This window comes from Excalfactoria chinensis, chromosome 4 (assembly GCF_039878825.1).
Source record: "Excalfactoria chinensis isolate bCotChi1 chromosome 4, bCotChi1.hap2, whole genome shotgun sequence".
Classification (NCBI taxonomy): Eukaryota; Metazoa; Chordata; class Aves; order Galliformes; family Phasianidae; genus Excalfactoria; species Excalfactoria chinensis.
The window spans coordinates 68602754-68724649 of record NC_092828.1 but is presented as its reverse complement, the minus strand read 5'-3'; the positions used below and the strand labels follow the sequence as shown (position 1 = coordinate 68724649).

At 44.7% G+C, this 121896-nt stretch overlaps 1 protein-coding gene across 1 annotated transcript; it reads right to left on the bottom strand.

Annotated features, from left to right (window-relative positions):
* Window positions 1-753: 753 nt before the first annotated feature.
* On the bottom strand, window positions 754-76414 carry MAMLD1 (mastermind like domain containing 1). Its single transcript, XM_072336441.1, has 5 exons — window positions 76167-76414; window positions 30196-31896; window positions 4484-4630; window positions 3276-3357; window positions 754-2977 (listed from the first exon to the last, which is right to left on the bottom strand). Exons 1-5 carry the CDS (start codon window positions 76218-76220, stop codon window positions 1959-1961), a joined length of 3003 nt encoding a protein of 1000 aa, XP_072192542.1. The 5' UTR covers window positions 76221-76414; the 3' UTR covers window positions 754-1958.
* Window positions 76415-121896: the final 45482 nt, after the last annotated feature.

Here is a 121896-nt window from a genome sequence, read left to right as displayed (position 1 = left end):
GCAGGGCACGGCTCTCAGCAGAAAAGTTGCTGAAGCACTGCCAAGTTCCACGGCCAAACAAACTCACCTTTGTCCCCATCACAGACTTATTCAGAGGCATTCATCCCCTCACTGCTGTCTGCAAGCAGGCAGGCATTTCTTTCTCATTCACAGCCTTGCTGGCTTTATAGCCTAATTTGGGCAATTGTTTGGTGGGGCCAATTTCTTTTGCTTGAAAAAATGGCTTCTCCCATCTCTGGCCCTACTTTCACACATGCCAGCACCATTCCACCATTCCACCATTCATGGGACCAGGCTGTTTGGGAGCAGATGAGTGGTGGGCTCCTGCCTGACCTCCAGCCCTGACTGCCCCCTCTCACTTGTGGCTTCAGGAGCTCCTTCCTGCCCCTGGCTCCGGAGGAAAAGGTTCTGGAGAGGAAGGGCTCACACAGGCTGGGGCTGACCTCACCCAGCACCTCCCTCCATCTTGGATCAACGTGAGCAAAATCCCCCAGGTGATGTCCTCCAGCGCGCGAAGGCAGCACCGCTCACCTTCCCCACCAGCCCTAGTAATCTAGGGTGGCCACTGCTTCTGTTAGATGAGGCATTTCTAGTCATAGATGCTATCTGCGCATTCTTTTAAGGTTGTTAAAGCACACACATTTGTGCACATAACTAAATTGACATTGTAGCAGCCGGGGCAAATCAAATTAATTCCGATATTGGCAGGTACAGAACGTCGTAGCTAAGAAATGAGCACATAAAATATACACAATTTTCCCCCGGCAGTTTATTATGGTATGAAGAAAAAAACATTCTGTGCTTGAAGCTGACGTTATATTACAAATGTATTGCGAAGTATGATGTGACTATTAAAATATGATTATGCAAAGTATGAACATTTGAAGTTTACAGTACAGCGAATCTTTTATAAACAGACTCTTAAATATACATAGGACAATAGTAGCTGACAGAAAAACATCAAAAATTAACTATTCGTGTTTATAGACTTTTCCCCTGGAAAAAAAAAAGTCTCACATTAAAACAGAAATCATGAAAAGCCTTAAAACCAGGAACAAATCACCTGTACACTACAAAAATACATGGCAGAGGTGTGCAAACCAGAACCGAAGGACACAGCGGCCAGGGAACCTTGGCGATGTCAGACCGGCATCATCGCCTAACCTGCGTCACCATGTGCCGTCCCTCAGCCGGCCTCGGTGCACAGACACACACACACACACACACACACACACACCTTGTCAACAGCCACAACATCACAAGCGCATCCTCACTGCAGGACAGCGGGAGATGCACTGTCAGTGTCGAGTCAGCATACTGGAGTGTACCAGGGGGAGGACTTCCCCTGATCCCGCAATGGATCCCTGCCGGCAGGTCCCTGACTGTGCTGGGGGCCCCGGGTGGACCCACGCACCGCTCTCGGGCTGCAGGATTGAGCTATGAGTCAATCAGCAGTTCCTTTCACATGTATTGGTTTGTTTTTCATGTGGCTTTTCGGTCTTTTCTCTTGATGTGGGAGAACAGATGCCACTCTTGGTTTCTGCATAGTCTGGTTGCAACGACACCCCTAGTTCATGTGTTAAGTTATGTCAAAAACATAAGTATTTTATGCTGTAATACACAGTATTACTGAAACTAACAATGTTATTTGCATATTTATAACAAGGTATACTGAAATCCCTATAATAAAACCAGAAGTTATGCTATAGATTTATTTACAAACAGACCAGCAAAGAAGTATAAATACTTCTACATTTAAGGTTTAGGAAAACATAATTTACAAAATATTCAAATATATACACTGATATGAAAAACTGCCAACATTAAACTTCGATGCGGGCAAAGAATTGGCTGAGTCTATTCATTCTGTATTGAAAGAAGTGTCGGCTTTCACGGGCCACCTGCCGCATTGAGAAGTCACATGTACGGTATTTACAACGCAGTTACTTCCCTCCAAGCTACACATGTCCGGAGCTCTGAGCGTGCTGTCCCAAAATGTCATCTATCATTGTCAGATTGTTCAACCACTCTTCATCGTTGCTGCTGCTGCTCTTCATGAGCGAGTCAAGGAAGTCAGTGTCACTGCAGTTAGAGGGCAGGACGGAGCTGCTGTGCTGGGGCACAAAGTCATACTGCGGCAGCTCGGCAGCTGCACTCATCCTGCTGAAGGCGTCAGGCGGCTGCCCCGCGCTGGGGTAGCTTGGCGGGCCGAGGCCTGCGGGGGGATTGAGCTGGTTAAAGCTGGACACTCCTTGCGGCATTGATTTCATAACATTCATAGCTGGCAGCGGTCCCCTGGTTAAATTGTGTCTCAAGTTCTGATTACTCATTGAGCTCAAGCCCTGGCCAGACTGTCCCATGCTCAGTTTTTGCATCTGTCTGACCTGGACTCCGGGAGCAATCTGATTAGGCGGCACTACGGCCTGCTGGGAGAACTGCTGACCCGATGCATTTGGTCGCACGTTCTGTTTGGAGAAAAGAGCATTACTGGAGAACTGCTGCATGCTGGTATCCATTTGGCTTTGATTTGGCATTCTTGGCACCGCAGTCGACGTCCACATCTGGGCAGAGGAGTTGGGATAGACGTTGGGGATTCTTGGCACACTCGGCTGTCTCAAGTGCTGCTGAGCTGCTGAGTGATTCACCAAGGAGCCAGAACTAAAGCCAGCCATCGGCATGCCTGGCTGCACCGCTGCGTGGCTGTGTACGGTTTGGCACCCTGAGTTCATGGCCAGTGAGTTCTGGCTCGGCCGCAGTGGGATGTTAAAGTCGGAATTAGGTGGAAAAACCGCCTGCTGTTTGCCAGGGTTGTGTGGAATCATCACCATCGTTCCACTGCTCTGGCTGGCAGTGACTGGGGTAATGCTGGCACCCAAAGTGCTCTGGAGCATGGCTGGGTTTGAGGGCAGCATGTGGTGGTTGGGCGGAGGGGCTGGCATCGGCTGGCTGCAGTCAGCGGGAATGGGTTGTTGCACAGCTGCACACAGAGAGACACATTAGCTGAGCTCACCTTCACTCCCAAAACATGGCACATCCATAAAGGCTGCTTCTCTGTACTTAGCTTCTACTACCTGGGCTCTGTGTGCTTTGTAACGAGCTATTACTGAAGCAGTAAGGATGTGGGCAAATCACAGAATCACAGAATCTCATGATATATGATAAAACGGGAAATACTTCTATGGGGAATGTGGAGAATGATTAAACATTATTTAATCAGATCCTAGGCTCTGGCTCCTTGAAGCTTTCTTTGCAAAGCACGCCACTTCCCCCCTTACCTTGAAACTGATTCATCTGTTGAGCTGCAAACAAATTCCTCTGCTCAGATGTTACTCCCAGCATGTTTTGTCTCTGCTTTTCCTGGAAAACAAGGGGAATAACAGTCAAGTTTTGCAGTTTCTTGGCAAACAGAAATGGCAGCAGACATTCGAAGTGCAGCCATTGTCATTACTAACAATCTTTCCAGTACACACACATCCTTCTGATGAGACTCAGCCCAAACTGTTCATTTCAGTGCAGATCTTAATTGCTCACATGCCCCCTTCTTGCAGAGGTGTCTTTACAACAGCTCAGCATTTGGAAGTGCAGAGTGTAGTAGATGCTGCGCAGACAGCCCAAGGCCGAGGGGGAGCTGGAAAAACATGCAGACCCCCATGTTCACCAGTTCATGAGTGAAGTATGGCACTGCCGGAGAGCCCACCACCACACCTGTGTCCCTGCTGTGGACAGCAGCTGTGACTCAGGGAACTTTCCACGGACAGTGCAAGCTGAGGCCTTGCTGAACTCCTGTTGTGCCAGAGCAGCACAGGTAAGCTTGAAGCCAACTGATGACAATGAGGTACAGTTGTTTTTGGAAGGGAATTTCATCAATGAACAGGATAGTTACCAAGCTGCTTCTCACATTGTTTCCCGTGCAAAGAAATGAGCCTGCTTGCCACAAACCCAGCTCAGAAAGCCAGAGATGCAAGCTTGGTGCTGCCTCACACAGCTCCCTGTGAGCTTCCCCGACCCTTATTCCTTCACATAGCATGTTTCAAGCCTTACACTGGGACTTCTGTCCCCAAAGAGACCAGTCAAGTCCAATAGAAATGTGTTTACCATCTACTCTGGGAGATCCACGAAGAACCAAAGAGAAAGACAAGGACATCTCTCCTGGGGCTGGCTCATTCTTCAAGACTCCCTTTTCAGCATCTCTCCTCCCAGCTCTGAGGCTGGCCAAGACAACAGCAGTGATACAGAGGTGACTGAATTCTTTCCTCACACATGAATGGGTAGAGCTGAACTCAGGCTTGCTGAGCAGCACTTGGCCCTGGCCTCTCTTAGGCGTAACAGCCTGGATGCACCACAGCCCTAGTCTGACTCAACCCTGCAATTCTTAGGTCACTCCTCAGTGTTTGCTGACTGGTGATTTTCCCATTCCAGTTAGTCCTGTCCTTCCCAGTGAGGTGGATGGCACAGGAACCCACAGAAGCACTCAGCACTGTACCTGCATCAGCTGTCGTTTCATTATTTGCTGCTTCAGTAAATGGTTCCTCATTGTGTACCCGTTCACCGTGGCTGGTGCCGGCACAGAGCCTCCACTTGGGACGGAGCCCGGCTCCTGAAGTCTGGCAACAAGTCCAGGATTCTGATCCTGCCAAGAGAGATGAAAAAAAGAAAATTAATCTCATCAGGGACACAACAACAGAAGCCTTTCTCTTCCCTGCTAATGCTCTCTTCTCCAGTCTTTGGCTGTTCCGTGCCAAACACCTTGTGGGTTCACATGGACCCACATGGCATGGTGTGACAGTGAGTGTCAGGTGACTGCTCCGCTTTCCAAGGGTCAGCAGAAGAAGAAACGAGGGAAGCAAAAGATGAATATAAAATTCTTTGTGGCTAGCCCAGGGCTATGAGGCTGATTCACTACGATTACTGGAGTCACATGGCTGCCTAGCTGACAGAAGGGATGTGAGTAAAGCATCACATTTCCCACCAGCTCCCCAACTGTTACACTGAAAGACATAAGGAAAGTTGTATCAGGTAGGTCTTGGCAAATGGATATAAAGGAGAAACCTACAGTAAAAGAAAACACAAAACCAAAGGCTGAAGAAGGGAAAAGGAAATAATCAGATCAGGAACCTGGAAAGACCAGGAAGAGCTGGACCTGAACTGAAATGCTTCTTGTGGGTTCTATGCTAATTGTGAAAGGAGAAAGGAAAGAACATATAGAGAGAACATACACAGTGTCAGATCATGGCCAGGTACTAAACAGCCATCTTGATTCCTGGCTGTATTGGGTTCTACCAGCTGAGGACTTGCCTTTAAAGAAAGAGCACTGTGGGGCATGAGAAAAAAAAAATAGCACGAAAGACTCAACTCCAAAGGGCAGAAGAAACAACAGCAACAAAAAAAAGAAGGCAAAATATCTGAAAAGCTGGCCAGTTGTCAGGGAAATACAAGAGAACAACACGGGAAGACGTCAAGGCCTCATCAAGGACAAGAAAGCAAGTGATCCTGTAAGTGCCATGCCCCTGTACAGCAGCACCACTACATCCCCCTTTCTCCATTTTCACATCCAGCTTCTACATTATTTATGATGTTTTGTTATTATTGGCAGGGAGAAGTATGTATGTTATATCCAGCATCCTTAGCTAGGCCACGCTTCCTTTGTTTTCAGAATGGAAGCCCACATCCTTTGTTTGAGAATCAATGTTATCAGGAGATAAGCAAGAAGAAAATGGTTGTTGCCTTTTGACATCTGACAATTAGAGGCATTCTTAGATGGGGAAAACAGAATACAAGCCATGTTTCAGGGTGGCCAGAAGAAAGCGTTGCAAGACATTTATCACCAGGCGGGCTCCTCGGGCCCGGGGTGTCTTTCCACAGCAACTTCACCATGAGGAATGACCCAGTACCTTCCCAGATAGTCTTTGTAAGGGAGATTACCAAAAAGGTCACTGAAATTACTCATTTTTATGGCACCTCCTTTTGTTGTAGCACTTTGGCCTATTATGCAAAAGCACAATTGATGAAATGTAAATGCCTGCGAGATAATTTACTAAAAGACACAAACCTGCAGCTCATCACTGGTCTCATTATCATTCCTATTCATGGGCAGTCTCATAAGACTAGACTTTATTACTGGCGCTTTGCTTACAATCCTGCTGGACAACTCTCCTCCTCCTCCTGCCCTCCTACCCATTTTACTCCCTCTCTCCCACAGAAAAAAAAGAGGGAGGGGAGGAAAAGAAGTAAATATGATTTACTACAGATGTAAATATGAAAGTTCATGTAAAGCTAGCATTCTGCTTTCATGTCAGACAGTATTCCGTAGCCACAGTTAAGCTCTGAATAATGCAGATTGCCTCTAGGGGAATATTTGAAAGTGCAGGGATTCGGCTTGTGTACTCTGCACATGAAAGACACCGAAATGTTCATACCACCACAATCCCTGCCATCTACCCAATTTCCTCCCAACTTGTCTTGTTGCGTGCAGAGGGTCTGTGCTTACTGAAGCAAACGAGTTTAGTGCAGGGACAATCATTCTGATGTCTAGCTCAGGGCTATTGCATTAACAAGTCATTAACATTAAAGTCTCTTTTCCTAATCATGTCCACCTCATTCTAATTCTTCCTAAACATCATCAAGAAAATAATGTTGATTTTTCTATATTATTAATGGCAAAGAAGTGTAAATCACATTGCTAATTGCGGCTCTTAACGGCTTAATTATATGGGATTTTCTGCAGGCACCCTATAGCAATAATGACAATTGGTAACGTTCATTTGCAAATACAGAGAATGGGTTGCTGAGTTTTTCAGAGCAAAGTTGTATAACACTTAATTAGCGGGTAAAGAAACAACCTATACATCTAAATATTGCTTTTGGGGAAATCAGGACAAAATAGCATGGATAGGAACACAAGGACTGAATTCCAAATCTTTCCACCTACAGTTCACATGTAGGTTAATCTGAAGGAAAAATAAAACGTTCTTTCTTTTCGCCACTAGTGGGAACTACTGTATTCCCTTACAATAACAACCGTGTAAACACTGACTAAGAATAGCTCTGCTGTAGTCTAAAGGACGCTGCTATCTGTACCAAAGGTTAATGAACTCGTAGCATTTTTCCTTTTCAGCACTTCCTATGAAACATCACTTTCCCATATTATGGCCAAGCCGAACATGCCATAAACTTAGCTCATCTGTATTTCCGACTGTCCCATCTAAAACCCACAAGGGGAGTGAAGAGAGGAGGGTTCCAGTGTCCCAGTAGGGAAGGCTGGCAGCAGGAGCATACGCACATCCACAAAACATATGTGTTTGTACGTGGGTGTTGGTGGAGGGTTGGTCATTTTTCCCTCCAGAAACTGGTAACAACCCATCAGACTGGCAGAATCCCCAGCCAATGGCAGGAACCCAGCACTGGAGCCTGAGGCCACGCATTTGAGAGCATGTGCTTCTGTTGCTAGGTGGACTGCCACATGGCGGGCTGGAGCTCCCACGCCACTCGGAGGGCTTTCCAGTGCAGCAGTTCACATTCAAAAGCTTGGTATCCACTGCACTCACCTCCAGAGCAAGGAGAAAAGAACCGGGCTCCAGGTTTGCAGTAACGTATACCGTCTGCATCTGTACCCGCAGGTGCTGATGGTAACTGTGAAAGCAGTGGCACACACCAGCGAGACCAGCCCACCACAACAGCCCAGTGTGCATAGAAGGGAACACTGCTGCATCTGTGCAAAATGCATCTGCGAACAACTGTGTCCAGTTGTGCTAAGTGTGCAAACGCTCCCACTGAGACCAACTGCGCGTAGCTATGTGAGACCGCATCCTTCTGACATCTACTGATGGGCTTGCTCCACCCAGCCTCCACATCTCACATCTTATTGCACAGGAGATGCACGACTGCCGTAAGGAAGCACAGGGACGAGCCATTCCAAGAGAACACAGTTAATCAACTCCGGTCCCTACCACTTAGTTAGACATTCAGTAATCACTTCTGTGGCTTCACTTAAGTGAGAATGAAGAAATTTATGGCCCCTAATTCCTCTGAATCCTCATTAACAAACAGTCCAAAAAGGATTTAAAAGCAAGACTTTCTGAGGATCTGAGTTAGAGCTCTAATCACGCTTTGGCAAATAAGTAAAAATCCCTCTAATCTTTAATAAAGCGTGTTCATTGTTTTTTAAGGCTGTGTGAAAACAGTAAAGTCATTTATCACTATTAAATTTTCCCATCTGCTACATCTTACAGTGTAACTCTAAAGAGCATAACCAAGAAACACGCATGTTAAATTGGACTGACTCGAGCCTAGAGCAATTGGAGATGTACAATTTATTTCTGCGAGGGCATGAAGGGGACTGCAGGCTCCTAGACAGATTCATTTGTCCCGTGTCAAAGTGAGAGCTGTCTGCACCAAAATGGCTCTTGGAGAGGCACATGCGCTTTATAAGAAACAAGCTGCCAGGTGAGACCGCTCAGCATTATGTTACAGAGCCAGACAATAAAAATAAGCCACGAATTTCAATAGTTAACAGATGGACTAATTAGAGAAGGAATTCTTTGTGGTTCTAACAGATAAGCAGGTCATAGCAAGGTTACCGAGAGACACCCAGCTTGGCGAATTTCAGGAGATATTTGCAGAGTAGGTGAAGAACTGTACTTCCCATATGAAAGTGTTACCAGCAGTGGGGGAACGGAAATGCATCTGATAAAAGATTCATACGGCAGCTGCATTTAAAAAGTTTCTACCATTTCAAAAGGCATTGCTGATCCGAGAAAGATACCCGCCACTTTAAATGGGGAATCCAGCTGACTCTAGTCATTACATATCTTAAAGCAGAAGGATTGTTGGAAAGAGTCACAGCACTACAGAATAAAAGAAGACAAAAGGGAATAGGTAGCTCGGGGTAGATGCTGGCTGTAAGAGGAATGGAAAAACTGCTTTCTGCTATTGGATTTCCTGTCACCAAAGATAACTTTAACTTGAAGCATTTACCAAGACAACACAAGGAAAAAATAAAGTAAAATGAAATATAAATAAATAATAGTAATAGTAATAATAATAAATAATCCTTTCAGTGGATCTGCACTCACCGCAGGGGCAGACACTCTCTAAGGGTGGGGTGAAGTTTCATTCACTGAGTTTTGTTCTGTATTTTAAGAACATCTGTTATGTATGGAGAGTTCTGTACGCTGCTGAGGAAATGCAACTACCAGTTTCAGGCTCCATCGCTTGTGCCCACAGCAGGGTTTTTCTCCTGAGGCCACAACTACAACCACTAGGTGCAAGCACTGTACAAATACTGCCGAGTGAACTGTTGAAACAGCAGTGCAGTTAAAGCTGGTTCACCTACAGAACTGCATGGCTGTGAATGTTGCGTCTTGGTCCATGGTGAAGCCATAAATAGACTCTTGGGTGTCTAAAGACCTGGTGTAGCTCCACAGCAAGTCGTGATGCCACCCACACCAAGGAGGACACTGCCCCCGCCAGCTACACACTCACATTGTGAATCTCTCTGGCACACAAACAATGCTAACAAAGTTCAGGTTGAGCAGGATAACCACATCATGCACTGGGCAGAACAGTGTCTGTGAGATGCTACCTTTTGCTTCCCCCTGTCCTCAGGGCTCTGTATGCTTCTTGCTCCCGCCGCCTGCCTTTAACAAAACACTCTGTTTGCTCTTTGGAAGTTTTCTTTCTTTTCCCCTCTATTCTGCCCACAGTTCAGAGATGCTTTTCAAGATAAAACTGAGCCTTTCAGTTCAGAAATGCTCCAAAGCTTTTTGTTTGCTTGTTTGTTTTAACAAAATGTATGGACACAGATAAAACAAGCTGTGTAGCCCAGCGGATCCTTTTCTACCCGTCTTTCACCCATTTCCTTGATACACGAGCATGTGAAATACTAGCAGACTCAGGTTTCTAAGACTATCCTGGGGCTGTCAATCAGGAAGAGACTTTGTTTGGAGGCCATAAGTGACCCATGAGTACATGGTTTTGTTTTAAAAAGAAAATTCCTTTAAGCTTTTCCTTCTGCTCATTCACAAGCACGCACAGCTTCCTTGAAAGGCCGCCCTCCTCTGCTCTCAGGACAGAGGAGACCTCCACACCTGGCTGGCAGTTGCACCAGCAGCTTCTCCCTTCAGCAGCACAGAAGGAATCCTGCTCTTCTTCACGCTGCTAAAAACAGAATAAAACCAACAAAACCTCACCAGAGTACCCAAAGTGCCTGTCAAAACACACTCGGAATTAGGATGGAAACTGAGTCCTTTTCCCCTCTTATAAATAAAACAAATTAGTTAAAACTCCTGTGCAAATACTGACATTTTCAGAGTCGGTTACATTCAGCAGAACAAACCATTGAACAAGAGCAGTGATCACAATATCAAAAAGAATAATCCCGAGTGAATTACTGCAGCTGCATTTTTCTCTTAGATGGAAATGCACACTGGAGCACGCGAGGTGAAATCAAGCACTGCAACGCCTCAGCCAGCGTCACCGAGTCACAGGCAGCACAGCAAACAGGAGCCTGAGGCACGACACGGGTTGCAGAGTGGTTGCACAGGGCACACACAGCTCCTTGGCAGTGCAGGGTGGGCCTCCAGCACCCCCTGCAAACAGATCCTTTGGCCCAGACCAACTGTTGGCTTTAGGCGTAGAGACCCGGAGATACAGAGACAGGGGCTTTGTACGTGTCTATATAACACATAGCCAGGACACAAAATTGAACGATCTGCAAAGACCAAAATATTTCTATTTGGCTTGTACAGCCATCATGATTCTCCAACCCCTGACACCACGCTCTCATTCTCATAGAGGGCAGCTTGCCTATAAATTCAAGGAGATAATCTAAAACTGCATTTATCTCACCCAATTTTGGCCGGTAGTCCTTCTGCCTGTCTCTACAAGGTTGCACGAGCTGCAATGACAAACTACAGCATCTTGTGTCTGTAAAGTGGTTTGACTCGAGTCACCACTGCGCTCTGTCAAGGCGCGCTCTCTAACAGAGGTGTCACTGAGATGCAAAAGGAGCTGGCTTAGCTCAGCACCCGCTGGGAGAAATGCAACGGCTGAATGGGGAATTCAAGGCCTAGAGAGAGAACAGGAATATCCCACCAAACAACAGCAAAGATTTCACTCTAACAAAGTCCAAGTCTGGAAATCTTGAGATCTTTGATGATTTCTAATGATACAAGCGAGTCCTTCGCATGCCCACTTCCAAGAAGCACTATGAGATGCTGTGCAGTGGTCCGGGTCACACAAGGCATTGAATCACTTCATTCCTCAGAGCTGAAGTTCCCAGAATTCCCTCCACCAGTTCAACCTGCAGGGGCAGCTGCTATGCCCCATCAGCCTGCCCGGCTGCCTGACACCTTGGCAAAGCACTCTGCTGCTTGCAAACCTGCACAGAGCATCACATCATCACATCGCTTTTCGGTACTCGGTCCTTCCCAACAGATGAAACCATTCAAACCCCTGAAATGGTTATATATACACACATATATATATATATACTGGAGCAGCCGCCCAGTTAAGTACTACAAGTTACCCTGCAACTTAGCAAACAAAATCCACCCAGAAGCAGTAAACTGAAACAGCGGGCACAAATAAACTGGGAATAGGGATTTAAAATCACATGAAAACAGAAACATACACAGGGTGACCTTGAGTACAGAGAACAAGGAGCGCTACCATTATTTTTTTAAATGGAACTTATTATTAAAATACCCAAAGCTGAACCTCATGTAACCAAGTCGGCTCCATCTCCCCTTAAAAATTCCTTTCCCCCCCCTCCCTTCCATTCAGATTGTATTTACAAACTGTAGATGTCTCATTTTTTTTTCTTGTGTCATTTCATTATTACAGAGTTGAGCTCACTAGCCATCTGCAGCTTCATTTCATCAGGCTCCCATTTGTCCTTGGAACAAGGTCAGCTGGGACAAGAACATAAAATGCCGCTTTCCTCAACTGACAGTTCTTTATGCCTTCCTGTAAATATTCCCCACTCATTTTAAATAATTTTACCACTTCACACTCCCCCTCACACGCACTGGAAAGGTTGATATGCGCGCATATTAATAAGGATCTTGTCATTTAACCATTGCGCAACATATTAGAGGCAATTAATGGTGTTTATTTGCTGATAACGCAGGCATTTTGAACTCCAGCTCAAGGATCCTTGATAGCTTCATATGACTTGTAGGGTATTAGCGATGGGTCAGAAGTTGCCCCCCCCTCACACACACACACTCAGCATTAGCATACGCTTGGGAGACTCTGCTTTGCATCAAGCAGAAAAAACCCAGCAGTCAGTGAGCGACAATGACGGCTGCTGTGCACCCTGCAGAGGGTAAAGCATTACTAGGTGGTTGCAGGCTTGTTCAGTGAAATCAAGAGACCGACAAGAAATGACTTTCAGATGCATCACACCGAGTTGCAAGCTAAAACCAAACATGAACAGGACATGGAATTTCCTCTCGTGTCAAATCTGACACACCAGAAATTCAGGAGCACCTTCGCTAAAGCAGAGACTGCTGCTCCAGATGACAGTGAAACCAAACCCTCCCCCCCAAAAATAGCCAGGTAAATCAGTCTGAGTGTTGCTATGAATACAATCATAAAGTGACAGGGGATAACTGAGGGACTGAGACTAACCAATGGCAGTCGGGGGTCCACCTTGGCCCAGCCTCTGGCTGCAGAACTGCAGCAGCAGTGTCCCCAGCACACTTTGGGCACCTGGAAAATTCACCGCCGGGCTTACAGAGTGGATTCGGAGATACGCTCTGCAGCATGCAGCCATCTGGCTCCTCAGTAATGGTGTGGCAGCCTTTACTCTGTGCCTTTGTGAGGCCCAGCAGCCCCACTTGGACAGATGTGCACATCCCAGAGGTCTGCCTGCAGGCACACCTGCACACGCAATGTGCACTGAGGCACGTGAGCCAGTGATGACTTTCCTTGTACAAGCAAACTTCCCTTTGGACTGACAGCAGTTGTTGGCTCATGAGGCTGTGAACAAGCAATCTGTAAGAAGGAGATGCAGAAAATGTGATCATTAAAGGTGCACTCCCAAGCCACCTCTAAAGGAGATGATCTTGAAAGGTGAGTCTGCTTCATGGCTTAGTCACAGGCAAAAAACTGGCCCTATAGAGCAGGACTCGCATGACCAGGTTTGGTTTCCAGTTCCACCATATGTAGCTCTTTCAGGTGCCTGCAGACAGGTCGCTTCATTTCTCTCTGTCTCAGCTTCCCCCAAAATGAATGAATGTTTCTCCCCGAACAGGGTCACAAGGGCTGAGTTCCACGCCATGCTGCAGTCCGAGCTGCACTCTGCCCTCTCCCTGGTAAGGGCCTTGTCTGGTTCAGTTCGCAAACAAGATTTTGTTGTGTCCTCTATATGTCCACCCCCTGGGTCTGGCCCCAACCAGCTGCACCTCAGAACAGCACTGAACCACACCAACGTGTAATGGTCCCCTGGGGCCTCTGACCTGGCTGCGCAGCTCAGCAGAGCGTGACCAGCCACAGCCCATGGCTCATCCCCGCAGCCCCACAGCTCACCCCTTACGTGCCTTGGGAGCAGTGCTGCAATGGCCATGGGCACAGCTCATGTGAGAACAGTCCCACTTTGCACTATGCCCAGTCCTGCACCTTCAACTACTGCCTGCCTCCAGCCTCGTCACAGACCATTCTCTATCACTTAACAGACAGGAGATGCTTTCAAATCAAAATTCATCCATGATGGAAAAAACAGTCAGGTACCCACAAACACCCTCTTCTCAAACCCACCACCATCTCCCTGTAATTTTGTGTGTTTTGGTCATGTAAGAGAAAAAAGAGTTTAGAAGATGCGCACGTAGCAGCTGGACTAGCAGGGCTCTGCCGTGAGGCAACAGGGAAGTGCACAAAAGACAGGAGAAGGCTGGGTCTGGCCCATGCCCTGGCACTGCAGGGTGCTCATAAGCATTTCCTCTGCAGAGACACTGCATGTCAACAGTTAACTTCCCTTTGTTCACATCCAAATGATTAAGGTTAGAAGCTTGCCTGGTGACATCACCAGAGTTTAAACACGCTGGATATGGTCCAAGGAGCCAAAGTTATTGCTGACCCCATGGTTACTGATCCGCTCTGCAAGTAGCTGATGTCTGCTCTCACTTTATGAATTATTTAATGGGTTAAAGATTGGTCAGATCTCCTTTATGCAACGTACAGCTATACAGTGGGCAGGAGGACATAAACATGCATTAACAAGGTTAAAGTCATATACTGTAACTACACTGTCTGTTTTCAGCTTGCAGCTTTATTGACTTAATCATGCCGGCACTGCAGCCAACAAATCATTAAATCCATTCCATTCTTCTGCTGGTTCCCAACCACAAAAACAGAGGCAGGCAAACACAGAGCGAGGCTGCAGAGGGGGTGGGGAGCGGGAGGGGGGGGTGGTGAGGGGCAGGGAAGAACACTGGGATCACTATGGAGTGCTGCGCTGGCCCCTTACTGCCAGCACAAAGACACCAAATCTGTCTTTACGGACTAAGTGGTTCCATGGTTTAAAGTGACACACTCATTTGTTCCTGTTTTGCAATGATTACTCAAAAGAAGAAGAAGCGGGGGGTAGGGAGGGGGGCGGTGGGGGAGAATGTAAAAGAGGAATAAAAAGCAAACGGAGTCTCCTCTCACTGTAATGGCGTGTGTGTGTCCTTGAGGAGCGCGCTCCTGTGAGTGAGCAGCAGGGCCAGCACAACGAGGGCTGTGTGCCTGCTGCACCCCAGGGGCTCCAGATCGGCACCGCGCTCACTGCTAATCTGCAGTGAAATGCCGGCATAATTAAGAGTTCAGCGTAAAGGAGAAAAGACAAGCAGCATTAAATCAGTCCTCCCGCTGCCCTCCAGGAGCAGCTCCAACCACTCCATGGAACCAGAGAAGTACATGCTGTTAAGACTTAAGTAATGGCTCCACTTTCAGACCAAGGCTTCAGTTTTTGACCTGGTACATCTCACATCCTCACTGAGGTCCTCAAGCAGAAGTGCTCAGACTGTCAGCAGGTGTCCCGCTGAAGTCAGCAGATTGCCAGATTCCTGGTTCTATGTCAGTTCTGAACCTGTAAGATCCCTATTGTCACTGCCGACATCTCCGTTCACTTCTTGACGGAAATAATCTTCTCTGTCTCCATAAAGTGAAGATCGGGTTTGTGACCATCTGGGGAACCTGAAATTACATCTGTGGGTCCCAATGAGATGCATCCCAGAATCCCGTGAGTGTTGGCTCACACAGTCATTAAGCCACTCTTGATGATATCTGAAAAGTCACGGTGGCAAGTGGAGTCTCCAGTGATTGGACTCTCACTTTTAAGAAGGGTAGAAAAGATGACCCAGGGAACTACTGACCTATCAGCCTCACCTGTGTGCTGGGGAAGATCATAGAGCAGATCCTCCTGGGAGCAGTGCTAAGAAGAGGGGGAGGTGATATGGGATAATCAGCACGACTTCACCAGTGGCACGTCCTGCCTGACCAACCTTATTGATTTCTATGATGGTGTAACTGTGTCAGTGGACAAAAGAAGAGCTACTGATGTAACCTATCTGGACTTCAGTTATGACTTTGACATGGTGCCCCACAACATCCTTTTCTCCAAACTGGAAAGATATGGATCTGAAGGGTGGACTGTTCAGTGGATGAGGAACTGGTTGTAAGATCGTACGCAGAAAGATTATAGAGCAGGGTCTGCTGTGGCAGGACAAGGAGATATGGTTTTAAACTAAAGAAGGGGAGATTTAGACTGGATATAAGGGAAAAGATTTTTATACTAAGGGTGGTGAGGCAGTGGTACAGGTTGCTTAGAGAGGTAGTGGTGCCCCATCCCTGGAGTGACCTAAGATCAGGATGGACTGGGCAATGAGCACCTCATGGAGCTGTGGGTGTCCCTGCTCATTACAGGAGAGTTGGACCAGATGGCCTTCAAAGGTCCCTTCCAACTGAAACAATTCTGATTGCACTGTATTACAAGTGGCTTCTTTAGAGCTGGAAGCACAGTGCATCCGGATGCTGCTCCTCTGATATAAGCAGGCTACAGAGAAGCCTGAATGAACTCTTGGAAACCTTAAGAGCACTTCTTACAGAGAATCTAGGTACAGCCTCTTTGGAAGCTTTCCTCCACCGAGTGAACGTGAAATAAATTCCTTTTTCTGGGAAAGATTCAGCTGCAGCAAGATTCCTGATTCACTTCTACCTAGTATGAAAACAAGGAGCAGACAATGAGCTCCTTTTCCTCACCTCCTGGTTAAAAGATGCTTAGAGCTCCTTGTACGAGTAATTCAGATTTTGGCACGAGACACACGACAGCAGATTTTTTTGAAGACTGTTATTTGGTTTCACAGTTGTTTTCTTCAGAGTCAAACAAGCCTTCTCACAGTTTGAGTTCCAATCTTACCTTCTTTTGTTTACCACTCTCCAGATAACTACCACCTCGAGACATCTCCTGCTTCCATATACTGCAGATAAACATATCATTACTTAGAGCAGGAGTCAGCCAGTATTACTCTTGGAAAGTGCCTGTCCCCCAGCAGGTGCTGCTCCAGGCAGGGGATGTGGAGGAGCACCATCAAAGGTAAGTGCTTCCCAGCCACCACGCTGGAAAAACAGGACAGAAGTGAACATGTTTTCTAAGGCAGAACTCAGCTATTTCAGGTATCTGTATGATTTCCAGCAGCGTGGCCTTTTATGCATTGAATGGCCACAGCTGCTGCTTCCAGAGATGCAAAGGGACGGCCCACGCAGCAGGCAGTGCCCAGCCCAGGCACACTGATAGAGCAGCTCCCCACTGCACCAGCACACAGTGTGTCTGGAGCAAGTCACCCTCCAAAGAGCCCTCTTTGGAGCTCCTGACTCCAGCCTGTCACAGAACACACGTCTCACAGCTCCCAAACCAGTGCCAACCCACACTTCTGCCCTCAGTCTGGAGCTCAGCAGCCTCTGCTGTTCCCAAGGAGCAGCTCTGGGCGCAGCAGGCTCTCCCAGCTGTGCAGCGCTCCCATCTTCCCATGTGCACACACATGCCTGGCTTCAAAAGTAGTCAAACAAACTGTGGCTTTGCTTCTGAAGTGAGAGCTCTCTGCAGCCTCAGCACAAGCTTTTCTAGTTGTTCTCTGCTCCCTGGTGTTACTGCACGTTCCAGCTGGCATTTCTTAATGACCAGAGTATCCATGTGTTCTTTGTAAAACAATTATACCATATTCAAGGCAGGAGCAGAGCCCTCATGCAGACAAGGCTCCAGCAGACCATAGGTCCAGCATAGGTGTCAAATGGTAAATAGTTAGGCATTTTGTTTTAATTGCAGAGTTATTTATACCCTGGAATTTGCTATTAGCATAGGACAAAACAGAACCTACTGTTACACACAATTAAAGGCACTATTATGGGACTGCATCAGCATGGATAGCCCTCCCAAACTCCCATTCATTGGCAGCAGCACAAGGACTGCTGTGAGCCCATGGCCCCATCCTAGAGCACCAAAGCAGAAGTCCCAGTGTTGGTCTTAGCCCATGCAGACTTCCAAGCCTCACTCTGCATCACCTCCTCCTCCAGCCCCAAAGACCTGGCACAAAGCAGGGCTGCACACAGGAGGTGCCACAGCATATGAGCCCACCCTCCCCCAGCAGCGGCTCCTGCTGGCACAGGGGCACACGGATACGGTGCATCTCGGACTTGTCCTGCAGTTGCATAACGATTCTTGTTCAAATTCAGGATTATCAGGTTATATTCTCATTTGCGAGGTTCCGATCAGCACCAAAAGAGGTTTCTGATTTCACCAGCACTAATTGGGATGCCACAATGGATTTCCGGTCTCAGCAACAAGGCTCAAGAACCTTTGTTGCCTGTGGAGCTGGTTTTAATTCATATCTAACTGGCAGAGCTATTGCAGGCTACACACTGAACAGATTAAAAAATAAAAGTCACTTATATGCTACCGCACCTTATGTCTAAATCCATTTCGTACAGACACAAATCCCCCTGACCACCACAGCATCTAGTTGCTGCTGTCCTTTCCAGGAGCAATGCCCCCCACCCCTCGACAAGGTGCCCATTACATGCCAATAAATAAACGTGCCAAAAAACCTGCTCCGGTGCCCGCTCTGCTTCTGTTTCATGCCACAAAGGACATCATGGAACACAGGCGGCTAACAGGATGGCATGCGGTGTGTGCTGTGGTGGTGTGGGGCTGTGCAGCCGTTGCCGTCCCACGCCGTGCTGGCAGTCCCGAGGCATGGCACCCAGCAGAGGAGGGGCAGCCGGCCTCAGGGGACAGACAAGAGCAAAACTGCTGATGACGTAATTATAACTGGGAGGCCAAGGAGGCTCCTGAGAGGCAATATCTTTGCAGACGGAAAGAGGAAAGGCTCATTGACAACTGGCTTGAGCAGATGAGTACATTAGACCTGGGTTACAGCCTTCTTGTTCTCCCCCTCCCTCTGCCCCAAGGACTCTGTGAGTCACTGGAACTGGAGGAAAAATATACACGAAATTCTACAAGCGCAGGAATTAAAGGGACATCTACACAGCTTGCCTCTGGTGCTCAAAACCAGCTGCAGAACTGGGTTAGCTTGACATTGCTGCTGGAGGTGAAGAGAGGCAGGAAGGCTGGCTGAGCAGCAGCAGTGCCCTGCACTGCAGAGCAGGTGAGCAGCAGCTGGTGGGCATCTCCTGGCTAAGGCACCAAGACACATTCTTATGCTTTAAAATCTGGGAGTGAAAGCAGTTAAGAAAATCTCTGTGTCCCTCACAAACATGAGGTTCAGGAAGTTTTGGGTTATGAGATGGATGCAAATCTGTAAGCCTGAGTGCCCGGGAACCTGTACACACTGCAAGGCTCAGAAAAGCTCTGCCGGGAACAGCTGTGTCAAGCACACTTTGCTGTCAGGTGCTTCACAGGTGAGACCACCACCAAAGTGAGACCTGCAGGCTGCCCATAACTTGCTGCCAACCTGCGGAGAGGTCACAGCTCTGCACTGCCCGCAGCTGTCCTTCTCTCCAGAAGGTTCCTTCCTTCCCTGTCCCACTGGATGCCTCACAACTGCAATACCCTGAAAGAGCACTAAGGGAAAGGCAGTGTTCACAAACATGTATCACAGCAAACCCAGAAGGAAAAAACAGATGACCAGGTTAAGCTGAAGAATCTTATTTTCCTTAATGCTTTCCTTTCTCTCCCTGTTTGCTGTGGGTGTTCAGTCAAGGGAAGAGGCTGCAGCAGTGAGTGGGGCCAGCTCTGATGCATCTCCCAAGGGCAGGCAGAAGTCCTTAGTGCTGGAGCTGCGTGGGGTAGGGCAGGAGGAGGGAGGGTAGGAGAGGGAGAAGGGAAGAAACCAACAGCTGCAAACCCATTGCAGCTGATGCTGCCGCCCAGCCCAGCGCGGCGCGTCATCCAACTCGGCCTGGTGCCTCACTTCCGTGGGCTGCCTGCTGCCTACGATGCAAGAAAGGGACTGTCTGCCTGCCCACTTTGTCTCACCAGCCCCAGGGGCCCCTCCCAGCCACAGTTTCCAAAGGAAAGAGCTCTTGGCCAGCGGTGTCTTTTTTTGTTGTTGTTTTTTTGGTTGGTTTTTTTTTGCTTTTTCCCTGAAAAAAGCAGGGCTGAAGGTGGTGGCGGCTGCTTTATAACCCTCTCCTGCCCCTCCTCAGCAACAAACTCGAGCAGAGTTCGAGCATGAAAATGACCCTGGGCTCCTCTGCTCAGCAGTTGTCTCATAGCACAGTGAATCAATTAGTGGCTGATCATTATTGTGGTAACTCTATCTTTCACAAGCAAGATTTTATATAGAGATAAACTAGGATGTTTTCTGCTCATTTCCTTCCTGTCATTCCAATCACAAACTACTGTTAAAAATACAACACATTTAAAGCCTGCAATATTTGCAAGCCTATGCTCCAGTTTCCCAGAGCTGGGCTGTTGTTTTCCGAACAGCAAAGGTAGGGAGAAACATCCCAACTAGGTTAGAAACACACACAGGGCATATGCAGAAGGTCATCTCATTTTCAGGCTCCTAATATAAGGGATTACTTTAATTCCTTATTCTGGCCAACTGTTTCCATTTATAATCTATGGCGCAGGATTCCTTCCAGTGTGTCTGTGGTGGGACTTGTTCGGTTATTTCTTCTGAAGTTGGCAAAACTGTTTTATTTGGAAAGCATTCGTGTGGCAGTAAGAGCCTTTTAGTAGCCAGCGATAAGGAGAAAACAGGAGTACAACTCAGCTCGCCATTAAGTTTGGCAGTCCTCCCCTCTACTAGAAGGGAAACAGTAGAAATGTGTATTTCAACTGTACCTAGGCAGCATTCCACCTTATGAAAAGCCTTAATACAAGAAGGTAAAACAAGAAATCACAGAGAGAGCAGCATTTAACTTCTAAACTGAAGGAAGGCTGCTCTGTAAGCTGAAGTCTGGCAATGCTACAGACTGCCACAACCAGCATGCAGTCACCCAAGTCAGGCTGTCCTTTCTAATCTTATTCCTTACATAGTCTCTGATGAAGGCCACAGTCCTCTCTAAACTTTTTTCCCTCTCATATATATATATAAATGAACAAGAAAAGAAATATCTACATAGGTAGGAAAAAATTCAAAGACTGAACTGAGCATGAAATGGGTTGCCCACTTCCCCCTTTCACTGTCAGAATCTTTTTCTTAATAACAAAAGAAAGGTATCTCGTTAAATGGTTTTTATTTGTTTTCACAAATTAAAAATCCAGCATAAGTGAACACTGGAGGCTTTAGATAAAGTCCAGAACCATGGGAAAATGGTGACACCTCTAGCTCCTTTTTTTTTATCAGTAAAAGAAAGATTTACTCCTTTTTCAGGGCCATCACACTGCCCATGGTGATGTTATCAGCGGTTCTGCGTTCCTGCTGACCTTACGTACTCTTAAACCATTAAATACATAATATTTTCTGATAATAGAATGCCATTCACATCTCAGCAACAATAACTCACTTTAATGAGATAAGAACCTACACATCGAGTGAATCTCTCTCCCTAAGAAATATGAGCACGCTTTTGGGAACCACAGAATCGCAGCTGACGACATCAGGAGCCCCGCACTGTATTCCTGGAGAACCCGTAACTCCCGTCTACATCGACTGGAATTTGAGAGGAGTACAGATTGCAAAATCAGATGTTAATCTGCAGAGAGCAGCACAGGTATGGGCAGCCTGCATTTTTGCTTTCAGCAAACAAGAACCAACAAGACTGTTAATGACAGAAAACAGCACAGGTTTCTAGCTGCATGTATAAATAGGCTTTAAAAACAACTGTATTCCTTAAGTGAGTCATCACATCGTAAAGAAAACTTTTACAAGAAATTTCACGTTGTTTACAAATTTCCCCTGTGTATTTTTTAATGCTTTCCTTCCCACTCGCAACCCAGGAAGGACAGCTGCAAGAGACAGAAACCTGACGCGTGCATTGCAAAACACCGAATCATCACTATTTACTGCGGGCACCTTCAGCTAGCAGGCTCTTGGCTTTTCCTGCAGCTGAAGCACAACCTAAAGCCAAGTGCAGGCCTTGCACCAAGCTGAGGGCACTGAGCCTCTGTATGGGTGCTGTGGGACACAGGGATCCCTGTGTGGCACCCAATGCGGCGCTACTGCCAAGCCAAGGAGCAGACCTGCAGGAGAACAGCTTCATCCCAGCTCTAAATGAGCTCAGCGGGGAACCTATAAACAGTGAAGTCAATTGCCAGAATGTGCACTTTTCAACTTGGTTCTGCTCCTTTGATCAGGCTGAATTTTGAGCTGCAGCGATTAATGGGCTAATAGAGGAAGTCACAGGATACCTCTTGGGAGGAGAGGGAAAGGAGAAAAAGTGGCTTACACTCACTCTGCATCTGTGCTGCTAAGCACTGCATTTCCATGTAGAAAGCAGAAGTGCTGCTGCAGGAAAGGAGGAGAAAAGGGGGGCTGTGTGAAATAAGTATCACTCGTACCATTCATTCATTGTTTAAGCACACCCTTTGAAGCAACTGTAAGAGAAAACAGACCATCCCAGTGCGAGTGCCTTGTAAACCACACTTCAATCCAGTAGAGTAACAGTTTATACTTAATAATGCCAGAGAGTAAAGGAAATGTTAAACACATTCATTAGGCAGAGAGAAGCTTCCAAAAGCCCTGAGTCTTAAAGCAGTGAGAGAAATTGGTTTATGACAGGGACATGTACTACTGTTACCCCAGGATAGTATGTCTTCATCTTTCTGGTTGGGAAAGAAACATTCACAGTAGCAGTCCACAGCCACGAAAGAAAAAGAGGGGAACCAAACCCAGGTCAGATTTTTCCCCTCCTTTCCCTTTGTTACACTATGCCCAATAGAGGGGCAGCTCGCCTTCCTGCAAGGGGCAGCTTGCCTTCCTGCAAGGGGCAGCTCTTCCTCCTGCTGCCCGCAACTGGAAAGCCAAAGCCCAGAGGGCTGCAAATAACCAGCAGAATGATGAAAACTTCAACTTCTTTGAAGGCTGGGACATTTACAGAATGCTGGTACAATCCTCCAAAAGACAGAGAGACAAGAATTACTCAAATGTGAGCTTGAACTAAGGCAGGCGTGGGGCACCACAGCTTCCAGCTCCTTTCTTCAGTGGCAGAACTAAGCTGCCATTGCCAGTGATTACTTTGCCCTTTGCGGCATCCTCTTCTTCCACCTCTGATCTTTGCTGAGCATACAAAGACGTGCATACATGATTCACTTTGCTTTCAGAAATAATCCTGCAGTCATCCTGGGATGACCTCCCGCTGTGTAAATTTAGGTGTGTGTGTTTGAGTCTTTACAAGATCAAGCCGTTCATGTACCGTGTCAGACTGGGATATCGTGCTGCCCCATCTGCTTCACAAGGCTCCCCCCCTCCTTCAGTGGGTTCTTAACAACTCTCCAGTGGGGAAAAACACCTCTGCACAGGTTGCCCAGAATCTGCATTCAAATCTGCATCTGTCTGATGCTGATTTAAAGCATCTCATTTTCATTACTACAAGGAGAACTGCTAAATCATTATGCCGGTCAGACAGAGAACACTACTTAGGTTGCAGTAATGTATTTCCTATCTTGTTCTTTTCACATTCCCATAAGCAAAGGGTTAAACTGTAACACAGGATTACTTTTTGTTAATTGCCAGAAGAGCTTTTAAGAATTACGGACTGATATGATTTTTGCCTTTAGATATGCTGTAAAAGATTTAACCTAAAAACGTACATGTAACTGTGATTAGCCTTCAAAGCCCTAAGAAGAGCTGCTCCGTTCTGACTGTGAGTTTCTATCAATTATTTGTGCAGGCTGCTTGAAATAGTCCGAAGTACTTGAGACAGAAATATTGCAGCGCCGACACAGCAGACTGATACACTTCCTAAACGGCCAGAGTTTCTGAAGACAGCTTGTAATAGCGTTTGGCTTTCAAACCTTAATGTTAACAGCTTTGACGAGACTGATTCTAATTTGTATTTAAGACCCATTACCTCTTCCTCTAAGCAATCTTCCTGAAACATCATTTGTTCTAGGGGGACATTTGCCATACAGAGCATCTCTCTAATGGCCGCTAATTCACCCTATTTTGCTTGCTCCTATATTAATCAGCAAACTGTGAATCACCCCAGTGTTTCCAGACTCGCAGATGTACGAGGGAACCGAGGAAGCCAGTTCAGTTTCTCTCCCCATTCAGACACGGAGACAATATCAGTTCCTGTTTACAGCCACTGCTTTGTTTCCCCCACCCACACACTGAAATTTCTCCAAAACGCCCAGAGAAAAAGAGACTGAGTTCATTTTACCAGGAAAGTTATTTCTAGGTATCGCATCTGAAACAAAACATGTCTGTGCTTTTATTGCGCGTGCAGCACTCACTGCAGCAGGGCAGGAATGGCTGAGCAGGATGAAGTGGGCAGCTCTCGTCACCCTGCCCCACCACCCGGCGGCACCACCTGATTTATTGCCCTCCGAAGGCTGCCTGATTCATCTGCTTGCTTTTCATTAATTAGCCACTGGTGCTCTCAGTACTTCAGCTTTGAGAGTGTGGATGCAATTTGAGACTGCTGTGTGATAGTACTGGATAGAAACCTTCTGCCCTCATCCCAAAAGGGAGGTACAACCAATGCTCTCACAATATCCCCACAAAAAAAGTACTAGAATTAACTGCTAATTTAGACAGCAAATTTGAGAGAGTGAGAAGGGCGTGGATTTGGGGAGGTGGGCACATTTTCTGAATGCCAGACTGCTTTTAGTTGGAGCTGAGCCCCACAAACTGCAAAAACACAGACAACGAACAAATGACTTTTCCACAAGTGGGGTAGAAATTGGCATTCGGATGCTCTGAAATTGATGGGGATTTGCAGCAGAGATGAAGCAAGAGTTGGGTGTACAGCGGGGTCATGGAAAATGCTCCCTCACTGCTCTTTATAGGCACGCTGCACTATGAACACACCTTTTTGGTGCAGGAGTGATGGGTGCACTGACGTTTAAGTGAGGGTGCAAGCAGTACGTCGTAGCAACATGGTCAGTGCAAAAGTTGCTAGGGTCTGAGCACTGGTCACACTGAGCCAATGTGAACCCACCAGCAAACCCACCAAGCTGCCTGGAAAACCAGTGAGAAAGCACCCAGCCCAGCTGGCAGGATCAGAGAGGTTTTGGTACTCATGGGTATCAAAAGTGGTTTTCATATCAAATGAATCAGACACGTAGCATGATAACACCACTCTCCCCATAGGTCTGACAGAAGAGCTTTTCTCCTACCCCCACTGAAGGGAAAAAGGAAAAAAAACAATCCTGTCTGTTGCTTAAACTTCATGTCCTGGGCATGAGAACAGACTATAAAAGCAGCGTGTCCATTTGCCATTCAGTGACCTGTCCTACGTTTCTCTGGGATGTCCCATTTCCATCTGCGCATTCATGGTGCATTAAGTGCTTCTCTTTTCCTTCTCCACCAAAACAAGGGTGGCTGCCAGGTCAGCCTGCACACACCCAGCACTTTGTGGTCCTGCAGGCAATGCCCCCAGTTAGCTGCTGGGAGCTAATTAGGGACTAACTGGGAGAAACGCCCTGTGCATTGGGCAGAGGTGCCAGAAGCAACTTGATCGCGCACCGAAGTAATGTGAAAACTAAGGCACGGATAGCAAGGCTCAGCTACAGCAGTGAAATGCCCTGAAATAAGGCAACCTAACACAGAAGGACACATGCAATTTAAACAAATAACACAGAAGAGCAGTAGGTTAAGAAGATCAGACCTGATTTTTTTTTATCTTGTCTTCTGCAGTTCTGAAAATACCAGGCTACTATTGGCATGGCTGGCCAACACCCCACATCTTTCCAAAAGCCTCCTCCTTACTTTCCAAGAGCAATCCAATGTGACTTAGTGGTGGGGGCTGGGAGGAGTTGGCTGTGCAATAGCCTCTGTTGGGCTCCTCTGGGAAGGGGAATCTTTGGGTTTGAGCAAAAAATACCAACGCTGTTGCAACAGCACTGCTAAATATAAATTCAGAAATGACCATTTAAGATGTTTTTACATAGGCAGAGGGGTCAAACTCCAGGCTCAGCCTTACTGCTTGCTTGCTGCAATCCAGATTCATCACCGGCTTCCTTTATTCGTCCAGTCAAAGGCACTTAATTAGCTGAAGGGTTTGCTCCTCTGCCTTCAAAAGCTCTTTACTCCCTCCAAGGCTTTGCTCGGGTATTGTGCTATCACTGCCCTTTGAAATCAAATCTGTTTTTCTTCCCCGCAGCATTAGTTAAAAAAATATATTAAGAAAAAAATATAAAGCCTTTCCAGAGAAAAGAGAAGGAAAAGGAGAAAGAAGAGGAAAAACAAAGGAGAAGAAACAAGAGAAGGATGGAAAAAGGTAAGATCAGAAAAAAGGACCAAGCAGAGCTTCATTCACGATGGCTTTAAATATCAGTGTGATACTTAAAGACAAAAGGGAAGGGGAAGGGAGCAGGACAGGGAAAAGACCGAAACTGCAGATGAAATCTGGGATTCCAGTCTTATTAATAATACGTGATATCGCAGCTTGTTTTGTGCGTTAGGAAAATTTACAGCATCTCAGAAATCCCCACTAAAACATGACTGCTTTCCCTGTACATACACCGCAACTGAATGTACGCTGCTATTTTTACATTAATAAAAGCTGAACGCTGTATTCCATTATATTTATTTAACCTTTAACATCTAAGCTCTGGGTCAGTTTGCTCTTTGTAACAGTGCACTTCTTCTGCAGTTTTGTTTCTATTTTTAGAGAGCTCAAGCACAGAAGCAAGATTTTCTGGTTCACTTTTTTTCCTCCTAGCATGTTTAATGAAGCTGGGGGGGGGTTCTGGTGCTTCTGCAGCCTAAGATTTACTCCACCAACTCAGATACTCTATTGCTTCTTTTACCACACTGAAACAAACACTGCCCAATCCTTTACAGAGTTCTTTAAAAAGCAAAATAATCTTCATCATATTCTTCAATATCTCATATACAGTCAGCATACAGTAGATACAGCTATTTATATTGCAAGTGATATGATTTTTCTCTCTGCTTCTTCCGCTATATTTCTTTTCCCTTTTCCATAATTTTTGGCAACGGAGCTGAAACAAATATACCCTCCACTGAGAGCCCAGTATACAACTATCTGGATGTCAGCAGAAATGTGGAGGGCTCTAAGAATAGCGCACTTGGTTCCCGCAGAGCAAATGCAGCTCAGAAATGCACAATGTGTCACACCCAAACAATAGCTATTTATTAGCCATGTCCCCCCAGCAAAACAAGCCTTTCCATTGAGTCTTGTCTGAAAAAGTGTGGTATGGAGCAGTGGGCAATGCAGCCCCCTTCCCAGGGCTCTGAAACTAACTCAGACAGACTTGGGCTTGGAAAACTCACAGCCCCATAAAGGTTTCTTTTATTGCAGCACAAATTTAAATGCAGAGATCCCCAGCTCTTCTACCTACAAGCAGGAGAACTCCTCTTTCCACTCATGAAGGCCCGTTTCTATTCATATATCATTCGGAACAGCACTTCTGATCTCAGGGATGTCATACCAGCATAGCTGAAGGCACAATTGGGCCCAGTATTTCTGACATGCCAAAAGAGAGGATGTGCAAGTACAAGCTGTATTTAGACATCAAATGAGGGAGATGCCCAACTATTCAACCTGCCTGGGCAGATGCTGCCTTCACACACCCAGAGCCAGCCAACAGAAAGTAAGGGGGCTGAGCTGCATCCCAGAAAGCAGCAGGGAATAGCTCAGGAGACTCTCCAGCACTGAATACCACCTTTATATTGGGGATTTATGAGTCCAGACCTTTGAATGTAATTTCACTCAGCAAGCACTAGTAGTACACGAGTGTAATGAAAACTTGAGCATATCCACTGGCGCAGTGTGAGTACCACCAGGCTTTGCAATATCACACAACGCAAACTGTTGGTGCCTAAATCAATATCTGTCAGCATTCAGCGATAAAGACATAGCGCTTCAGACGTGAAAAGATCACACGTTATCAGATCTGCCACTTGTCCAGGCAACCCAGGCTCTGGGATGCAGACTGATTACATTGAAGAGATACACCATTATGTTCTACACGCTGCAGCTGGGAGGCACCGGGAGGAAGTCAGCATCTGAGATGTGGATCCTTTGCTTTAGTTCGCATGAAAAGAACAGCAAAAGGCTTGCCCTGGGCTGCAGCACAGCCATGGCACTCTCCCTCACATGTTGCTCTCCCGCAACAAGGATCACGTTGCGTGGTTTATTGTTCTCCCTCCAACTGGCCACCATTCACATTCTTCTTCTGTATCAAGCTGCACCCCTTGCTCAAAAGAAAGAGAGCACCAGGCCTTCTTTTGATAAATGTTAGTCGCGTTCCCAAACGCGCACACGGAGTAAGGGGATGACTTTCAAATGCTAACCAACATCCCAGGGAACTCCGCTGGTTTTCTTTGAGTGGGTTCCCATCAATGAGCCTAAAAAAGGCAATTTTCCACCGGACAGTTAGTGATTATTGAAGATGCAGAATGTGTCTCTCGTCTTTTGTCTCTCGTTTTAATGAAACAACCGTTCTGTGATTCAGAAGCCCCGTTCATCACCAGCCTCAGGAGAGAGATGGCACCGAGATTCTAAAAACCTCAAAGTGGGCTCTCAGGTGCTACCACTGCCATATTATCATGGACCCAAACTGATACAGGTCAGCCCCAACATTTCAGTATGTTTCAATGTGGATAAGAGATCTCTTGCAGACAAATAACAGACATACATGCTAGGTTCAAACAAACAGCAACCAACCCAGAATTTTAAGGTTTCACACCTCAGATACTTTTCAATTTTCTGTCCTTCTTTCACTCAAAAAATTTCATTTTTTGCCATTTACTTTTAATTCAACACAAGGATTCCACATTCTCCTATGAGATTTGCAGCAAAATCATCAAAACCCAGCAAAGTATTCAGCTCCTGAACATCCGCCATCCTTCTTAGGTGGCTCAGCACACTAAAAACCGAAGCACTGTCATCTGGTGCATAATTAGTGCACCAGTCTCACTAGTAAAATGAGGGAGGCACCGAGCAGGAGCTTACCCAACTAGTCTGAAAACATAAGATGCTCACTGCCTGTAGTCACTGTCTTAACTGTCCTTGATAGTTACTGATAGGCACCAGATGATGCTACCTCTCTGACAGTGAGAAGCACCTGGAAATGCAGCACAGGCAGAGCAGTGGGAAAGCTGTTTGAAGAGTGCTGGTTTGGGACAATTAAAGAGATTCACTGCAGGGGGTTGGAGGTGTAAGATAAAAATGAGGGCACAGGGAACCTCAGGAATCCAGCAGGGACGTGGTGATGCTACGCATCCAGCAGGAGAGCCAGCAAAAAGATAATATGAGCAAAACTGATTTTGTCATGGCAGTTATACAACTTTGCAGCCATTGTCCAAAGTGCAGTAAAACAGTGTGAATATTCGTCACCCACACTGCCTTGAGCACAACCTCTGATCAGCACTAAGTCACCAAGCTGCAGCAACTCACTCACTGGGCTGTGTGTCTGCTCTCCTGGATCCTGAGCCTTCCCAGCTGTTCTGCCCTCAGCTGCTGGAGCAAAGCAGGGGAGCGCTGGGTTTTCACAACTTTGGGTTGATCTCAGAGAGGCAAAGTGGAAAAGCACTTTGTTAATTTACCACAACAATGATGGTGCTTATAACAATCCGCTTATTTTTCATTGCTATCACAAAAAAAAGTTACACACTAAGCCATCCACACTGAAGAAATGCCTCTCTAGGACAGCTGAACTCCTAGGAGGTAGGAGAGCATGCAGCTGGGCTAAGGATTCTGCTGCCAAAGTGCTGGTTCTGCCTCATAGAAGCTGGCTTTGGTGGCAAGGTTCCATCTGTGTCCTACCGTTATTCTTCCTAATGAAAAGATAGCCATTTATTGCTCATACCTGAGCTCTCAGACTGAGTCCCGACAACCTTCCTTGCTCTGAAACACACAGCAATCCTCTCTTATTTGGGGAATTAGTAGACAGTGCTTTGCATCTCTCCTTGGGTCTCAGGGAGAAAGTTGCTGGAGAGAAACCAAAGCTGTTTCTTGATCTTGCCAGTCACATTCTTGTGTTTACCAGCTCAGTTGGTATCGCAGCTCAGCAAAGGGTGGGGAATGGCCCTCATCCAAAGCAGGGCATTGCTTCTGGCAAATGCTGGTAACAGGTATTTCAAGTCTGCCTCTTAGCTATTCAGATGCTGTACTGTTTGACCTGCTGTCCACCAAGGAGTCATATTTTAACTTCACTTCTCACCCTCCCTCCCCCAATCTTTTCTGGCCTCAGAAACATAACATAGAGATGAAATCAGTCAAGGGCATTAGGGGGGAAAAAAAGACTGCCATAAAAAAAAAAGATGGAAAACAAATGACGGGAAAATCTGTACAGCTTACAATGAACCTAAGCACACAGTCTGTACATTTAAAACTAACTTATTTCAGAAGTGAGAAGTGGGTTTTGCCTCATAGCACATAATTCTCCACTGGGCTAGAAGTGACAGCGCACGACAGAGTTAAAGTACATTTCAACTGAAGAAATGAACAGTGTTACTTCTAACAACTCCAGGACGTTGTCCATGCATACGCCGTACACACCCCAGAAGTTTAATGATGTCACATTTGAAACACAAAGGGAAGCAAAAAAAAAGCAGAAAATACGTAACTCAACATTTGCATGGAAGCCCGGTAAGAGAGAAGCAGCACGCTCACCTGTCTGTTTTGAGATGGCAGTGTGGCAGGCTGCATGTGTCTCTGCATCCGATGCGGCTGCATCAGCTGTCGGAACTGCTGCTGGAGGAACTGGCTATTGTTAGCCTGCTGGGACTGCTGGGCGGCTGGAGACTGCTGCTGCTGCTGCTGGAGATAGTGAATGAGCGACTGCTGCCCTTGTCCTGCTGTCAGGGGTGACATCTTTGTAGTAGCTGACTCCGAGGCAAAGTGAGATAGTGGCTTGGTGTTGTTGAAAGAAAACTGGTCTTGGCTAACAGGGTTCTCATTCACCAGACCTGGCTGTAAGCTAGCGGATGGCTGTTGCATAATTATGTTCATATTTTTGGACTGGCTTGTAGTCATTGATTTAAAAAGCGAGTTCTGCATACTTGTGGGATTGTTGTTGGGAGTGATATTAGAGATTAATGTACCTTGAGGACTGAAGGGCTGCTGATGCAGAGCTGGGCTTGACAGCTTCTCTGGTCTGTATGGTGGAGAAGGTCCAGTATTTGTGGAAGCCATGCTGGCGACCAAGTTGTTCTGTGGACTCTTAATATTGCTGGCTGGTAAGCTGGCTGCTGTCAGGGCAGGCAGCATAGAGCTCTGTGGGCTGAAGGGCTGCTGGTTCAGAGCTGGACTGGAAAGCTTCTCCGACCCATAGGGTGGTGAGGGGCCATTGGAAGGGGTGCTGCTGGAAGTCATGCTTGAAAGCAGAGTGTTTTGAGGACTTTGGATGTTGTTTCCTGGTAAATTATTAGCAGGCATTCCAGATACCATAACATTTTGAGGACTGAAGGGCTGATGGTGTGGGGATGATCCTGCCCTATAAGGAGGAGAGAGACCAGGAGGAGACATAGATGGCCAGCTAGGAGCTTGTACTTGTTGCTTTGTAGTAGACACCTGCTTGCTAGCTGCCAGCTGCTTCAGCTGCTGAGCATGCCAGTTGGAGCCAGGTATGTTGGGTAAGGGTACTGGAAGCATGGGTGGTGGCTGGTTCTTGCTCTGAGCTGCTGTAGAGATGGGTGAAGCAGCAGGTTTGTTTGGGGGAGGAACCTGGAAGTTAGCTCCAGCAGACGATGGCCTCATCTGAGGAGATCCTCCACTGGTTGGATTGCAGCCTGGGGAAAAGTCTTTGTTAGCAACATGGTTCTCCAAGTGGGAAGTCTGCGGGGAGGACTTTGGAGTGGTACTTATGCTTGGTTGAGAATGACTCAGCCCGAGTGGCTCTTCAGCCTTGCTGCCCAGAATCTTCTCCAGATCCAGATCATTGGGAGAAGGATCAGGCATCTTTGTCAGCTCTTCCAATAGATCCTGCAGCTCTTGGTCCACAGTCTGTAAGCTGTTTCCTTTCTCATCATAGTGGACAATGCTGTTACCCTGCCCTCCTATTGACCCCTTCTGATTTATTTCCGTGTTGGGTGGCACAGAAAATGGGGAGCCGATGCCACTGCCATTCATGTGATTGTTTTCCAAGAGCACGGAATGACCTGTGACTCCCATGGAAGAAGTGCTGTGACTGGTGGAGAATGGAGAACTTTGCATTTCTGGACACGCCACATTGGGATTGGTACCTTGGCCCATGGAAAGGGTTACATCATCGAGACAAAGTCTTTTACTGTCGCTTGGGAAAATGACGTCAGGCACACCACTGGAGGCAGGAGAGCTATCATCTTCCAGTTTTCTTTTAATGGCTCCCTGTAACTGGGAAAGATGGAAAGAAAATGGTTACTGACCTTACTCTAACGTGCTCTAAAGCTCCAACACTGGGTTGGAGATACTGAAAATTAAGTCACACAATTAAAAACTCAATCACGTGGGACAAATTCAATCAGGATTTAAGTGGGTGTGACTGCACTGAAATCAGAAGAGTTACAGTCAGACAGAGGCTCGGTCTCACATGCTGGCCTTAAGACAGGTGTTAAGGCTGTAAAACACTGCTGGTCATCTGAACTGCAGCGGAAGTTTTTACAATCATTTCTGGTATCATGTCAATGAAGACATTATACTCCCTGCACAACAATCATGCCAGCATTTTCATGGTAACATTTTTTTTAGGTCAAAACAATGGCAGAACTGAATGAAACCTTGGACTGAATTTAGCAACCTCCTGCCAGTAACTCAGATTAAATTCAGACCTGAGACAACTAAGTCGTTTTACATCCTTTATGGGCAGAGCTTCTGAAATAACTGGCATGCTTTGCAAATAAACTAAAACAAACAAACAAACCGATCTCCATTACCCATCGAATCAGACTTTCAGCTTTCAAGCTTTTTTTTGTCTATCACAGATAGTTCAGATTTTCTTAACAGTAAATAACAGCTAAAATCTTTTGTTTGTTCTCCTAAGTCTGTGGCAGTATGGGCTTCATTCACATTAGTATGTAACTTACTTGTAAGAACTGAAATCTTTTCAAAACACCATGATGGAAATACCTTCATCTTTAAGAAATGGTATAGTGGGAAATCCACAAGTTTGGGAGGAAAAACAAACCAACTTCATTACACTTAGAAAGAAACTGAAACTAAAAATAATGTCTCTGACACAAATTCAGTGCAACAGACTCATCTCTTCCAAATATAATCATCTGTGGCTTTCATTTTTAACAACTTTGACCTGTATGTCATAGGATTAATCAAACATTAACATTGCTGCTTCAAGTTAAGGGAAATAAGCCTTCTGTTCTTGTGTAATAGTAGAGGGAGGAGGCATTTAGAAAAGTATCTTGTCAGCAATGGAGAAGCCATAGAGAGTCACTGCTCCTCTAAGCCAGCTCACAGTAAAACCTCTCCCAGCCCTGAACTACCATTCAAAGCATTGCTAGTCACCTCACACCAGGAAAAAAATCCTATCTACTCGGAATACCAGCCCACAGCATTAGAAGAGCCCCACCACCTATTGCCAGTGTAGTCATGTCCACTTTAAGGTGGCAATGGGTATGACTGGCTTCTGAATTTTGACTAAGTATTACACACATCTCACCTGTGTCTACACAGGCATCACTACACAAACACACACTTTGGTGCTCAATACAGTTATTATCACAGGACAGTCATCACAGGGCATACAAGGCTGCAGGTGCAATATGGGAACAAACATAGTGCAGCTGCTTCTGGAATGTACAAATGGCCAATGGCCACCCTGAAATTCAGCCCATCTTCCATGGATTCAAGTAAATGACCACAAACTGGGGTTGTTCTGAGCTGGGAACTTGGAGCAGTTTCCCAGAGGCTTACTGGACACGCATAAGCGCTCTCACATCATTTGTTTCTAAATTGGTGGGCAGAGAGAAGATTGTAAGTTTGGGCCAACACGTGATCAGGCTACACTGATACTTTCCTACATGTTAATGCCCAACTTACATAGGTATTTGGAGGTGAGTGAGAGGATGAAAATTAGTTGTACATGAGGAACAGGGTGCTGGCAGATGGTAATACAGTTTTGCATGCTATGGTGAGCTGCTGCTCAGGATTTGGGAGAAATTCACCTGCCACACAGCAGTTCTGAGCGGCACTGTGGCAAAGAGACCTTTTTGCACAGGTATTTTTCACCCATCCTCTAAGAGCTATTCCTTACTAGAGCAATCACTGATCCTCTTCCGTGGTCTCCAGTTGCACTGCTTTACCCTGGGCTGCACCCAGAAACCACGAGTGAGTGGAACAAAGAGTGCTGCTTTTGGTGTCCTGCATGCCTGGCAGCCCTCTTCAGTCAGCTGTGCCGTGCGTGGTTTGACCCTGACTGCAAGACTGCAAGAGACTATCCTTACATTGCTGCCAGAGATGGCTGAAGCACCAGGGACTGGATTATTTCTCTGGGCTGATGAGGCCAAAATTTGCATAGCTTCAGGAAATGGAACAAGGCCTAAATCTTCTCCCAAGTGTTGGTCTAATGACGAATGAAATTGTTTTCCTTCATTTTCTTTGACAAAACTAAGCCAGAGGTACATGTTTCAACAGATGCTGCCCTGTGTAGGCTGAAACACGTTGGTAGAGCATAACTATATATATATTTAAAGCCAGACATGTATAGGGAATCTTTACACAGGCTTCACACATCCAAAATAAACACTGCACATTCCCAAGTTGCATACTGGGAACCTTGCGGCAGCCGGTGCTGGGGGATCTCCCACACTTGGCCAGCTGACATGCTGGCATGTACATCCCTGCCACAGGACGTTCCTGTGCTCTGAGCTACTGGGGAGAAATTTGGGCTTTCTAAACACTTAAAAGGTATTGTCTAATTGTTGCACTGGGGAGTAATGTGAAAGCCTATTTCCCCAAGACTATATCTATAGGTAAAATAAAGCCACGGTGTTTAGAAGCGCAACCAAAAGTGGGACAGGATTATTAAGTACTCCAGGCTGGAAGATGTGAGCTGAGTGTTAAGTTCTCTTGAAAAGCAAGGTTCCTGTTTCCCAGGTGAATATTTGCACGAGAACCATGAAGTCCAGAAGACCATTTTCCTCCAGTGTCGGCAGGTACAACTCAGCAAAATTTCACAGTATTGTATTTGGTTAAGATACATTTGTCTACAGCCACAAGCTTGATAAAGATACCATTCTTAAAGTGGACTAAGCAAATTACAGAGTCATTTTGGGTGGAAGGGATGACTATCATCAGCTCTCTGCTTCAAGCAGATGACAAGTGAAAAAACTAGACGACAGTATTTCACTAGGCACTTAAGTATGAAGCATTAGAGACAGACAGAATTCTCTCCTCAGGGTGGACAAGCTAGCTGAAATATTCCTCGGTCAGACACACGTGACTGTTCCTCCCACACTGTACCCGGCACTGCTGTGGTCTGATGGAGCCAGCACATCACCCCAGCTCCCTATGAACTGCACACTTCCCTTGTTTGGTTCTGGATTCTCAGAGAAGGGAGCTGAGATTTATACCCATTCTTTATCCCTTTCTTTTGAGTGGGGTTATGCTATTTGACAGAATCAGCAGAAACAAAGAGAGAAACAGAATATGCTCTTTCCCTTTCTCTCCCGGCTGTATGTTGGACAGCCTCCTTCCAAAATGAATACTGGTAAGAGAATATAGATATGATATTAACATGTAACATACACTCTTAAGCTGGCTGGGAGCTGTACAGCCACGTATGGGAAAACCCCGTTCACATCTGCAAACTAAGACCGAGCAGATAAGCAACAAACAGGCACTTTGTGACCTTGTCACAATCCATTGCACAGCATTAGCATGCAGGTGCTAGCTTCTTTTGGGGGAATACTTGGGAAACAAAGGCAAGCCCTCTTATGCGGGCAACATCTGATTGGTTTGCTTTTAGAAGTGAGTGTGGGGTGATCCCCGCACTGCTATGCTTTCAGAATGAACAGGCGTGCTTCTGGGAAAGGCCCAAGTTCCAAACGAGTCACACTGCTGGTTCCTAATGGTAGTGTAACAAGAATAAATAATAACTGTTTACACTGCTCCTTCCCCGGCAGCTCCACAGCTGTGGTTACAAACATCTCATTTGTCACACACCAGCTCTGCACAGGGCACCAGTCCCCATGCGCGTGGGCAGTGTGCTCTGCAGGCACTGGGCTGGGGGCTGAGGGCTGCAGGCTGCAGGCTGGGCACCATCACTTTTCCCCTTGTCTGCGTCTTCCCAAACACAGGCGGTGCTGCTGGCCCCTACAGACCTACTATTTTTCTGCAACGGCTGCAAGTGATGAGAGCTGAAGCAGAGAGATCAAATTGTCAATAGATGCACACTGTGGTGGTGCCATTGGATTTTAATAACATGCTGCGCGAGCTTCTCCAGTCTGGCTCACTGCCTTGCCATCACTGCACTTTCATTCTTCCTTTAACTCAAGAACTCTTTGGTTACCACATCAGCCTGATGACCCAGCCTGCCCCATGGCCTTACTGCCAGCCCACACTTGCTCTGCTCCGTCTCTTGGGCCTTTGCCTGCACCTTGGCTGGCAGGGAAGAGCCCCCACCACCCACTGTGAGGATCTGTGCGGCTTTCGTCCCCCTTCCGCCAAATATAAGCTGAACGTAACAGCAGATTTCTATTTAGGACAGTGTAAAGCAGAAACAAGAGAAGAAATATGTTTGGTGAGATATTTCTGTGCTTCCCTCTGGCTTCTGCAGCCTGTCAGAGATTTAAGCCTTGATTTAGAGCAACCACAGGGTGCTGATTATTGATCTGCAGCCACCTCACCCCACTCATTGCCACCGAGTGATCCAACCTACAGCAGCGATTCCCACACCCACACGCACCTTCATGCAAGAACCGAGCCCTATGAGACACCACCATTTTGAAAGCACCTCTGTAGAGCTTATTAAGTGCTCTCTTCCAGCATCTTGTCCATCTCCCTTGACTCCCTGCATGTGCCATCATCGCTGGCAATCCTCTTGACTTCAGAGAGTGAAATAAATCAATCTGGGACTTCCAGAACGGGAGTCAGATAACGTTCTTTCACCAGCAGTCACCAGACCCTTGTAACTCCTGGAAAAGCCCAGGTGTTGGCTCTCCTACTGGTTTGGTTAAAGAAAAGAGAAATGACTGTAGGAGAAGGAGCAGATGGGGAATATTTCAGTCTCTCCCAAGCCACTGGTTCTTGCTAGTGTTCTCTGGCAGCCTTTCTGAAAGCTTTTCAGAGCAAGACCCTGGTGCCTCAGAAACCCGGGGAATCAAGGTCACCAACAGTGAAGGTTAGGTAAAGTATTGTGAGAGAGAGCACAGTTAATTTTTGGTGGAAGGGCTGAATAATGCAGCAGCCTGAGAAGAGTGGAAGAGCTTTGCTCTAGCACATCAGCCTGCAAATTCCAGCATCCCCTTGAGACTCCATGGCAGGCTGGGTCTCCAACTCTCCTGTTTTTCAGGATCTGCTGCAGATTGTTTTTTCCCTCTGCGTAGTATAAACTCTGAGCTTTGCTCAACCGAGCTGACCAGAGAACCTTTCACTCTCTGTCTCTTTCAAACACTCGACACTTCCAAAACTGGAAGCATGTATTTGCCAGAGGCAAACTGTTTGCAGCATTCAGCCATCAAGACTCCAGTCTCTATGGCTTCAACAAGCTTCAGCGAGAGCTATCTGCCCATCAGCCCAAAATGTTTCTATCTGTCCTGACAAAAACAGTCATGTAATGAAAAAATGAAACTGGCAATTTTCCATATGAAACAGGAAAATGTCACAGTTTTTTCCTCCTGTGCCTGAATACACAGTGTGAAAGGTTTGTGCTCTGTATTGCTTGCTTCTTCACAATCTATATGGATTCCAATGACCTGCTAATTTTTGCGGACAGATTGTGAACAAAAGGTGAGAATTCTAGTGTTTGAAAGCTGCAAAGTGTATCTGATATAACATTACCTCTTAAATGCAGTTACTTGCAGCGCTTCTTGAACTATCAGACATGATGTTTTCAGTAGCAGGCTAGCTTGCAGATGATCAACAAAACCCAAACGCTTGCGGGCAAAGATCCCATTTAACAACAGCAGAACCTGCCTCTGCATTAAGTGCATTTAGCTCATCTGCAGATTCTCATTTGTGCAAGCTAGCTGTCATTTGATAACAGAAGCTCACATTACATATCTGAATCCAAAAAGAAATGCCTCCTGCTGAGGCATACAGTGAATAGATGAAGCAGTCCCTGACTACCAGGAACAAGAAGTATGTTTTCACATCCCAGGCTACAAGGAGAACGCAAGGGGGCTCAAGCAATTAAAACTACTAGTCACTTTCCCGATGCTAAGATTAAACATAAGCTAAAACCTAATTTTTCCTACTGCTTGAGGCTGGTTGACCCTTCTGATTTTGAGTGATTTGAGCATGGATGGACTTAAAGCTGTCAGTTCACGTTGTCAAGGAAGAGATCAGAGTGTGATTTCAAGCTGCCGAAGAAGTGTTTCACTAGGCTTAAAAGTACTCATATCCCAACTCCTCGGTTAAGGAGTACGAGACAAAGGTCTTCTTTTGGGTCTGAGTGGTATTTGCAGGCTGGAAAGGTGACAGATCCATTCCCATTGAGCTGTGGTAGTGGAGGAAGGATTATGAACGGGGAAAATACAAAAGGGTGGATTTCCTCCTATTCATCATACTCATTAAAATAGGCAATTGGAGGGGAGGATGTAGGAAGAGGAACCGGGGGGCAAGCCATCATTTGAACCATGAAAGCACACTGGTTATTGGTTAGCTTGTATGAATTACCTGGATTACCTGGAACTGGAGTTTCTCTCCAGTATATAATTTACAGCAGCAATATGAAATTTGCTGTCTTTAAAACAATTTTATTAATACAGACTGCTTAGCCTATAGAAACGCTGCTATGTGTGTACAGCTACATCTCCCATCAGCACAGCCAACCCCGGGTCACTTGGCAGAAGCTTGCTGTGACCCTTTCCCTGTGACCATCACCATTCATTGTGATTCCTCATTTTATTCAATAAATCAGTGCACGTCTTTGAAGGAGCCCCAAACTGCGTTCAGAGAGCAAGAAAGAAACTGCTACTTCTTAACATACGTGAACTTTTAAATGACTGCTGATCTGTTACTTTCCTCCTTCTTTTGCCTCCTTCCCCACTTAACAAACCACACAGCCTAAGAAGCAATCTTGGCTGCAAATACTTAGAACTGCATGATTTGGCTCATAAGCACAAACATCCAAAACATCATGACTATACAAAACCAGAAAGATGCGATCTTACAATAAGCTTAAACCGCAGATACTAACAGGAAATTCAACCTGGATTACCAAGAGCATTACGTATTACGTTTTTTATAAATCTTAAAAAAAAAATTAAAGGGAAGGAAATGCTACAAATACGATTTTCTCATAATGATTTTTGTGAATGCAGTTAAGCTCATAAGGACAGAAATGTAGCTGATCCACATCCTGTTGGAAGCTGGAACGTCTTACGGGCTGCGCAGCAGCAGGTTTGTTAGCAGGGCTTTTCCAGTTACCCTTGTCTAAAATTTCAGGTATCATCCTTAATAACAAAATGAAGATACTGATGGAGGCTCCAAGAGGGAAAAAAAAGTACACAGCCAAGAATATACCCGTTTCTTCATTCCATGAAAGCCAGATGTGCTGAAGTGACCAAGCAACATATATTGTAAAGAAAAGAAATTAAACAAAAGAAAGAAAAAAGAACCAGACATTAGCTTTGCTACTTTTCAGGTCAGACAGAACCAATCTCACTTCAGAGTCACCAACTGAGATCTGCCCTATCAAAACAAACGTTCAGCATCTTTCTACCTTGTCTTTCCTTAACAATTCACCCACTTTCAGTATGAATGGCATCGTTAGAAATGGAAATTTTTTCAAGGGAAAAATTCCTATCCACAATGGATCTGGAAGAACAGGACTCCTGCTTGCTCCCGTGTTGTGCTGCTAGCAGGCAATCTTGGTGCAGATGCCTCTTAATTAGTCATCTGAAGACCTGCAGCAACTACGCCACGCATATTGTCTGGCTGTTGCTTCCACATTCCATGTAATGACAAGTGCTATTAACGAGACAGCTGAAGACAGAAGTTCCCTACCTTTCAGGTTTTAAGATGTAGTACAAGAGTGTTTCTTTCATATCTGGCTGTAAATCAAGATCAATCTTAGACTCAGCGTCTCTCCATCAGTATTACCTCATCTTACCTTCATTTTAATACCAGCAGTATTGTTTTATATCTTTTTTTATAGTCCATTAATTTCAAAGTCCTATGGAACACTTTGCAGTAATTTTGTAGACTACATTAATCTCACTGAAGCAGCTATACTCCAGAATTCAGATGCTCTCTACTGAGCCAGAAGTGACGGTTTTGCTACTTGGGTCTTCTGGGATTTGAAACCTACTATTTTTTTCCTTCTTTTCCAGCCTGTGACACTGTCACAGTTATGCAATGACCGTAAGATAACAGGAGTTATGTATAGGAAATAGATTGTATACCTTCATAAATCAGGGGCTAGGTTTATCATTTACCAGATAACCACATAAAACCCAGTTCAACTCTATATTTTTTTTTTTTTTCTGCCAGATATTACAGTATCTGATTAAGTCCCAGAAGATTTATTCCTGCATTTCTATCAGACTCTGGGTTCCATTTTGTCAGAAGGTATAGGTGGGGAATTAATAGCCTGGAGGCAAAGCCTTCAATTAGGTCAAACTTGGGGCCAAAAAGCTCTCAAGTTCTCAGAGCAATAAGAAACAACAGGAATTCAATAAAAAAGAAAAGAAAAAAGAAAGGTTATGTTTCAACTGATGAAGTACTTATACTTACACACTTACTCCCCCAATGAATAACAGCTCCAACCTTATCTGCATGGCTCTACCTGAATGCTAATGCCGAGTGGCCTCACATCAAACTGCTAAATGGTCTTCTGCTTGCTTTCTTTATTGGAAAGCAATGCGTTACTGCATCCAGAGCTCTTCATTAAGCTCAGAGGGGGACAAAACATTTAAAAGAGAACTTTGAAGTTTTTCCTACTTCCGTTTCTGGCATAAGAAACAGGAGCACAGCTCTAAGAAAGATGGAAAAAATGGGCAGCTTAAGGAAACCTTTGGAATGGCTCTTTGCCTACCCTTCACCTTTGCCTTTGCTCCACATCAATATTCCTCTGCACTCCAATAAATGAAACCATCAGCAGGACATTAATACAGGCCCATCAAAACAAGCCTCAGTTAAAGTAAGAATGATCACGAATCTAGCAAAGGTACCACTGAACCTGGGTGCAGAAAGACTGATACAGCCAGAAGCAGGAATGATTTGTAAAGCAAAAGAGTCTGGTCGTGAACATCTGTCTCTGAATACTTCCTTTGAAAACCTCCATCCTTCTCTGCACAGCAGCTCTACCTTCCTCAGCATGCATTATCTGGAACAGGAATACAGTTCTTTGGCAAGATGTTATTTGTAGGCTTCCACCCTGGAGAAGTGAGAAGGCTCTGGCCCTGGAGCTCTGGGTCCTACAGCACACACTCCTTGAATGGTATCTGACCCATGGATCCTTAAAGGACTGTTCATCACCCCACCCCTGAAGCCATCATGCTGTGTGAAGCTGTTGAAAAACCGGCCTGAATGAAATAAATATTTTAGGACATTGACTTCAGTAGGGATGGGATTGCATTCTTTGCTCTTTTATTAACTAAAGGAGTAAATTAAAAATACACCTGATTTGGAGGAATTGCTTCCAGCAAAAAGTGCAATGCTTCAGTCGCTCAGATTTTAACCACATCAACTTGTTTTAGATACCAGTTCCCCTCTGTCCTAGATGTAATGTTAATCACACATTCATCACTGCAAATTGACAACATAAATGTTGACTTGTGCTAACAGTGTTAGAGAAAATGGTGTTCTTGCTACAGAAGTGAATTACACAGCCTTTTAAGCTCCCCATGCTTCCCAGTTTTATGTAAACTCTCATTTCCAAGCCTTTGTCCTGCCTTTAAAGGTCACACGGTTGAAAGCTATGAAGCATAGCATGTGTTCCTACTGATATTAAAACAATGTTTACTATATGATGCATATAAATTGTAATGAAGGAACAGTTTGCAGCCTGCTGCTAGTAAGAGATGATCTATCGGACAACACGGTTCTGTCAACATGTGGAATGTAAAAATCTGATCTTACTCGTGCTAAGAGTATTTTTCTTCTTTTGAACTGATGTTTCCACATGGTGCCACAGTCACGCTACTTCTGATGACATCGTGTTTAACTGATTGAACTCTCAATCTTGCCAATGCTTAACTTTGGGAATATAAGCAGTCCTTTTAGATTCAAGCATCTGACTGCACATTTGCAAGATCAGGATTTCATTTGCATATTCAAATTGCAAAACTGCATCTTCCCTTTGTCTGTGCAAGGCCAACTATAGCACTCCAAATGCTAAACAACCACCGTAGAGTTGGACAGTATTTTTAGCATCTCTGTGGTGCACTTCTATCTTTAGCTGCTGTGTTCAAAAACAATCCCACAGGACACTGCATAGCTAACATAGCTCAGGCTTCTCATCACATTCAATTTTCTCCTGAAATGTGGTGAAAGCAGTCTATACAACAGGCCAGTCCGGGACCAGCCAAACTTCCCTCAGATGTACTGTCTCGAGCAGGGCAGAACTGTATCAAAGGATTAAAACATGCAAACGTGAGAGCATTCAGCTCAGCAGAAGGGATGGAGGCTGCCATGACTTCCTCAGGGGGATAATGAAGCTCTGTACTCCGATTGCGTTCTGCACAGATAAATCAAAGAGGACAGTGAAGGATTTCTCCATGTTGTTTCCTAGCAGGATGTGCCCATGGGTTCACGGCAAATTTCTGGTCAAAGTTTAACCCTGCAAGAGAAGTTAATAATTGAACTTGCCAAATCATTGTGATTTCTACATCCAACTGTTTCTTGCTTTCAGAGGCATCTTAAACCAGTGAGCCATTTTATTAGACTCATGCTCACGAAACAAAAACATGTGTTAGCTCTTGAGTGCCAAGTATCATCCTGGAGGGTTACCAATCCCTGTTACAGATTTTGTAGCCAGCCTGAAGTTATCTGTCATAACAGAAGAGGTAGTTTTGAACACACAGAATGAAGCACGCTGCTCCATTCTGGAATGCTTCATGTGGTTGCAGTCTCTTTGTAAAACTCTATGAAGATGCACGGCAGAGAAGAAAAAAGAACTTGAAACTTACTGACTGTAGCCTGACTGTCTTGTGTGAGCCTCCAGGAGGACCTGGGTTGGCACCAGGCTTGTTCCTTCATTCTCTAGGGGTATTTTTGGTAATGGCTACAGCATTGCCAGTTCCAGTGTGCAACCATAGCAGCTGGGTCAAGTCTGAGTGCAGAGGAAACATTTTAAAGTCATACTGGATGAGCTGTTTCCAAACTACTTTTACCACAGGGAGAGAAAGCACTCATCATGGGAAGAGCTGTGTTCATCGGATGATTGATCCTTGAGACTCCAGATCTGAAATGCTTTCCACACAGAGCTGGAGCTGCATACAGAGACAATGGCCCCCAGTATATTGATTTGCAGAGGAAGTACTTACGGAATCCCACATATCCTGCTAATGGTGAAGGGAACTACGCAGAGAAGCTTTTCTTTTGTTTTTCATTAAGTGACCTAGCTGGGGTTTGCAGATGAGCCCAGGAGAACAAGGTGTTTGGTTCCGATTTAATTTCAAGGAGATGTGACAACTTCAAAAACCTTAGAAAACCTGAGACCTTGTGACTGTCTCGCAAATGGGCTCCTCACCTCCCCATTTAAACTCATTTCCCATTTCTACAGGTTATCAAACACTGTTAGTAAGATTCTTCGCAAGCAAATAAATGATGTTCATTAGCTTCCTATGCCCTATCATGTGTACAGCCACGAGTATGGGAAGTGTGTGAACCTTGGGCTCTCCAGCAGCGCCAGAGCAAAGCTGAGATGCACAGGCAGCAGCAGACAGACAGCAGCTCTTACTATGCGTTAGGTCTACAAAACAAAACTCTGCTTTTTCTTACGTTCCCCCCTCCAGCCCCCAGTTATTTTTTCCCTTTAAGCACAACACACGTTTTATCAGGAATATTGCAGCTATGTGTTGGAAGTGTTTGCATTACATAACACCGGTGTCGAGTCAAAAGAGAAAAGCTAAGAAAAGCAGGCAGTTTGGTTTTTCTGAGCCCATTTTATAGGACTTAGTTTTTGAATGAGTGGAGGCTTCTTCTAATCCCCAGGATGTGAAGCTGACATCCCAGGTTACGGTCCTCAAGGTGATGGTCCTAAGAGGTCCTCAACACAGAACAGTAGGTTGCAAGATCTACAGGTAAACCTGACTGCATACTTTTGAATATCAGCAGCAAAATACCCATCCATTCTCTAGTAGAGACACGGAGCTGAGCAAACACATATATCTAGTTCAGGATGAAAAAACTGTTGTTGTCTTTTAGTTATGACATTTCAGTTTGCCCGCAAGAATTACACTACTTCCCCTAAAAGTTTTCAAGCCCAAGAATATACTTCTCCACCGATGCTGGCAAGTGATGAAGGTAAAATGCTTGTACTGTTTTTCCACATTCATTTATCCCGGCTGTCATCAAATCCACCAGTTTGTCAAGAATGCAGCTATTTCTCCCAAAAGGGCTCAAGCCACCTGCATACATGTGTGTGGAGATGCTCCTGGGGTCTCCTTGGGAAGGGGCAGGGAGAAAATGACCTGCAGGGGAAGCAGCTGGTTGTGAGTCACAGTCCTGGCAGGCTGCATACGAGCATTCACAGCAAGCTCTGAAAACCTGAAGGAATGGTAAAATCTTCCCAAATGCCGAGCTAGAGTGCCAGCAGCTCTGCTCTCGCTGAAAGAATGGAAGAAACTTCCTCTTTCATTTACAGTTACATGGTCTGGTGGGGATGTAACTGCTGCAACGATCAGGAAACAACTGTTAAGTTGGATAGTTGTGCCGAGCACTGCTGGGGAGATGCAAACTGAGAACAAATGCTTGGATTTACCAGAAGTGCCCTGATCTGTCACAAAAGCCACAGTAAGCAGTGTTGTGTCCAGCTTCAAGTCTAAAAGCCTTACAGGAATTGCAGGAGCCTCACCCCAGCTGAGTGGCCAGTATCCCTTCCTGTCCAAAGAGCTGCCTGAGATCATTCCATCACTTCTGGCTGTGCTCCCAGCTGATGGCTTGGCCATCCCAAAGCCAGGGCTGCACTGAGGTACCTCTCAGGCTCCTTGGTGTGGGTGAGCACTGTGCTGGCATTTCCCCATAAGGTGGCACAGCTGGACCACCATGGGATGCTGCACACATTGGGCCTGGAAGCTTTCCAGCAACTTCTGGCTGGGCTGCACCAGGAGGAGGTCTCCTTAGCTCAGTCGTGCTGGTGAATGTGGATGTATTAGGCATGGGAAGGTGACACTAAGAGATGACAGCTTGCAGACAGAAGCTACTGAGCTCCAGCTAAGAGGCACTGCTTGACTGCAAAGGTAATGCAGATTCAAGCAAATCATCCACTAGCTGCAGGTAACCATTCCATTTTGTGGTGACACAGAGGCTGTCAAGTACTGCTTTGTAGCAGGGAATGTAGATCAGGGGAAGCTTCTTCAAATGGACTAACTTGATTACTTCCAAGTGCCTGCCATGGCCACAACCTCCTGCCTCCATCTCACTCACTCTGCAAAGCTCCTGCCAGCTTAGTTTGGGCCCTCGACAATATTTCCAGCATGCATCATTAAGCATTGTTATGCATTTCACAAGTCTCACATTCCCGAGTTCCTAATGGAGAGCCAGCTTCCCTTCTCAGTTGCAACATGGGAAGCCCGACCCAGCTTTTTAGCAGTCACCCCTTGTGCCCACAGCCGCTGCCACCTCCTGGCTCATGGCATAGCCCTGCACACCTCAACCATCTCATGCAGCTGCCTTGGGGAGAAGGCTCTGGTTCTTCAAAATGAGCCAACTTCCTACTGAGGCTGCCTGTTGGGACTGCAGAAGAACCATGTGTGCTTCCCTCAGCTTCACTCACTATGTCTGCCAGGCAGATATAGGAAATAGGCAGGAAATGTCAACTTTACATTTCACAGCAGCTCTTCCCCTTCACTCCATGCCACATCTGAGCAGCACACCAACTCCTGACCTTGCACTTGTACAGCCTTTCTTACACAAACATTGGAGGCTGATATGGGGCCAAGTGCAAATAAAAAGCCAAATACATCACCTAATTTCTTTATTATTTATTTTTTATGAAGGAGGCTGGCACCCTGTTTCATGCTTATCTGTACTTGCATCTGAAAGGAAATGCATGTTTTCAACTGCTGATTTTCTAAGATCCACTGAAAATTCAAAACCTCAAGCTATCTTGTACTCTTTCTGATGCTCTGTGCTCAGAACTGTTATTCCTGAAGCTCTGTGCAGATGTGACACGTGATGATGCCCAAAAAAGGCCTATTATGAATAAACCTACCAGCCAGGTTTCAGCTTTTCTATTTCTCTCTTTCACAGTCATCTTAGTTTTGCTTCCACTAAAAAAATCAAAGGCAGAAAAAAAGAACAGAGCCCTTCACCTTGCTCCTTTGCACAGCCATGGGGACAGCGGATGGAAAGCAGCACTTCTTTAGCATTTGAAATATACTTCATCCAAGCACGGAAGACAGCATAACGAGTAAGGAGGTAAAGTCTGATACAACATGCATTGCTCTGTTAGTCTGTCTTCCTCTTAAACATTTTAAACTGAAGTACAGTTTTCCTGTTTTGCTTTCCCATTAATTACTTAAGAACAAGGGAAGATAAATGCCAAATAACTTTAAAGGAAAAATTTAACACAATTTATCAGTCCTTCTACAAAAACAATCTCTTCCTTCCTGGATCTTCCTTTTTACATTAACTACCTTTTTGTGCTTTCTATTCACTGCCAAGAAAACACCCCTTATATCAGTATTGAATGCATAGGCCATAAGCAATCATCCAGTGTCTTTGCCACACCACTGCTGCTGATGATTTTTGCAGGATCCAGGCTGTGTTTGCTTTGGTCACCCACAACACTGAACTCACTTCAATGATCTGTGCTACAGTTTGATGAGGTGCCAAGGCAGTACATGGGAGAAACAGGGTTATGTCGGGGTGTGCTTTGCATTTACGGAAGTTTCTTTTCCCAGCAGCACACTGCATGTTCCTCTACACAGCATTTCCTTATTTCTGCAAGACAAATCTATTCTCTAATAAGACAGACACTAAGCCAGGAGTGTCAGTACGAGCAACTCCCCGAAAATAATCTTTGCTCCTTTGTGATATGGCATTTCTAACATGGGACGTGAAACTGAACCGCAGGGCAAGAGCTTAACTTTCGAAATCAAGAGCTTTCAACTTGTGTTTCTAAAATCTCCACAAGCACTTGGGCTGAGCAGGAGGGAGGGAAAGAGCTAATTTCTCTGTTTGCCTGCTCGCAGTGTCTGCTCAACAGTAATGGCAATCCAAGAATAAGGAAGAAGTTTTGGTGTCTCTTAAAAACATGTTTACGTTCTTGTCCACATAAGAAAGTGACAGCAGACCTCAGCAGCAGTAATATGGTCCTGGCTTCTGAAATACACCCCTGCCAAATAACCAAATACTTTTAATAGAAGCCCGGTCCATTAACGAGCTGAACCAACAGTCACATGAGAACTGCAAACAATCCCAGGAAGAGCTGCTGTCTCTCCATGCTTAACAAAAAGCTATTTACAGTAAGACAAATAATGCAAGCTCTCATGCTTGTTTGCTTCCCTCTCCAAAACATCTGCATGCAACCTTCCTTTGGTTCCTGATGCAGGTGTAAAGAAGCAAAACTTGCCTTTTACTGTGCACACTTGCTGCTCCATGCAGACATACTCCAGGACCCATTTAGCTACCTCATGATGCCAGCTGCAGCTCTCAGGCCAAGACTCTCCACAGCCCCTTGCATCAAACACATTTCTCTTTGGGTATCTCAGTGCGTATCAGAGATGTTTTTAAAATAAAAGCAGGATTTGGCTTTTCCCTCTCTGAAATCCATTTTTGCTGCTGTCTTTGCACTGTTGTCTATCCAGAATGACCTCTGTTCGTTTTTATACTTGAGCCTGGACCGCAGAAACATGTGTAAACTTCTCTGCTGATTTCAGGTGTTTCTCTGCCTATCTGTTCAGTTAGTTCTTCTGAGAACAAAACGATTGCTGCATTTGTTGTAATGATACTACTGCTTATTCTCACCCTCTTCATACCTGTGTGTAGAGAGACTATGTTGTTTCTGCATTCATGGTATCTGACCTGTTTCAGAACCTACATGTGACACAAAAAACTGTGCTAGAAACAAGAGACTCTGTGTCTAACACAAACATTTGTAATTCCAAAGCCTGAAGCATTAAGATAAACCTAGCATCAACTGCAGTGCAAGCGGCGTTGGGAGATTCAGAGGGGGCCCTAAAGGTGCCATTTACATTTAATGTGTTTGCCATTAGCTCAAAGCTTTAGATGAAACAAAAAGCCTCATGAGACAGGTGGAAGAAACTCAAGGTAAAGTCGGCGGCAATCCTAACTCGGTGCTGGAAAAGCCACGCTCACCTGACAGGCAACACGATGCTGCCTCCTGAGATGAAGGATCAGCCCCATCCCCAATAACCACCGCTGTAAGTACGTTCATCAAAGAATTTCTAGCACTAAATCAACACATAATGCTTTCTCAAGTCTTTTGCCTTCCTTATATAGGACAGCTGCTTTGCTGCCAAAGCACTGGGCTGTAGAAATGGGCTGCTCTGATTTATAACAGAGGTGCTTCAAATCAGGCAATCTAATTATTGACTTGATAGCCCACGACGGCTGCAGTCAGCAAAATTTTAAAAATGCAAAATATTGACAAGATCAGACAAATACATAATGAGGAAGTTATTAAAATGCAAATTGCCCACCTTCTGGTGCTGCCATGGTGCACAGCACAGGACAGGACCCCAGAGCCCGCAGCGAGCTGCAGCCGCCCTAGAGCTGCGTGCTGCCTACCAGTGGATAGCAAGATGGGGCTGGTGTAGGGCCAGGGCTGAGCTCTCACACACAGCCAGAAGGGCCCCCATGGCAACAAGGCCCCCAAAGGGATGCACACACAGCAGGGAGTGGGAAGTGGTGCGCAAGGACCAGGCTGCCATGCACACACTGGAGCCCAGACCCATGTGGGATTGCAGAAGGGAGCTGTTTGGGGTCAGATGTATATTGGGAGAACAGCCAGAAGGGGAAACGTTTGACAAGTTAGTGAAACTTGACAGAAGAACTTATGAAACACTCCGCTGTGAAGTTTAGTCAAAAACAAAAAGTCCAAAGAAAGGATGTGAAGAAAATCTGCACTATCCAAGCTGCTCCAGGATGCTTGGACCAGGCCTCATGAAAGGTAAGCCTGGTCTGGTTAGAGAAGTCCTAACTAAAGGTGGAGGAGGATATAAGTACAAGCCTTCCAGTTCCTTCCGTTCTCATCTATCCCCCCAACAACATTTTCTTGTCTTTTAAATAGGCTTATAACCCTGCACCGAGCATATGCTCATTATTTCACTTTGTAGACACATTCTTTCAAATCTGAGGGCTGCGTATGTGTCTGGAAGTCTATAATAGAGCAAGTAAAATAATACCATTTCCAGCTGTGGGCTGGAAGATATAAGCCCCCACTAAGAGAAAACATTGGTGGATATTATAATTTTACGCAATGCATTTCAATCACATTGTAATTGCTGCAACAGCCTTTAAAAACTATGCTGATATAGACGGTGACACCCAATTAACAGGCAAACACTAAGGGGGAGGTTAAATGCTAATTTCACATTGGCATTTTGCCTGAGAACTTCATTGTGCCATTTTCTATTTTAAACTGTAGCAATCCCACCTTGTGCTGTGCTGCCATTTACTTTCATTCAGCACTGTATGAATCACAGTAACTCCGTGCAAGACAGACAGGGTCACAACCGCATGGTGCTACATATGTGCCCAAAAACAGGAAAAAAATAAATAAATATGGATGTTTCCCATTGAAAAAAACCCTTGCAATAACTCTCAAGTTAAGCTCTATCAACATTTGGCAGGGCAATCTGGTGTAGGGTGCTAATGTGATAGTTCGGGGCTTTTCTAGCTGCATTAGAAAGCGGGAGCTGCTGCAGGTCCTGTTTGGGTAATGTGCAGGAGCCCAGGGCTGTGAAGGGTTGCATGGTACCAAGCAGTCCTGCCAGGAACAGGCTGGGGATGAATTACAGATGTAAAGCGCCGAACTGCCCCTGCTGACAGATGGTCAGTGCTGCTCACTGCTCTGGAAATGCATCTAGAGCATTGGGAACTGGTACTGCCCCCACTGAATTCATGCTGCCTGGTCAGGACCCCCAGTGCTGTTGCAGAGGTAAATGCTGCTGTCCTGTTCTAGCGGGCGCTGATCAGCATCAGTACAAAGCCTGATCTTTATCTCACCTTCCAGACTGAGAAAATCTGAACTAGCTGGAGTTTAGCACATGCAGATTAACAGCAAAGGTACAGAAACAAATACAAAATACTACAGCATAATTGAAGCTACAGCCAAGACTGTGGTAAAGCTGTATTGAATCTGCAGAGAAATTAGATACCTCGTTAACTGTGGATAGATGCACAACTGCCCCAGATTTAAACTTCTTCATTTCGCCAGCTTGCAGCATTCATTACAAATAACACAGCTGGATGAAAGCTGAAAAAGCACTTGAAGCTCTGCAAATTTGCTGCGGTGAGCCCAATAATAAACAAGGGAAGAAAGGTGGCAGCACTGATAATCTTTATATCAAAAACACATTTTCTGCAAAGCAACTCACTATTGTTCATACGCAAAGTACATCACGCTGCTAGCAGGGAACCAACCGGTTTGTATGTCACAGATGGTCATTATATTGCTTATTCCCTCTGATTGTGACTCAAACAAACATTTCTTGCATCCTCTCTTTTTAAGAAGGTACACAACATGGCTGCATTATGTTATGCTATTCCACACAGCAGTTTAAAATGCAGCATTAGATAGCATTAGATCTGCTGTGTAATGCTGCGCACAAAAATGAATAAGACAATTAAGGAATGAAAGCAGAGCAAAGCTTCACCTGTCTAACTAAGGATGGCTGCTGAAGGGCACTGAGCATCATCTCCTGATCCCAAATCAAACAGAATGGAAGCAGCAGTACCCAGGAACCCTGGGCCCTGCTGTATCTGTTCTGCGTCTTCCTATTTTTCTCCCTAAAGCAATTTAAAAGTCCAGAAGCCTTCTTTGCAAGCCACACTTTTCTCTTTTCTCCTTCTCTCTGGAGCAACAATGGCTAGGTGGGGTTTACTGCTCTATGTGCTAGGCCTTCCTAAAGCTGAAAATGTTAGGATGGATGTGAGCAGCCATGACCGTGTGCAGGAAAATCTAGTCTGCTGCTTATCAGTCAATCTGGCTTCACACCAAGAGTAACACACTGCTCTAAAGGGCCAACTCAGTGTGAAAAAGGAGCTGTTCTATTAGACTACACTCGGTTAATTCTGGCTGAACTGACATCCTCTTAGGACAACTTCTCCAAATGAGTTTCGACTACTGTACTAAGCATGGCAGGGAACAGGGCAGCAGGCTGGCTTCCCTCTGATGCCACCAATACACCAAGAGGAAGGAAATATACAGGAAAAAAATATACAGAATCTCCTGAAAAATCTAACGTGGGACAAACTCCGTCACAGCATCAACCCTCACTAAAATAATATGTGAGATTTGAAGCAAAAATCCCCACCACTGAGGCAGGAAAAAATACACTGAAAAGTCAAAAATTCCAGACTCACTACACTTACTGTAATTGTCCTTTATAAGAAGAGCCCTCTAGTTATGTGAAATGACATTACCTCACAGCCCCAGGCTCCTGGTTCTATGAACAGGAAGGAAGCAGACACACATCTCTTTAAGAGCCGTTTCCTCTCTGCTCTATTAATTTCGGAGATTAAGCAAGCCACTCCTTTGTGGCATAATAGAGCGAGATAGAGCCATTGTGTTTGCTGAGGCTCCCGCTAACTGTTTTTCCTACCTTGGAGGTGGAGAGATGGCGCAGCACTTCACACTCGGATGAACAGCCAGAAAACTTGCAGCAGCGCTGCAACCCTCCCTTCTTGTTTTAACTATTACTTCAATGCACACAAAAACTGCAGCCCTGTTCTTCCCACTTCCAACCCCCCTCCCCTCCTCCCTCCAGTGTTTCACTGCCACAGCTCAGTGTCAGAAAAAAAGCAGTCACATCAGATGAAGAATTCTCATTTCAAGGGTTCCGAATCAACGGGACTTCCTTTACTAGGATTTTTCCTCTGGACATACACACCTCACCTTCCTGCCCCTCCCCACAGCTTGGCAGCTGAGGCACTCAATGTGACTGTTAGGCACAGGAGCTGGAAATGCAGGCCACAGAAAGCAGGTCTTAGTGGGGTGCAGTGCAGGCTTGCATTTGGAACCGTGGCTGAGCACAGAGCTTACCAACCAGAAACAGCAGCAAGCGGATTTCTCCAGGGCTCATAGGAGGGGGACGGCACTTGTCCACAGGTCATGAGCACCAGGAACAGCAGGAGGAGCAGAGAGTTGTTGGCTTGCCCAGAAACCCTGGAGCCCCAACAGTGCTCCTACTGTACCTTCCCTCGCTGAACAAAACCCACCCACAAAAAAAACCAAACCACACACAACAACCCAACACAATCTGCCCATTCAGCAGCTTTCTTTTCATGAGCAGCTCCATCCTTCCAGCCTGCCCCCCTGGCCCCCCGGCCTGTCTGGGCTGCAATTGAAAACTTCAGAAAGGAACGAAAAGGAGAAAGGAGTTCTGCAGACAAACCGCTGATTCTCCACCAGCAAAGTGCATGCACCAGGAAACATGGTCATGGTGCTCTGGGCACGGTGCTGGAAAGTACTGTGATGTGACTTGTAGGACTTTGCTCCCCAGGCTTCACTTCACATTTTCAGACTGTGCAATAACAAAAAAACAGAAAGAACTGCAACTCCTGAGCTTTCCAAACTGGTGTCCTGGCTGTGCCCTGAGCAAGGCTGCCTGCTCCATACCTTCTAATTGCAACTACAAGGCCCAGGTTCCACACAGAGCTCTCTCACCTCTTGACAGCAGAACTATAGCCCCTTCCAGAGAGCTTCTGAGGCTACCCCACACAAAATTGGTGTGGGATTTTTCATTTATTCTTTTTTTTTTTTTTTTTTTTTTTTTTTTTTATGAGGCTTTTTACTATGAAATGGAGATATTTTTCAGATATATGGATGTAATTCACCAGGTCATACTACAGAGGTGACTGGGCACTAGGCAGGACTCAGGTGCCAACGTGTAGTTATTTCTAGACTGAGCAGGATGTGTATCTGCAGCTACAGGCAAGCAGCAACCTATCTCTGGCAGCCCCAAGACGCCTTTAAAAAATAATAAACTGAGTTCAGTCACTTTAGTCTTTATTCTCCTGCTGTTGCTATTGATCTCACAGAATGTACACCCTTACCCCTCTCCTCCAGCGCTCAGAAAGCACATAAGGAATCAGAGCAATACCACACATCAGTAACACTGAATAACCTCTGCACTTGGCATCGCACCAGCTGTACCCTCCAACACTCTCATCCCCATACAATGAAAGTTTCACCCAAATCAGAGACCTTACTGCAGTGGCCTTACAGCCGGAAGCAGCCCCCAGCCCTGTCCCCAGCACCCACCACCTCCATCCTGCTTTGCATCGTCCTACTCCCACTTGCAGACACAGGCTTTGGAGGTGAGCATGGACAGAGCAGTGCTTGGATAAGCTTTGCAGCTTCTTTAGGGCAGCTTTCAGCATCTGTGTGAAAACACAGGGGTTGGTGTTCACAAAGAGCTTTGCATGAAGGATGGCTCTTGTGGGGAACAGACTACCTGAACAGTCTTGGAAGAGCTAAGAGGCACGATTTATTAGTTTTAATATCAAAATATTAAAAAATCTACCCTAATCATAAACTCAGGGGCTTTAAGTTACTGGAGAAAGAGACATGAACTTCTCTCTTTTAAAAAAAAAAAATGTAATTTTGGAGTTTAGAAGCTTGGAATAAGTGGCAATATTAAAATCATCAGTCAAAGAAACCTTGTCTTCAGCATACAAATCTTTTTTCATGTCTTCCCTAAATGCAAATCTTCTTCCATTGCCTTTATGCCAAACCTGAGGAAGCAAACAAGCACGTTCTTTGCTATCCTCATCCGCAAAGGACTGCAGAGGTGCCTCTCCACTTGCTGTCCCTGTCTCAGGGTGGGCTCCCTGCACTGAAGTAGTTGGTCAACACTTCCCTGCTTGAACTGGAATCTGGTGATAGACAAAGCCTGGAATATGACTTTGCATTAGAGAAAATATTATGCTAACTGGCAGGTACTGCAGCTCCCAGCTCAGGACTTCGGTTAGCCAGCAACTTAATGCCTCATCTGCACAAACACCCTCCTCCCCCCAAACAAACAAACAAATAAACAACACCAATTAAAATGTGCATCGGATTAGTTAAAACATGTGAACTTAAACCGTACATGTAAGAACATTTTAAAGTATAAGAATAGCTTTAATTGGTTCCTAATGATGTAAATGAAATGAAAAAGTGGTTGTTTTGTTTTGTTTTTACACAACCTGTCTAAACCACAGCATACACCAGCTGATAATCAGTGTAATTACATCATTCAGACCTGATTCCTCCTGATTTCTGCAGTGTTTAGATTCTGCCTTTGCAGGTTTGCTAAATCTCAGCTCCACCATGCAATACTAACCTTAAAATAGGGTAATGAAAGACACCATAGAAGTAAACCGTGCAAACAGTGCTCAGCTCTCCTTGGGCACTTTGAGCAAAACAAAAACAAAGAAAGAAACCAAAGGAATTAAGAAAGGTAACCGAATGGGAGCATAATCTCTTCAAAATCTAATCGTTCCGCTGAAATTATCAGTTTTTCTTTGCAGAAAGAAATATCTTTGTCATGCTTTGCGAGAAACAAAAGCAGGCGTAAGGCGCTGCAGTGATAAGCTAAAAATTGTTCAGCTCTAAAAGCACTGTGAAACAAGGGGGTAAAATCCCAGTGAAAGCTGGGAGTAAGGTTTCCTAATCTTCCACTGAAGGCTTGTAAACGTGCAAGCTCAATACCTCACAGCCCCGTTTCAGTAAATAAAGCCTTAAAAATGTTTTCTTCGGCGTGACTGAATTCCTCCCCAATGTGACCTCAGCATGCCATTCCTCTGTCTCTATCTGCCGACGCAGCAGAGCTGTGACCCCTCACCGCTGACCTGTGCAATCAATACGCTGCTGACAAACCCTTGCAGCAGAAAGGCTCCGTGCGCAAGTTTCTCTCTCCCCACGCCACGGGGCAGAGCAGTTGCTGAACTTTTCCTCAGGCCCTGAGCTATGCATCAGCATGGCTTATCAGGCAATGTGGGCTTCGAAAATATGCTTCCTTGAGCATTCCCGGTCTGGATACATTTGAAACCTGGAGTGGTTTTGCTTTTGGTTGCAGTCCCACTCATTGCTTTCAAGTTATGTGTAGGGTTGACAAGATCTCTAACACACAGTATGTATTTTGTGTTGACTTTTGATCCAAATCTACATAACTCAAGTATGCACAAACTGTTGAAGAGTAACATAAATGACATTAGAAAGGACAGACTCTTATCAAAGACTTCCCTAAACACTGACTTGCGAGATCTCCTCATAAAGGACCTCATTAAACCAAAGAATTAACACAGTCAATCACAAGCTCCTGGTATAAGAAAAGAGATGAAGGCGTTTTGGAAAATGGCAAATCTTTTAGCTGACTTCCAGTGCTATAAATTCTGCTGTATTGTTACACTGCACATAACAAACAAACAACAAAAAAGGATTTCACTGAGCACTTATATGAGTGCGATTACAAAAAGAACTGTATGCCCTTTTTTGAAGCGTTATTTTGACTCAAATGGATCCATAATTTAAAGGTGTTACAATGTACAAGTCCAGTAAGGAGCTGCAGCGTGTTTTGATGGGGTACAGAAAAGAGAAAAATCATTCCCTGCAGTGCTTACAGTAAACACAGGGAAGCATTAATCTAGATATGAGAAGCCAAAAGAATGCAAGCTATTAGAGACCAGCCATAAGAATCAGTGCAACCAATTAGCCTGCACAGCCTTTATGAAACAGGGAGCGGAAACATAAGGCAGAGGTGCAAGTACTGAAAAGTAAATTAGGAGTATTAAAACTGAAAGAATAACAGTTTAAAGAGCCTAATCCCAAGACACCCAAAATGCTTTAACAGAGGTAGAGTTTCTCTCTATATAAACATATCTATTATCTTTAATTGTATATACACATTCTTATATATACACACATAAAATCCAAGGAATGTTTGCAGTGGCTCTTAAAATGTTAATAGCAGCTTGTTAATGCAAGACAGCTGAAACGTGGAAACCCAATAAGCCTGCTAAAATTAACTCAAAATACTACTTCCCATAGTCCAAGAGACTGATTTATCGTTTCTCCCACCTACCATTCAAAAAATAAATTGGTAGCATGATTGCAGTGGTGTTCTGAATTGTTTTGTGAAATGCATGATGTAGAACAGCATTAAGGGGAGCAGAACATGACACTGTTTTACTCAGATCTTTCTCAGTCACCGTAAGCTGAAAGCACACGCGCTGTCTGCACGTTTCAGGACCCACTGAAGATAAAAATTCACTCTTTGAAGAGCGGTGGCAGCAAAATTGTAGTAAAAGTGAGCAAGTGATGAACCTGCTTGTTACAGCAGTGAGTGCAGTGTCACCATATGCACAGCACAGCTGAAATATGTACGGCAGCTCTGATTTATTTTATTTTTTAATATGAGCAAGTAGGCACGGGTCAAATCACATTCCTCCACAGATTGCATTGATGGATTAATGCAGTATTCCATTGAATTTAAACTTTCTGCAGACAAGAACTGCCCAAACCCTTGAGAAGCAGATTTGGTCTTCCCCATGTGAGTGCACCGCATGCAGCCTGGTCCTGCTGCTTCCTTGCAGCAGCCCCTGCACCAAGCCCCACCTATGGTTGGGCTATCAAACTTCTGCTCCTTACGGATGCTTCTTAACACAAGAGTGAGAGTCAACCCTCCTGTCTGGAAGCACTTAAATAAATTGGCACCGATGTCCAGCCACAGGCCCTGCAGCTCAGAAGCAGCAAACATGGCTTACAGAGGAAATAAGCATCTGTCTCTGCTGCTGTCTGGGTACAGGATGGTGCAGAGGCAGGGTGCTGGCCAGCACAGGAAGTGGTGCAGCTCTATGGTAAGGCAAAGATGCCACCAGCAGCCCTTGGCCACCAGCTACGGTCCCCACCTGACTCACACTGTGACCCAAGGCACACTGGGCTGTGTGGGCACGGTGCTCTGCCATGGGGACAAGCTGCAGCTCATACAGGTGGAGAAAAACCCAAGCCTCCCTCCATTCTTTATTTATTTATGTTCCTCCTAGAACTTGCAGGAAAGCCCTTGAAACCCTCCTCAGGATGGAGCTGTGTGGGGTTTCTCTGTGGCTTTTGCTGTTTTTTTTCCTTTCATCTAGATGGAATAAATTGAAAGCAACGCTTACGAAGAAAACAAGAATGCAATGTTGAAGAAGCGCTGTAAGTAGGCAGATTAATAAACAGGATCCTAATTTCTTATCTTTGATGGTATTCAGCACTATTTTAAATATCCTCAGAAGACTCACAAACACACAGAAGGTCATATGTAAAATCCCTGATGAAGCAATTTAATGCTAAATTAAAGCGGAAACTAGGTAAGCCCAACTCCTGGGATCACCGATATTGTTAAAGACTAGAATGGAATCAGTCCTACCCAAGCACACCCTGTGTTTTTCAGCTTTTTAAATATTTATTTCCTAAATTAAATAGAGTAGGTTTAGCTGGTTCTTACAGCTTAGCAGGAAACAATTCAATTTCCAAGCCAATTGTATAGTGACAGTTGGCTACAATGGTTTTACACTATAAAAAGAGAATGGGAAAATAGTCGTACATTTCTGAAACACTTCCAGAAAATTTCCTTTGAGAACACGTTCAGTGTAAAGTATACAAACAGGCATTAAACACAAATGTAATTTAATAAACATCCACTCAGCTATATGGCGTGATAAATAGGTAATAAGAATGTAATACAGGCATTTAGTTTTCAGCTTCCAAAGGAGCTGGAAGCTAAAACAATAATACTTTCATTAGACTCTCCTGCCTGGTATCAACAGCCAATTTCCACCTATTAATATGGATTTCTATTACCCGCCTTGTGAATACTGTTAACCCATTTATCAAGCAAGAAGCCATACTTTTGTCACTTATTACAGGCCGAAGGGGAACAGAAGGATTGCTAAACCATGTAACACTAGAGCATCAGATTGAATCATTTGACCTAGAAGATAAAAACATTCCACTTACATTTAAAATGAACAACAACAACAACACCCTGACCCAAGCCCGCTCTTATTACAGCTAATAAGACTTCTTAACGGGATCAAACCTTTCCTTGCAGGTCAGAAGAAAAATAATAATAATAATAAAAAAATCACTGTCTGCAGACTAATTGTAAACTCAGCGCACGTGTAATTAAACACGCCTCATTGGTTCTCTTGATATGTCAATAGCGAGTAGGAGGAGGTTGATTTAACTTAAACGACTCCAGTCTTACTGAGCATTTGCCCCTTTCTGTGTCCTCTAAGCAAAGCATCATTTAACAAAACAACCTCAGCCAAATGTGAGGAGCTTGGCATTAAGCAGTTATTATTCAGCTTGCAGCAGTGCCCCAGACATGCCAGGTGCTTTCCCAGCACCGAGGTAGACTGCTCATGGTTTCCCCCACAGAGACATGCCCACAGAGGACAGGGTGCTTCCCCCACACAGAGGCTGGGGAGATGAACATGAGGACTGTGGTGTTATGGTGGAGATGACGGGGTGCAGCTACCAATCCTGCACCAAACGTGCTGCACTCCCACTGCCCCACAGCAGTCCCTTCTCCTCAGGCCCTGCTCCCAGTCCCACTCAGCAGCCCCCAGCTCTGGCCAGGGACCCGTCCCTCCTCGGGCATCTTGCTGCTCCCAGGAGGCACTGAGATATTTCATCATTTCTCTTTCTCTCCACAGTGAGTCAGACTGTAAAGATCTCCCCTGTTCCAGGGACAACCCTTTACCCAACAGGTCTGCTCTGTGCACAAGATAAAAGCTCCGCAACATCCATCTCACCCACTTTCTCTAGAGCAGTGACCCAGGAGAAGTACTTGTACTCCTCCCACTCTATGCAGCTCAGATGCCAAAAATACTTCAGATCTCAATCCATAAGGGAGAGTCAGGACATAACAGAATGCAAGCAAAGTTTCTGGAGCTTCAGCACTTACATTTTTCTGGTCTCCATCCAGGGACGGCATTTAAGATACAGGAATTCTTCAAGCAGGATGCCTCAGCTCTGCTTTATTTATTCCCAGCTGCTGCAGGTCAGCAAACCCAGCTCACCTGACTTCAGCAGATTGCTGTTGGTTTACCCCCTCATCAGGGCATTCTTATTTTGATTGTATTTTGTAAAACCAGCATGTTTCACCTGATACAAATTCCATACCGACTTCCACTCCAAACAACACCACAGAGCATCCTGTCCCACACAACCCAACAGAGCTGAGGGACTTCCACAATTCCTTCTGAGGAAAGAGCATTTCTCCTTCTTTGAAACCTCGCAGTGATCAGTAAGTTGGTAAGCTGCTGAGAAGCCATCAGGCTGCTCATTACACTCTCAATGAATTCGTATCCGAAGTAATTCTCAGTGGGATACTAAGGCTTGACCAACTTTACACCCTTTTCAAAGGACAGGAAGAAGTACTGTGCCTTTGTGAAACAGATTCTGAATTCCTTTCACACTCCTGGGTAGTCATTTTATTCTGTAGTTCACCTTTATGCACACTGCAAGTTCATTCATACCCATCTCTCTCCCAGTGGTCCTTTAATCCTTTTCTGTTCATGTTGTAGCTTAACACAAGGATGGGTGGATTTCTATAAGCTGAGGGCTTGGGAGGCTCTACCAATATGTATGCACGATGCTAGGAAGAAACTTATTCCTGCAGAAAAATCTGAAGTTGGGGTCAGACATTTTATAGTTTAGCCAGATTTTGATAGGAAATATTAGGAATTCATGGGGCTTTTATCATTTTCAACAGCAAGAGGATTAGACTCTAAGCTGACAAGAGCAAGAACATCAATTGTTAAAAGAAATATGTGCCACACTGAAATACAGTAAAGCACCTGAAAGACATAACGTACTGTCTGATAAAAACACTATAAGCACCTCCAAATTCATCCCAGTGATGGCTTGACGAGTCAGTGCTTCATTTGTCTTACAGGGCCCAAATCACAGAGGTTTCTCTACTAACACTGAGAAAAGCAAGAGAAGTGCAAAGAGATGTCATGCTTCAAGCCACAGCCGCATGCAGCAGCACTGATCCAAAATGCAGGCAATACACTAAGGCTTTGGCCACATGATGGAAAAAAACAATTACGAATCTTTATTTGGATTCAAAAATGGTATCCATTAATCTGGCAATACAGATGAAAGGACTCGAGTCTTAATTGCAAAATGTGGTGGCTATTTCTTTTCCCTCCAAACTCAAAGAAAAGTAGAGGTATCAGCTAGTAACAAAATTCATCTTACCTCCCTGAGGAAACATGCCCAGACCAAAAGACACCTCAAATTCTGCCTCCTTTTCCCTAAAATATTGAGGGCACCATAAATGCATTTCAAATGAAATGACTTTCTGTACTGAACTTCTAAAACCCTTGACTTTTAATAAGGTTGTGCATCATTTGATTTTAATTACAGATTTTTTTTTATCCCTTAAATTTGACTAAAAATGATGTGATTTACAAAGCAAACAAGCCAGTTAAACAAAGCTAATTAAATTCACCAGAGACAGCCTTGCTTTTCCCCTCAGTGAGTGTTTATTTCAGCTCCCAATGCTCTGATAGCTCCTGACAGCTTGCTGGGACACAAGAAAGAAGTAGGTCAGGGTAAGCCGGAATCAGCAACAGAGGATCCCATTAGACAGGCTTGTAGGGTAATACGGAGATCGAGGAAGTGTGTGATGTAGTGACAGTGTTAGAGACACATAACAAACAGCCCGAGGACAGCCTCCAGCACAACCGGTACGTTTATCTTCTCTCTGCTGTAATGACCCCTCGCATAGCTCATCCAGCGCGCGATTCTTCATACAAGAGGTGCTGTACAAACCTCATGAGAAAACAGTAATCCCGGTTTGCAAGATTATGCAGAGCCAGAGGCAACGTGGCTGGCATGGGCTGCCTCTCCCAGCAAGGCAACGCTGTACTGTGGCCATGGGGTGTCTCGTGGAGGGGCTGTGGTGAGCTGATGCTGGGGCTCTCAGTGCAGCAAGCCCAGCTCCACAGTGTCATGCAAACACAGCACGTGTGGGTGAGGAAGGCTCTCCTGCCACTACCCCACAGTATCTGGGAGCAGATCCTGCAATCTGCTGGACCTGCACTCTCATTGAGGCTCCCAGCTGGAGCTGCTGTGTAAGGAAGAGAGGGCTTCAGAAACAGAAACCAGAGCAATAATGAAAATACAAAAGCAATCAGCATAAAACAGAAAACACTTTATGTCTCTTCCATTACATTAGGTTTTTTTTCTGTTGTTGTTTTTGTGTTTGGTTTTTTTTTTTGTTTTTTTTTTTAATGGTATTTTTACTGGACACGTGAATATAACCAAACACTTCCCCATGTAATTCCCTCCTGAAGAATATAAGAGTTCTTTCAAATAAGATGCCTTGGCAATAAGAGCAGAAGGCGCAGTGCCATAAAGTCCATAGTGTGACATTCAGTCAGAGGCAAGTGGGAGAGCAGAGCCCGCACCCTCCACGTCCTCCTGCTCATGCCACTGAAAGTTCAAATTCTCTCAGGCAGGACCTGCCAGCCTGCACATACCCAAACATTTCAATTACAAGAGCCAATTTCTCAGGCTTACACAAAACGTAGAGATACTCTCTCCAACTCCAAACTGTGTAACTCGCATTAAAAAGAGCGAGTGAGTGTGTGCTACCCTAGAAAACAGGTAAGCTTGACAGGAACAATTTAAAGTGCCATGGGCATAAACAAACACAACGGAGAAGGCTGTTTCATTTTGTTCAGAGGTTGATGCACACTCTTTGCTTAGACAAGTCTCCAGCAACCACTTTACTACGCACGTGAATTACTTTTCAGAAACGATGGAGTTCAGACTGACAAAGCAGCCTGCGTTACTTCAGGAGTCGCACTTTGGTTACATTCGTTTTCGTGTTTATTTGATAAGAGCACGTCAGGTTCAGCATCGCTCTCTGTCTTTGTTTCTAGTTGCAGCCCTTCTGCAACACAATTCATCTCCTACGCAAGCAGTGCTTCCTGCTCTTCGGGGGTTCACACACTACGGTTACTTGTACCCACTCACTCTATGACGCAACACATCCCTTTCCTGCAATTCTGACTTAAGCAGACAGTTCTACTGTGCCTGTGAAGCTCTTGTCCGAGTGACACCTATTTGCTCCGACCTGCAGCACCCATGCAAAATCCCCACCCGGTCAGACATCCAAAGCAAGTCCTAAAGAGGAATATGCACATCCAAAAGAAAACATGCACCAAGATAAAAGCATTAAAATAAAGGAAGAAGTCAAGGAGAACGAGCAGAGCCTCAGGGGCTGCAAGGAAGGAAGGAAGCTTTTAACAACACTAAAATATAAAATTGATTTGTACACATATTTGATAAAAATCAATACAATTAGCAAGTAACTGAATACTAGAAAGGGAAATTGATTGCTTGAGGGCCCAGAAGACTCAGGGCAATCAGTCCATTCTTCTAGCTCCTCCAGTCTTAATAAAAATTTACTTTTTCATAATCCTTCCTGAACTCTTTGCCCATTAATAATGCTGCTAAATAGCTCTTCTTTTAGCACCATTATTGCAGACCTGCTTGAATTACATTCAGAGGCAGTTCAGAGTGGCGTGTTCTGGCTATTTTGCTATCTGCTGCACAAACCTCCAAGCAACAGCATGAAAGAATACCGGCTAATGAACAGGAGCACGGGAACACTTGAGAAGAGCTTATAAAATTAAGTACCAAAGTTTAAATAAACGGATTACCATAGAATTGATTTGCTACATCAATTTGGCCAGCTTTTGCTGATACACCATTTCTCCCTCCAGAGAGAAGAGCCACCTTTTCAGAACAACTAATTAAATGTTTTGAACAGCGGCCGCACCAGGCGAGCAGGGCTGCATTGCTCAGCCCCTCCCAGCCATTCCTCAGCACTGCCTGAAATCAATCCTCCATGCAACCTGGGGACAAAACCTCAGCTGGGAAGTGAGTTGGGATGGTCGCAGCCCTGCCGTGGAGCAGTGCCCATAAGGTGCTCTGGCGCACTGAACTCTGTGAGGAGCCCTATCCGATTCATACAAATCGTATTTCCACATTCATGAGAAAAGCCGCGTGCTTAAAATTCAGTAATGTAGTTCAAGCACATTCTAGTCCACCTCCAAAGGAGCATCTCAAGAAGTCATCCAGAAATCACAATGCTACTTGTATTTCCAGTCTGGCTGGACCACAATCAGTGGTTAAACTGACACATTATATCAGCCTAAGGAGGGTTCTACACCTCCAGACCCCACCAAGGGGAAGGTGCAGGACCAGCTGAGTGCCACAGGCACAACATCTGCTCAGATGCCTCACAACACTCTTGTTATTTTGTTACTCTAAAGCCCGTCCCACTGTTTCCTCCCAGAAAGAAGAAACAACAGGCTGGAAACACACAGAGAAACCAGAAATTACAGTTTCAGCACCAGCCTTCTTCTTCGAAACTGAGCAAGGTGCTTTGATCTCCTTGCCTCAGTTTCCCTGCCTAATGAAGTAAAGCACAGACAGTAAAACTTACTTCACCCAATTCACACATCTCTTGGGAAGATGAAATGCTTGTTCTGTGTAAAGTACTTGGGAGATGAAAGGCATCAGGCAAACATTAATCTTGGTCACCACACCTACCAAGCGGATCTCCAGTACACACATGAGGATTTGTTTTTAAAGAGCCTTTGTGCAATTCAGGAACTATACATTCCTGGAGTAGTATAGCTAAATTAAAGCTAATCAAGAATTCCCCTGTTACTCAGCTTACATCAGAAGAAAAACGATGCTCCCATTTCAAAAGACAGCCACAAAACGAGTTCCATCAAACTAGCTGAAGCCCACTTATAGCCTGGCCATGGAGGAAAGAAACTACAGGAGGGTGTCCATAGGCATTCACCTCTGAGCACACACACTGATAAGTCAGATCCTTTCTAATAAGGAAATGCAAAGTGACTCATTTTTCTGCATGTCAGAAGAGAATCAAAGAATCTTTTACACTCCTGTCTGCCTGCATAAACACTCAATTGTGTCTCCTTCCTTCGGAGAAGCTGTAAAAGAGAATACGACTGTCTTTTTCAGGCTGGCAGAATCCAAAGCCAGCTTATGATCCCAAATTTCATGGGAAGGAGATTTGGGAAGGTGGGTCACTAGCAGCTCATCCCCTCACTGCCTGGATGCACCATGGACATGCAGATGACCCTGGGGGCTGGCCCATGGAAGGCTTACATGCCCAGGGTGCTGCTGCTAATCCATGTGGGATGAGTGCCAGGCTATTAATGTCTTTAAAGCAAGATTTGCATATCTAGCCCAGCACCCATCACTGCCCTGTGCAGGAATCAGGTGTGCCAGGTGAAAGCATGGAACAGTGAACGTGGGCAGCATAAGCAGCAGCGCAGGCATGCTGTAACTCCTGGCCTGGGGCTGGCACAGCTCAGGCTCAGCGAGCGCATGCTCTCATGGCACACTGAATGCCCATACAGAAGTCCTATTACTAAAATAAACCAAAGTGACATGGGACTGTGGTCACAGCTGAGTCTGGCTCCCCGGCACATCTCCGTGCTGCTGCTTGGAGGTTAATTCCTCAAACACAACAATGCAAAGGTATGAAAGCAAGAGTACAAAAAGAAATAACAGTTGCAAAATTAAGATAACAACAATAACAAATAAAATTATATACATAATGGATGTAAAGCAGTGCTGAGGGAGCACACAGTGAGCTGGCACATGGGAAACATTTTCTGTTCAAGTGGAAGCACTTGGAGATGCTGGACATGCTCATGAGAGACCATCACTATCTCCATCCTTCCCCTCTCTATATACCTCACCCTGTCCTGGACACCCACCCAGCATCTTCCCCAGCCCATGGCTTCATCCTCCCTCTGGGCCCAGCCCATCCCAGCCATTGCTGCTCTCACCATGGCCTCCTCATACCCCAGACCTCTCTGCTGCTCGGCCGTGAGCTTCCTGGCTCTCCATCAGCAGCTCCGACTGCTCCAGCCCAGCCAGCCTGAGCTGCAGAGCTGGTCCTCCTCTGTGCTGGGGCCCAGCAGTATGCATAAACAAGCAGCTATGCAGACACAGAGCCACAGTCCAAAAGGAAATGACCACTGGATATTATTGCACAACCTTTCTTAATAATGGACATGTATTTCTTTAAAATGCGTGCCACCTAATCCCCTCGGCATTGCAAACATGCCCCACAGGGGGGGTAATTTAAGTTAATCAAGCCTTGTGCTCCTCACAAGGTGTAACAGTTTGTCTCGCTGTGTTTTGGGGAGCAGATGGCAGAGCCCAGCACAAAGGCCACAACCTGCTGCTGCTCCTGGCGTGATGACCAGCAGAGGGATGTTCTCTGGTTGAGCTGAGGGCTGCAAAGGGGTGAGCATTTTACATCCTGATCTGACAGACATGCAGCCTTCAATAGAGATGCTCCAAAAGGACTGGCAGGCAGCCACAGTCGGCCATTTACCGCTTGCTTGCCACTGCTGCCACTCTCAGATATGATAAAATTAAAGCTGCTGGCTTGCATAAGACTTCCAGTAATTAGATCATGTCTTATCTTCACAAGCAACAACATCCAAAATCAGTTCCATGCAGGCAAGTAGCAAAGTGTTTCTTACACCACAGCATTTGACACTGCTACCGTAGCTCACATTTCTTTGCACGCTGTCCTGACAAGTGACTTCAGGCTCTACATAGCTGAGCACATGACTGCTAGCAACTGTTCAGAGTGGCTGATTTGGAGTTCAGACTCTCAATATGGACAGTCAAATGCTCAGTATGGCTGGATTTTTGGGGGTGGGGTGAAGGGTGAGAAGAGCTGTCAGGAGGAAAAAAACCAAAACAATCTGTAGAAGATGTATAGAGCTAACAGGATTTTAAAGCAAGGACAACTAGGACTGCCTACATCAAGCTTTTCCAGGCACATCAGAACGATTGAGAAGAGGAAGCAGCTTACCGTTTAGACTGCAAAATTCAAGATCTTTATAATTCATAACTGACAGAAGACACACGCTTCTCCTCCAAAACACAGAGCACACCCCATAGCACCCAGCTGCTGGCAGAGTGCACGGGGAGCATCCTCACACCCACCGACTGGTCCCATGCCAGGGCTGCCCCCAGGCACTTCTGGGGGTAGCATTTCGACAGCAGCAGTGTGCAGAAACACTTCACAGTTATTAACTTGTTTGGTTTTGATTGCTGGATCAGTTCCCCATTCCCAAGGCACTTAGATTTACTTTTTTAGCCTAACACTACAAAGTAATCAAATCACTCCATTACAGCTGACAGACTTCAGGAGCCCTAAAGGGGAGGGGAGAAAAGCATCAGGAAACACATCTACATTTTCTCTTACATCTTTCACACTTGCCCTCAGCTTCAGATTCTACTCATCTACATCTCTGGAATTCAAGAACACTGAACTTCAACTGACACAAGAAGTTATTTGAAGATGCACGACTTTCACTTGAAATTAAGGCTGATCTACCTTCTGGGATCAAGGAATAAGATTCACTTCTCATAAAGATGAAAAGCGTGAACACTCTCTTTTCTGCTTTAAGTCAAACATAAGTGTTGCTACGACCAAGAAAACATCCTCCTGATGCTACATAAAGTTCAAACCAATCAATCCATACAGAAGATGAGGAGATGAGATGGAGAAGTCAAATATGCCTTTGTGCCCTTCCGTCAAAGGTGCAGAACAGGTAAGAATGGGAAGACAAAGAAGATGGCACAGAAAGATTAGTATGTAAATTGGAGGGGAAAAAAATGCATTCATTCAGTTGGATTTTGAGTATGGCTTCAATAGTCTACAACAGTACAGTAGTTGAACAATTTATTTTCAGTTTTATGCAGAGAAATAAAAAAATATATATGAAGTACACACCCATGATGTAGAAGGCAAAAGGAAACTTTCAGATTTAGACAAACTCCAATGTCCTTGTCTAATGCTCCCCAGTGCAAAATTAGATAGAAATTACTGCTTGCATAGTCCTGTGTGTTTAAAAATAATTTGAATGACCCACTGCTTAAAGCATGGAAATGGCCCTCTGTTATTATAAACCAAACATATTTAATCTTTAGAATACACTCAAACTGACAGGGTAAAGCATAAAAAAGTTCCCCCAAAAGATTTTTTTTTTTTTTTAATAGAGAAAAAACAGCTAAACTCAACTTAGTGGAGCCTGTGATCAAATTATCTTACAGAGTTTGGCCTCAGTACACCAACAATGTCAAGCATTTCAATGCAGTAGCATCAAAACTAGATATTTACTATTTGGTAGTGAGTAACCTTTTGAAAAGGGAGGAACAAAAATTCCTTTTTAATGAGTCACCATTTGGCAGTCCGAGATCAAAACCTTTTGCCTGTATTTCTGACTGCAGCGCTGTATATACTTGAGGTTTTCCCAGTCTGTGAGACTTTATTTAAATCAATGGAGTTAATTAAGAAAATAAGTAAGTTAGAAGAACAGGAAAAGTCAAGTCCTTCAAACCAGCATAACCTACCAGGTTACTGAAATACCAGATGAATTCAGAAACTATTTCTATATATAAACAAGGAATTGTGAAGATCCCAGTAGGATTTAAAGTAACCCGTCAAAGCAAAATGAAATTACACTCAGTATCCATTCTGATAACCACATCAAATGCACGTTGTGTAATTGTTCTCAAGCTAATGCAGCTGCGTGGGGAAAAAGCTGCTAGCGTGTGAGTGGAACTGCGTATGATGGATGGCTTCATAAAAGATTCATTTGTTTACCTTTGCCCAGAACTTCTATGAAGATCTGGGACTGAAAATGAAACGTTAAGATACGTCCATGAGAGTCGACGCCATTTTTGTCTTCAAATATTTTCTGTCTTTTTTTTTTTTCTCCTTCTCTCCAAATTGTGAAGTTTCAGCAAGATAAAGATACCAGGACATGATTCCAGGAAAAAAAAAATCCACTTCCTTAGCCAAAACAAAGAAATAAAACTATCATTCATACTGAGGAGGGACTCAGGGTAAGACACACTTCCTTTACTTTCAATATAATTTCCAGCCATGTGAAAAGCCCCAAGAGACCTCAGCTAGCTACAAGTATTCACGCTTTGCTAAATATTTAACTAGTTAACCTTCACACTAAGCAGCCTTAAGGTAAAGCACCGCTATTCCCATTTTACAATGGACACGTAAGAATTTGGGAGCTGTTTACTCCAAGAATTACCTCCACCTCTGGAGATCAGCGGCATTCAAAACCAATATCTAACAGTTCTGAAATTCACAAAGGCTTTATTGAGGTTTGGCTTTTACCTTAGGAAATCTCCAGATTGTTATTTCAAGACTCATATCCACAGAGCAGGAACCTGCAACTTCTCCTACGCTGCTATCAAACCACCCTCCACACCGTGCTGCCACTTCGCCAAACCACCAAGGCCCTTACGCCCGTTGATCTCTGTTTCTGTTCCATTTATTTGTAGATCTAAAGCTGTTAGAGTAAATAATCGCAGCAACTGGTTATATTTGGGGAATTTGGAGAACCGAAGAAAGAATTCAGATAAATAAGGCAGCAGAGAGAATCAATCACCCATCCCGTTCCATTAGTCTTTTGGCAATCCTGTGTCACCGTTGTTGTGAGCCTGGGTAACGATGCCACATTAAACCTCTTTTTGAGAAAGGGACTACAGGCTTTGACTCTGTAACTGTGTCCTACCTGACCTTGGGGAATCTTTGGGGAAAATTTCCCATCAAATGCACTAAAAGCTTTTACTGGAGGAGAATTACCAAGTTGGGCTGCGCTTCACAAAATACATGACACAAAATACCACCCGTCTTCTGTTTTCACTAGAAATAAGTTGCCAGTGTGCAATCAACAACTCCACACACTCAACGCTGTGTGAAAAATCGCATTTTTGAAGTGGTGTCAGTAAGTCTGCTCAGAGGTGATGGACGTGGGGCAGAACAAAGAGGCAGCTGCTGGATCTGGCCCACATTAAGGACAACTGCTCTTTTAAGGAAGTGCTCTTGAACTGAAGATAGGTTGCATTTCCCAATCCAAACCTCCCCTGATCCAAATGAAAATAACACTTACTTGTAAACATTACAGAACACAGAACTCGAAAAGATGAAGTTCTTTATATGTTTCATAACAAATCCAGACTCCTTCCCTTCCTTCCAGACCAGACACTACTCTCGACGCAACGTGCAATACTGTCTTTCTGATATCAGTATGAGCAGACAGAAGAGGACATATGGCCTTTTGTACTGTTCCCAATGTGCCGCATGTTACAGGGAAAAAAAAAAAGGAAAAAAAAGGAAAGAAAATCATTACCCAGGCTGGAAGAAACCCAGGCCATCTTAAAGATTTGTTTGTTGCAATTTGGAAGACCTTTTTGGGAATACCAACCAACTGTTCCTGAACACCTAATCCCAACCCAAAATGGTCGCTGGGAATCGCCAGGTGTTAATGGGGAAAATCTCTTGCTGATACAACCCTTTTGGGTACTTCTCTGTAACTGAGTATCATCTCTGTTACTGTGGCTAAGACTAACAAGTTAACAGCGCTATTTACACTAGTACTGTTGTATCATTAGAAACAACAAGATTATGTACTTTAATTCTAATGCCAGCACAATTATTTTAACACCAAGTGTGTTAGATCTGACTCTATACCCCCTAAATTAATTTCAGAGTAGTGGCTAAATAAAATGACATAGTTCTTTGTGCTTTTGTTACAACATGCTCATGTGCAGCAAACTGTGAAAAAAAAATGTAGTAATTAGAGGTTAAATTAATCCCTGACAGACAGGCAGCTTAGCATAGCTGGGCTCTCTGCAGAGGACAGAAAGCTTGCCAGTCTTCTCCAGTTCTACACAAAGAACAGACGAGATGGCAAGTGCATCCTGAGCACAAGGGGAATGCTGGCATTTGGGGCAAGCCTTCGAGTAGCCAATGCCAACACACAAATCTTGCGATGAGTACGATGCAGGCTATGAGCAAGCAGGGCAGCATACTGCCTGATCAGGATCAACCACTTGACATTAAAGAGAGGCTTTTGCACAGCAGAACAGGCTCCTAACTGCTGGATAATCCACCTCTGGATGTTAATAAAGTGAACAATGGCATTATATTGCACAACACAACTAGGAAGTAACCTTACTTCTTCTGATTTTGATGCAGGCAATGGATTTAATTGCCCACAAGAGAGTATGCTTGCTGTGTTATTTTGAAAACAGTAACCAGGTACATCCTGGGTAGCTGTAAGTCCCAAACCTACATGGTGTTTCATTCTAGAGAGAGAAAAAGAAAAGAACTTCCACAGAATTGCACGAGCAAAACAATGCAAGACAAAGAGTCAGCCCAATCCCTTTGATGAGATCCTTTAAGTATTTCTGTTTGAGTGCGTTGACAGAAGTAAACATTTTTTCTGCCTTTGTAGCCGCAGCAGGATAGGAGCAGCCAGCTTCCAAGCCCACAGCAGCCCAGCAGCAGCCTGCTCTCAGGGAACAGAGCTGAGAAGTCCTGCTGTGGGAATGGGGCACCCATGGAGCCTGTCCTGTGGACACGCACTGCACCTCTCCTAGGGGACCAGTGTGAAAGCTGGCGTCCTCCTGGCTGCCACTCAAGAGCTGGGCTGTGTGGGGTGAAACAATAACCTAGTTAACACCCTCCCCTGCAGAGGTAATCCATACCATGGCTGCGACAGGCTGAGCCCCAGCTGCCCCTGCCTGAGCTGGGAAGTCAAGCAGGAACCACAGTCACAGCAGCATAAAACTGTGCTGAAAAAATAAAACAACCACCAAAAGCGAATGAAAAAAACACTTAGAAAAGCAAAACATGGGGATGGCTGAGATTGCAGATCAGTGTGGGAGTGCATTAACAATGCTGGTATTTCTGTACTACCCAGATCATCAATTATTAACAAATTAGGACATGCCTGATGGGGTGCTTATGCAACACTTTATCAATAACACTGCCAAGTCCCTTTCAGGGGAAAGCGAAGCGAATTTCAACAAGTCACAAAGCGACGCCTGCCCTTGGACGAGGCACATTGATGAATTCTCATTTTCCCCTCCTCAGCAGAGTGATGGACCTGTAAGGAGCAATTCCAGCCAGTCCAGCACCCTGCTGGAACGGCAGTCTTGAACCAGGTCAGCATGCACTGATGCCTTATGGCATCACAACAGCAGCACTGGGAGGAACAGGCCCAAACCCCGCATCCCTCTCCTGGGCATGCCACTAGCCCCAAGGGCAGGTTGTGGCATTGCATACCACCTGCCAGCTGATGCCTGGGCCAGGGAGGGAGAAGACTGCAGTTCTCTCCCCCACTTTACCTTTTAGGTACAGCCGTTCCCTCATAGGAGGAAAGGATGCACTGTAAATACAGCCTACAATGTCACCTTCCCTCATCCTGCTGTTTCTGCCTCTTTTCCTTCAGCATGCAAGAGTGAGCAGGGTCGGGGGGACAAAACAACCCCACTTCCCTATTTGAGGGCCTGATGCTTACGTCCTTAATGCCAGGTTCAAATCTGAGTATCACCCAAGTTCCATTACACCGCGTTGGTCCCTGGCAGGAAAAGCAGCACTGTCCCCTGCACCTCCTGATGAGCACATGCTGAAGCATCCGAGCTGCACACCAAGCCAAGCTCCACCAGCAGCTTCTGGGACTCGGCACGTAAACGTGCACAAAATGAGCATTTGCCTCTTGAAGGCAAATAACCACTTATTGACAAATTTTCTTCCATTTGAAACAAGAAAATGATTATCAGTGAGGAGGCTTCCCAAGAGGAATTAAGACTCTTCATAGCACATTTGCATTTGCTACTTATCCCCTCTCTGATTGCATCACTCCATGAAGCACAACTGGTGCCTGGGAGGTGATGGAGTCACAGGGCCCTGCTTTCATTGTCACTGAGATGCTCATTTTGAACAGCCTTAGCAGCCCAGGCCATAGCAAACCGCAATGAAAGATAGTGGAAGAGAAGGATATAAAGTAAAACCTTGAACCGACAAAGACGTCAATTCCGTGCCAAGTGCTAGCAATAATAATAAAGATCGCAGGAAGGAGGCTGTGATGGCAGCACAGAGAACTCTGCGAAGTTTCCCTTTGAGCTGCTGGCAGCCCTGAAATGGGTCACAGAAAGTCAAAACCACGTTATCGATCACTGCTTATTCTGCAGGTGTGTCCGTCTTCTTAATAAAAATGCTTTTGCTATTTTCACTGAAAGCAAAACAATATTCCAGTACCTTCCAAAGTCCCATGCAATTAGAACCAATGCTAATGATGGCAATACGAAATGACTAAACAGTCCCTTTACATATTTTTAAGCAATTACCTTTTAGGGGTGAAAGAAAACAAAACTCGTTATGAGCACACAAGTATCGCACTCAGGCGTTTCGCAACCATCTTCTAAAGTTCCCCTTCTAAATTACCAGCGAGGGTGTAAGTTCCATACAACTGCAGTACCCAACAGCTGAAAAAATGAGAGCAGCCCCAACTCTGCTTTGAGCTGTATAAAAGAACAGTCGAAAAAACTTACAGTTGACTGGTGCTACCTAGGTTACCCATCAATGGCATTGAAACCGGTATATTATTAAGAGAGGTGTATGATGGGAATTGGTTTATTGTGCTGATCCATAGTAACCAGCTCCCGTTCGTCCATCATTTATCTCTCTCACCAGCGACATATGGGTTTGTCTATTCACACTCTCAGCATTCTCTCTGCTCCAACAAACAGTCAGCCTTTTCTGCTGGGATAAGGAGATTTTTTAGTTACATCCATTATGTGCGTATCAACATTTATGGCAGGAAGATAATTGCCAAAGAGCTCAGGGGGATAAAAGCTCCCTCTTTATAACACAAACTCCCTTAATAAATAAATAAATAAATAAAATCAATATTGATATAAAACAGTTCAACGTGATGCCTCACTGTGTCTTCTGCTTCCTTCAGTTGGAAATACTTCATTTTAATACCAAGTCAAACTGAAATGTCATGTAGAAAGCTTTCACAGTGACTTCAACGCTCTTCCCATACAGGAAAAAAATAGCAGTGTACAGTATTAAGTGTTCCTTAAAGAAGTGAATGGCAAACGTGTTAGATACAAAGAGGGCTCCTTGGAGAGGCACTGGCAGCATTTAAACCGATTTAGCTCTTTTTATTTGGGGACCACATCAATTAGCTGGGAATTGTAACTTATAATCACCTCCTCCTAAAGGCTGAAAAATGCTGACATCTCAGAAACAGCAAACACAAGGGAACAGTGAAACCTGGGGATCCTGCCTTCCCTCCTAGTCAGAGGGTCAGACTAGAGGCTCTGATAACCCCCAGTTTGGGCAAGTCCATTTGTGATGGCTTTTGCAAGACTTACTTCACCTTCTCACGGTCACGTGCTCATGGAAGTTATTTTAAGGATACTTCCACGGAAGCAACACGCAGCAGAGCACATTTATCCATTAAATGACAAGAAACCAGTGAGTAGCACAGCACATCACCTATGGGATGGCTGGGGGACCCCTCTTGGCGCTACCCCTGGCCTTGGGTTGCTTCCTGCCCTTCTCCCAGCGTGGTGGGGCAGCAGTGCTGACAGGCACCTGAGCTGGGAGCTCTTGCAGTGTCTTGCATCCATTTAGAAGGCATCTGGCACAACAGCTCCTAAACCCATTTAAAATCTCTGCAAGCTACGTTACAAAGGTACTAATGAGATGGGTGCAAAAATTAAAACTCCGTTCAGTGACACGCTGTATTCACAAAACACTTCCACCTGTGGAGCAGGAGGCCATACAAGAGAGTTAATATATACAGATGTCTCCTGTAATTACTAATCTCCCCCCAAATCCTTTAACAACTACATTGGCTTTAAAAAAAACCTGGGAGCCTTTGCAGGTTCAAACCACACAGTTACAAGGGACTACAAGTGAAGCCCCGTCCATATTTGCTTTTCCAATTGTGAAGTTTTTGTTTAAAGGATTAAAAACAGACAGAAAACCTCGAATTAAAAAAACAAAACAAAAACCAGCCTCAAACCTCCAAAAATAAGACGCTAAATTCCATAGGGGCTGCTCGGTTCTAAGCATTAAGCAGCTTTTCACCCGCTGGAGAGGAGCAGCCGAGTGCCTGTTACCTGCCTTACAATGCACTCTATTTGTTTTCTATCCCTGAGCAACAGACTATTTCCTGGTTCAGTTTAAAAACTCAGTGACGTTCCAATTTCAGCCCACACATGTGTGTCACTGTCAACGTCAGTGGCAGGAAAACATTAGAAGTCACCCCTTGCTAATGCTTTCCTAACATGGAATTTCCTTGTATCGCTCTCCCTCAGCCCACCTCCTCCCTTCAAGCTGAGAGCATCTTTCCCAAATTGCTTCTCCCCCCCCCAACTCCAAACATATGGCAGCGAGAGAGAACTGAAAATGGTCAGTGCCAGGAGCAGATCGTTGCTTTTTTGGGTGCCAGCGCGCAACTTCCTTGTGCTGCTCCCGCTCGCAGCACCCGGTAACGCCGCTCGGAGGGGCAGAGGGGGCCGAGGGGCGGGGGACAGCTTACGGCAGGGGCCGGGGGGCGGCGGGTTTAAGGCCGTCCCGGCTGCCCCCCACCGGAGGCACCATATGGCGTAGCCTCACGTCGGCGGCTTTATTTCTCCGTCAGCTCGCCCCGTAGGAGGAGGGGGGAGGGAAGGGGGAAGCTCCGGGGGGGGGCAGGCCCTCGCCGTTCCGTATTACCGGGGATTACAGGGCCGAGAGGGGGAACACTCGCGTTATATAACGGGGTGCTACGCCCCAGCGGCCGGGAGCTGCGGAGAGAACAAGCCGTTCAGTGCCGCCCGTGGGTCAGAGCGGAGCTGCGCGGCGAGGGCGGGCGGAGGTTACCCTCCTCCCTCCTTCCCCCCCACCCCCCCCGGCCTCGGGACCGCCTCGTGGCGCTCCGCCCGGGGCTCCACCGCCTTCCGACGGGGCGCGGTGCGGCCATCACGCGGCCGCCGGGGCAGCGCCGAGCGGGTGGCTCCGCGGCGCCCCCGCCGCCGCTCCCTGCCCACGGCGGGGCTCCGCCGTCGGCCCCCGGGAAACAAAAGCGGCCTCGGAGTGCTTTGTTTCGGGCTGGCGGAGGAGAAGCCTGCAAGGAAAGCTAAGCGCTGCCCTTCGCCGAGCGACCGCTCCGCGCGGGGCCTCGGCGTGTCACCCCGTGACAGCCCTCGCCGGCCGCGGCCGAACAAAGCCTCCGTGCCCCGGCCCCGCCGAGCGGAGGCCCGAGTCGTATAGCGGCGGAACGTCAGCCGGCTCCGTGCCGGCGCGGGCGGAGGGCAGCCGAGGCCGCACGGGGCCGCCGGACCCGGTCGGGGAGCGCCTCGGGCACCCTGCGGGAGCTCCCGGTCGCGCTTTCCATCTCGGGACGAGGACCCGCAGCAGGCGGAGGCGCAGGGCAGCAGCACGCGGTTGGGTCTCCGTACGCGAACGGTCCCGGGAAAAGCCGCACGCGCCGCGTCCCGCACCGGGGGCTGTCCCTGCAGCCGCGCCGGCGCCCAGCTTGTGGCCGCGCTCCGTTCGGGAGAGCCCGGAGGCTGCTGCGGGGCTCTGCTGCGCCTTTTGTTCCCAATCCTACCGATATATCGCGCGCCGCAGGCTCCCAAAAGAACCGGGAACGCCGCTGCTAACGCGAATACCGGGAGTTCTTTAAAAAAAAAAAATAATGAAAAAAAAAAAAAAAGAAAAAAAAAGAAAGAAAAAAAAAAAAAGCAAACGCAGCTCAGCACCAGGCGCTTTCCCCTTCGTGCGACACCTTCCCGGAGGAATCTCCGTGCGGTGACGGCTTTACTCTCCTTTGCCTGTTCTGACTTTAAATTAGAATCCCCCGGCCGCCCGTGCAGACGAGCCGCCGGCTTTCACGCAACGCTGCCGCGAGCTGCGACCGGTGCCCGGCGCCGCTTGGTCCCGTCCCGTGCAGCGACCCGCGGGCGGTGACACTGTCCCCTTGGTCCCCTACCCGCCGACACGTCCCGGCCCCTGGGCCCGGCAGCTCCCTCAGAGCGCGGAGGAACCCTCGGCCAAGTTCTCGGGCTCCGCTCCGCCGCCGGCAACTGCCCCAAAGCGCCCCCGAAAACTTTCCCTGCCTGCCCGGCTCGGCCCGCGGGGTGCCCGGCTCCTAAAGCACAATCACCGACTTCCCCGGCCGTATCGATTTCAAACACTGCTTACCGGAATATGCGGCTCCATGCGTGGTGCTTCTACCCGCTGGGAAACCAGCAGCATCTTGGAGTGGGGATCAACCGGCTTTTAGATCCACTTTGGCTGTATTTAGCAAAGCCCGGCACCGCGGAGGACTCGAAGACTGTTTTCTCCTATTAGGTTCCAGACAAGTTCATCCTGGCGTTGCAGTTTGCTAATGATTCACTGTCTGTCTCAATCTGCTCGCTACATTTCCATCAACCCACAGCTTCCTCACTTAGAAGGTGGAGTTTGTGGGGTTTAAGTTACTGATAGGCATATCTAAGTGCTGTGTCACTCAAAGAGGAGGAGACACACACACACTCACACACACACTCTCACACACACCGCTCCGGGCTTAAAGGGGAAGCAGCGCTTTCCTCTCTTCAGAAGCTAGAAACCTCAAAGAGCCAAGAAAATTTCTTTTTCATGTACATAATGGCAAAAATCCGGCAGCCTGTGGACAGCATTTTAACATGCAAAATGCTGCTGAGCATCTTTAGAGCCTACTTTGCAAGGCATCAATTTCATGTAGTGCAAAAGTGGGCTGGCTCCAGAAAACACTGTAAATGGATTGAATTATTTCCCTGTCCTTCCCCCACCCCCCACCCAAATCATAGTGTACAAATCACTCAGAAGAGACCATGGGCACAAAGAGCGAAAGTGTGATCTCCTGTCTTCATGCCACGACGATACAATATTCTGCACTCTGAACAGTCATAAAAGGGTTAAACTCACCTCACACAGGTGAACCCAGGTTAGCAAGAAGGAAGCAGCAGAGTTGTTTTATTTCCCTGCTTTGTGCTATGCACGTATATCTGAAGACAGGTCCAAATCCAAACAGAATGCTGCCATAAAACCACTCACCTCTCTGCCTGCAAACACGCTGGTTACCAGTGCAACCTTGGGTTGTTCATTCTGACAGACCACCAGCTGCATGCTGAGAGCCCACCCACACCTCTCAAGCAAACTGCAGGCAGTCAGGAGGGCAGTTGAGTCCATGAATAATTGCTGGCATCATTTCATTACCTTCCTAAATCTGTCCTTCCTGTCCCACTGTCCTGGAAGTGCTGGAAGCCCTGTCCCAATACGTTGACAGCAGATGAGACGTGGGAGATGTTGCACCCCTGCTAATGAAATGGCTGATTTGTACCAGCCATAAAAACAGAACTCGTTGAAAATTATAGCCTACAAAGTTAAGAACTTATTTTAATAAACCCCACGGACTGTGCCCAAATGCATGTTATTGGAACCGGGATCTGGCCTCACTTTTCTGAAAGATTTCCATCCAGCTGTGATCTTCAACTTGCACTTGGGTTATAGACCAAGCCCGTCTTTGCATGTTTCTTAACAACCCTGAGCTAACAAATATCAGCAATATCAGCTCATCAACAGGGATACATCTGCTTGCACCTTTGCTCACACCTCTAGCTCATACATAAAGGTGTGGATGCCAGGATTCTTGTGTTTGCTGGCAGAGGAAGCTGGGCTCATCGAGTGCACTGTGTGCAGAGGATGAATGTGGCTGACCTGTGCCATGCTTCCACACAGGACCTGCAGCACACACTAATCATCTGTCTGGAAGCTTTGGAAAACCAAGTCACTCATGACTCTTCCCAGTCACCTGAAGTTCCTGACAAACAGCAGAAGTTGTAAGGACAGTAATTTGCATGGTTTGCCATGGAAAGCTGGGACAAAGGGCTTCCCCAGAAGGAAGCGACATGAGTGGGGTTACTCGGCTGTAGGAACCTGGGCTGTACCTGCTTGTGCATCATGTTGCTGTCTTAATTCAGTTGTCTGGGGGATCTGCTAGTCAGACGGTGGCTTGTATCCTCCCTGGGAAGGTGGGAGATGATTTGAGTCCGTGCACACTTGGATGGGAACAGAACTGAAACAGGGCCTTTCCTCAGCCTGTAGCTTTGATATTCACAGAAAAACATCATTTGCTTTGTTCATTTCATACAAGTGGGGACATTTATTTCCCAGTTGAGATGTCTCATTCAAAAGCCAGAGCCTGAGAGCTGCAAAGTGCACCTGAAGACTAACCCTGACGGGAGGAGTGTGCTGAACAGTCTTTTCTGAAACATACGAGCGGGACTAATCCTTGTCCAGTACTCCACTGTTTTTGGACAAGTGCTTTTTTAGCCTACCTAAGGAGAAGCATTACTGTGAGATGTTAACTACTGCCTGTGCCATGCTTGCTCAGTGAGAGGCCCCAAGACAGTTGGGGTGGGCTGCAACGAGGCCAAGGTGAGGGGAGAGGTTTGCATCCTGCAGGGCAGTGCGGGCTAAGCAGGCTCAGAGCAGAGCCCCTGGGTGGCCATGCTGTGGGACTCCTCCAGGCACTCCTGGAATCAGCACAGATGGGGAATTACAGTGGGCATGGGCTGCCCCACTACACGTCTTGTTCACCAAAGGGAGCAGCAACTGAGCAGTGCAAGGGCTGGTCACGGATTCAGTCAAGGATTCATGAATTTCTCAGTAATCCAAAAGCAGATGGATGGAAACAATGCAGTGCTTGCTACTTGCATGTTTTTGACCGGCAATCGAGTAAAATCAATGGCTTTGTCTGAAAAACGTTTTGAGTGTATGTTTACTGGAAGCTAAAACTCAAAGTAAAGCTCCTGGGGAGTGAAACTGCATGAACTGCAAGATAAATACACAGCTCTTCACCAGCTGAGACAACGGATTGTCCTAATTCTGCCCAAAATACAAAGAACATGAGAATGAGAGGCAAAAATCAAGGGAGAGAAGTGAGGTGGTGCTGTGTGGTGTCAGGAGTTGGACTCAGTGATCCTGCAGACCTCCCCCAACTCAAAAGATTTCAAGATTCTATGATTCTATGTACGAATTAGATTTGCTCCATTCCAGAGTAAAGGTAATTATTAGGCTGAATATAAGCAGGATGATAAGGAATAATGTTAAAAAAAAAAAAAAAAAAAGATGAAAATATTCCTCTGGTAGAAAATTACAGAAAAAAACCCACACGGAGCCAACAGTGTTTGCTTTTAAGGAATGAAGAATACAAGTGTGGCACACTCACAAGTCAGCACAACACAAACAAGAACACAAAAACTCCTGTTCTGCATCAGATGAAAGGTACAGCTCAAGAGTAATTTTCTTCTGGATGTGATTTTCAAAAGGCAATTAATGAACCTGCCCAGTGAGGCTGTGGGTGCCCCCTCCCCGGAAGCATTCAAGGCCGGGCTGGATGGGGCTGTGAGCAGCCTGCTTTAGAGGAAGGTGTCCCAGCCTATAGCAGGGATTTAGAACTAAATGATCTTAAAGGTCCCTTCCAACCCAAACCATTCTATGATTCTATGAAACTGGGGAGATTTTTACCACAGACAAGTGTTTCAGAACAAATAGGATTCTAATATTTCTTTTTTAAGAAGCATTGCCTTTAGAAAAATAAGAAGCTTCAAGGAAAAATCTTTCATTTGCGAGCAGTTGACTACAGTTTCAATGTGGCCTTCCACTGATTTGGACACAAAAGAAGAATGCAGCTGATAAAGGCAACTTTGGCATTGGTAGATCGTTATTTACATGAGTGCCCACAGAAGAACATATGGGTGAAATCACCAAAGTATGGACTGACATGCTAACATGTCAGTGAACTAGTTTAGGAAGTTATATAAATCAAAGTGAGTGCTGAATTTGTCTCCTGCTTGAAAAGTAGACAGAGCTCTAAGCAGAATCTCTGTTCTTAGCAGTTATGAGTTGGAAACACCGTCGGTAATTTCTCTGTGCTTCTGCAATAAGTTGCATGGCATCAAATATCAGCTCCTACTGAAGTATAGGTTAAAGCCATGCTGTTAATGTCTGCTGGCTTGCCAAACGCTTGTTCCAAATTGATCTGCTTTGAACTTATGTTTTAAATACAGAAATCAATTATTTGCATAGGTCAAAAACACACTTAAACACATGCTTAACACTGTGTATGACTCTCGGAAATGGATTACTTGAGTGCTTAGGTAAGTACGCAGATATATGTCTGCACATCGGCACTGGTGTGACTTGCTTTCATGAGGCAAAATCCTACAGCTGTACTGACAACTCAAACTCAAGATCACTACCCGAGATCTTCTTGGGTAAACATAAGTCTGCTGATGTCATCCAGGCCTTTCGTTTTCACTGGTGTGAACTCTGGCCTGCAGGTTTAGCTCTGCAGAGTCCTGACTCCCTGCATCTCTGCTTACTGTCAGGCCATACAAAGTCACAATGCACTTGGAGTGCAGATCACCACCAGGATGGAGGGTAGGAAGCAGTGCTAGGTAAATATCAAATACCTCATGTGCCTTCTTCAAGGTCAAAATATTTTTTGTACAGGACACACTGTCATCTCATTTCTCTCTCAGCTGATAAGATACAGATAGAAGCTGATACAAGTGAAAATAATATGACAGCAACAATAGATCAAAAACTTTTGCTAATTGATGGCGTTTCCCAGGCTCTGATCTGTGCACACATCCCACAGTGCCTAGCAGGGGCTGGCAGTGCTGGCCTGATGAGCAAATGTGGACAGGTGGCATTTGACAGGTTTCCATTTTAGCAATGGGTCTGTGCAGTGGGGCACCTCTGTGACTCCAGTACCCATCTGAAAGCAAGCCATCACCAAAAGGATGCAATAGTGTGAAAAAGGTGTAGCAGTAATTCTAGATTCACTGTTGCCTAACTGCTAGATCACACAGCTCATATGCATGTGCAGTGATCAGGGACATAGAGGTTACACTCAGCTCCTAATGAAGTGAGCAGAAAAGGAGATTCTGGTCCATACCTGGTGCAATTGACTCCAGTCGATTTCAATATCTAAATCTGCCAAAATTGTTCTATATTCATTGTTTTTAGAAGACAGGATCACATAATTTTCCTTCCCTCAGGAAACAAATATTCACCTTTCTTCCTCAATTTTCCTTTTCATTCCCAGAAAGATCCTCTCTTCACTAGAGCTGCTGCTACATTTTAAAGTAGTCTCTGTTTCGTGACTGTCAACTATTCTTTCCATGCCAGATACATGGCAAAGTTAGATATTCTTCAACTCAAAACAATCTACATGAATATTCATAAACTACCTGATGGCAGAATTGGCCCTGAGATTTAAAACCATAAAACCCACAGAAGCAAATGTTACCCCTTTCCCTTTGTCAGAGATCCCTTGGATCAAACACAGAAATTATACTGTTATGCTGTTGCCAAGAAAATGCAAAACCAATGCATGTTAACATCCCATGTTCAGTTTATTAAAGAGAAGTGCCTGTAATGACACGGATACTCAGCCAGACTAGGATGTTGCCAATGTCAGTTTGTGATTTACTAGAAATTATTGATTTCAAATCTTGGTTTCCCGGGGCTACCGAGCATATCCTGTCATATGAATATGCATCCGTTTGCTAGCGGCTGCAGCCTTGTGTAAGAAGTGTGTTGTCTTAACTGGTGTCAGGTTTCTTGAGCCAAAAAAATAAAGCTCTCCTCCCCTTCAGCGCAGGAACGCAGATCAGCTTTTAAGTCAGGGTTCTGTGCCCAATACAATCTCAGCACGACTTGCACAGCTCTGGCTCCCACCCAGAATTTTATGTTTTGTTTTGGAAATGCATAAGAAAGCACTGTCCTGAGAAATTGCATTCCCCCTAAAGAAAAGGGCTCACGAGATTTAAATTAGGAGGTAGTTGCAGCCTCAGACTTCTGTATACAAAAAAGCAAATTGGACCTTAACTCTGTTGAGGTGCAGATCCGTCACGGGCAAGTTACACAACATGCAAGTGCAAAGGGCCGGCAGGGACAGTAACTCACACTTCATTACAGACAAGTGTGACAGCTGAATTGCCAGCACTTGGAAGATCTGTGCTCTTCTTTTTCTGCACTGGGAGTCTGGGCACAAGTGCCCTCTCAGCTGAGGCCTGCTGTCCTCCTGCCCATTCATCACACCTGGCTGCACCCTCCTTCTGTTTGGCCCTCCCACTCAACCTTTCTCACAGTCCTTCAGTTGTGCCCTCATGTCTAAACCCAGCTCCCATCCCCAGGGAAGCTCTCTGGGTTGGGGATGGCTCTGCCTACCCTGCTGCCTGGCCATGTCACGCTGCCCCGTGCAGCTGTCCTGTGCTCCCTGACCACTGATGGGGGCTCTGGGGGCAATGGCATAGCCCACATGTGATGCCGTGATGGCTGTCATTGGCTGCTTCTGAAAGTTCTATGGCATTTGTGGGATTTGGTGAAAGACGCTGACACTTGTGCTGTGTGCTGCCTTTGGTATAAGCCTGTCTCAATGTTCACAGCATGTTTTTGTTTGTATGTTTTTCTCCAAAACAGAAATCTCTTCTTTACCATCACTTTTCTCTTGTCGTGCACATGTCACAGTGAATTATCTATTTACTAAAATACAGAACCTTCAGGGCTGACAGCAGTGGAAGAAACGACAGATTCAACAGGGCTACATTTTTACACAGAGCACATGGATTAAGATGGGAACAGTGGGAAGGGGAGCAGCCCACGCACACAGTGCTGAACCTGTGCAGGTCAGGACAGCAAGAGGTACGGCTCTGAGCCCAACAGCAGCTTCTAGCAGGCTTACCTTCACCTTCCTTCTGAGCACACTAGCTCTTCTGAAAGTAATTGAAAACCATTTGTTTTCCCAAATTACAAAGACATCATCTTGCTCCTGCAGGAAAAGGAAAGGAGAGAGTGAGAGAGGATAGGGAGCACCACAGCTTCCCATGGCACGTGACTGCTGAGAGCAGTGGGATCCTGAATCAGCGCCGGGGGCTGACAGCAGCAACACACGCTCACTGCTTCAGGAAAGGGGCTACCTCACCTGGCTACTAAAAGCTATTTCTGCCACAGCTATTCGAACAAAACACTTGACAATTCAATTAATTCAAGCGTGTCCCCTCTTTTCATGGGAAAAAAAATGTGGGGAAAATCCAGGCAGGGAATGAATGGCATCTAGTTTAATGAGGAACTGTGCAAAAAGAGAAAAATAATGGTTTTCTAAACTGTATTACATTCTGTGGTAGCACCATATGCTATTTTCTTGATCCTGGTAATCCTGCTGTATTTTTATCTTGGCTAGTACCAAAGAGGGAGCTAGATGAGGCCAAGTTCTTCCCACATATCCATGTTGAAGGCAGTTTACCTTCGCTATGTGAATCTGAACCAACAGACACTCGACTGCTTCAGATCACTCCCTTATTTTCTGTCTATATCCAACGCTGGCATTTAAATGTAATTCTCCATATCCTGAGTTTTTGGTGAAGCCTTTTTTTCCTGGAAATTTGGGATCTGAAATCATGAGCTTCTACTGCTTCAGTTTAAGGATCAGATCCACTAATTAGATGCAGCAGCAGACTATAAGTTGCTCACGTTCCAGACAGAGGAGAACAACAAAAAGCCACTCTGTGTCAGTGGGGATGTATTAACATATATGTAGGACCTCATTCTTCTCTTAGTTGAACAAATATTCTTTGATAAGTCCTTAGGAATCGCTTTTGAAGCCGGTGGCATTCTTCCATTATTAGAGAGAGAAGAATAGCAGTAACTAAGACAGAGAAAAGAACCACCACTGAGTTGAACTGGGTGGATTTGAAACACCTGTAGCACAGGGTGCCCTAATCCTAGTGTGCTAGCCCAATGATGGTACTCTCTTTCCTGTGTGCAGCAGCCATACTGCTACTACAGGGAACGCAGCCCTCTGAATGCTTATCACAATAAGCAATATTACAATCTGTGATGCAACGAGACTGAGGCTTCTGGAGAGCCAGTCCAAGGATGAAAGAAATCACACTTGAGATTCACCAGGAATTCACATTATTTTGGAGGCTTTTTGTAAGGTGCTGGTATGAACATTTATCACAGTTTCTATGGGGGCTATGGGAGAGTATTTTCAAGACAGATGAATTGAAATCAATAACAATGAAACCTAGCAGCATGGAGGTAAGAGCAGTTTTCTCTGTTGGGGCTCATCTGTGATACAGAGATGATGCCAGATCTGCTGTGATACAAACGGAGTGGGTACAATTTCCAATTATCACATTTCTTTCTGTAAAATCTTCAGAGCATCTTCAGTGTTAAAATAATTGATCCTTGCTTGACAGCCATCTCGATTCTGCCTATACAGCCTGATCAGCTCATCCGCTGTCCTAGGGTAGAACTGCCCACACAGCCTGCAGGCTGGGGAAATGGGTACCACTTCGGGTGCAGTATATATGAGGGAAGCAAGGCAAATTATGTCCTGGCAAAGCAAGGAGAGCTGAATGGCAATTCACCCATGCCTTTTTAGTATCAAGGAGTAAAAAACAAAACAAAGAGAGAGATTTTTCTGAGATGAGAATTCAAGTGTCCCTGACCATTTAGTTAGCAATGCACATTATGCTCATTGTGATGGTATGTGACACCCTGTGACCACATTGCCTCGTGGTAGCTTTTCACCAGCCCAAAGAGAGGCATGGTTAGCATCCTAGAGTCGCTCTGGGAACCAGGAATACACGTTTGGGAGGCATCTCTTCTAATGGGCATGGCTGAGCTGCGGGCCTGCCCCAGGCAGATGGTAAGCTCTGTCTTGCTGTGGTGGTGAAGGGAAACTTCCTGGTGCAGCAAGGCCATGAAGCTGCTCAAAGCCTGCAGGGAGCATTGGCTCCTGAGGCCACACAGAGTCTCCTTGGGAGGCAACTGGAGGGAATTTCTTCCACAAGAGTGTGTCCTGTGCAAAGGACATTGGTGCCCAAGTCACCCATGAAAACTGTAGCAGAGAAGGATGTTGTGGGATACAGCAAATTTTCTGCATTTTGGCAAGATCTGAATCCACAGCTGCTTATAAAAATGTGATCAGCAGCCTGAAAGCCACTGCAAAGATGTACTGAGTGCTAGAAAATTGTAATAAACTTCTCCCGTGCCCCATATCTTGTGAGTAATCACCGGCTTGTTAGTGGGAAGACTCAGCCAAACAACGACTGGGCTTCTAAACTATTTCAATTACCTCTAATGAAGAAGGATCAGGGAAACACCTTAAACACCTTAAACAGATCAGCAGTATAAATAGACAAAATGACTCTCCAGAGAAACCCCCAGACACTTGCCAGGGTTGGCTTTGGAGCCAACCGTGATACAAATGCATGAAATATTATTTGCTTAATGGTTGTGAAGTGTTGCTCTTTAAAGGTTACCGTCTTCCTGTCCAGACAGAGCTGCAGCTGAATGATGAATGAAGTGAGAGGTTTTCAAGTACCTGCAGCTCCCATGAGTGTCAACAGGAATTTAGGGGTGACCAAGGCTGGACCAGAAAAACCAACCTGCATATGATATTAAGAAGTCCCAGGGCTACTGCTCTCCTCGACCCTGGCCTTGGAGGAGTGCTGGGAGGGCTCTGAAAATGCTGTTGTTTGGGATACCTGAGCAGGGCACTGGGCCAAAGAGCTGGGCTCTGCCATGACTTTGGGAAGAAGCCCATCTGTGGCTGGTGAAAGGAGCACAGTGAATGCTGCAAAAAGTGCAGCAAGACATAATTTTTCTTCCAAGGGAATTTCCTTCTCTTCTCCATTACAAGTTTCACCATATACAAATAGTTGGCTTGTTATTGCAGCTCAAAGGAATGAATGAGCTCAAAAGAATGTGAAGAAGAGGGAATGCTACAGTTCCTCTGGGAAGAGTTGCTTCTTTTTATTTAACTTCTCAGCTTGGTTAATATTTTACTGCTGTTCAAAAGCAGCTCCGTCAGAATGCTCGGTCCCATGCTGTATAACTGGACACACCTCCGAACTGCGAGCCTTGCAGCTGCCTGCAGCCATCTAGAAGCATTCTGTGCATCTGCATGTTTGAAAGTGTCTCACAGTTTTGTTTCCTGTGAATGTGCATTCAGCCCTGCATGCTGGCAGAATTCTGAGTGTGGGAGAGTGAGAATTGGCCATGCTTGGGGGTGAGGGTCCTCCCCTGGGACCCAAGGCAGTGCCAGCATAGAGCTTCTTTGTGAGGGAACGGCAGGGCCAGGTTGAGGCTCAACAGAACTCGGGTGGCTCCAGAAAGGTACACACAGCCCCAGCTGCATGCAGTTCATGCACCAGGCAGTGGCCACAGGTTCAGTGGGGCCAAAACACTGGGCTTGGGCCCTCAGAACATCAGGTCAGGCCCACCAGTGCCAGCAGAGATGGACAGGATCATGGACTGCTGTGCATCACAGCTTTCAGCCTGCTTTCCTAAACAGCAAAACCATTAAATATTTAGGTGGCCATATGCAAATCATTTAAATTCTGTTTCTAGGAAGCTCACCATGTCATACAGATGTGCCTTGTGCCAAACGCTTCTTCCTATGCTTCCACCAATTGCTTGTTTGAAACCTGTAAAGGACTTAACTAATGGCTAATTGTTGGCCGCTTTTTTTTTCCAAGGGCATTAACAGATGAGGGAGGAGGAGGGAGAAACAAAAACCCGGAGACGTGGGCTTCTCTCAGAGAAAACAAACAGAAGAAAACACATTTTTGTGCATGTACCAAAGAAAAACCTGGGACCTCTCTCCTTTTTGCAACACCCCCCCCCCCCTTTCCAAGGGTAACAATTTGGCAGTTCAACAAATAAACAGCCCTTTATTTAGGAGCTGCCTGGCTGACACCAAGCACTCCAGAGGCAAGGGCCCCAGATCTTCCTTTCTTCGTGTCACAGTGGATTTGCCTGTGGAAGTGCACGGCACCATGCACCGAGCCCAGCAGCTGAGCTCATGCTTCAGGCATTCTCCCAGGACTGGGGGGAGGGGGCTCTCCGCCAGCTCCCGGCCGCCTCTCCCCTTACATTTGCACACACACAAATCATGTTATCATAGTGAAAATATGTAAGAATTCCAGGAAGCAGAGGAAGTTTGTGTGTTGACCTTAATTTATTTTTTTTCCAGAGGAAGATCACTCCAAATGTTAAAAGGACAGTGGGTGCTAGCTGAATTCAAATGCAGATATTCGAATTCTTGTTGCAACTATCACTTCTGCTGCTCTTTTCCTTTTAGCATTAGTGCTGTTTGTGTTTTATCCCACATGGGCAGTTGGATCAAGTGAAGCAAAACTGGTGAGAAGCTCCGTGGGTCCTATCTGGATTGTTAGAGGAGTCCAAGTGTAGTCTGGTTCCTATTTTCCATTACAGTAAAATTGGGTGAGACCGTTTCTGGAGGGGAGGGAAGGAAAGGGTGGATAAAAGTGGGCTAATGCATCAGGATCTTGTGCATGGAGACCTGGTTTGTTCTGCTTTACAGGGCTTGAACTCTCACTGTGCTGATCTATTTGACTCCAGACCCAACTGTGCTTTTAAAATCATGAGTTTTAAACCTTCTTTGGTCTTTGTGCTGACCATAGCACCCTAAGAGTGATCTGTGTGTCCACACACCCAGCATCAACACCAGGCAGAGGCTTGCACTGCAGCCCAGCCCCAGCATGGGGCTTCCATCACTGCCACGCCACAGCCTCAGGGTCTATGGAACCATGGAATATCCTGAGTCAGAGGGGACCCAGAGGGACGCTGAGTGCAGCTCCTGGCTTCACACAAGATCACCAAAATTCCACCCATATTCAAACCAGTGGTCATCGGTGCTCGCATGTACAAGGCTCTTGCACACCTGTCCCACCACACCAGCCCCACACTTATGTGTGTACACAGAGAGCCAGGAAGATAGGACTTAATTACTTAAATACTTGAGACTCCCTCAATCTGTGAACAAGGGGGTCACACAGATTTGCACTTGTGAAGTGGCAAGTCAAAAAGCAAACAGTGTAACATCCACAGACACGCTTGCTGACCGGCCAACAAGAAACACAAATATTTTCACTGATTGGAGTTTATTGTGAGGGCCAGACATCTCTTGGCCTGGTGAGCTCAGCTGGGAGCTCTGGCTGCGCACCGTAGAGCTGGTCGCCTGTTCTGGCCCCACACCAGGGGTGTGCCAGGGCTTGTGCAACAAACCATGGGCACTTTCCATTTTTGTAAAACAAGGCATGGCCAGCATACATTTAACGTGCAAGAAAGAGTTGGGTTTGCGAATCTTTCACACCGCCCCGTGATTTCTGCAGACTGTTCCCTTTCATATGCAACTCCGTTGTGCACATAAGTTCAAAGCCTGATTCAGTTTTACAGGAGCAAGCCTGTTCTTCTAGATGAGAGACGGCCTGTGATGTTTCCTAGGGCCAGGCATCCCCACCCAACAGCTCTGCTGAAACAAGGCCATCTCGGTGAAGTAGCCTGAGCAGCTTGCAGTGTCAAAGGCCTCAGTAACATCCGTGACTGTGCAGGTCTTGTGCCACAGAATCTCTTTGCTCAACAGATTCTTCTCATTAGGTTTTCTGAATTCACTCGCCTCCCGTTCCCTCTGCCTGTCCCTTCCTATGCATATTTCAAATGCACACCTTTCTTCCCTGCCTCATCTCAGCATTAAGTGGAAAAATAGATATTTGAATTATATTTTGGTTTTCCAAATATTCAGACAAAGAAGGAGGGCAAGACAAGCTTGCTACTCCAAATGTTTTGCTGCAGAGCAAACCTTGGTTTTCCAATGGAGGAAAACAGAAGAATTAGCAGTGTCCATATTTTGAGGGGTAAATAAATACACAGGTAACATACAAATCACGGTGTTTAGGAATAAGAAATTAGGAAATAAGAGTATGCCAGAACTATTGAAAAAGTCATCTCCATCTTGCAGAAGGGCATGCTCCCATCTTTAATGGTCTGTGCTTAAAAGAATTAGCGATGTCTTCAAAACATCTTTCTCAGTATAGACATGACTGAACAATGTGTGCAGTTTTGCTGTATAGCAAGGCCCCAGTTCAGTAAAGTGCTCGAGCACACCTTTAGCTTTTAGAGCGTGAGTGGCCTCATTGAAGTTGTTAGTAATTATGTGTTTTGCTGAATCAGGATCTGAATTTATTTGGGGCAGGAGGACCTTAATATCTTCCAAGGAATTACACTTATTAAAGGGGACAGTCTATAAATTAGTATTTAAGTTAAAATCAATTTCTAGATAATACGTATCCCTCAAAGACAGATTGTTAGTTTGTATGAGCTTTGTAACAAAACTTTAATTAAAGCCTTTTTAAATAAAACCTGTCGTACATTATACTGCTAATTGACTTGACCTGGTACAAAGAGGACTCTGCCAGCTAGAGGAGACTAAAGGAGATTATTCTGTCTGGTGCTGCAGTGATTGTGTGTTAATAAAATTTATTTCTGCAGTCTTGCCCAACTCCCTATTGTGTATTCAAGAAATGTGTGGGCTCGAAGCCAGTCATCACAAAGCAAAATGTAATAAAACCTCAAATGCTGACTTTTTCTACCCCACATTCTGCTGCTTGACTGTAGCACAAATTACTTGGTACATTCTGATTTCATGCGCATCTCGGCTACATTTCTCACTTCTATATTTTTCCCTATTTTTTTCAAGTTATGTAAAACCCTGCACCTTATTAATGGGAGCACAGTAACAAGGGAAGGACAATTACAGGATTCAGAAAGCTCGGTGATGAAATATTCTGGGTGTGGCAACCATTTTATGGCCATTACGCTGATTACATACAGTATAACACATCTAGCAATTAGACAGACATGCTTAATCCTCCTGGATGAGACCTGTTTCACTCACAGTTCGTTTGTACGAGCTGAAATCTTCCTTCTCCCTCTTGCAAGTCAATCTGAATCATGTTGGATTGACATTCATGTAAACGGCAGCAAAACATGACCCACTGACTTCACAGAGGTACTCCCGACACATGCTGGGTGCAATTCCAAAAAGCAATCACAAGAACTTATGCAATAAATACGGGCAATAAACAGGAGGACTTGGAAGCTTCACTATGTGATCAAAATGATGAATTGGCATGAGAGACTTGTTGGGATAATTCAAATGACTAGAATACTAATATAAGTAGCATAGTTTGTTCAGGGGAAAAAGGGGTAAAACTGCATTGCTCCTCGGTGGGAAATGAGGAAAGAAATGAACCAGCTGAAAATTCCTTCCTAGTAATAACAGAGGGGAGGAAGGCAGGTGCTGCCATGATGGGGGTGGGGGGTGTCTAGAACAAAGCCACAGAGAACAGATGGACAGAGCTACTTCTCGTGGAGCACACAAGATGATTCATACATGCAGCACACAGGGCTTGAAGATGGTGGAGGGACATGGATGTGAGGGAATGGAGATAGCAGCCAGGGCGCAGAGTATCGTGGGATGCAAACACTCTGATGACTGGGAAGCAGGCTGGAGAGTCCTTGCTCTAGATTTTAACAGAGAAGCTTGGAGATAAAATAGAAAGCAAACTGGGCAATAGCCATCATGGAATGAGAAAACTCACTGCTCCCAGAAAGCAAAATACAGACAACAGACTTGAAGAAATCCAGCTTAAATAAACTCAGAGAACTGGTAAGTAATATCTCATGGGGAACAAGTTCAGAGCAGTTGACGGTTCTTTAAAATAGTTCTATTAGAAGCACAACTGCAAATTATCCTGAAGCAGCAAAATCGTTAGAGGTGTTGTAAGAAACCACCTCAGCTAAATCACAGACTCCTCGTAGACCTCAAACACCAGGAGCACGTGGAAAGCTGAGCCTAGGTTGGATTGCTGAGGAAGAGGTTGAAAGCAGTGAGAATGTAGGGCCCAAACCAGGGAGGTCAAGTAAGAGCAGGGACTGTATCTAGCATGGTGCAGGAAGGATAATGAGAAAGCATTCTGCAACTATATTTCATAATAAGAAGAAGGTGAAGAAAGTGTTGGCCTGCTATTCAGCAGACAGGGAAAGTTATTGACAGGTGATGCTGGAACGGCTGAGTGCTTAATGCTTTTTTGCTGTAATCTTTACTAAAAAGGTCAAATGAGATCAGGCAGGAAACAGCACAAGAGGCAAAGGAGTAGAAACACAAGTGAAAACAGGGAAAGAATAGATTAAATAGTACTTAGATAAATTAGATCTCTCAAATTGCCTAGGTCAGATACAATTCATCCTAGGGTATCCTATGGACTGCTTGAAGCAAGATCGCAGACCTTGTGGAACATGGGTGAATATTCAGAAAACAGGAAACTGGCACATAGTGCCTCTCCTTAAAGCAAGGGAAAAGTCTGTAATGGGGAATTAAAGTGCTGTGAGTGAAGGTCAGTTTTTGGAAAAATACGGAAACAATCAAATTATTTGTAACCACTCAGGAAATAACAAGGAGATGAGTAACAGCTAGCATGGCTTTGTCAAAAACACAGATTTGTTAAACCAATTCAATTTCCTTCAGTGGGAACAGGGGGAAAACAGTAGATAAATCACAACTTTATTAAAGCTTTCCCCTATTGTCCTCCTCGTGAACATGGTCATATGCAAACTAGGAAGAGTGTGGCCTTCCTCAACCTACACAATTCTCTGTTAAACCGGATGGATGTTGTGAAGTGCAATTCTGCAGGCGTATGCCCTGGATTTGCTTCTGTGAAGTGCTTCTACTACAACCTTATTCGCTTGAACACTGAGTTGCTTTCTGCTACAGCAAAACTGAGAAGGGCTGCACAGGTGACAGAGGGCTGCTCAGAATACAGTGTGATTATGACAGCTAGAACTGCGTACTCGGTATGGGGCAACGTGTTTCAGCTTAAGAAAAATGAAAAGAAAAATGAAAAGTGATGTGGACTGAGAAGAAAAGGACTAGCAGAGAACAGCCAGAACCCCCAGAAACACAAGCTTGGGGAAGACTTGGAAGAAGGTTCTCATTCAGCAGAAAAGGCATAGGTAATGCATGTGTACATAAAGAGGAAAGGAATAAACAATCAAATAAATAATTTTCATTATTCACTGTGGATAGGGTAAGAAATACTGGGTTAAACAGCAGCACAGGAAATTTAGGTTAAACATTAGGAAACACTTGGTAGTAACACGGCTAGTTAAGCACAGAAACAGAATGCCTGGGGAAGCAGAAGAGCCTACCTCTGTGCAGGTTTTCAAGAGCATGCCAAAAGTACACCTTTCTGAAATCAGGCTTTTAAAGTTGCAGATGGACATGGGTGACTCCTCCAAACCCAAGTCACTTTGCTTGGTCTTCCCCCTCCTCTATCCCCCTCTGAAGGAAAGTTCACTGTGCTGAAACCAGAGTCTGCCTGGCTGCCAGCACAACACAGAGCCCGGCAGCCCCTGCCCTGCCCATGTTACAATCCCAGCAGCATGTTAAGCTGGTGCTTTACCTTGAGCCTAGCGGCAATCCCTCCTGCATGTATTTATGTTCCTGTGCATATGTTTCATTGCTTTTCTGAGCTAGGGCCTCGAGCTGGCAGCCTTCTCTCCTGCTACACTGCAGCACTGCTGCCTGCAGGTTTACCTACTGATGCTGAGGCACTGAGCAGCACACTCAACCCAGAGTGGCTTCTGCAGATGGTGAGTGGCTGTGCTCGACACAAAGCTTGGCTCCACAGGGAGATATGCTGAGAGAAAGGTAAACCTGCGCTCCATGTGCTAGCTAAGCATTCATTTCAGTGAGATGCAGAAAGTGCCCAGTGCTGTCATTAAGGCCAGAAAGGCTGAAGCCCAGGTTACAGCCTCACACAGACCTCATCCTACCCACTGTGCCTCCTGGCCCTGCTTGGGATTGTCTGTGTGGTCCGCAGGGAGTCTGTGCTCAAAGTGGAGTATTGAGAACACACTGAATGACAGTTGTTTCATTTTCCCTTAGAAATTGCCTCTAGAGTCTTGATCACTACATCCACCATCTCAAAGATACCGATGTTCCCACCATGCACTACAGCCCCAGACTACCTTCACTCTGTCTCTGTCCACTGTAGCTGCAGTGCAGCAGAGAGCCAGGGCTGCCAATAAATGAGAAGGTTAATGCATCTGAATTCATGCAGTGCAGTTGACATTGATGTGATAATAATAAAATCTGGGGAGATCAAAAGGCATAGTTTGTCTGCTGGCATGGAAAACCATGCAAGCCTTCTTGCACTCCTCTCCTGTACAAGCGCAGGTACAGTTCCTAGGGTGGCTGTTGTCAAGGAGGTGGGTTTTTTGTGCACATTTTTTTTTCACTGAATAACACTTAGCTGCATGTTAATAAAATATGTATTACAAATACATCAAACTAATCTATTTAATCACAAATCCTACCCCCATTCTGCTCTAGCCTGAACTGGAGTTAAGCAGACGATGCATTAAATATTTTGTCGTTTCAAATTAATATTTTTCTAGTCTACCAGGCCAAGTTTCTCCAACTTGTTGCAGTAAAGAAAAAGCCACAGCACATGTGCATGCATACACACACACAGCAGGGAATCACCAGCTGATGCAGCCACTGGCACGATGTGTCTGCTCTTGATTTCACAGTGCCACCCAGCCCTTTGCTGTGTTTTTGTTTCTTTCTTCTCCCTCCCCCTCCCTCCTGCCCCCCCATGTTATTTTGTGTCTCAATGCCAGCACTGATTGTGGTGATTGATTGACTTAGCTGGAGCTGCAGGATTCAAAACAACAACACTGGCAGAAGCAGCTCAGGGAAATGCAGAGCGCGCTGGCTGGGTTAATCCAAGGAGAGAAGAAACGACGCTGGTGATCTGCCAGCTCTGAGAATTCTACCATAAATTAAGAGCAACTACATTCATTGTTGTAAAATGGAAGATGCACACAGAGCCTTGCAGAAACATTTCAAATGTTTTGTGCTGTGCTTCAGCCCCGAGGCCCCAGAGCAAGAGCTTCTTCCCCTTCGTGCTGAGCCGTTCCTCACCCACTTCATCTCACCAGGTTCAGCATGTAGGCTCACAAAAGCCATTCCCTGCCTCTGGGGAAAAGGGGCCCTACCTCTGCTAAGAACTAAGGACTATTCACTTGTTTTAAAGTCTTAGAAGTGTTCCTAGGGCAGAGCCTCTCTGCCCCTCCCAAAGCCACATCCTTGCCACCAGGTTCCCCACTCCCTTACCAAGGGCCAGCCTAAACCCTCCAGGGACATTCCTCCTACAGCTCCTGCCCAGATGGCTGCAGCAGTACTGCATGGGCTCTTTCCCAGAGGTAATGTTACTCATTATCAAAAAGACAGAATTAGGAGACCCTGGAGCTTTTTGACTTGGTCACTTTCTCCCCAGTTCTCCTCTACCGTGTGATTTTCTGTCCCTCACTTTTCAGAGAATCATAGAATCCTTAGAGTTGGAAGGCCATCTAGTCCAACTCCCCTGCAATGCACAGGGACATGCACAGCTCCATCGGGTTGCACAGGGCTTGATCCAGCCTTGCGTTGAAAGTCTCCAGGAATGGGGCATCACTGTGCAGTCTGTTCCAGCGCCTCACCACCCTCACAGTAAAAGACTTTTTCCTCATATCTAACCTAAATCTACCCTCGTTAAACTTGAAGCCAGTTCCCCTTGTCTGATCACCACAGACCCTGCTGAAGAGTTTGTCCCCTTCTTTCCTGTAGCTCCCATTTAGATATTGAAAGGCTGCTCTCAGGTCACCTGGGAGCTTTCTCTTCTTGAGGTTGAGCAGTCCCAGCTGTTTTCCTGCCCCTGCTCACTCCACTACTGCTGTTTCTTAATTAAACACTCTCATTTTGACACCGACTCTGTTTTCATTTTATCTGACTCCCTTCCCACTCTCTACAGAAGAGAAAAGTCCCATTCTCTCTCTCCTCCCACTCGGCTTGCAGTCGCAGCTGTCCACCCGTTCCCCTGATAGTGGCTCAGACTTCCCTTGGCTGCCTTAGGAAGATAAGCTGCTCCTTCCACTGACAGAGAAATTGCTAAGGGACGTGCCCGGTTCCTCATCCTGGGGATGGCGGCTGCTTCTGTCAGGAACGTTTTCCCTAGCACAAATAGTTCTTCAGCATGCACCATAAAATAGCCTGCAGTTATGGCTGTTGGCATGCTAACAAGGTTACTGGGCAGCAATTTTTTTTTTCCCACCAGACTTAACAACTTGCATATAGATGGACCCAGACACAGCTCTGGTTAGAGACAATGGGAGATTTACTGCCGTGTGTATTTGCACCCAGATCTGTTCGCTCTGTATGAGCAAAACAGAAACAGAAAATAATTATTTGTTTGCCAACCCACTGAATGTAGGAGAGAAACACAAAGTTTTATTCATTTGCAAGCTCAGCAGATGTCTACGTATGAATGGCCTGATTTCAGTCTCATTTTTGGACTAATGGATATTTAATATAGCTTACAGAACTATGAGATAATTGTGGTTTTGAACAAAAAAGAGATTCCCTATCATCCTAAGACTTGTCACAATTACACGTTAACTAAGTCTGTGAGTTTTGTTGGTGGTATTTCGTTAGGACAGCTTCTGAGGGAAGCCATAGTTCAGTCATTTCTTGAACATCTACTATAGTGAAGTCTACCACCACCAAAAGCCTAGAATAAAGCCTCGTGTTATTCTTCTGCATTTTTTTCTATCAAGCTTTCAAGGGATCTGAAACTGAAGAGAAATGAAAGGGCAGCCAACCAAGAGACAATACTGCAAGCATCGGTGCTGGAATGTTGTACAACATACGTACTCTAAAAGCTGAAGCTTTAAAACTCCTGCTGTGTGCATGCTTTTGAATAGGGTAATGCCCATTGCAACATAAATAAACAAACAAATAAATAAATAAAGCAGCCCGTTTAGCATCAGGTCCCACCTCAACCAGTGATGTCAGCGTTGTAGTTTTTCTTACTGTTTGCAGAGAGCTGAAACACAGTACAGTGCTTTCCATATTTCAGTTTCAAAATCCAATGCTTACGGGATTGACTGTACCACTCTGCACTGACTGATGCACCGACCTTAAATTTCCCTGTTTCTACAAATATGAATAAGTAGAAGCTCTAATACCTGATCTAAATCTACTGACGCCATTTTAGAGCCACTGAAGTCAGTGGGAATCTTTACATCCAGCTTTTGCCGGTACTTATGTACTCTGCAAGTACTCTCCAAGTCTGTGCTTCATAGTCACATAAGCAATCCCATTGTAGAACTTGAGTTTGTTGTAATCACAAAGGAAGAATGAATTCAGTATGGGTCTATCTAAATCTGGCCATGCTAAGCCCAAACTCAAGCTTTTCCCCATACCCATCAATTTAACAAGAGTATCCACCTCTGAAATGATCTGTGCCTTTGAAGATATTTGTCATATGCTTGTGAACGTGATCAAGTCTTAAAACAATAAAGTTGAGCATTATTCAGAATAAGGTGGGCCACAAACGTAGGCATCATTGCTTCTTGCAGCCTGAAATAGCCACAATGTTCTTACGTTTGTAATCTGGTGTTTCTTCCAGTGCACACCTCAGAAAGATTAAGCAAGTTTTGGTTGCTTTCACTGCTGGAAAGATGATCAAAAGCATAATTTGGAAGCAGTTTTCAGTACCCTTGCCAAATTCTGAGTAAAACATCCTTTACCTCCTAAGAGAACATTTTTTCTAGCAGTTTTGCATGAATTAAGCATTTTGGTCATTTAAAGAAAAAATGTTAACAATGTGGAGTCTTCTTAAAATAGCTGATCAGTGCACTTGAAATATCTGCTCTGATTTCAGGGAACTCTCCCTATGCGTGTAACTAGTTATGAAAACCACAGCTCCTCTCTACTAATCTCAGAGCAAGCTTATGAAAATAATATAATGAGGCAAAGCACTCAGCAATGCCAGAGCATGGGGACCACAATGCTGTAACAGATGATATCAAGATGATGGCAAAATAATGTCACTGCAATCACTGGAGACTACATTACTATGTCAAGATGATGGCAAAATGATTTTGATGCAAGTCTATTGAAAGTGTTGAAATATCCAGATGATTGCAACATATCAGACGAATTCCCCAGAGAAAGCGACTGATAAAGTTTTTTGTTGAAGTATTTCTAACACACCGCTCTAACCTGTGTCAAGTGGCAAGATTGTGCCTTGCTAATAAATTAGCCTGACCCTACCCACATCAGCTGGAGCTCTGGTGGGGAAGCTTTGTGTTTTTGTGTGGAAAACTCTGATGAACTCCTAGGGTATTTAGGGATGTGTGGTTGATTTGTCTTCAGCGCATGCACAGCTGTAGTTTGAGATTACAATGACAATAATGCAGCTGAGCAAAGAAGCTCGCTTGCAAGCGTGGTCTCAGCCAAGGCTGAGCAGTTATAGGGGCTTATGTCGTGGAGAGGCGAGCTGTGCCCTGCTGCTCCAGAAGTGGAAATACCAGGGAGCAACAGCTAACCAAGGCATAAGCTCTCCCATCCTGGGGAATCTTAAACCTGTCCGAGTAGTATAGCATGAAGGAAGCTTTAGCATTTTCTCCCCATATGAAACAGTGAGTTAATCAGCAAAGGGATGACATCGTAGACGCACTCATCATTTTTTACCCAAGGGCACTCCTCCCTCCCCCAGTACAGAACGACTGCTTGCTCCTGAAGGTCACAGCTGAACTCATGGAGACAGACTGAGGTGAGCTGTGGAGATATTCATGGAAGCAAAGATATTTACTGAACAGATTACAGTCACAAAGCATACCAGTAACAAGAGATAATGTCTCTTCTATCTTTAAGTAAAAACAAAACAAAAACAAACAAACAAAACAAAAACAAACAAACAAAACCCCTTACAAACTACCAGCCAGCGCTGCACCCTGCTTTTGCCTATGCTGGTAGTCCCTTACTTATAAGAGCAGTGTGCTCAGCAGGAACTGTACGTACAAACTGCAGGGCTGAGCCCTCAGAAGATTGTTAGAGCAATTAGCACAGAAACAGCAACATTCCTGTTATCAGAACTAACAAGAAGCTGCAAAAACTGCTTCAATAGAAATAGTCGAGGCTGCTCTAATTATATGTTCTTTGCACAGGCTGGCGAGTACGATGATTTTAGAAACTGGGTTATTCAAGCTTCTGAGGTTACAAACGCTGCTCTGCCAACTCCACCCACTAAGTAAAAGGTTGCAGGCTGCTGTCAGCAAGCTGATTTGTTAAGCATACCACAGCTGTAGGTAACTTAGAAGGTAAATGGAGGCTGTTCAGGGACAGTGAGTCAGATTGAGGCCTTGCTAGACTTTTGCTGTTACCGCATGCATATTTCAGCAGCAGTAAAAAGTGTTTTCTGTCATCTTCCAGAAAGAAGCTTTTACCTTCTGCTTTCTAATCCTTCTGCTCTGACCCATTTGTGCTGCACCTCCAGCTGACAGTGCTGGGCTAACCATTGCGTTCAGCTGTGCCCTGGATCTTGGGCTCATCAAGTCTATTGTGAACAGATGGAGCTTGGGGGGTCCTACAAATCCCATCTGCTCTTGCAGCAGCCAACATTAGTGCTCCTTTACAAAGAGGGCTAGGTTCCTTCAGAAAGTGCAGTCATTTTTGTTGTTTTACATTGTCTCTCATGGGGGCAGATGGACAAGTAGAAGGGGTTGTGGGCTGTGTCAGCTGTGTGCCTGTCAGCAGTGCTCCCAGTACCAGGCACACCAGGTCTTCCAGAAGCGATACAAACAATGCCTTCTGAGCTGGCTCAGCCAGTGGGATGCATAGCTATTTCTTCCAGAAAGATACCTTAATGCTAGTGTAAATTCAGCTGGAGAAGTTAACATCTTACTGGTGAGAGTGCCAAAAAGGCTGATGAAAATACGTGGCCTGTGTAACAGGATTCACAGCCTTAGCTGGCTCCAGAGTAATTTCTGAATCAGATTTAAAGTCCTAATCCTAATTTACAAAACCTTTATTGGTCCAGGGCTGAGTTGCATAAGGCCTTGTTCAGGTACACCTATCCGCGCAGCTACATTTGCAAGAGACGCTGTATTCAAGGTGAATCCTATTCAAACTCCCTGAACCAGCACAATACCACACAGGAGATGCAGCTAAACTAGAACCTGCCTGCTTCAGCTTGGCATTTCTGCTCACGAAAGGTAGGCGAGACATGAAGAGAGTGAACAAGTGCCGAAAGAGCTAGAGGTTTATTATGCTGGCAGCTCCTTGTCATGTTAGATGCTGCCCCATCCTCATGCTATTAGCACTTCAGGAAGATGTAGGGTACATTCCCACACCTGATCTCTGCCTGTTCTCCCTTGCTAGCCTCCAGCAGCCCATCATCAGCTGTTCTGACTTCACAGGGAGGAACCTGGCTGCCTGGGCAAAAGGGAACAGAATCAGGTGACTGGAGGACAAGGACCCGTGGGGAACTCTTCCAATCCATTCAGTCCACATGCAGCCACCAAAGAGGCATCTTACAAATCCTAAATTATAAAGCCAGATCCTGCATAAGTGGCACAAAGGAAGAAATGTTTTGCTTTAAATTACCAGAAACAAACCCAGTAAGGGGATAAAACCAAGTGGAAGTGATTTCTGCGCCTTTCCAATCTCATTAAGGATTTTAAATGGGAACAAAGGGGTATTTGGGACGCTATGCTCCAGTGATTCTCCGTTTCATGAAAAATTCATTCCAGCAGTGTAAACTGAAGTGATCTCATGATCATTTAAGTCATCCAGGGTCAGTTGGTATAGACTGATCAGCATATAGGGATTACAGTTACGTCTTTGACATTTTTCCCTTCTCAGCATTGGAGAATTTTGATTTTCTTTTTGTTGTTGTTCCCATTAAGACATGACTCTGCTTTCAGTTACTCTAGCTGAATACAGATTCAACATATTCAGCATTGATAGATATTAAAATTAACTTACCTGGCCCTCAGAGCTCAAAGATGCAAATCAGTGGTTGATATACAGGCATCTCTACAGCTGTCACCCTGACACCCAGTAGCAAGGAGCACCTGTAAAAGGAGCACTGTTCTTTTAGCATGAAACCAGATGAAGTAGCTCAATTATTTCCTTTATTTTTCTACTGTCACTAATATGAATCGATACTTTTCCATCTGCTGCCATTTCTAGACTTGAACTGTGAATTTGAACTGTGTATTGCCTTTCTAACTATTATGCAACCTCTTGACAGAAACCCATTATAAGCTTTTCAATTTATTCTGCAGCACAGCTCTGCCAGTGATATTTACATCTATAACATACACATCTCATGCTCTTTTCTTTCCCGAAGCCTCTTTATTGCATCATGGTTGCTCACTGTACTCAATTTTAGCCTCTAGTCAAGGAAGATACTGACAAAAGTATAGTTCTTAGACATTTCCATTTTAACTGCAAACTTCACGATTTCCAGCGGGAGGCCCATAAAGGTCTGTCAACAGAAAAGGGAGTTGATTTTAACTTTTAATGCCTTTCTGATACAGGAGATTTGTTACAGATCATGTTACTGCTGTGAATGTTGGCTTCCCTCAGTCAGAATGCATAGAGCTTCTCCAAGTGTCACCAACTGGTTGAAGCCATGTTCTGCCCAAAGCAGGCCAGAGACTGTACCAAGGAATTTCTCAGTACATCAGAAATAGAGCTTTTTGTGTTTGCTTCTTTGTTTTTCAGTTTAACTGGGAATCCCTCTTGAAATAATATTCTGCATAGCCCACAGTATGTCCTTGCATAACAACACACGTATACACCATCAAGGAGTGCTCATGTATGTTACTGTCTATTTACAGGTAACACTAGATCGATATTCCCAACGACTGGAAGTTTTTCAAATAGGTTACATGGGAAGAAGCTTTAAATGGGGATAAAGAAATGTGAGGGAAAACAAAGCATACTGTGTAATGGAAAACAAAAATGGACTCTGTGTTAGCTGTAGGCATGCCAGTGAGCTGGGACTGCCAGCCACAGGCATCACCTTGCAGGAAGATGCACCCTGAATCACTCAGCTCTCTCTGTAGTCTGATATCCTGGTCCAGAAGAAGTGTGCCTGTAATGGTTAATTATGGAAAAGCCTGCCCTAAAGGGAAATATTTCCTTCAGTCTCATCAGTCAGTGCTTACATATGATGTGAATCATAAGCATTTAAATCTCTTAAGGTTTTTATCCTGGTTAATATCACTGTAGATAAGCTCATGACCTGTTTCTGAGCATTTGATTGTCCTTTCTTGAGTACTGGTAAGGTCTCAGTAATATTTTCTTTCACACATTACACACGAGCTGGAAAAAATACTTGTGAGTACAAGGTCTGAGCAGCTTCCCTTTGTCTTGTGCAAGCAAGAACCTGCTCTGCAGCTGAGCCTCCTGCTCCTCTGACTGGGAACAGTTTGCCAAAACAAGAAGGATCTTTCCTTATCTTGAAAGAAAAATCTCTTTCCATATCACTTTCCATATCTTGCATGGCTTTTGGTTCTGTCATGATGAAAGATGTCTGAGAATTCCCTGATGCAACTTTTGTCTTACATTCATTATTTCAGTTATCATTATCAGTCAGATCTAATTTGCCCATTTCCTAAAGTATTCTAAAATAGTTGGTTCCTCCTCAGATGTTTTCATGCCTTCTCAATAAAAGAAGCAGCTTCGGTTTCAAACAAGTACAGCACCGCACACCACACTCACAGCTGTGTCGGCTGCAGCTCCCTCTCTAGCCAGCTCGCCTACAGTAGCTAAGGCACGGCTAAGAATAGCCTCCCCTCTTGCGTGCTCCAAAGCAAGTTATTTCAATTGTGATTACCATAGAGCTCAAGAACTTGTTTAGCTTTGCCCCATTTGACTACTTAGTAGGAGGGAAGCTGGACTCACTGATTATTACGGTTTTACTTATTTCATTGTCACTTTGATCTCCCTCAGTATTTTAGTCACTGACTTTTCTTGAGTCAAAGAAGTAAATACAACTTTGTTTATTTAACAGTATTCTCACTGGCTTGAGATTTTTCTCACTACTGCATATACAGTTCAGTCCACGTTGAAACATGATCTGTACATTATCTTGGCTATGGTACCAGTTGTGCTGATGAGCTGCCCTGCTCTTCATATGCACTTTGTACCTTGGCACCACAGTTTGCCACCTTGCTGAATATCCATGTCCAGAAAGGAGCCGGGACTGTGCATACAGGGATACCAGAACTACCCCAGGAGTGTGGTACGTGGTAGAGTGATAGTGTTGGGGTATCTAGTTGCACACACATAACTAAGAAATGAGATCATGTAATTTCAGTGTGGATGTGACTGTGCTGGTAATCACACCAAACTGTTAAGAATGTCCTGCATCTACTGAAAAGGTGAAATCCGAATTCTGATGTAAAACTTCAGAAGTTTCTAAATGCCTGATTACACTCAGACAGAGCTGACTGCTTGTGGACTTCATAATGGGTAGTGTGCCTCCCCTCCTGAAAAACCTGCCTTGATTATTTATAAAACATTACATGATGCCAGAAGTTATCTTCATCCAGAGATGGAGCAACTGTTCCTCCAAGTCTGCTGGATTGATGGAGGGAGCTTGCAGAAAAATGGTGTTGGTTTAGCAACATTCTGAAATATTCGTCTCTGCCAGGGGCTGGAGGGGAATAATCCAAAAGGATCACCTGAAGGGCAAGCTGTGATGTTTCTTGGGGCAGGGTGTGCTCGGCAGCCTTGAAAGCATATAGTGCACTTGGAAGGGAGGAGACAGAAACAATTTGACACAGCGGAGGCAGCTAAATAAAAGCCTTTCAGCAATTAGGAAGAACAGCCACATAAACTTCCATAGACACCTCAGAGCAGGAGGATGTCAGCTTCAGGATCAGGTGGAGATACCAGGGTGTTCCTCCCATGTACTCAATGGAAGGATCCATAGTCACATACACATTAATTTCAGTGATTTCTGTTCTTCTGGTAGCACCTGACAGCTGAAACGCAGTGCCAGAGTGACACAAGATCAGGTTTGCCATCACAATCTGTTTTCTTTATGCCCTTCTGCTAGGAAAAAGGGGATGAAAAAGCTGAAGTAAGAGCAGTTTTACCTAGCTCTGCTCTGGACAGAGCTGACAGATTTGGCTCTGCCTCTTCTCTAGGTTTTGCTCGTTGTTTTTCCCTGCTCAAACGAACTCCACCAGCCAGTGTTGACAGTAACCCCATGAAGACTGTGAGCTTGGCTGGAGCCGGGATGAACTTTCTGCTTCTTGCTGGGTGTACCCTGTCCTGCTAGGGATGAAACAGAGCATTCAGCTTGCATTCACCACAAAGAGTAAAAAAAAACAACCCCCAAAACAAAAATCAAACAGGAAGGAACTGAAGGCTGTAGCAGAAGAGCAGTAAGTAGCAGTGACGTCTGCTCTGTGCGTTTGACCCTACCAGGGCTGGCCCGCTGCCCCGACTCGCTCACTGTGCACATCGTTACCACGTCAGCCCCAGGCACACACTGCGGCTCGATTGCACAAGCAAGCACTCCTCGTCACCTCCGTGTGGGGACAGCGGCCAGCTGGGTGGGCTGCGGGGGGCCTGAGCTCCAGCCTTGCCAGGATGCAGCGGTGTTACTGCTGAGCCACTGCCCGCACTGATCCAGAACTGCAGGGGGAATGCAGGAAAGCACAAAGCATGAGCTTTTATTCTTTTTAAAAGGAGAAAAGAAGAACACAAAAACCAAACAGGTTTGTTTCAGAGACACAGGCTAGCATGCCAGCACCCTGCTCCCAAATTAGCACCACTCGAGCAGGGCAATGCCCAGTATCAGCCGGGAATGGGCAGGAGCAAGTGGGCTAACGCAGGTGGAGGGGAACACTTCTCACAGTGGCAGCCTGAATAAGCACCTTGTGCTGCTGCCAGGAGGCCTGGCTGCTGGCACTGCCTCACCTGGGCTGCTGCCAACAGGAGGGCAGGATGAGGAGGTGGTGTGTGGAGGGTTTGTGGTTACACTGGGGCAGCAGCAGAGCTGCCACTTACTGCCTTCCCTGCTGGGGGCACAGCATGGCTGAGGGGCACTGTGGGGAGGGTCCTGGTAGCCAGGGCCTGCCCTCTCTGCTTCACCACAGCTGATCTGTCTGGGGTGCCACCCTGGTGGATGGAGAGCACTGAGCCAGTTGAGCGGCTGCAGGTGCTTCCAATGGGCAATGGCTGCCCCAGCCTGGTGCAGCTAGTAGACCTTCATGCTGTGGGGCCCAACAGCAGTGCACCGTGCGGGTACAGCCTACTGACCCACATTTCCTGCTTCTCTGCAGTCTGATTACTAGCCACTCAACAAGATTTACAAGCTCCAATGCGAAAAAGGAATGGCATAAAGAAGGCATTTTCAGGTAACTCAGTATGAGACCATGCTAGCCTTCCCTGCATGGGAAATTATAGTGGAGGGTGACAGAGATCATTAAAAAATGACAGAAGTGTTTTACCAGCCAAAGTGAGGCAGGAATCGATCACTAACATCTGGATTCAGGATATGATTTCCTATTACTTGATAAATTCTTGAACAAGCGTCTAAATTTGAAGCAATCAAAAGCACGCTAGGTTTTCTGGTTTGCATTTAGAAAAATGACAGCAAAATTGCCCAACAAACTCCAGGAATCAAGCAATAGAAGTCAAGTTCATATGTACTTCCAGTCCCTTAAAATAAAAACATGGTGTGCAGTTTTCTATGACATAGATCAAATCCGTGTCTTAGATAATCATTTCAAAGGCACCCAAAACCAAAAAATGTGGTAAGAAAATGAGAAATGGGGTTTTCCAGTACTTCAGATAAAAATAAAACCTCTCTTCCTACCTTTGTCCTGCTGTTGTACATTACAATTACATGATACATTTCACACACTGTACTGTGTGTTATCACTAGTCAGGGTGTAAAACCTTGTTGGTGCTTCAGCAGAAGGTCTACCCATTAATAGAACAGGGATGCCAGCCTGTGTATGTTCTGACTAATAAAAGGAGTCCAGTCAAGAAAATACATAAATGAACCATCAAGATTAAAATAACAACTAGACCTGAAGAAGTATCAGACCAAACCTGCTCAAAACTAAATATATTAACTGAATGCCTATCTCAAACTTCCATATTTTTTTTTTGTTATTTTCTTATAATACTGAGCTAAAGAGTGAAAGTTAACCTCCAAAGCCACCAGAGGGAAAACATCCTGGTGATCAGAAACATAGGAACTGCACCTACAGGGTTAAGTTGTTATATGCAGGAGTCAGTTTGCCTGTACTCTGCCCTGTGCCAAAAGGAAAAAATAAGTCACCTTTTCACCCCTACTGCCTTCAGCTGCTCAGAGGAGTGGGAGAAAGCAGGTGAGCAGAGGGCACATCTGAAACTGGTACCTGGCTGGTTGGTATTGCATGAAGGAGCAAGGGGTAGTGGGAGCCTGGCTGGCGTTCTTCAGTGTGTGCTGCCTTTCCTCCTGCACTTGTGGCACCTCCACAATCAAGAGTTTAACGCACGTAAGTTCTGCTTTGCAAGTGAAACATTATTCATTAACAAAACTGATTAAACTGCTAATGCACAGAGCACTTGCACAAGTTCAGGAAGACAAATAGTCCCAATGGTGCAGTGTTTGTGAGGAACGTTACCAGTAAATGGATTTTAACTATTTAAATTGGATTCTGTTCAGAAACTATGAAAAGACACAACGGAGCCCTGTGCTTAATATATGGGAAAATACACACAGATTAATACTTCAGAACAACGATACTCATAATTGTGCAGAGACACCTGTTTTGTGGCCCCACGCTAAAAGGAAAAACACACTTCTTTTTCCTTCAGCAGCATTTTGCTGATTATTAAAGATTGTTTCTGTAACTACTATTTCTGACTATGTGTAAGAAATTTAAAACTCATTCCTTACAGACTAAGTCATGTTCAGATCCTGGAGTCCACAAATGTACACTGTGGTTTTGCTGCAATACTGGTGAAACTGTTACTCTTTCATCCCCTTATAAGGGTCATGATGCTTTATATTGTGGAGGCAAGTTATTACAGGAGAACTTTATCTTTTACCTTTTCACTAAGGCTATGTTATTGCCATTTGGGCTGGATTGAAAAGAGAGGGGGAAAAGGCTTCCACTGGCCGTGACAGACATCAATGTCTTTCTCTTATTGTACATCCTACCTTTTCCATTTTTCAGAAGCCTGGTATCAAACCCTGCACACAAGTAATCCTGAGGTTAATACATACGAATAAACCTGTCTTCTCCAAGCTAATAGCTTGTCCCTGCTTAACACAGGTCAGTGTGGAGCCCTTTGAGAGGAAACTGCTTCCTCACAGTCAGATTGCAGCCCCCTTTCTCCAGATGCTGCTGGGGGAAGGAAGGGCTGGAGATAGGATGCCATAGCATGTGGCATGCTCACTGCCTCAGAAATTGCTGTGCTGAGTGTTTTTTTTAGTAGTAGGTACACAAACTGACCCATCAAACTGAGCTCTGCCAGTATGGCCAGAGCAATTCAGTAATTATTTCATCGTACAACTGAGAGAGCTCTGACTGCTTCTGTGCACTGTCAGCCCATTGAAATGCAAGTTCTTGTATAACCTGAAAAATGATGAGTTTAAAATCCCCCAGGTGGATTTTTTGCTCTTGCCATTAATCTTTTTATTCATTCTCTAGAATTCAAGACGAGCCCAGAACTAAAAGTACTGAGATCAATAGGAGTGTTGTCCAAGCCAGAACTATAAGATCTGCCCTATAATTTCTAGACCTGTGTAGCATGAGATAAGTTGCCAGTGAAATCTCCCAGTTATAATGAGCCACATGAACCAATTTCTTACAGCGACCCAACAGAAACTTCCCAATATAAATTCAGTTCCTGTCCTCTTACAGGAGCCTGCTTGAAATGTTTGAGTTTTGTTTGATGGCAGTGATAGAATGAAGCAGTTTGGGATTTCTGAAACATCTCAGAAGATATAAATCAAATGGTGTGCAAGTGAGTTAATTAAAATGTTTCAGAATTTTTCACCTGCAGTGTCAGGTTGGTTTGTTAAGTGAAGAATTGAGGGACTAACTGAGCAGGTGCTGATGTAAGCACAGACTGGCATAGAAAATCACTTTATAGAAGCCTATCAAAAGTGGCCCGACTAGAGGATCTAATAAGGAGGGCAGTGTATACTCATTGCTTCCCATTACCTGATAGTGTAATCTTTAGTTAAAGCGAGCTCTCATTGAAATCAACAGGGACTTTCCCAGAATACAGCTGCAGGATTGGGACCACACTGTGCCACTATGGAAGATATCACAAAGACCAGACTGCTTATATTACAGTTTTCAGTGGCAGCATCTGATTTGAAGCCAAATGAATTTAATAGAATACTTCCCATTGATTTCATTGCAGATCAGATCAAGAGAGGAGTCAACACATGGCTGGCTTAAGATGAAAGCGTAGAAGGAAGTATCCTTGAAGTTTTATCACTGTTTGTATATATCTTCTTTCCCCCCAGAAAGAATAATTATTTATTTAAGGAACTATTAAATGTTAGCACAGGAGGGGAAGCCTAACCTGCAGTAAGCAAGGATAAGGTGAATAGACTCATGTTTGATATTTTGGGATATCATTTATTTATCCTTAATGGAAAGGAATGTTAGAAAGGTCAGAAGCAAACACCTGCACACTACTGCGCATCTGAGCAATACTCGCAAAGCCAGCAGTACTCAACCCACATGTATAAAAAGACCAGGGACAATGGTTATGATGCCTTTTGTCCAGGAGAGAGGAGGGAAAACTGGAGAACATTATAAAGAACTTCTCAGAAAACATTTATTTACTCCTCACTGAAACCTTCAATCTTCAAATGCCACCCTAGTTTCTACTTATACTATTAAAAGCAACAGCTGAACAATCTACTGTGTTGAAACCTGCTGTTCCCAAGGAGCCAGCCTTCTACTGGAGGTCCATCAGTTCCATAGGATAGACATGCTTCCTCCTTCCCATCGGTACAGCTTTGTGGCAGTAGTTGTTTTTAGGTTTTTTTTATGTTACCACAAAGAATCTCATTGTACATGGTGAGAAGAGAGAGAATTCCAAGGAAATAAACAAGCAAATGAAAACCCCTACAAATCTGTGGAAAGATGGATGTGCAGCAATGAAGCTTCTTTCTTTTTCCAGCTTATCTACGAGCTGAACCAAAAATACATCTAGAAAACTGTACACCTTGTCTCAGCTACACTGTGTCATATACTTGTGTGAACTGAACACAGACGTAGCTACAGGAGTTGTCTTGTAATACAAATGATTCTTTTTTTTTCTCTTGATAATGACCTGAAAACACAATTCTACCTCAACTCACATTCATTATCTGCAAATGCACTGCTGTTTAATGTATTAGCTTCCCAGGCTCCCTTGTGTGCATTGTGGCTGTTACCATCTCTCAGATGAGCCCACTAGTCAAGACATGGCTTTGCTTCTTTATTTTTCAGATGCAGTCTGTCCTTCCAGTTTCCCTGTGCCTTTATTTCCCTACCTATGCCACAGTACAACATCAACTCACTTTCAAGCCTTTTTTCTTTCAACTCTGTTCAGTGCATGGAAGTACTTCTACTGAAAAGTAGTAGAGGTACAAATATTATTCTGATATAACTGCCACCATAACTAAATACAGTATGAGCTGTTTCTTTCCTCTCCTGAAAAGGGAACAAATAAATGTAACTATCCTTCTGGGTGGGATTTCCACAGGGAGCAAACGCATCAAAACATCTAGACATCACTACTGCATATGAAAGGACCAAATGCATTAGAAGGATGAGAAGAAATAGCAGATTCAACCTTCTGTGCATGTACAGTTGGGACAAAGAGTCACCCCAGCCAGAATTACACATGTATACACAATATTTTGTTCACCCGGTGATTACTATAGAGAGAGCACAGCCCAACTGTATCTGCAACATATACCATGCGTGCACACAAAACATTACACTCTGCCTTAATGACGAACAGAAATGGAACAACCTTTTTTCTTAAAAAAATAAAATAAAATCACTGAAGAAGACAAAAAAAGCGCATGCTAAGGTATGACTGACAGCTGCCATAATGGACTGTCACGTCAAAAGAACTGCCTTGCTAATTCTCTTATATAATGAGCTAGATGCTAGGCTCTCGTTGCAGGTTTGATTGTGCGCCCTTCCATCAATCTTACCGACATCTTGGCATCTAAAATACAGCAAAACCACTTAACAAGGGCTCTTTAAACAGGCAAGAGGAGGGATGTCTCTGTGTATTAAATGTGATGTGGAGGTTGCTATGGTAAATTTGGGCATGTGAATGCTGCAGAGCAATATTCCACACTGGTGGCTGGAGCCTAGGCTAGCCATGCCTCCAGGTTCTTTAAATGTACTTGGACTGCATTAGCTCAAGAATGGAAGGAATACAGTTCTGGTGCCACATTCACAGGCAGGAAAGAGAGTGCCTCTGTCTTATTCTCATTTACTGTGTGTGCAGTTCCTGCAGTTGTTGAAGAGGAGTACCTGAAATGGACTGTAGTTTGCTTTCTCTGCAGCTTTCAAGCACAGAGCTCCATTCCCTCCCTGACTACTTCAGTAACTAAGGCTGGAAATATATATGCATTTCTCTTTCGCTTTTTTTTTCCGCTTCGCCTGGTTGTCACAGTTACATAATGCTGCCAGTTGAAATTGCAGCTCAATGGTGTTGTTAGGCAACTCGGTTAGCTTTATTTATTGAATTGAAAATTGCCATATAGGTGTTGATTATCTGCCCTAGAGTCCTGATGATTATAGCTTTAACTATTGGCACTTCCTTTATTACCAGGGCTCTGACTTCCCATTTTGCTTGCTAAATTTATAATCCACAGAGCCCCTTCAGCTGTGACCTGCTCCCTCCCAGGCAATTGTAGATTAATTGCCAGCTCCACCCCAGGGCCCTGTAGTGGAGGGGGATTGAACTGCACATCAGAGAGTGAAGTTCAGTGTACGAACAGTTACTAGGATTTACCGTTCCCTGGGTAGATTTCATGTTTTTCTTTTAGAAGAAGTTTCATGGGAAGTCTACTGGTTCCCCAGCTCCATAGTGACTTTTCTTAGATCTCTTTTGCTCCTGTTTTGTCATTACTACCATTTATGATCAAAAAGGTATTGCTACAAGCAATGCACTACCAGCTGACTGATATCTCCACTGTGGCCTAGTGCCCCAGCAGTATGTAGAGGCCACCACCTTTATGCCTACTGTTTTATCCAGCAGCTCTGCAGCTGTTTATTCTGTGATATTATTGCTTCCACTTGTCCAGTTTCTCCAGTTCTTCCTATTTCTTCTTGCTCACAGACATTAATTTCAAGCACATGCTTTGTCTGTGCTATCTGCATCCACCTTTTCCTTTTGGTCAGACTACAATATTCCTCTCTACAAATGATTTTTTTGGATGTGTGATCTCATTGTTCTCACTTTGGAAAAATCAAGCTCTTTGGCAGACAAGTCCTGGTTTGTCCAAGGACAAATGCTGATCAGTTCTGACTGTTCAGAGCTGACAGACTTATTTTCATCTTCCCCAAACTTTCTTCTTTGCAGCAAGCAGGCTGGTCGTGGCTTCCAAAGCTGTCACCCCTCACTAGAGCCTTCTCTGATCTCAGTAGCACCACAATTGTATGTTTAGTAGATCTCTTAACTTCCTGCAGTCTGGAAGCTTTACCATAAGGCTCGTCATAGCTCCAAAGATCAGCCCCTATAAAAGCTTACCAGCTTTTCAGTAGCAACACCATCAGATGGCTCTCACCCAGCTGACCTCTGGGGGTTGTCACAGCAAAACACCAGCCCCTCACATAAACAATGGGAAAGACAAAGCATCATTTCTCTCTTCAAACAGCTGCCAGTACCTCCTATTCCTTATTCCTTACTTCATATTCTTCAACTTTTCTGTCAGGTTCCTCCAGTGCTCTGGACCGCTTCCATCCCAAGAGCCTTTTCTCACAGTCTTTCTCCCACTGGTAGAGATCTGCAGCCTCTTTCCAAAACAGCAGCAAGCAGTTAGCCTCAAGACCTTTCCCTTTCTGCAGGACCTCTCTGTGTTCCTTATTTGCTGCAGCTGTTACTAAATTAATCCCCTGAATGTTCAACTAGTAGACTTGCAGGGAATTTACGAGCTTGTGGCTTTATCTTGTAGGTTTGTGGTAGGTAGAGATGAGTATAGAAAGCATTTTCAAAGCGTTAATAGAAGAAGTAAAGTTATCTAGCCTATTTCTTCAGCATGAAGCTTTGTAAGCTATCCGCTCTTTCTTGACACTTGCAGTGAGATACCGTTCTTCCAGTGTTTGTGGATGGATTTTTCCAAACTGTATGTTCAGTTCACTTATGAATACATTCACTTTATCAACAAATTACCATTTTCTCTGATAACAAACTCACCCCTGGGATCCTGAATAATGCTCCTGATAATCTGGGACCCAACAGGAATCTTGTCCATCCTGCTTGTTCAATATGGGTTAGTTATTTTCACATGCACTGGGGGTGGAGTTTGTGGTAGGGAAAGTGTTTGAATATCTGAACATTTGCTCAGGACTGTGTTAATCGTCTGTCCCTGTCCCAGGCTCTCTTGGTGATCTTGGACACCTCTTTTTATTCTTATATGACTTTCTAACTGTAAAATAATGAGGGTTATAACCCTTTTGGAATCACCAATGTGTACATATATGGGTAAATAAGGTAAATAAGCAGAATGATGAGAAGATCTTTTGTTCTCGCATGTTGGAACTTTTTCCCCACCTACTTCTCTTTAAAGAAACTGAAAGTGAGAAAGGGATTCTGCTTTCTCAGTGGATCGGATCATCACATAGACTGATTCTTCAGTTCCTTTTTAGAGTCTCTTCTGTGGTTTCTTCTACAGCTGTATAGCAAGTTCTGTTTTTTGCTTGTTCTTGTTTGTTTGTTTATTTTGTTTGTTTGTTTTTAATTATTATTTCTTGGAAAGATATAATCATGGCATGGGAAGAGAAAAGAAACTGATGAGAGTCCTTTGATCAACCTGCTCTCCCCAGATCAGGTGCTCTCTGTGGATGTCCACCCTAAGATATATCAACTGTTCAAGAAAATGGCAATGATAAAGTGTTCGTATGTAAAATACTACTTGGAATGTTTAAAAGTTAGTAATAACTGTTGCTTGTAAAGTAACCTGGCTGTAGGTTTAGGCTGAAAATAGCATTCAAAAGTCAAAGCTAGTGCATCTGCTTCTGTGGTTGGTATGACAAGATGGTGCACGTACAGCCACGAGCGCGTTATGGCATTTGATATTTTTAATCAAATCCCATTTTAAGGTGCAACGTGTTTTACTCTGTTAAAGGTCACCTTAGTTACAGTAGCAGTAAGGGTATTCAATAAAACATTTTAAATGCCAGTTATATAACTGCTTTTAAAACATTTAACAGCCACATTGGTTACATGACCTGAGACAAAGGATATTTTCTCAGCGCTTTGATATATTGTGGCTGGATTATCCTTATGGGAACACTCAGTTCTATAACGGCCTCGGGTCATCCCATAATGTGTGATGTAAGATTTTCTTTCTTTCCTTTTTTTTTTTTTTTTTTTTTTTTTTAACCAAAACAATAATTGCTAATGAAGCCAATGGTGATGGAAGTTCAATGACATGGCAAAGGATAGAGATTGTAGTCAATAATAGCAGCACTGGCCAGTACAAGAAGTTCATCCTGCGCTATTCAAGGACAAAAAGATGTAGCATCAATGAATGAGGGTGCAGTCATCCATGTATTAGCACTGCACTGTATGTTAAAGTAAAACAACCCAGGTAAGCAGAAGTACTGCTGCATACTCCCCTGCATAACCAGGAATATTACACCATTAAAATGTGTTCTATAATAGGATATAGGGTATATAGAGTATAAGATAAGATGTATTGGATACAGCGTCAGATCATCCTGGTCGGGTGCAGCTAGATGCACATAGAGTTGTACCCCTCTATGCCTTTGTTAATCCTGGGGCATGAGGATGCTGTGAGGTGAAAAAAGAAAGTGGATCTTGCCTGGTAAAGTACTGCAAAAAGCAAAAGCCGTTTTCAAAAAGCAAACTTTCTGAAGCCTCTTTCTTTTGCTCTCTCTCTATCTCTTTTTCTTAACAGAAAGAAGCTCTTTGTTCCAAAAATGTAGTAAGAATGGCATATCATGTCTTATCTCCTGCTATGAGTGGGAAGCACCAGATGACTTTCTGAGGACCTGTCCAGCCTGAATTGTTCTAAGGAAATATGTATATTACTTTAAAAGCAATACAAGCAAAAGAAACGATGACAGTCCTTTCTCACAGCTCATGGGAGCTGTCGTGTCTTTCTCAGTGACATCAGGTTGTAATGAAATTAAGAAGTTGCTGTTTCAGAATAATATCTTCCACAGCCAATTTTATCACGAGCCAATGAACTAAATGTTTCCAAAGTGAACAGCTGGCATCTCTTTTCATAAAAGATTCCCTTTCAGAACACTGTTTCCAAACAATATTACAGTGGCTCCATTCACATGGCTGTAGTTAAGACTGTGTCAGTACTTCTTTGGCAAACCTTGTTTTTCAAGACTTTATAACTTTACAGATGAGCCATAATTATCCGGGCTTTGAGTTGTAGTGTAAAAGTTCAACCTGTCTGCGAGGACATTTTTTCTAATATTAATGAAATCAGCTTTTAATTATCCAAGAGTAAAGTGTAGTATTTTATACTCATAAAAAGGATTCTTAAACATTAATCAGCTTTGACTTTTGAGAAAAAAAAAGGCATTTGGGCAAGTGACTAGAATATAATCTCTGTCTTTTTCATTCCTTTAACATAACTAAATGAAAAAAAATTGCTCTAGAAACTCGGTGTGACAAACATATGGAAAGTTAAAGTTGATGATCTCTCCTTAATTTATGTTGTCGTAAAGAACAGGCACAAGGGTCTCATTAAAAGGCACAGAATCACCAAAGCTCACACTTTTCTTCATTTTTACTTTAGTCTTGTTCCCATGTACACATAGTTTTTTTGGTACTTGATATCCCTTCATTTGAGTCTTTAATGACAACACCAATTCACATCCTGCCCATGGTTTGAAGGTTACTTCAGCCTTAGCTGTTAGTCCAGCTTTCTGTACTCCGTGTTTCCAATACCAGTCTTAATTACAATGCAAAACAAACACCTCCTGTTTCCCATTCCAGTCATACTAAGCTGTGCTCCTCTGTGAGTCCAGCTCGCTGGCTGAGCATGAGTCAGCTCTCACGTCTGTTCCTGGAGTTCTCCTGCCTGCATCAGGATTCTATGTGAAGGAGAGCCCTGGCTGCCTTGCTGATTGCAGTGTCCACTGGATATCCCCAAAGAGCTTTCTGAATATTCTAATGAAGAACCACAAAATGAGGCCAATTAATTGATGTCTTTAAGCAGAAGCTAATTTGTTCGTAGAAGCTTTGCCCTTGATATCACAACGTATTCAGAATTCATACATGTAAATGAAATGAGAAAAGATATGCTGAAGTTGGTCACTCAAAATTTCTTTTTCCAGTAGGTACAAACTGTTAAGAGAGACATAAATACTATGGAGTGGGTGGCCAGTAGCTCACCGAAGCACTGTGTGCTGCAATTGTGTCTCCACTCCTCCACCCAGCTCCTCCACAGCTCTCTTCCCTGGAGCTTTCACTTTGGATTTTGGTCTCCTACTCTCTGTGACAATTTCCATGTGAGAGTACCATGACCACCCCAAGGCCTTGCTCTTCCTAGCTTTTAAGTTTCTATGTCTGCCTCTCTTAAATTCCACATCCATCATACTTGAACCTTTCCTTTTCATGCAGACCACAGGCTCCTGTGCAGTACTCAGCACTGTGTGAAGCTGCTGGATGCTCATTTCTAAACCCAGCCAAAGAAGATCAAGGACTGCATGTGATAGACCCATCTGGGACCAGCAAAGATTCAGGGAAGTTTATACTAATGTTATTAAAACCTTTATTGTCACCAGCAAAACTATGCTCTGGTTCTCTGCAGTGCCACCAGTTCTGTTTCTGATAGACTCTGTCCTCGCTGCCACCCCATCCTTCTTGAAACCTGGACTGGTGTCCTCCTGTGGGTTTTCTGGCCTTCAAAGACCAAGAAAGGAATAGTGAAGAAACACTGAGATAACACTTCCAGTCCCATACTGGAGGGGTATAATCAAGTGCCTCAGAGACCCTCAGAACAGATCCTCTTCATCAGTAACACATCATACTCTTTTCCCTTTCTTCCCTGTGTTACCTAGGCCCTGACAGCATTTCCTTTCTTCCCTTACACCCTGAGATTCCTGGCAGTGGAATCTTCACTAACCTTTTGCTTTTCTTAAGACTGTTCCTAAGCAGAAGAGAGACTTTTCCTAAGCTGAGGGATAAGTGGGATCATTTGGATAGATGCCATTTTTACCTTCATGCATTATCATAGATGATGCTGATCAGGTCAAAAGGCACAGAATTTCACCTCAGCATTACAGCATCATAGAAACAAACATGAATCTTGTTAGAGTGTAAACATCAGGCACAGAGCTCTCCTTGTTATCCTCGTTGACGGGTCTGTACGATAATTGCAGGCTGGGATGACTATATCCCTCTCGGGCCAGAGGTAACCGCATTATACAGTCAGAAGCCTCACTGAACTCTGTGGCTGTCAGCCTGCACAAAAACATGAGGTTAAAACTGTTTCCTCGAATTCAAATGGGATCAATACCTCTCAAGAGACAGATGGGGTTTTCTTTTCTACACTGAAAAAAGAATCAGTGTCTGGAGTTCTGGCTCAAAGTATTCATTCAGCTACAGAACAACACCAAGAAAAGTCAGCGAGAGTGGGCACCTGCTCTTTTCCTTGATCAACCCTGGATCTTAGAATCTGATATTTTATATAAAGGGAGTTGGCTGTTGCTCTCCCATGATGCCTCTAAAATGATACAGTCTGACTCGAGCAAGAAGGGCATGTTTATTCTTTCTTGGAGATTTTTAATTTTTACTTGTAGCTGAATCCTCTAGGTCAATTGTATCTGCAGGGGTGGGAGAGGAATTTAATTGCTTTTACTTCCTACCTTCATCTCAGGGTGACCAGTCCATTAAAAAAGAACAGGAAGCAACTAAGAAATGCATGGTAGATTAGGGATTAATTGATATTTGGAAAGATTTCAATCCACGTTGGAAGGAAAAGGTTATAGACAGTAGTCCAATTCTAGCCACTGCTTGCATTTGATTATTTCATTATTCTTATGGCCCTGCTTCATTTGATTTTAGACATGTATTCCCACTTTCTCCTTTGCTTGGCCACCTCAGTAGCATTTCCTTGTTTATTTCTTGCCAGAGATGTTTGTCACATTTTTGAGACACTCTATCCTGCTCTTTCCCACTACAAGAAATACATCAAAGCTGTGGAACGTGTCCAGAGAAGGGCAATGAAACTCGTGAGGGGTCTGGAGCACAAGTTTTGTGAGGAGTGGCTGAGGGAGCTGGAATTGTTTAGCCTGGAGAACAGGAGGCTTGGGGGAGACCTCATTGCACTTTACAGCTTCCTGAGGGGAAGTTGTGATGAGGAGGGGTTTGGCCTCTTCTCCCAGGCAACAAACAGGACCCGAGGAAATGGCCGCAAGTTGTATCAGAGGAGGCTTAGACTGGACATAAGAAGGAACTTTTTCTCTCAAAGAGTGGTCAGGCTGCCCAGGGAGGTGGTGAAGTCACCATCCCTGGCAGTGTTCAAGAGGTGTCTGGATAGGGAGCTAAGAGATATGGTTTAGTGGTTTTCTGTAGGTATGGTAAAGGGAGGACGGTTGAACTAGATGATCTTGTAGGTCCTTTCCGACCTTGTGATTCTATGATTCTATGAAATAAATACTTACATTTCTCTGTACTTTCCAGTAAATATCTTTTCATCTGCACTGACACCACCCACAGTTCCTTTGTGAACAATTTGATTTTGCAAAATATTATTGATTTCTCTGCTTGGTAGTTACAAGATTTACAGCTTCTGAGGTAGAAGTCCTTCAATCTTTTCACAAAATAAGTGCTCCAAGCTTCCTTCAACACCTGCTGATGTGCTTCAGCACATCACTGTCAGTAAGAAACATGAGCCAGGTGGTCCTCAAATCAACAAGGCTCTAAAATACAGGAAACAGATGGGTAATTCCAGTGACGTCAGGACAGGATTTAGACTGTCTGAAAATGGCTAGCCTGGCACCTAGTTTTGCTCAGGTTTCCCCATCAAGATGAAAATGACTCCAGTAACTTTATAATCAGCTTTAAAAGATATAAAGTAGCCAATATTGACTCTAGCTGCCCTTTGCAAAAGACGAGGAGAATATGGTAGAAAAGATATATTTGAATTTTTTTAAGACCTTGAAAAATTCATCACCTTTTCCTGATGCCAGTTACATTAAAAGTATATTAAATTAGGTATAGAATACAAGTGCCCCTTTTCAAGCACTCCATTAATGTTGTGATCTGAACAAAGACCCTTTCAGCACTCCTGGTGCTGTGGCAGCATACATGATGGTATTTGCCTTGAAGAGTAATGGAATCTTCTAAGCTGCTGAAGGCAGACAATTTGGAAGATTTTCAAGGCTGCTAAATGGACAACACAGAGAGACACTGATGATCTTAAAATCTGAGTAGCCACCTCAGTTTAGTATAAAATGGTCAAAGGAGAGGCAGACCTGAATTTCACATGTTGTACCATGAGGTACTTGGAATGTTGCTCATGGAAATGTATCTTAAGATCCTTCCTAATAGCCTGCTGTTCAGGCAGCAGAGCTAGGCTGGTTAGCAAAGTGTGGTAAGTACTTACGTGAGTAACATAAAACAGTGATTGCGAGCCCCTGTTGCAGTATTCGACTTGGAATTGGTGAAGTTCATCTGTCTTCCACTCAGAGGTAGTAAAGGTAGTAAAGGTCACAGAATAAGTGACTTTCATTGTCCTATCAGTGAGTGTTTTGCACCCCAAATGCAGTTCTGGTTTTGTCCCCATGCCAGACAGCCCAAGAGCAATGGACAGGCCCTGAAATGTAAGATGTAGCTCTTGTGCCCTGGTGGAATCTTTTCTCACTTCACCACATCACGGTGAAAGCAACTGCTGGAAACATCAACTTTTATCCACTGCAGGATATCTTAATCTGAGCCAGATTTTATTTGAATATTCGCTGTCTAATGATTAAGAATGAGTAGCATATCCTATATTATATTATTAAACTAGAAATTGTTTACAATTATTGTTAATAGCTGCTCTCAAAGCCCTTTAGTATTTTTTATCCATAGAGGTATTTGGGGAAATTTATTAATTCTGGTTTTATTAACTTTTTATTTGTTTAAGGCTATCTGAGGTTCATCTCTTAATATAAGAGACTTTGTAAGCTCTGTTTGCTGATTTATCTACTTGGACTGATTAAATAAATGAAGAAAGAATTGTAACTCTAGTGGTGTCACAATGGGGTAGTTATGCTTTATTTTAATTAAAATCAGGGTCTAAGAAAATATTTTATTCATTGGCTATTTACCTGGGCATGCTTGGCCTACTTTCTTCAGTTACCTAGAGATTCTGCTGAAGTCTTCATTTGCTCAATGCGCCAAATCCTCAAACCTGCACTTTATTTGCTTGTAATGCTCAGCCTGCACACATCTTCAGCTGATTTATAGAAACTGAATTCAGTGGTCACAAGCATTTGTGAAGGGGCTGTGTGGCTTTTACACACATCTTCTTTTTCTACTTTGCTCTGCTTCTCACAGCCTCCAGACTCTGCAGCTCACTGTGGTCACAGGCTCCCACTGAGGCATCTGAGGAAAGAAATCTCTGCAAGACCCTAGAGACAGTCATGCACAAAGCTCAGCCCCACTGCCTTTTCTCGCAAAGAAAAATGACCAAGGATCACAAAAATTAGTGCAGTTTGCAAAATCATCCCAGCACACAGCCATACAGCTTCCTTCCGGTATGGGAATTGAGACTTTAATGGTATGAACTTACCTTTTGTGAAGTTCCCAGCTACGTGGTTTATGGCTGTGTCTCTGCTCTTAGCTGTGCCCAACAGATCCTGGGTTCTGCTTGATGGAAGTAAGGCTTCTTGTAATTACCAATCGAATGAATGCGCGTCCATCATAGCTTATTTTCCATTTTAGTTGGTGGTGATCTCATCTCTCTCTAACCCAGTTACATATCACCTTGGAGACCCACAGGTTACCTGCATGTTGCTAGGATGTACTGTTCGGCTGTTTCTCCTTTTTCTCAGCCACATTGCCCACTCACTGAGCTGCTAAGCCACTGGATGTTGCCCAGGGTGCTGCTATTTTCCATCTGCAAAGGCTGTTTAAGACAGTGGGATGAAGACCACAAGGAATGCCAGTTTCTGATTCTGATTATCAACATAGAATTTGGAAAACATTTTTAACTTATTATTCTATTATATATTCACCTGCTACGGATAGCGATACCATAGAACCATATCACCTACCTTACAAGCACTCCTTCTCAGAACATATTGTGCTTATCTTGAAATGCTGAACCGAGAACATATGCACACACAGTTACTTCCCTTCAATGGCCTGTGTTTGCGTTTTGTGTAAAATGTTGTAAATGGACCACAGATCTTTGGATGAAAAGCTGAAAAAAAGCATCCCGATGGGGTTACGTAGGGATACATTGAGAGGAGATGTGAAAGACAGAATGTATCTACCACCTAAACTTACACACAGTCAACGCAGCCTGTGATTGAACTATAATAACATCAGTGGTGAGCAGCTGTCGTTGCGAAGTCCTCACTGGTACTGAGCAGAAAAGGGAAACAGAATGAAGAAATTTGAATGAGCTGGCTTGAAAGGAAAAGAGCCCAACTACCTTTTTGTCCTAATCATAATATTTTAGTACAACAGAATAAAATGGTGTATATAAAAGGCAATGTGCATTTTCTTCAAGAACTTATTGGAAATCTAATACAGTATCTTTGTAATTCACCGGTAATGTGTACACAATGTAAGAGATCAAGAGTAGAGAGTACTATCACTATATTTAGAGATAATGGTGATTTTCTTTCATGGGCTTGATATAAACTTTGATTACATAGCATTTCTTTAATTTGCTGCTATTCAAGAAAACCCTTAGAGCACTGCAGCGAGCAATGCCTCTCTTTTACATTTGCATTTTTTAATTTGCATTTTTTAATTTCCCAGACTACAGCTCCACACCTACACAGGCTTCCCCAGTGGGAGGGAAGTGAATATTTTTCAGTATGAATGATACTGTTCCTCTTCTCAAATAGCTGTAGTTATTAATTCCAGAGATTTACAAAAATCACTTTGCTACTGTATCACTTAAGTGCAGAGTTTTTATCTAACTAACATCAGATGCCAATCTACTGCTCTGCTGGCACCCATTTTAAATAGGGTAGCCAAGCAGAAAGTTCACACTGCTCAGCTGAGGAGCCGCCACTCTTGGCAGTCTGCTGTTGCATTCCTTGCATACCCCAAAAGGCCACTGAGCTCAGGAAGGGTCTGGTGCTTTTAGAGGAAGAGTCATTATGTCCCTAATACAGCCAGCTCCCCATGGCATTCTAATGACAAGAATCTAGACCGGAATGAGGACAGCAGCTTGCAGAGAAGCCAGCCATTCAGTGGCCTGAATGCTGGTGAATGCTACAAGGTTGGATCCCTTTTTTTACTGCGCCCTGTTCACCAAGAAGGTGCTCCCAGAAGCTTGGGATACTAAATTTGAGGTGTGACATAAACAGGAAAGGCAGTGAGCAAAATTAGTCCAGGAGAAGAGAGGGCAACAACAAGGTAATTATTTTGTTCAGGAATCTTAGCCAAGTACTAATGCCTATCTAGTGGGAAGTGGCTGTCTCCAGAATTACTCTATCCAAAGGGTGAGGTTGCAGTGCAAACTGTTTATTTAACTTCCTTCATTCAGGACCTTGAAAATTAAAATCTACAAACACGGTGAGTCTCCCCAAGACTGAACACTTGCTCACATATTAAGGTAAAAAAATGTAAAAGGAACTTGGAAGGCTTTGTATAACAGCACCGTCTCATGACCTGCTATAACAATATTTTATTTGCCCATCTTTTCTCATCCCTATGTCTCTTGAATGGGTTGTAGCGTTAAAGGGAAGGAATAGTAATATTGTAGCAGATAAAAGAGAAAAGAGAAGTGTGCTGTATGTAATCTGCCCTTCATCTCACCTCACAGTTACGCTAACCAAACAGGCAATGCACACATGAGAAACACACTACCATATAATATGGAGATCCAGGTAAGTAGAGCTTCTTCTCAGATATGGTATAAATGTTTCATTCTTATCTGGTAGCTGTACCTCAAAATGCTTTGTGAAGGTTAATTAATGTAACATAGTTCATGCACATCAGTATAGTCGGGGAAAGATTAAACAAATGACAAAGCACAAAATTCAGTCAACACAGGAAGTAGCAGAGCCATAAGCATCACAGAACTCACGGATTCCATAATTAAGGAATAAAGACCTGTTCTAATGCAACTATCTCCTTCTCTTAAAGCATGAGTTTCTGACGGCAAGATTCGCTGTGTACAGCACTGAGTACATTGTCAGCTCTTTGCAGATACTGAGCAGAACAAATAATGTTAACTGTAATCCCACTCCCTTGTCTTGAACTACTAAATCTACTGAAATTTGAAACCTCTATGTTTAACTGACTTTGGTAAAGATAGTTCTGAAAGTGGATGTTAAGCCGCACTATCTTGGAACTGCTAATAAATATGTAATAATAATAATAATCATGACTAATAATGCTGCTCTAATAAGGATCTAATCCTACAGATCATTTTTATGAAAGCACTTTGATAATAATGATTATTTATTCTTACAATGCATTTTTCATGCTAGCAACTTCAAGTACCAGGATGATTAATAAAGCTGAAGAAATTGAGAGATACATAAAGTAACAAGCTTATGAGACTGTCAATGTGCTTATCTTATTAAATAAACATTAACAAAAAATAGAGCTGTAAATGAGATGCTCCTGGGAGATGGAAAAAAAAATTCCCACCACAAAAAACAAACACAAAAACATTGAGGCTACGTCAGCAGGATTGAATTGACCTGTATATCAACATAATTTCTATGGCAATGATAAAATATTAATAAATAGCACTTA

Bases quoted from the DNA above. Each gene is read 5' to 3' on its own strand.
- MAMLD1 (XM_072336441.1), bottom strand. From the start codon at position 76,220: ATGCTGCTGGTTTCCCAGCGGGTAGAAGCACCACGCATGGAGCCGCAT. The intron at 4,631-30,195 runs GTGAGCGTGCTG...CTCTCTTGGCAG, and splicing joins TGCCATCTCAAAACAGACAG to GATCAGAATCCTGGACTTGT. The intron at 3,358-4,483 runs GTACAGTGCTGA...CTTGTTTTCCAG, and splicing joins TGAAACGACAGCTGATGCAG to GAAAAGCAGAGACAAAACAT.